Raw genomic sequence first — 121538 nt, 5'->3', positions numbered from 1 at the left:
TAAATACTTGGAAATCCAAAATTTTTACACGGGCCGCACAAAATGTTCTCGCGGGCCGCGTGTTTGAGACCCTTGGTCTAGAGTCTAGACTCTAAATCGTGCTTTATCAAACTTTTTATCGAGATACTCTTTAGTTTTATCTGCAAGAATGACGTGCCCTTTTGAAATAGTAAATCCAAAATACAAAACAATAAACAAACCAAAATACATTATATAGCCTCATAAAGTCCGCATTGCAACACACATATTGAGAATTTTTACGCGTACAATAAATTTGAAAAACCCTGGTCTAGTAATTAGATATTGCAATCCGTTCGCTTTTCTGTTTTAAAAATCAGGGGCCCTTCCAACAAACTAACTAAAATCAATCGATTAAGCATTATGAAGTGCAACAATGTATTGCCACACAAAAAAAAATTTCCTGTCATGAGGTTCGGGCCCTGTATTAAGTTAAGATACGTCTGTCAAGGTATTGATGCTTAAATATATAGTAAGATCGTGCCGTTACCAAGTTATCGCATCCCAGTTTCATACGTATGCATATACTTGTAAAGACTAACGTTTTTCCCGTTGTTTTTGTTGTTTAGAACGTGGAGTGTTTGCAATATATAGCACGTTTGGTGGAAGAATTACACAAAAGACTTTCACTCAAACAAATTCCTGCTGCATCAAAAGACACACCTGCTATGCCACAACGTATTACTTTTATACATAAGGCGCTGTATTAAGCCACTATATGACAGTATATGTTACCACTTAGATTTCATTGGTTTGGTAAATTTGTTATTTCAGATCTGTGACAACCATATAGGTCGTAGTAAGCAATTTTATTATGAATCTTAAATTTTATGTTCCGCAAAACGCATTTCTACTGTAAGATATATTTTCTGCTTAACATAATTTCTGCTTTTCTAGTTGTAAGAGACACACATCATACAGTGAAAGTTGAAGGTTTTGCTGGAGGAAGCTTCAACTTACAACAAAGCACCAACATACAAGATAGCACTGTAACTGACTACAATGTTGGTGTACAAAACGCAGGTAAATAGCCTATTATTCTTCTTGTATCAATGTGCGCTCCCCCAGGCAAGGGCGGATCCCGAATTTTTGTTAGAGGAGACATAAAAAAGAGTTTAAGGGTGACGTCCCAAATTTATGTCATAAAATAAATTAATCTTAAAAATACCTACTGTTTTTAAGCGAATTCGTACGCAAATATGCAGCTAAAATCTTGTTTAATTGAGCGAAGTACGATAAAAAATTGCCTTCATTTTGTTTAAATTGGCACTGTTTTGAATTTAAAAGATACGCAATGCATTATTATAAACGTGATTTATATATTGCTTATAAATAACGACATCTATAGTCTAACATCTAACTAAACAGAAGTTGCTCTTTGTAGAATTTATGTGTTTGTATGGTGACTTAGCGCTGAATAGAATTCCTTAAGACATTAAAAAAACGCTAATAGCAGACGAAAATGCATAAACATAGTAAAAGTTCAAAAAATATAGCTTTAGGGGCAACGTCAATTTGGACCGCCTCAGCCCCTTTATCTATTTATTGTTCTTTTTTTTTTCGCGCGATTTTGTTTTTTTTTTTGCTGCAACAAAGTCATTTTTTCCAAATTTTTAGATTTTCTGCCTAAGTCACTCCTTGTGACCATCCCCATCCATAGAAAGGGTGCCTAGGTCATTTTCGGTCATTTCGCTACTACGCATGTGAAAAAAAGTAGCAGTGGTAAACGAATTAGGACCAGGCATTAGCCACTAGTGGATAGGCTTATAATTCACAACCTTAGCCGTCTTAGGAAATTATCGTTTTCGCCGACGCATTGCTTTACTGTATTTTTTTAAAACAACGAGCCCATCTAATGTTCTAAAAATAAGTATCCGTTATTGTTGGCCGGTGTGACCTTTGGAGCTGGTTTTAGTTACAAATATTCATTTGGGGATATTAGATTCAAGTGAGATTTTTGTTATATTTACGCAAATTGTAAAATGTGACCTTCTGCTTAAAGAAACTGAAGCGAAGGTAGTATACCGACTACTAAGATTCAACAGAGTTGCAATATCGATATGGCGAAAAATCTGCACAAAATAAATGGAATTTTTGCCCTCGCTCAAAAAATTTTCGACACTTTCGCTTCAAAACAAACATAAGAAATTACAATACAATGCAAATTGTTTTTAAGGTACCTCGAAAGACGAAGGAACAAGTGGGTCTACCCAGGATAACAACAATATTGACACCATCACTGAGGAAAGAGGTAGATTTGGATGTGTTAATAACTCACGTAGACAGTAAGCTGACTAATTTACATTCAGACGAATCATCTGAAGGTGAGCCGACACAATCTATAAATGATCCCAAAAAGGAATGTGACAATGCTGAAGAGGAAAATCAACCACATGGTGAGATGCTCGTAACTCTTTAATCCAATGATATCACGTGTGATTATTTTAATGTAAAAATGTTTGGTAAAGCCTAATGAAAATGTTTTTTTAGCAATCTTACGAGAAGGTGAAAAGTTTGCTCTTCAAGAAATTTTTAACTTGGAAGGTAAATAAGCTTAAAAACTCCTAAACTGGTAAACCTGCGTTAAACTAAATTGTGTCAAATTGACCTAGGTTAAACAGGTATCTTTTGTTTTAATTTAAAAAGGTGATGGAAATTTAGGACCGTAGGAAACAATTCGTTTCCGACTCCGACCTAAAAAAATCGAGGCCGAAACCAGCCAAAAATACCGACTATTTCGAGTCTAAAGTCCGGTTCCGACTCCACAGCGGTGTATTACATTTTTTTTTACCTGACTAAAATAAGATGTATATTCGTCAGATTTCCGAGACGCGAAATACACAGCAACAGCAGCAGCAAAAAGAGTGGTCAATAGAACGCTATTAAGATTCGAAGTCTAAACAGAAAACCTACCATAACGCTAAGTTACACGTATCTAGTTTAAAATACATTTCTATAACATGCGAAGCCAATCGCGTATGCTTATTTTGATGTAAAAAAGTAAAGCATAATAATATTTCTTTTTTTAGATATCTCACACGATTGTGAGAGGTTTTCTCTTCAAGAAACTTTCAACTCGGAAGGTAAATAAACTTAAAAGCTCCCAAACTGGTAAACCTGCGTTAAACTAAATTGTGGCAAGATAAATATGGATTAAAAAGGTACATTTTTCTTTAATGTAAAAATCTAATGGACATTTAAGAGCGTGGAGGCCGTATGAAACAATTCGTTTCCGACTCCGGCCTAAAAAAATCGAGGCCGAAACCAGCCAAACATACCGACTGTGTCGAGCCAAAGTCCGGTTCCAACACCACAGCCCTCTATTACACCGTTTTACCTGACTAAAATAAGATGTATATTCGTCAGATTTCCGAGACGCGAAACACACAGCGGCGCAGTTGTTGGATTATTACGAAGAATCTTTGCGCAACGGAGAAGTTTTCGCGGCATTTAACTTTGCAAACCTCCTGTTGAGCCACATCAGCGATAAAATTAACACTTCAGCTGAGGAACTGGAAAATCTTGCCGAGGAATATTGTCAGAGTGGAATGCTACTAAAGGAAGTCCTTTTTATATATTTTGCTGGGCGATTTTATGCAAAAACAGAGCATTTTTCACGAAAGATCCAAAACTGCGTTTATAAGCTTGGCCAAATCCGACAAAACCAAATTACGTATCATAAAGATTTCCCGAAACAAATCTTTCAGTATCACATCGTTTTCCTGATGGACAATTTACGAAAACTAATCGCGTCAGATTATTTAACGGAGCCTTCAGATAGGTGTAAGTGCGAGACTTTTTGCTACAAATACATTTATCAGTGTTATTTATCGGATGCTAAAATTACGCTTGAAAAAGATATTGAAGTCATGGCGTCTGACGAACGGGAAGGTAGAATTTGCAGGGGTAAGGGACTTCACCGGCACAACGCGTTTCGTAAGCACCGAGAACCCACTACTTGAGAAGGGGCGAGCCTGTAGGATTTTTCCACCAAAATTGTAATAACATGAAATTTTGCCGTTTTTTGACCCTACGCTATTCTCGCTGAGTTTGATATAAATGGCCGAAGGCTGCAGGACTTTTCGACTGCAGTTAACTTGCGGAAGCGAGCCTGTAGTGATTCCATAAGCCTGTCCAGCGTTATCGATATTTTTTAAATTGCTATACAGATATATTTTTTAGGTATTTATTTATTTGTGGTTGGTTTATTTTCATCCTTGTTGTTGTAGATGGCTATCGCAACTTGTTTAACTTATTTACCTAAACAAATGTCAGTATATTGGACAATTCAATGAACGCACAGTTGCACACACATATGTGCGTTAACAACTGTAATCTAGCCTTCCTGAAACTGCTTTATGACCAACAATTTCAATATTGATCGACAGATTCGGTTATTCTTCGGTGGCTTCCGGTGCAATGTGCGAATTATTTTTGTGTACCTAGTGCGTCGCATCTCCTATAAATACCAAATTAAACCGAATAATTCTTTTCGGGGGGCAATCTACAGAGTCGCTTTACCACCATCTCATTAAATGTATTTAAACTTTTTTCCAGTTCCATATGTTTTGTGTGCATTAAATATTTTTGGCGGCGAAATAAACCCTTTCAGTTTAACAAGTTGATTCTCGCCTTTTTGGAGCCATGTCCCTTTCCAAGCTTACATATGTTTTGTTTTAATACATCCTTCGTTTAACAAACAAATTTTAAAACTGATCGATTTTTTCAATTAGTTTTCCGAAACATTGCAATTAAATTGCATCCTAATTGTACCAGTGTAATGTTTAGATTAGCCGTGCTTAAAAGGCTTGCGACTAATAAAAGAGCAGTGGTTGAAAAGGAATAAAGGAGATGGTTAAACAGTAACTCTGTATTACATCTGTTAGTGTGTCTCGCGTGTAACTTACCAACTTATTTTGACCATTTTCATGCGATTTCGACAGCGTATTAAGAACAGTAATATATTTCACAGCAGGGTTTATCAGTTCAACAAACGATCTACACTTTAATGAAAGAGTAAAAACAACTCAAACAGCTACTATAAACTCCAATCGACAATTGCTTCAACGCAACCCGGCGCAGTCATCGCCTTTGTTGGTCGACAGTGACGTAACAGCTAACACAAAGTTCTTTGTGAGTTGTTGTTATTTGAAACCTCCGAAACGTTTATGACTGGCTTGCTGGGAATTGCCCGTAGGGGAATTCCCCAATGGTGCTGTTAAACAGCAGCATAACCGTTGTCAATTTTGCACGTCCCTAGTTATTACTGCCAGAACAAATACTTTTATCACCAACCCCATTCCTTGAATAGACAAGACGCAGTTTTTTACGTTTAACAACTGAGATTTTTGATGGGATATAAATTACAACAAACAATTATGTAGCAAAATGGAAGGAGATTGTTGTAAAATAGCAAAGCATTAAAGGTACTTCTATATGGTCTCTGCTGTTGTTACTGCAGCAAACAAGACTATTTTATTTACAAGGCTTAATTACCCATTTGGGCTCTGTTATATCTGGTTTCCTTAACAGATCGCATATAAGTCCAAGCTGCCATGTTTCCTATAATTTATTAAATTTAAACCACTTGTCGTATTTAAGTCAAACCGTCGTTTTCGTTATCACGAACAAATAATGCTAAAAACAAGATAGCATAATACATAACTTTTTCTACAAACCAATACTGGACACTTGATGATTTTTAACACACAGACAATAATATACACATTACTTCAATCGTATATAACACGATTTTTTACAATAAAGAAAACACGAAACAAAGCTTCATTTATTATTCGCGGGTCCGCCGATTCTTCGAAACGAAATGCTTTCTCTGCATATAACGCATTGGTTTAAAAAGGTTACAAGTGAAATATTGCCATTTCAAGAAAACTATAAAGTAATATGTATCACTACTGTATATTATTTGCAGTAAATCAACACCATTAAATCCAATCAACACCATTAAAGTCCTAAGAAGGTGGTGAAAGACCAATATAAAAGAATTAGGGTAGAGAAGAGTAACAAGTAAGAGCAGTTCTATACTCTTCATCAGGGGCGGATCCACGATTTTTGTTTGTGAGGGGATTAAAAATGTTCAGAAATGATGTCACATAGTTACGTCATAACGTTACGCAATATTAAAACTAGTCGTCATAAGACCTGTTGTTCTCGAGAAAAAATATGCAGCTGAAACCTAGTCTAACGCGCGAAGCGCAAAAAAATGCTTAATACTTGGTTTCAATTAGCAAAACATTTTCAATTTAAAGGTAATTAGATTTGCATAAGGCTCAAAATACTCTCATTTATAGTTTAACTTACGCTAAATTGCCCTTTTTACAGTTAGGGTTTGATGTGCCATATTATGGCGCCCCTGGCGGAATACACTCCCTGAAAATAAACATACCATGAGCAGAAAGCAGTTTACGTGAATTGAGTAAAAATCTGCATATAGCGTAAATTGGTTCTGCCTCTTCTCGGCCTGTCAATGACACGCTAATTAGACACAATTTTGAAGGCAAGCTGGAACGGTCTGGGACGACATTCCTGTAGAATAATTTTTGCAGGTAAGATGTAATGATGTAGATTTTTGTTGTAGATTTTTGAGATGTAGATTTTTGCAGGTAAGATGTGATTTTTGCAGGTAAGATGTAATGATATAGATTTTTGTTGTAGATTTTGAGATGTAGACTTTTGCAGGTAAGATGTAGGCCTACAGGTAATCTTTTTACCCAAGGCTATGTCCCTATTCCACTATTCTCCATGATGTATTTAAAGTAAGAATTCAGCTGCATATTTATTCTCTACATTCCCTAAGGTTTCTTGTTGTAGATGTCTTGTTATGACGTAACTAAGTACGTCATCTGTGAAAAATTTTATGTTTTCTGTTAAAAAAAAATATTTAAACTTTTACTTCTGACATAACAAAATAAAAAGACCTCTTTCTTTTGTAGCGTAAGCTTGCTATCCAGTTTAATCAGCTCATATTTGAACCTCTTTTCTTTCCGGCGCAATGCCTTTATTTCCTCCTGGAATTTCGCACGTCTTATTGCTTTATCATCAAATGTTACTACAAAAACAATGTAAAGTTTCTTTAAAAACCCTGCTTAGCTGACCACAAAAATATTTTCGGGTTGGGAAGAAATTACATGTTTAGGTGACGATAGAAACCTTGTGAAGGACACTACAAAGAATCTCGAAAAGCCACACATAACCACGAGGAATTAGGTTCCATGAATCATTTATAACCAAACAAATATCTCAGGCTCGGTGCAAAAAGTTGATTGAAATCTTTATACCTTACCGCAGTAGATGACATTTTCATTAGGGAACTTTCGCAAACTTCATTCGTCATATTTTTTTTAAAGCAGACCATCTAAGTCTGTTTCCCTTTTTCCAATGTGATATGCTTGTTTGCAAGAGTTATCAAAATATAAGGATTCTGTCAAAAGAATCGAAATATCTCACCATGCGGTCGTTTTTCTTTAGTATTATCACTAAACTCCTTCGGTTCCAGATCCTTCTAAATGTAAATTATGTTTGCTACTTTATTTGTGAGTGTTATTAGTACAACAAGACAGGCTGATTTCGGTAAATCAATCCGAAGGCATCTTGTGTACCATATATATGGGTGCCGTTATCGTTGGCTAGTACTACTTGTTAGATCACAGAATACACGTTGTTTAGGCTTATACGTAGTTTTAATTCTTAGATACTCTAGTTACCGGTCTGTGAACGGATTTTTGTGTTTAAACACTTGGTTAAAAGATCATTTTTTTTAATAATTAAAAGCATCTCACCATGTGGTTGCTTTTCCTCTTCAGCATTATCACAAGCCTTTTTAGGATCACTTGTCGATTTTGTCGGCTCACCCCCAGATTCGTCTGAATGTAAATTAGTTATATATTATTTGTAAATGGTACTAACACAACCAAATCTACCTCTTTCCTCAATAATGGTATTGATATTGTTTTTATCCTGGTTAGACTCACTTGCTCCTTCGTCTTTTGATGTACCTTCAAAAAAACATTTGCATTTTTATGTTAAATTTTTAATTTTAATTTGGAAAGAAAAGCAAGCTATTTGAGCGTAAACAAAAGCACAACTGTCAAATGTTTTAGGTATTTGTCCGATTCCCCGTAAATTTTTATACAAATTTTTATCCCACATAATAACGATAAAAATAATAATCAACCAGCTATTTACCAGCTTTTTGTACACCAACATTGGAGTCAGTTACAGTGCTTCCCTGTATGTTGGTACTTTGTTGTAAGTTGAAGCTTCCGCCATCAACACCTTTAACTGTCACTGTATGATGTGTGTCTTTTCCAACTAGAAAAAAGTAGAGAATTGTGTCAAGCAGAAAATATATATTACAGCTGAAATGAGTTTGTCGGAATATAAAATTTAAGTCTTTGAAATTTCTTTTAAAGACAAATCTATTACTCCATGAAGTATACACGGCAATGTAGATATCTATGCTGACATATAGTGGTTTAATACAAAATTTTATGACAAATAAAGTACATTGTGGCATCGCAGTATGTTCTTCTGGTGATTTTGCTGGATCTTCGCGTTTCACTGAAAGTCGTTTCTGTAATTCATCGACCAACAGACCCAAACATTCTAAACCGTCCACGTTCTTAACAACAAATACAAACAAAATTCTGCAAAAGCAATTACAAAAATAACCTTGTTAATATTACTTAAGGGCACTTAATTCAGTTTCCTTGCTCGTTGTTTTTGTTTTCGGTACTATATGAAATAATGCACGGGATAGGATGTATTTACCATTTAATAGCTTATTTTTGATGGAATTGACTTACTATGGCAATGATTTTGTGACATTTAATTTTGCGTAAATTAAGGACAATGGCGGAATTCCTGAGGTCCTGCATTCGAAATGCTTTGTTTGCACATTTACAGTCTTTACGTTTTTACACCAAAAAGAGACTAGATTAAAAATACCTTTTCGCAGAACCGCCAATTGTTCCACGATTTGTTCTGAAATAAAATATTCAACGTTGCTGATTATTTAATTCCGGAGAAGTTAAATATACTATATTTTATAAATTTACAATGCTGGGCTATTTATTCGGAAAATGATACCTACGGTTCCGAAATTTTATTCCTATTTCTTGGACCAAAGTTTCGCGACCCTAAGCCAAATGACGTAATAAGCATGCCAAAAAGCCAAATGACGTAATAAGCATGCCGAAAAGCCAAATGACGTAATAAGCATGCCGAAAAGCCAAATGACGTAATAAGCATGCCGAAAAGCCAAATGACGTAATAAGCATGCCGAACAGCTAAATGACGTAATAAGCATGCCGAAAAGCCAAATGACGTAATAAGCATGCCGAAAAGTCAAATGACGTAATAAGCATGCCGAAAAGCCAAATGACGTAATAAGCATGCCGAAAAGCCAAATGACGTAATAAGCATGCCGAAAAGCCAAATGACGTAATAAGCATGCCGAACAGCTAAATGACGTAATAAGCATGCCGAAAAGCCAAATGACGTAATAAGCATGCCGAACAGCCAAATGACGTAATAAGCATGCCGAAAAGCCAAATGACGTAATAAGCATGCCGAAAAGCCAAATGACGTAATAAGCATGCCGAAAAGCCAAATGACGTAATAAGCATGCCGAACAGCCAAATGACGTAATAAGCATGCCGAACAGCTAAATGACGTAATAAGCATGCCGAAAAGCCAAATGACGTAATAAGCATGCCGAAAAGTCAAATGACGTAATAAGCATGCCGAAAAGCCAAATGACGTAATAAGCATGCCGAAAAGCCAAATGACGTAATAAGCATGCCGAAAAGCCAAATGACGTAATAAGCATGCCGAACAGCTAAATGACGTAATAAGCATGCCGAAAAGCCAAATGACGTAATAAGCATGCCGAACAGCCAAATGACGTAATAAGCATGCCGAAAAGCCAAATGACGTAATAAGCATGCCGAAAAGCCAAATGACGTAATAAGCATGCCGAAAAGCCAAATGACGTAATAAGCATGCCGAACAGCTAAATGACGTAATAAGCATGCCGAAAAGCCAAATGACGTAATAAGCATGCCGAACAGCCAAATGACGTAATAAGCATGCCGAAAAGCCAAATGACGTAATAAGCATGCCGAAAAGCCAAATGACGTAATAAGCATACCGAAAAGCCAAATGACGTAATAAGCATGCCGAAAAGCCAAATGACGTAATAAGCATTCCCATATAGATGAGATTCAAACGTTAGGACTAAATTTGCTTTTATGTTAAGAAGTTTAATAAGGTCAATTGGTTTACCACAATATTTTTGATGCATTTACATTTCAAGGAAGAAAACTTTGCATTTGACAACACGTTATCGCTAAAATTCCCATATAAATAAAATCCCCATGTATTTGTATCGGATCGGCACCGATACCACCTTAGTCGGACGAGTGCCAATGCTACCACTTGGTATTGAGCTCCAAACCGATATTATCGGAAATCAGACCGATATTTCAGGCAAAGAGTATCGCCGATATGATACCAAATTACTTGAGAACAAAATACTTTGGGGATGGAAAGCCTTTAGTAACTGTTTTTGGTTAATATGCTATTTTCTAAAGAAATGTGACCTTTAAAAGTGAAAAACGATCTTGAGATCGCAAAAACGTTAATCTGATATCGGATGGCCATCAATACTACTACATGGTATCCCAAACAATTTCAAATTGTGCTAACAGTCCAATATTTTAAATACGTGCGCTTTACCATAGGAGTTTAAGGGCGTTAACCAAACTTTCCAACCTTAATATTCATAAAAATATTTTTAATGGTCATTAAGAACTCTGTGGACAGTAGTTCAAGCCTAATTTTTGAGAAAAGACGAAAATGATCCCATTTCCAATTCCTTTTCCACCACTTATTCAAAGCTTCAAACACGGTTTGTTCATCCTCTTCAGTGTTTTCCTGTTTAAGCAAAATTAGCAACATGTTCGTATTCACGCTAATAGAAGAGAACATTTTCCTAAAGAAAACCTACAAAGTTCTAATGAATCAGGATCACGATGCAGCAGGCAACGGTACTCAGTTTGTTTCTTGACTTGCTTCCTTCTGAGTTTGTGTAGCTCAGTTGATCGTGATTTCGAATCTCCGAGATCGTGATTTCGAATCTCACAACAGGCAAGTTGTTTTTCACGCTAAGTGTGACTGTGCCATTGTTTAAAAGATATGAAGCATATATGTGGAGTTTAACCTACGGCTTCTAAAAAAAGAAAACAAATTGTTATTGTGGTCATTCTATTATAAGAAGAAAAAAAATTCATTGCTTTTAAAATTAATTTAGATGAATGTTTTTAGACAACCAACGATTTAAAAAAGTCGTTGTTTTACAAAAGATTAAATTTAATTGATCATAATACTCTTATAACCTTTGCTCTACGTATATGAATTTTTTTTAATGTTTCTCTGGAAATGAGTCTACTTAACGAAAAAAAATATTTACCCACTTGTGAATTTCTTGACTCCAAAATAGATTCAACATCTTTGTATTCAAGGTTGAGAAATTGCTCTTGGTTTTGGACAGAACCAATGTGCTTAAAAATATATCTTTTAATCATTTTCTCAACTTCGTCAAACTCATAACGCTGGGATTCTTCAAGAAAAGTCAGGCAATTTTGCTCGGTCAAGTGCTGTAATAGACAACTTTTGCAGTGAAGGTGCAATCCTAAAATAAAAAAAAAATATTTTACGGGGTTATTTATTAAATGCATGCTGAGCGGAAAACTAGCCTGTGGAGCGGTTCGAACTCACGATCTCGGTCATAGCAGGACCATAGCTACACCAAGTTATACAGGCTCATGGGGGACCAAGTCGAGAAAGGATCATAGCACCGTTGCCTGCTGCATCCTGTTTGTAAAGCTAGCCTGTGGTGAGGTTCGAACTCACGACCTCGGTCATACCGGGACCGTCGCTCTACCAACTGAGCCACACAGGCTCAGAGGAAAGCAAGTTGGGAAACAACCATAGCACCGTTGCCTACTGCAAGCTAGGCTTTACAACCTTACATGCTTAGACAAAAATCCAGACAGACTGATTTTGGTTGTTACTACGACAAACGCATGCAATGATAATTATAAAACATTGACTATATCAGCAATTACATGAGAAGAAACTGTTTTGTACCAGCAATTTTAAGATAATACCCCGAGCCTTCGAGGTCTTTGATAAGCGTCCTTTGATTTATTTCTTCATGAATGATTTCTGCCAAGTATGAATGATTTTTCTGAATAATAAAAGTGTTACTTCTCATTGTCGCAAATTTCCTTGTCACATAAACACATTACAGATTTTCTACATTTCTGAAAATGTCTAGAGTTTTTGATAATGAGTAAGTATATATTTATAGCACAATGACTTGTTCAGTTTTACCATCTATGGCGCATGAAAGGCGTGCTCATATTTTTAGAAGAAAATTCGTAACCAATACTAGCAGACTAAATATAAACAAAAATAGTAACGCTATGTCATCTAGATAAAAGAAAAAAGGTTGTATTAAACCCATATAGTATTTCGAAAAACCAGATACGTTACAACAAATGCTTTCTCACCAATTTTTCGGCTGCTTTTCTAAGGCTCTCATTCGGAACTCCCCAAAGTGGTATTTCTTTTAACTTGATCAACGTTTTTTTCTCTGATTCTGAATCGTCACTTCTATTTTTAGGCAACGAATCAACAAAGTTTTGAAGCAGCTGGTTGTACGATGGCCCAAAGGTTACTACAAACAAATTATTAATTAGCTATAGTTTTTAGAGGTATAACAGTCAAAGATTGTTAGCTTAAAATTGTATTTATCCCGTTACGCAAGATTAATCGATATTTCGTCAAACGTATTGCTCCTACTTTTTGAACTGTAATTACGATGTAAATTGTAACTGGGTTGAACTAATGTTTTGCTTTTGTGATTAGTAGTTTGAATACCCGCCATTTGGGAAAAACATTTTTATTGTGGTTTGACAATTCTACCATCCTTTGTTACCCACGTGGGATCTTAAGTTTTTCTGCATCTTTGCGGAAATGATCGTCCAACAATATGGATGAGTCTCCACTGTAGATGTAATCCAGCACTTTTTCCAGCCTTTTATATGTGATAAGATCGCTCACCTCGATAAAAATTGTATCCTGCGGATTAAACGATCCTGTTATAGTAAAATACTAATACGATTTTTGCGTGCATTGCTAAACTAAATTACAGAATTCAATGTGATTGGGTAAATATTACATTTTCATTTTACTTACAAAGTTACACGTTTCCGGAGTCTTGTCCCTATCCAAGATGATCGCCTGCCTTCGTTTTTCAACATATCTGTGATATATCTGCTCAATATTCCTTCTTTTTTCGTTTGCCTCAGCGAACCTTTCCCTTAAAACCCTGGAGGCAGCACAAACGACTGACTGGTGGACAGGATTTGGAACAGTGTTGCAAAGTATAACACCATCGCACAACTTCTTTTGATCCAGACGGTCTCTGTATGCAAAAGATGGATAACACAATCAAGGACAGATCTGGGTGTTAACCCCTGACACAGTGGTCCGCAAACCGTGGGGACGTGACCCAAATGTGAGTATTAGAGCCATTTTTAGTTGGCTAATTTTACTATTTCAGTTTTGTCATGTAGTCGTCGATTGTACTGTACTAAAAATTGGTATATCTGGAAATTTGGCTTATTGTAGCATCATAAGTCAATTAGACGGGGGTGCGGTTGTTGTATATTTTGTCAGGAGGTATATTTTCAGGGCTTGGTGTTTTTTTTTTTTTTTTTTTTTATATTTTGTATTGTATATTTTATATTTTTTCCTTAACTTGTTTCTGCAAGCAAAAACAGACTTCCCCACTTAACTTCTGGCTTGGATGCGAAAGTGGTTCAAATATGGCGTCATAGTATTTGGGAAATGATCGAAACATATAATTGATAAATATAATTTACGTAGATAATGCGTACAAGCATGTTATTACACTTTGGCCAGCTAACATGTTTAAAAAGCAAATATTATCATTCTCTTAAAATGGTTTGACGTCCATGGTTTGCTATACTTTTGCCAACTTTTACTCGGTAAATTTTTACCATGGCTTGGTCCGAGCAATCACTGTTATAACAGACTTTAAATCTGTAGTTTAGAGCAATATGCAAAAAGTTTATGTCCCTAATAAACTACCTTTTAAATTGAAATTTTTGCCAATTGAAATCCAATAAACGAAGTGCCTTTAATATTTATTTTAGTATGACGCCATGTTATAACGTAGCTTTGTAACGTCCTCCATAATAATTAATGCATTCAGCTTTATGTTTTGCTTGCTGCGCCCTTCTACAATTTTAATTTGTTTAGGCCTGGTGTTGATATGTTTGATTGGAGTAACATGCGCAACAGGTGCAAATAGAGAGGCGTACACTGCAACCAGATTTCGCATTTATATTTGCGACGCTAAATATCTTGTTTCGTAGGAGCGATAAGTTATTTTACTAAGCGCAGCCTCTTTTCAAAAGGCTAGTCGCATGCGTCCACTTTTGCTAGACAAGCCACTTCGCACAATAAGTCTCACGCTTGGTGTTGATATGTTTGGATGGAGCAACAATTACAACAGGTGCTAAGAGAGGTGTACACTGCCTCCAGGATTCGCATTTAAATTTGTGGCCGTGAAATATGTTGTGTTGTAAGAGCAATAATTTTTTTTTACTAAGAGAAGCTTCTTTCTAAAATGCAAGTCACACGCGGCCAGTTTTCGACGAGCCACTTCGCACAATGAAAGTCTTACGCGCGGGACAATAAAGCGCAGCAGGCGTGCAGTTACTTCGTCACTTCACAAGCTGGACAAAGCAAGCGAATATGAACAAATTCTGTATGAAAGTTTTTCTGCTGCTAGTTAGCAGTCGTTAGCTACAGAGAGCTAAAACGCAATATTTCAGGTTCTAGCCCCCCAAGCAAAGGCCCCTGGGGATGCAGCCTCATAAACTTCTGCAAAGCACCTACATACCACTCAACGCCATGTCTGAAAATTTGAAGGTTCTACGATGTATACTTTTTCTATAAAGCTTCGGACAAAAATCGGTCTGAAACATGCCATAGGAAACCATAGGGAACCATAGGAAACCATAGGAAACCATAGGAAAAAGAATAGCGGCAATAACAAAACATGTCCCGAAATTAAATTTTCGGCCCATATAATTAAACCGCCGTGATATCTTTTCACATCTAGGAAGACAATACCCTAGTAACCTGGTCATAAAATACTTATAGAAGGCAATTTTACATGTCGTCCACATTCCCAATGTTTCGAGAAATTGATATTCCCTAACATTTATCGCTCTGACACGTTTGTCGTTCGTAAATAAAGTTCTACCCATGACTGATTGTTTAAATACGTCAACAGTCGAACAAAAAAACATCTAACAACCATCTATAGTAGCGCACGTATTATTCGCGAAAGCGAATGATCCTTATTGTATTGTTTTTGTGCAAATGAAAACAAAATGCTGCGCCAAAGTTTTGGTAATTGTTTCGAGAAAGTCGTTTGTGAAGATCACTTGGCAAACATTTAACTATGCACATTCAGTCACCAGATTTTACTTCCGCATTTGTCCAACGAAACAGCGTCATATATCTGCTGACAATTAACTCATTGATATCTGCAGAGGTGGTCTTGACGTCATGTTGCGTATGCATAGACGCGTTTCCTACAGGTGTATGCAAGTATAATTAAGGTAACGCCCCAACATTAATCATATACTGGTTTGCGTTTGATCGTATGAGTTTAGAAGTAATTTGTTTTTTAAATTAAAGTAGATTATAATCTCTGAGTGCGCACCGGGTATACGCGTGTTTGCTGAACGTTAAGTAATAGACAATAGCCAAGTGTTACTTATTTATGTTTTGTTCGGATCATATGCTGGTTTGTTAAACGATATATGGTTCAAGTCTTAAAAAGTTGCTTGAGATCTATCGCCTTTTGAATCGAGATAAAATATTACTAAATATGGTAGGCTATAATAGGGACAATTAGTGTGTGTTTTCGCAGTTGAAACAGTTTTGTTTAGACATTCCTGTCTTGATAATAGTAAGTCATTTATAAGTGCCAGTCGTTCACGAAATATGTTCAGCCACAAAATAAGGCATCATCAGTATCTTAATCAAATAGAATATTTATAGCTTGTTTTCCAATAAGAGAATGATGATGCCTTAGTTTGTGGCGAAATATATTCCTCTTTTAATGACTGCAACTTATAAATGACAGACTATATATCTTTATTTTTACACCTACAGTTTGCCATTGATATAGTTTTCGGTGGTTTTCAAAACGCTACTCAAAGTCTATGTGTGTCAACAAACGAATAACCGTTTAAACCAGTGGTTCCCAGACAGAGGCCCCTGGGGGGACAGCCTCATAAATCTCGACATCGCACCTTCATACCACTTTACGCCATGTCTGAAAATTTGAAAGTTCTACCATGTCTAGTTTTTCTATAAAGCTCCGGACAAAAATCGGTCTGAAACATTTTCGGGCAAAAACAAGACATGTCCCGAAAATAAATTTTCGCCCCATATAACTAGGATATGTCCCTCCAAAGTTGTACTTCTATCGTTTTAATTAAATATATTAAGACAACAGGTGTTTATAACATTAAATGGTTTATTACGTTCTTTTGTAACTATATTCTAAAAAAATCATGGAAAAATCCTAGATCTGCCCCTGTTTACGAAGTGGGTTTAATAACTCTACAAAGTGTATTCTTTGCCGCGGCAAAAAGTTTGCCGACCCCTACCGTCACATGAAGTTGTTTGAGATCAGGCTCAGTTGGTAGAGCGACGGTCCCGGTATGACCGAGGTCGTGATTTCGAACCTCACCACAGACTAGTTTTACAAACAACATGCAGCAGGCAACAGTGCTATGGTTGTTTCTCGACTTGCTCCTCTCTGAGCCTGTGTAGAGTGACGGTCCCGTCATGACCGAGGTGATAAGTTCGAACCTCAACACAGGCTACATTCTCCTAGCCTTGCTTTTTGCACTACAGTACTAGTTCAACAGATTACTTATATGTTAATTGCATGACTTAGTTTGTATTTAGAACAGTTTAACATTGCTTACAACGACAAAGATGTGGACAAACGCAGCAGCAAAAAGTTCTCTGCTCCATAGCAGAAATTAAAAAAATCCTTAAATGAACTTTAACACCGCGTTGGTTTGCTTTTTTTCACGGTTGTTGGTTAAGATTTGTTTTAAAAATTGAGTTACCTTATCAGACAACATTTAACAGTACTTACCTTTTCAAAAGTTCCGTAACGTGTGCCATATTAGTAGCATCGCAAACTTTTGACACTTTTGACGCTATTGTGTTTTCTGGTGGCATAAAACGTTTAATAAGAATAGAATTATAAACTACAATAAATCAGGTATGCTAAAAAGATGTCCTTAACAGTATATGCGACTTATGATTAGCTCGCATAATCAATAACAGATAATTCGTCTACATTATCATTTATTCTGCAAAGAAACCAATAACAGCCTTTCTCTCTTACCACCAGAAGTTTTTACTAGTAAAACCTGGCACAATCTATGTAATGTCTATGAACAAGCAAAACGCTTCAGTGAGATTCACATGTCTCCGATAAAAAAAACATTCTTTTGCTATTTATCAATAGGCCATCCTTCTCCAGTAAACACGTTCACACAAAGAATGATGGTATTTAGTTTCAAGTGGGCGCCTGTGTTTGTTTTGAATTGTGGATTGAAATACGCCCAGACCTAATGGACGTGGGTTTGTAAGCCTTAGCGAATTAGGCAAAATGGCAAAAGGTTTTAGGCCTGCAACAGATTAACACGTTGTAGCATTTCGAGGGTTTTCAATGCTGTTTAACACAAAAGATTTCGGTGTTACTCAAAACAAAAAGGTTGTTTTTACGGCATTTAAAAAACGTATATTAAAGCGGAATATATAAGACTATAAACTCCGAACATATTTCAGTCAATATTCACGGTGCTTACTGCTTAGTAATGCTTACCTAAGTTCAATATTCTTCTGCATTTGGCAGAGTTTACACCTGGTGAAGGTTAATTTGATCTTTGTAAATGGCCGTGTTTGTCTAATTCAGGGGTTCTTAAACTTTTTTCACCGCGGACTCCCCAAATTTTTTTTGCTTCGCGTAGACCACGGTAAGCAAGAATTTTTCAAAAATGACGTCATAAATTGACGTCGCAATACAAATAAATTTTAGAAATATACAGTTTTTGGTCCACAAAATGTGAAAGGAATATAGAGTCTAAATACATTCAGTGCAAAAACGTTTCATGTTTAATTAAACTCTTTTATTAAAAAAATTGAATACTTTTTAAATATAGACTAATATTTCAATTAGGCCTTCACGGACCCCCTAAAACTAGTTAACGGACCCCCAAGGGTCCATGGACCCCAGTTTAAGAACCCCTGGTCTAATTCTAATTAGGGTAATCAGGTGACACTATATAAAGACCATTTGGTTTAAATATCGACAAGCTTCCACACAAATGTGCTTTATGAGGGCCAAGTACAAACTATACTTAAATAATTTGACCTGATAAAGCACAGTTGTGCGAAAGCTTGTCGAGAATTGAATACAATTTGTCTTTATGTAGTGCCACCTGATTTCTCTATTTTAATCTTGTTTTATTCCATTCGTGTTAAATAAATGCCAAACAAAGATTTGTAAAAATGTACTAAAAACGAGCACAACGAAATACTTTAGCGGTAACATAGGACAACTCGCGGGCCCGACTGTATTTCATAACTTGTGCCCACCAAACATTCTAGCCAAAACTATTTTTCCGATACCCAATGCGACGATTTTGCAATATATTTGGCATAAATGGATAATTTTTCTTTACATTTCATGCCAAAATGACGTCACTGGCAAGATTTTAGACAGCATTCCACGCCAAAGATTTTTTACGGAAAGGTATGCAATTGGGCTCGCCGGTCTTTGTGATAGATAGGGGAATAACCAAAACCTGTGACGTCAGGCTGAGTGCGTTTCAGAAGATTTAGGTTTGTGTGATGGAAGTTGAGACTTCAAAACTAGTAACTCGCTACAAGTAGCTGCCTACATTTTACAATACTTAGCCTAGTTGCAGTGAAAATTTGTTTCGTGACGTCTGGCACTGCTTGGCGGCACGCGTTAAAAAAGTTCAAAAAAAATCCTGCTTGATTCAAATTTTGAAAATAATTAAAGAAATTTTCGAAACGTCCAAAATGTTAGCTTCTTTTTCTTTGATATTTCTACTGAGTCGATGAATACGTAAAGACATCCAGTTCCTCTTTTTCGCGCTGCTGTGAATCACACCTATACAGACTCAAGTTTCATGTTGTTGATTTACAGTGACGCAACGGAACTAGTGTCCATTGTTATTGCAAGGCTATAGCTGTTCAGTGTTCATTTTAGGCTTTATCAGCAAAAAAGTGGAGTATTCGATTTTTGATGGCTGTTTTGACCAACGTTTAAATAAAGATTAGAATGGATTTTTTTATGTTTATGAATCGTGACTGAAGCGTCCACTATTTTAATGACAAAACACAAATGTTTGCACGCAAAATTAGTTTTGTTTCATTAACATGCACAGCAACTTAAGTACAGTAAGATTACAAGATTATTAAACGACGACTGAATACTGATCAACAGTCTCCATAAAAGTAAAGTTTAAATAAATGACAGTTTATATGATTTTTATGACACTGGATTAAATAAGTTTTGGTGGGCAAATTACGGCCTGGCAAGCAATTCAATGCGGACGCGGCTCATTTCATTAAAATTTGTTAAGCACCTTTTTTTCTTGAATTTAGAATATTGTATGGAATTATAAGGCATCACTTATAAGATATCCGGACATATTCCCACTCATACCCGTTCGTCAAAACAAGGATATTCACAGCAAAAGGAATCACACTATCTTGTTTTTTATAATAAAAAAGGTAAAATTGTAGTTTAATTTAGGTGCAAATAAGGTATAATTTATTGATTGATTGTTTTATACGTACAGACGCAATAGTAATCTAAATTTACCATATAGAACGATGGCCCTTCAACCCAAAACTGACCAACCATCTCCAGCCATATGTGGGGAGGTGTCAATCAAAATCGATGCGAATTTTGATGATTGTGAGCTCAGTTTGCAGCTGAAAGACGGAAAGTATCATTGCATGATCGATGGACAACTCTACCCCCTGGCTACCACCTTGTTCGAAAGATTCCCGGATAAAGTAAGAAAGTTGCTGAAGATTGGTGGTTCTGTGATGGCGATGTGCTACGCCCTTTACAACCTGGGTCTTCACGCTTACAATTTCATGCGAGGTTGGTAAAGTGTTGCCTAATTTAAAAAACAGATGCTATTGTTTAAAAACAAATTCCTTTAAAAATATAAGCCTAAATTGGAATGACTTTTTCAATTAGCAAGGCAATTTTAAATCGAGTGTAAATGGAAAACCAAATGTTAAAATATAAAAATTTGTACTAGTCCATGTTTTCTCATTGATTTGAAACTTCATTTCGGGTTGACACCGTATTTAACTATAGTACTGAAAAGTCATCTTCTACAATTACAGTAGGCCTACAAATGCTTTGATCTGGAAAAGAGCTGCGTGTCTGTGAATTGTTTTAGTAAATTTGAGTCTTTCTCTCACACATCATACAGGTGTGTATTATTTAAAATCAACAACAAATGAGCATTGTTACGCCACACACGTCCTACCAGGAGACGATTGTGACGTCTGGTATTTCTAAGCGACCGACTTACGGCGTTACGGCTGACTGACCACGACAGAGTGAGAATAGCTTGTTCTTTGCTGAGGCGATGCGCGGCCCTTAACTCAGTTTTGCTTTCGTCGTTAATTTTGTTCGAAAACTTGTCAGCACTAACCATGATCCAAGTTGAAATCCTATTTTTTGCCAATTTTAACTTAATAAATGCAAATGTTTTTCGCCCGGTTGTGAGTTCCACGAATCCTTCTAAAATTAAAGTTTGGACAACTTAAATTAAACAAAGGAATTTTTACACGCTGCACGCGAGTGTTTTTCGTCTCTCCCTTATAAAACAATAATGATTTGACGTAACTTTATGATGCTAGTTGTGACGTCATACCTGAAGATTTTTCCATGCCCCCTAAAACATGAGTCGTCCCTGAAAAATGATCGATTTATTTATCAACAGTGCACAAATGGAACAAACCTAACATTTTAGTCGGTAAAAGCTGACGATCAAGAAACAAAACAAACATGCTTAAGTGGATTTTAACTTCATCACAGGAACCTTACGTTTCACCATTGGTTTCGATGACGTCGACAATATGGAGTCAGTTAAGCTGAACATCGAGTCTGGAAAATTCAACGAGACTTTGTTGAAAGAATGGAAGCGAATCGTTAACGAGCATAAAAAGGAGCTGGGACATTTGCAGAAAAAATGTAAATATTAAAATAATATAAAGAAATACGACATAAAAATAGTTTTCTTTACTTAATGTAAAACCTTTTTATTATTATAATATTTTATTATGAAAAAAATGTGAACGTTAAGCATTATTTTATTATGGTCATTTTTTAAATAAGACGTTTCCAACTTCAAAAAAATGGAAAGTTCAACAATCACAAAAGCGCCTTAGCAAAATATTTGATAGTAAAACCCATACAAAACCACCTTTTAAACCTTTGATATGTGATTTTTCGATACCATAACTTACCACAAGATGCTTACTTCAGATCAAGGCCAGATAGCAATAGGAGACATCAAGATGATCGACAACACACAGGGGCCTACAACATCCAACAGTAAGTAACTTTGGCCAGGAATGCCTGACAATGTCGGATAGCTGCCGATACCCGAATCGGATAGCTGCCGATACCCGATAGTATTGATATTTGTCCGACACTTGGGTAATATCCGTTATCCGAGGGGCATGGGTGCCGATGCTGAAAAATGGCCAAAGTAACGGATTTCGTCGTGTCCCATTTTTATGTTTGTTGTGTGCTTTCAATGCAGTGTTAGTGCCAAAATCTACCGGTACTCGTATAACGAACAATCATTGTAATTTAAAGTCAACTTCGCGCTTGTCAACATTTTTTTATATTCAACCGCCGTTGCAAAGTGATGCATGTGGCACGTTTACTTTACCACAGAGGTTCTTAAACTGGGGTCCATGGGCCCCTTGGGGGTCCATGAACTAGTTTTAGGGGTCCGTAATGGCCTACTTGAAATATTATTGTATATTTATGATGTAATCATTTTTTTATTTTATTTTTTTTTTTATCCCATTTATACTCCATTTCACTTTCACACTTTCACATTTTTGGATCGAAATCAGTAGATTTATGAATTATATTTGTACTGTGACGTCACTTTATGTCGTCATTTTTGAATTGCTTTTTACTACTGTGGTCCACGCGATGCAAAAAAAGGTCCGCGGTAAGAACCCTTGCTTTACCATGATCTTTTTTCAACGTCAACGGTTTGGCGCCTAATAAACTATTCAAAGTGCCGTCTTAAAAACTATTGAAAAGCATTTTAAAAGATGCTCACATAAGAGAAAAATTGTTAAAACGTGAACAAATGGCTACATTAAACAGTTTGAAATAGTAATCCAGTTTAAACTTTCAAATTGCCTTCACTAAACAGATATTATGTGAAACAAAAGTTTACAGAAAACTTTCAGTGGTCAGACTAACGTAAAAATCAACATTTGGAATAACTGTTTCTACCACGTTACCTAATATCCCTCGTTTTTTCGATCGTGATTACCAAAATACGGAACTGAAGCCGTTTTTTCCCACATGCGGAATTACCTTATTCTGCATTGCATCAATCTGTTACCATTGCTATTTTATGAAGTAGAAAAAAATATAAATATTAAAAGAAAGCTAAAAATGCTACATTTTTGGTAAAACCATAAATTGAATAGGAACCATAATTAAAGCACACAAGAAATTAACAAACTAGATTACAATTAGAATTAGGCGCATTTCGTTTTATTAAGCCAACTAGAATAATCTATAATCGAGTATTGCCTATCCAGCTGTTTTATTAGAGTTATCTAGTTGTCCAAGTTTGGTTTCAAGTCCTATTTCCGAAGTTGCAAATGTAATATGCCATATAACGCAAGGTATTTCACTTGTTTTGTCTAACCCGGGTTCCGTATCGGTTATTGTGACGTACAATGCCCTTCAATAGTGGGCACTAAACACTCTTTGTTGTGTAGCACTGGCCATGTAACTATATATCCAGGTATGAACGCGTACATTCTTAAAAGAGTTTCTATAAAGGAAATGACAAAGCGTTTCTATTCAGTAATTTAAAACCTAAAACGTAATACTGCCTAATAAAAATAAATTCTAAAATAAGACTTCATTTTGAAACCGGGTTTGGACGAAAAATGATAAAGTCTGAGTTAAAGTTTAACAATTTCGATTTAAATGTAAAATAAAGATTCTTGCTTTCAAATTGTGATATATAGATTGTTCTTTAAAAACATGTATAAACATATAATAGTTTATTAAAATATTTACTTCAACATATATTTTCCTTGCAATTTTTACGTTTTTTGTAACTTAATTGTTTTGAAAAAAAAACTTCGCGATGCTTTTTGCCAATAATATTCAATGTCTCTTTTGGAATGAAATACCAATCAAGCATTACTATTGCTTCCAGCAGTTTCGGCAACACCAGGAATTTCTGTGACTTCATCAGGAAACGTCAACATTGGACAATCTGGAGGAGTTTCGATGCAGGCACGAGGTAAGCTGAGGAATTTGGTGTTTTATGAAATTAAAAAAAGTTACTTGGAAGCCAAAATATCCAGAAAACATCATCTTGATTTTTTACATGGCTGAAAAATTTACCATATGTTGTTTTGGCAGAATTTTCCTTAAAAAAATTAAAAATAAAAATAATTATTTCATTAGTACATTTTTTAATTAGTATATAGCATCCTCTTGATATCGACCGATGCTAGGGGTTATAATTTTGGATTAATTAACGTGGACAAAATTTGCTCTAAACGCTGCAATTTAACTAATTTTTCTTACCTAAAAAGTTTGATTTAAACTAAATTGATTGTTAACAATGAAATGTAATTATGATTGAGTTCGAACCTTGACACAGGCTAGTTGTTATTCTAACCTTCGCACTATGTCGCACTATATTGCTAATTAGGGCGACCAAACCTTTCCAAATGACCTTTCCTCCATCTGTACTAGATTATGCCGATATAATAAATTGCTTTTACTTTCAGATCACGGACAGATGGCGAAAGGAGATATTACAAACATCAACAACCCAGCTGGGCCTACTACATTTAACACCAGTGAGCATTATAAACTACAGATAACTTGAACGAGTGTAGACTCAAGTGCACATAATTTACTATTTTCAAATAGATTTACCTTTTGGAACAACGACTTGACTCAGACTTGGTAAATTCGTAATAAATTTGGGTTACACAATTTTAGAGCATTTTTGTTGTTTCCTTAGTGATATGACAAAGTCCTCCACTATTCATTTACCTTTCCATTTTGATGGTTAAAGTTTTATGGCAAAGACTAGACTTTTTTCTGAAATTAATTTGGTTAGAGTTTTCTTTCAATTAACTTAACTCGGATTTAAATGATTCTAATATACCTTGTTTGTAACACAGGTGCTTTTAAGATTGGGTGTACACTTGGCGATATAAAGGCGTTTTGCGCTTTGCGCGAATTGATTGCTGTAGATTTTGTAATGAAGGTATCACCTGCAACTATATCACAAAAAAACTTTATGACGCCCAATTTGCATCACTTTTTTTAACGTTACGTTATTATGTAACTGTTTTTACGTCATCCCTAAAAAAACATTGTCATACCCCAACCACCCCAAAAAAATATCTAGATCCGCGCCTAGAACCATATTTCACATACGCGCGTTTTGATTTCCGTAGGTTTAAATAGGCAAAAACCCATTATGGGTTGGGGGGTAGATGACATTATATCGTACCCCCTGTATCCACTACTAGGGATAATTGTGTTTTTCACTATGAAACTGGTGTATTTTAGGATTTTGCGCCATATAATTAACTTTTGCAGAAAACGAGACAAGTCTGAGCGGCAATAACACAATTGTTGGGAGCAACGTTGGGGTTCAAAACATCGGGAAGTAGAAGACGCAAGAAACTTTTCGCAACTGCTTTGTGATTACTGTATATAGACTTGTAACTTCGACAAACAAATAAGTGCCGAAAGAACTTATTTTTAGTGTAATATGCCTAATAGCACATTTTAAATGTTGACCTTATTACTGTCTCAACAGTTATCTATTTACATTAGCCTGATGTTGTTGCATCCCCGATAAAAGGCATCCTGCATGGGTAGCCTAAACATTGAATAATATAAATAAGTACCGAAAGAGCTTCTTTCTAATATACTATGCCTGGTAGCAACAGCCAAATTCATTGTTGACCTCATTACTGTCTCAATTGTTATATTTTCACATTAGTCTGGCGTAGTTATATTCATTGATAAAGCATTCTATATAGTTAGCCAAAACGTCGCATAAACAATTACATATCGGAAGAGCTTCTTTTCAGAATACTGTGCCTGGTAGCAGCAGCATGTTTATATACTTGTATTCTTTGTAGTTATACTCTTGCTTCTATCTTAACCTTACGCGAAATTTTCGGCTGTTGAAATATAATCCATGTGAGTTGTAACCATCTAATAAATGTATAAAGATAGTATCTGGGATTTATCGACCAACAGTCCACATGTTTATTTAGTTCTCAAAAAACAAGAGCAGTTCTAAACTTACGGTCCACTACACAACTCTGCGCCAGTTTGATTGTGATAGCGTCCCAGTTGAAAGGTAGATTTAAAAATGTATTATATTTAAAATCGAATAATTTTTAATTTATCTTGTTTAAAATGGCAAAACGTGTAATTTAAAAATGTCCATTATTTGAAATTTTTCAAAAAAAAAACGGAATTAATATGCGCCCAGCGCACAAAACGCATTTATATCGTTTTAAACTTAGTTTTGTTGGGCGGTAAAATACCACTAAACTTCACCACATCATTATTGTTGAGAGCACTTATATTGTTTGTAACTAGGTAAAAAAAATGTTCCTGATTATTTGGTCAAACTATAATTTATTTTTAATTTTGTTGCCTTCAGATTCTAGCTTTCTATTTACTGATCTTTTAAGGTCGAATCGCTGAGTTTGATTGCATATTAAAACTGAATATCAATATCAATTTTATGTCGGTCAGGGCCAATAGCACTCTTTTGTCGGACGAGTACCGATACTACTAGTGGATATGGGCTATGAGCTACGATTCGGTGTTTTTGACATCCTTATTTTGTAATGATACAAAAATGTCATTTTGTTTGGCAGTACTCAATTAAATCTACGATCGGGGATTACCCAACCGGTGAATTCCCGGCAATTCACCTCATACGTTTTAAATTACGTTAACCCACAAAGAACTCTGATGTTAGTTTGTTATGTCACATTCGACCAACAAAGGCAATGTTTGTTACGTGTTGTGTAAAATACAAGTGGAAATGGCAACCGCTGATTAAGGCATTATTTGCACTTTTGCTAAATTCTCATGTAATGGACTAAATAATCTTAAATGGCACAAAAGATGCTTCGTTGGTATTTATTAATAGAAAAGCTGCAATTTAATTTCAATGTTTCGGACAACAGGATAACATAAGTCAGATCATATTCACAAAATGGTTAAAAACATTCTTAAACAGAATTGAGATTGCACAACGTGACATAATGCATCAAACTACATTAAAAACAAGAAAAATATAAAGGCAGCTAACGCTGTACAACTTTACACTATCGAAAGAAAACGTTGTTGATTTTTTATAAAGTTTCGAATAAAAATTTAATACGATTACAATACGACAGAAATGGCAATTTTTATGTTGTTTGTAGTTCAGCGTTTAATGGCAACACTTCTACACTTACAGACATTGGGTGAAAGTAAAAAAATGTGTCGTACTCGAACGTATGGAAATTGTTAGAAAGACGTCACAAAAGTACGTCATTCCTCAACGATTAAAATAAATAAACTTAGGAAACTTGATGTTATCGTTGGATGTAGTGCACAAATATGTGGGCGTACCGGCAGCAGTTATTCTAACGAAACACAATTTCAGCTTCCCTTCCTTGTTGTTTACACGTAACGAACGTTTTTACACCAAATCATCTACAATCTCCTGAGGTCGCCCGCGGTGCTTACGTAATGCCTTATACCTGTGGACTTCTCCTCCAACAGACATGAATAATAGTCCTTTAAAATTGTTGCTTTTTAATAGCTAGCCCTATGGGGTCTTGCAAAATTGGGCCTAAGAAACTCTAGGTAAACACATTTACCTGGCATAAATTTGTAAGCGTGAAAGCCCAGGTTGTAAAGGGCGTAACACATCGCCATCACAGAACCACCAATCTTCAGCAACTTTTTTGCTCTATCCGGGAACCTTTCGAACAAGGTGGTAGCCAGTGGGTAGAGTTGTCCATCTAACATACAATGATACTTTCCATCTTTCAGCTGCAAACTGAGGTCAGAATCATCGAAATTCCATTCCATTTTGATTGACACCTCACCACATTTGGCTGGAGATGGTCGGTCAGTTTTAACTTGAAGAGCCATGGTTTAAATTGCTAGCTTTGTAAACTTAGTTTATGTTATTGCTGCACGCATAAATTAAGCAAACAAATGTTTTGCGCATTTATTGTTATGTTAAAAAGCAAGGACACAAGTAAAAACATTTAAACTTAAACCCTTAAAAAACCTTAAAATTAATATATCTACTATCGTAGTTTCTGTTGAAGCCTAACATTGTAACAACCTTCCAGTGACACTAACACAACAGTTCCCTTGCGCCTCTTTAAAATGATTCTTTGTTCACTGATAGTGTTTCACGGTAGCCATTTTGTTTACTGAAACGAACCCCTTTGTAGAATTTAAGCAGTGTCTGGCTATAAAGTTAAAGCGCCAGGAAGCTATAAAGAAAAAATCAAACTTATGTACGTCAGTTAATACTAGCGACAACAACCATATAGCCCATATATATATATATATATATATATATCTTTAAATTTAGCCCATATATGCATATATATATATATCTTTAAATTTTTTTTGTCTACTTTTATTGTTCTCAAAATAATGATGCATAGTGCAGGGTTTTTAATAAAGAATCGTAGAAATAGTATACTTTCAGGATTTTTTTACACCTTTAAAACTTACGTTTACGCCTTTAAAACTTACGTTTCCTCGACTACATTATTGAAATTCTCTGAGACCTTACACACTTTGTTTTTGCCCGCTATTGAGAAATAGTTTCCGACTCCAGCTATAAAGTTACAGCGTGGGCACGAAGGTTTAGTACAGTGGTCGGCAAACTGTGGGCCGCGGCCCAATTGTGGGCCGAAGAGCCATTTTTAGTGGGCCGCGAGTTGATTTTGAATAGCTTGGTGTTATCATGTAGTTGTGTGTCGCGTGATATCCGTACATTCTTTGCACTTCATTTTAAAAATTGGTTTGTTATATAATTTTTTAAATTGGCTCAGCTTGGAAAGGCCCACGTGCCAAATGTGGTCTTGAGAGAATGGCAAACAATACTTTTTGTCAACTTTAACTCGATGTAAACGCAAAAACGTTCGCGCCTTGCGCGTATATTTCTCTTTTATATATGTTTTTACATTATTGCATGACAGTAAAATATTTAACCTTAAAACCAAATATCTTGAATTTAAAACCAAATATGTAAAGAAGAAAAAGAAGGATTTGAAAGAAGGATTAAACCAGAGGTGGATCGGGTCGTAAATGATCCTACTTCTGTATCTGCTTTAATATTCTTATTACACCTTCGGTTGTTGGCAATGCATCGAAGCGGTTCAACCCATCACCACAATCACCACTGTCAAACTATTTTTTTTTATTTCGTCTCATCTAGCCTCAACGGTTTATGCGCCGCTGTTTTAGACTCTTTGCCCCTGTTTGGGGTTATAGGTGGGTAATGGTTGGGGTTGAAATTAAGTTAGAGTTGAGTATATTAGGGAGGTTAGTGATGAAGTTAGTGGTGTGTTTTGGGGTTTGTATGGATATTGTTCTAGCCGTAATAAAGCTAAAAATTTTGTAGGTGTTTTGTTACAACAAGTCAAATATTTAAAGCAACTTATCCAATACACTCCTATAACAGCAATCAACCCTGGCGTTATTATGGGTTGCACACATTTTAGTTTGTTTTTTTGTTAAACAGACAACATTTTGTTTCTAATGTACATTTTAAGTAATGTTATACTGCAAATAAATCAGACCCCCGTGATCAGTGCTATTGAATCTTAAGCCATTAGGTTTACTCAAGTTATCGCTTTATAAAGACTTGAACTTGGATGACTTGGACTAAACGACTTGTTTTAAAACCACCGATAACTATTTTAGCCGTTGGTTTCAAAGTTAACCCTATAATGTTATAAGGAAGTTGACAAAAAAAGTTCCTCTTTTCACCTCGCTGTGTTTCACAACAGCAGGCTAAAGTTTCACGTTTTGTGGCTAAAAGTGTCGTTGCGAAGCTGTGGTGTTCAGTTTCAATTAAAGACAACAGTTGTCATAGCTTGGTTGCCTTACCAGCAGATATAGTAAATCGTATTAACTTTCTAAGTTGCTTTAATCTACGTTTATACAAAGATCAAATAACGGTGGATTTCGTGCCTATAACTTGAAAACAAATTCCTAATTTTGGGAGTAAAAATTGTGCGCACTCAGAAAAAAAATTTCGCCAAGACTAGGGGAAAAAGTTTTAACTAAACCCAGCATTTTGAACTGCATACGTACTAGTCTCATACGTGATAAGAGTTTCCATTAAATATGTTAGTTTTTTGTAATACGCATGGAAATACGTGTTGGACATTTGTTGTAAGGGTTATATCTTGTCATTAAATGTTTTTACTTTGTTTTTCTGTAATGTACAATGTTTGAAAGCAGGTGTCACCCCCTACTAAAGATAATGTACATTTGAGACAAAGGGCTGGTCGAAAGAAGGGGGCTACATAACCATGCCCCCAAACTGTATATTTTAAATCTCAATGTTTTTTTTCTAGTGTGTCTTTATTACCTTCCCCTGCTATATGTTTTTTCCACGACGTTTTCAAATTTTGTATTGGCCTATTTTGTTTTTATACAGATTCATGTGATTACCGTATTTATATTGTATATAAGGCGACATAAGATAAATTTACGGTTTCGTAAGACACAAAATACGGTTAGTATCGCCTAAGGCACTGTTTTAAACAAGCATACCTCAAGATTTTCTCACCTGGTGTCGCGTAACTTAATTTTAGAAAGTTACTTATTTGTATCCCAAATGCATGAAATCATGTAAGATTGGTATAGTAATTAAGATGAGGATGTATAATTTAGATGACGATGATAAAGTGGTATTTGCCTAATACCTTTTTGTGTAGTTGGTGTGATTGTGTTTTTGTAAAACGGTTTTGTAAACCTGGTGCTAATTTGTTTGTAATTTTTTTGTGTTCCGCAAGCTAAAAAAATAAAAACACCCTCCAAAAAAACGAAGTAAAATGACGTGAAGTTGTTTGTACTAACAAATGTAGAAAGCAACGGTGCAATGGTTGTTTCTCGACTCGCCGCTCTCTGATGCTATGTAGCTCAGTTGGTTGAGCGACTGTCCTGGTATAACCGAGGTCGTGAGTTCAAACCTCACTGTAGGCTAGTTCTTTTTTAGCCTGTCTTGGTTGCTTCACTGATCGACAGATTCGGTTAGTGTACATTGACTTTTGGTTTACTATTGATACTTAAGCCGTAATCTTTGGTCAAAAAGCACCTTCAAAATCGCGAAATCCCAGCTGTTGAACACATATGTGGGTGTTCTTTCATTAAGTAATATGACGTTTACGTATATATTTATTAAGCCCCTTTCTTTTTTGTCCAGCAACCTTTTATCTCCCGGGCAACGCTGGTAGGCACAGCCTTAACAAATCCTACCATTGTTGGATGCGCGCGCCATAAAATCACCTTAAGTCACGTGTATCGTCCAAACTATTCGTACAGTGACACTTGATAGTGTAACTATTGTGTTTTGAAAGAGTGTTGTCAAATAACTATTTCCAAAGAACAGAAGAGGTACAAAGAACAGAAGAGGTACATATATCAGTTTTGAGTTATGAAATTTCATTGTAGAGTAAATTAATGTTTAAATGTTTTAGGTTAAATTCATAAAATTGCAATCCCTGATATGAATTACAACTTTATATTAAAACTAGAATGCAACACCTTGTGGAGCAATTAAACAAGTGAGTAACAGCGTTTTAAGGCTTCACACCGTTTTTCTATTTTAACCAATTTATTATGGTGATTTGGTTTAGTAAATAAGGCTGCATCGGTTACTTCTATCTCAGGCTCTTAAGGTATTCTTTTTCTTGTAATTCTTTTATACTAACCATACAGCCTTATGAATGTTTTTTTAAACCGACCTGTTAATGCTTTTTTTATTTCTAAGTTTTTTATTTTTCTTACAACAAATACCTATCGATTTTTGGCATTTTTTGTTGTTCAAAAAGTAAAATATATTTTACTCTAAAAGTTTGTCACGTATATAGCTCGGTCAAATCTTTTATTTCCCTTAACACAATTACTGCGTAAAAGAGTTTTTCTTTTCCTATTTTGCTCGTATAGTTACCACTTTCCTTTTTGTGAACTGTAACAAGATCTAGCTGACTCCAGCAAAAGACCGAAATTAGAATAACTTGGGTACACTATGCACGGATCTGTAATGTAGCTTAATAATAAATTTCAAAGTCAAAAAGGTCGATGTCGATATACTCGACCTTTTTGGCTTTAGAATAAGTTATTTTTATAATGACGTCTGGGTCAAGTTATAAGTTGACGATGTGTATTTACAGAGATCGAAAGAGTAATGGAGAGTTGTGCAACGGTATCATACGTTGCGGCCAAAATGGCTACAAAGTTCACCAATCCATCGTTTGCGCCGCATCTGACGTTTTTAAAAGCAAGTTTTCGAGAGCTAATGATAAACGAAGAGATATTGAGCAGCACTACTATGCGGCTGCGTTGGGCAAATCGCAGGACCCGATCAAAGCATGCAGTTTTGTAAGTAATTTTACCCATCATTTGTTGGGTTATTTCATTGCTTTCTCACCTTTTTGTAAAACAAGTTTTAATGTGCAACCCACAATAAGATATGACCAAACAAATAAAGTTACATAAAACATTTATTACTGACGTACGTACTAAAATAGTTAATGCGACACAACACATCTAATTGTTATGTATTTGTGAAATTGTTGCATAAATGTTACGTACTGATAATGCAAAATTTCCAATCGAATAGAAACTATAACATTTAGAAATGCTTCGCGGCCCACTGGTTTGTAAGCACTGGCTTATTTGACAAAGCGTTACAAAAGAAAACTTTGTTTACCTAACAGTTTTTTACTCCTTTTATATGACTTATAGCCATCACTAGGAAAGCCCAATATCATACTGGTTATCAGTTCTTGTCCGCTACTCTGGTGGTATCGGTACTCGCCCGATACTCTGGTGGTATCGGTGCCGATCCGATAACAATAAATTTGTACATCACAGCCATGTTTTACGATGTTCACCTTCATAGTTTTAATTTATTAGGAAATGACAGGATCAACTGGGGGTAACTAAGCTTGTAAAGCTATCTTGCCGCATACCCTGAAAATATTACATTTTATCGTTTAAAATTAAATTAAGAAAAACAAAAATTACGTCATTTATACGACTAATGAAGCATTTATCTGATATTTTCAATTCTGATATTTTTAGGATATTTCATAAATGGATAAAACAACACATCGTAAAAAAATATAGTAAAATAATTGTTTCGGGAATGCAATAAAACTGTTCATTTTCGTTTTAAGCTATTGGTTTATAATTGTAAGCTTTCAAACTTTTACCAGGAAACAATCTCCATCGATGTTAGCGACCTAATTTCAGGTGAACGTCTTGGAATAATGTTGGACTTTATCTACGGTGAGAAACGTGCCGAATTATGTGACGGCCAAATGATTGAAGATGCAAAAGCTCTAGGAATTATTGGTAATATTTGTGGTTAATAACTAAATAACGTATCTAGAAATAAACATACCTCATTTCATTGACTATATATATAATTAACGATCATGACAAAACATTAATTTAAATTTACTTGGTTGGTAGTTTACTAGATCATTAATTAGTTATATTCTTTTTTTTGCAAGCTTTGTATTGGAAACGATTTTACCTAAATGTGAGATTTCGTAAATAAAACTCTCATAACTGATAATGGGACTGACCGAAACGTTTTTAATAAAGATGTTTACTACATTTGGCCTAAATGGAAAACTTGGGTAACGATTTAAAATTTTAGTCAACCAAACCTATTTACGTTGTATGTTACAGAAAAGAAAACTACATTTAACGTTTGTAGTGTGAAACATAAAAAGAAGGGTAGCGGAAAAAATCAAATGGTTATTTTGTCACGAGTCCAGTTTTTTAATTTAACTGGTAACATGGTTCATTCATGTTTAGATTTTCTTGTTTCCATGCTTTTGGAGGAAATCAAGAACCGAGAAGCACAGGAACAGGACTCTCAACACAAAGGTTCTGTAGCCTCTGTACGTCTTGCTTTGTAAACATGTAACGTTATATGACGCTTAGGCCGACACAAAAGGTAAAATGAGTGTAAGCCTTTTCCACTAAGCCTGGTGCTCCTACAACCATGTTGAAACCCATGTTTCTTGCTGCTAGCATAACACCGATTTTAATTGGGTATTGCAGACCGTTTTATGAGAAAACCTACACCAGGGATAGCGAAACTTTTTTATTGCGTGAATTACGAACAGGATTGTAATTCATGAAAACGAAGAGGGCATACATTAACTTACATGTCATCGCTAATTGCTGCGGCATCTTTTTCTGGTAATAAATAAATTAAACGATTGGCTTCAGTTTCGTTATATCAAACGAATTTGTCAGAAGCCCAGTGCTGTAGGGACTGTTTTCTACAATGGTTTTAACATTAATAGCTTATTACAAATTATTGGTCAAACATTTAATCTGTCTTAAAATATTTAATTACATATTGCTATATTTTAAAAGTCAAGTAGTATATCATTATACTACAACCCGTGGGCCAGATCCGGCCCAGCAAATCAATAAATCCGGCCCGCCGCATATTCCTAGATATAGATGAAATGCAGTTCAAATGTTACCGAATGCACTAAAAGCCTTACATATTATGTTTTCATTAGTACAGGGAATTCAATCGGGAAGTTTCAACATGCAGCAAAGCACCAATATTGAGAACAGCGATGTCAAGGACAATGTTTTTGGTGTGCAAAGTACAGGTCGGTTAGTTTGCCGGTACTGGCTATTTACCCGGATAGATTGGTTACACATGCACCCATTAGTGATTATTGAATGATTTAGGGTTATAATTCGGGTGTGTGTTGGTTTAATAAATTATACGAGTATTGCATTATTTCCATGATTTCTTTCCTAATTCATATAAATTATTTTATTAGCCGCATAAAAAGTAATTTTTGGCCATTTGCCCGGCTCACTGAGTCACCCATCAGTGGTTATACATTGATTCTAGTTAGGATTTGGGTTAGCGTTTGAAGTGATGGTATTTTTAAATGTTATATCCCGAGTTTTTCTGCAATATTTACATGTTTTATATTCTTGTCAAGCCTGGCTTGCTTAAAAACACAAACACCTAATAATGATTATTCATTTAAATCAATTGGTTAGCCGGGTAAACACCCATAAGTTATTATAAAGTGATTTAAAATAATTTCTTAGCAGTCGGGTTAATAGCCTTCTTTTTTGCCTTTATTGGCCAGGGCGAGATTGATTATTTGCATATTTTGTGTTTAGATAACTCGCAAAGAAGCACAACAAATGAGGTTAATCTCGGTGACAACAATAATATTACGGACTCTAACACTGGAACTCAAAAAATACGTAGGTTTAAAGCACGCTTTATCCTATTGTATACAAACCTGGATCATAAAGTACTAAAATCATCAATTCTTCAAATAATAACTTCAATAATGATACAACGAATGCTAACGATAACATACAAAAGTAAAAAAGTTGCTTACAATCAACGCCTTGGAAAATTAGTTAACATTTCCTAATATTAGTGAATAAAATAAGTCGCAAATTGATGTTCCCACAAAAAGCATCGGCTATTTGTGATTCTAACAATATTTTTCTTACTTACAGCCTCAGTAATTGAAGTCAGAGGCATTCCACCTGGAGGTTTCAATTTACAGCAGAGCAACAGCATTATCAACAGCAATGTAGAGGGTTATGTATCTGATTTGCAAAGTACAGGTAGGTTTTTTTATGTCTTGGTTGTGTAGCAAATTGTATGCCGTGATCGTTGCTATTAAAACCTCAAAAGGTCATTTTACACTACAGCTGCACTGAGCTGAGCTTGGTTAAAATTGTTTTAACTACAGCTGCGCTGAACGGAGCTGGGCGAAAAAATCGCTCGATAACGTAACGCTTTCCTATAGCTGCACTGGGCTTGAGTTTAGCAAAGCGTGAATTGCTCGAACCAAAAGAATTTAAATGCAAATTTCGCTTTGCTCAGCTCAGTGCAGCTGTAGTGTAAACGGGCCTGAATGCTGAAGTATGCCACGTCAGAATTTACAATACTTATACTTGCTGGGGAGTTTTCATAATAACAAATTTGGTCATTTTCACAATCTGTAGCGCGAAAGTAGTGGATGAATTTATATGAATTTTCTGCCTTGAAAATGACCTTCTACCCCAACTGCGTCAGTAAATCAAGCAATTTAAATTCAAACTTGATTATTTTGTATTAAGACAATACACAAAGCACGACGGGCGTTAACGTTATAAACAGCGACATAGAGCACCCAACTGAAGGACAACAAGACGCTGGTAAGTGCTAGTTGCAGAAAGTTTTGGGGCCAAACATGTTTTCAACCCGAACAATCGTATGTAAAACAAGGTGAAAGTCTGATTTTTGACGAAATTTATGACAAATTAAACCGAGTGAGATATACTTTCAATAAACTATCTTTGTAAATGGCCGTATTTGTCTAATTTAAAATAGAGCAATCAGGTAGCACTGTATAAAGACAAATTGTATTGTATTCTCGACAAGCTTTTGCACAACCGTGCTTCATCAGGTTAAAGTATATAAATAAAGACAATTAAAAAACACGTAAAAGCACAAGCGCGTCTTTATACAGTGCAACCTGATTCCCCTAATTCATTAAACTGATACCTTCTTGATTATACAAGGAACTGAACCACATAAGGCGGTCCAGATAATCCAGCCTGGTTATTCCGGTATGATGCAGTTCAACGAAAAAGAGTTTTCACGGGTGTTTGGCCAGGTTGGTGATCTACCAATCGCTGTGTATTCGATGACTGGTGCAACACGGAGTGGAAAATCCTTCGTAATGAACGTGCTACTACAGTTATTGTGGTATCATAAGAGAGGAGAGGTTAGTCGTAGAGATTGCCGAAATTTGACATAATTTTAAACTGGTTCTCGATAATTTGAACAAAAAGTATCGCGATATTATACAAAGCCAAACGACGTCATCACAACTATCAAACAAGCAAAATCGATGTAATAAAAACGTTTAAAGGTTTTTCCAGGTAGTTAGTCTAAAATCTACTTTACCGTTGAAGATTTGCGCTACAATCAGTTGTTAACCTACTGTTTTTACATAAAATCACCTTACAAGCTAGGATTTATCGTAAATCATGACGAAATTTTCTAATTGAACTTAGTATTGGACAAGTACCGGTAATACCAACTGGTAAGGAGTATCGGTTCAGGTCCGATATTATCGAACAACCCTTTAGTTAGTCGTATGCATGATTTGTTGGAGCGGTTGAAGATCCAGAAATTTTTGGTGGGGTAAGGATTATTTTCATAGAGGGCGTTATTAAGTATAAGTGACTTTAAAAAAATGCTGTTCTCGGTTGAACTCTTGTGCCAATGTGCAACTAAAACCGAACCTTAATTCTTTTACAGGACTGGAAATTGCCTAGTTATCTAGGAAAATCAATAGTTTCAAAAATATTCTTTGGTTCTTTCTAGAAGGGAAACAAGTATTTTTCGGATGGGATGTTGTAGATACCAGAAATTTGTAAACAGCACAAAATCAGGAATAACTTCATTCAACAGTGTAACTACGAAATTCTTGTACCGCAGTCTCGCAAATGGCTTGAAAACAAAGAAGACCAACTAAGCAAAGGCTTCTCATGGGAAGGTGGATCTGCAAATCTGACGAAAGGGGTCTGGGTTTGGGACGAGCCGTTTATTGTTACAACTCCAACGGGAGAGGTAAAGTTGCTTAAAATTCGTCGTTGCTGTATAAATATTTTAAGAACTCAACAAGGTACGAACTTTATATATTGTTTGTAAAAAAATACAGCAGGCAACAGTGACACACTCGTTCCACGATTCGCTCCCCTCTGAGCCTTTGTAGCTTATTTGGTACAGCGACGGTCCCGGTATTACTGAGGTCGTGAGTTCGAACCTCACTGCAGGCTAGTTGTTTTTTAGTCTGCCTTGCTTGCATCATTGATGGATAAATTAGGTTAGTGTGTTATGGCTTCCGGTTTACTTCTACACATTAACCGCTGTAGTTGGTCAAAAAGCAACCTCAGAAGGGCTAGATCACAGTTGTTTGTCTGCCCTGTAAGAAAGGGCGGTCACGGTATGAAGGGGTTATAAATTGATATTTGTCAATACGTCTTGACACTTATAATGTCCCGTCTTCAAAGGTGGCCATTTTCCTAATGGACGTACAGGGCTTCGACAATTCAACTTCGTTTGGAGAATGGTCCACGATTCTCGCCTTTGTTACTATGATAAGCTCCATTCAAATTTACAACATCCAGCATATGCATGACGATACAATTAAGTATTTAAAGGTGAATAAAGCTAAAGACTAAGGTTTGATGTATATTTTCTAATAACACTTATGCTATTTCAATGTAGTTGTCAACTGAATATGGAGAAGCACGTGCAGAAAAGCCTTTCCAGGTATTTTTCAGTTCAATAAAATTTATATTTAACATAGCAAATAGTAATTTTTTAAACCACAAAGTATTTAAAGTTTCTCATAGGATTCTATGTGTAAAGCAGGGACTAATAACAACCCGTGTACGACGCGCAGCCAAAAAATAGTCAACTCTGGTCAACTTTGCCCAAGTCCCACATATCCGATTCCAAATCCATATTTCCCACCCATTTACGTAACCTAAATCATAGGGGTGCCATATTACTCCTTTTTAAAATTTATCACAATTTAAAGTTTATCGGTTTCGTAATTGCTACTGCGCAGCGTCGGACTGTGAGCCTTTTTTGTGGAGGAATATGAATTTGATCTTCTATTTGTTTTTGTTTTATTACTTAATTTTAAAGGCTAGAAGAATGTTGGTTATTCTATACCCCGACCCTGTACCCCGACCCTGGCTCCAACGTTTTGCATTTTACACAGAATTTTCTTTTCTTGGTGCGTGATTGGTCAGACCCTGGTGTGAGCTTTGGTATTGGAGGTGGCAGTCAAGTCCTAAATAGGTTTTTTTATTCGGAGTTTCAACACAAAGACTTGGCCTCCGTCCAGAAAAACTTGTACCGTTCGTACAAGGTTGTTTCCTGTTTTCTTTTGCCACATCCAGGTGCAAAACTTGCTGTTCGAGATAAACGAAACGGCAGGTTTATTCGTTGCTCAGGTTGGTAGGCACTTGTATAATAAAATATCTTGTCCAATCTGCTAAGTCAGCTCAAACTATGTTCTTGAGACTTTTGTAAGCTCTATTGGATTCACGAAGCAGCAAGCGATATAAATTTCACTATTTTTTATTTATTTGTTTGTTTGCATCAGAAATTCATAATAAAATGCAGCATTTTTTGTTACTTTTTTTCGTTGATTAAAAATGTGTCCGGGTTGAATATTTTCGTTATTTGACAAGGCAAGTGACAATATTTAAAATAGGTAGTTTTAGATACGTAATATAGCTCGAAAACGTTTCTGATGTTTAATAAAAATACATTTAATACCGCAGTTTGGTACAGAGACGAAAGTAAATCATTGTGCGCCTATCTTGAAAAATTACACTGACCAACCAGGGCGTCTCACAGTTTACGAAACCCTGATCTAAAGAACAATTATTATTGCTTTACAGAAGTGGATAAGAGTTTTACGCAGCAAGCCCAACAACTCTTCCGGCATTTGTTTTCATCTACTAATGTCGTCACTAAAAGAATGAATGGCGAAGTTTTAACCGGCCGCAGTCTTACAAGCTTCATGTCAGCATACTTTAATGTCCTCGGAAGCCGTTCTATGCCAATGGACGGCTCATTGATGGAGGTATAGTGAGCTAATGTCGTTTTTGGCGTAGATTCGTGCTTGGCTAGAAAGTCAATTTAGATATCTAGTATTAATGAATTATCATAGTTTAAACACGTCCACCAATTGTCTAAATTTGTTATTAATCAGTTGAAAAAATGTTGCCAATATGGGAATACTTTGTTCCTTTTTTGAAAAATCTGCTTCGGTATACAATTGAGGTGTACAATGTATTAAAAAATAATTTATACCTCAATAAGTTGTGAACATTCAAAGTTATTTTACTCGTTACCAAAGACACAAGCATCTGTCTGAGGCGTCTTTATTTTTGGTCATAAAATAGAAAAGGGGCTAATAAGCTAACCCACTAATCGTATTGGGTACACTCAAATGACACGGCCTAGCGCTAACTTAAAGAGTTCATAAGGAACAGCACCATACTTTTTGGCTTACGGCTACCTGTTAATTATTTGTTTGCCAATCGTAATTTAGCAATACCTTTATATCCATATACCGGATTGCTTCAAAAAGCCAATTACCCAAATCGGGCATAATTAGAATTATATAGGTATGGTGTAATCCATGACTTTGTTACGTTTATATTTATACTGCATTGTAACCCCTTTTTATTAAAGGTTACCAAAAATGCAACTTCAAATATTGTCGAGCATTGTGTGGATACGTACACAAAACAGATGGGTCAGGTTAGTGATAGCAAAATTTGACCATTGAGCACTTTTAACTGTTATAACTACATTTATAAAAATTTATAAGTTTTGAAAGGATGTGTGCGTTTGACAGCTAAAGTAACATACTTCAAACGTAAATACTATATGCTGTAAGTACGTTGATTGCGAAAAACCATATGTCGAACGCCAGTTATGTTTTTTTTTAATACCTATATACCTTGAAAGATATTAAATACAGGTGATGTCGGGCATTGCATGTTGCCTAGTTTTTAAGCGTTCTGTAGTTTATAAAATTTAACCGGAAAGCTTAAAAATTACATCTTAATATAGCGCAATACCGATAATAAACGCTTACGAAAAGTGATCAGTACTTTTCGAAAAGCTACTGTGTGCTAGAGATAGCAGAAGCAACAAAAATTGTGTAAATATTAGTCATACACTCCAAACACAAAGTTGCCATATAAGTGTGGGTTGCTAGGGTCTATTTCTTTAAAATGATTTTGGGTTTAATTGTTAGATCAACAGTTCAATGAATAAAGTGTAGCTTTTTACCATCTGAAAAACTATACTTTGTTTGTTTTAGGTTTTCAAGCACCTAGGTTTTATTGAATCTGAATTACTACGAGAAAAACACAAAATTTGTATGGACGTCGCATTGCGGCAATATGATGAATTTCCAAAGCTCGGAGACGAATCGTTTGTACAAGACTACAGACGGCAGCTTACTAAACTTATCGATCAGAAATTTAGTGTTTACCAACGAGACTTGGAGAAGCGCGATCGTACGGTGATTATTTTTAATTTTATGTTACCTTTTCAGTGGCCAGTTTTAATTTGTTCTACTTACCAGGAGTTTCTCGTCTGTGAAACTAACAAACGTAAAATATAACTGGATATCTGTTTGGTGTAGGTAACAAAAAACCCACATCTTTGTTGTTATTGTAAGGTGAAATATTTAAAATTATTACTTAACTCTTACTTTTATAATTGTTATTTTAGTACTGGAGAGATCCTCTTTCCGATGTTGTGAGAAAAGCTGGATGGAAATATGATTATAACATACCCAGTGTAAGTCAAAATTACTACTTATATATCTTTAATCCCATGAAGTGGTTGAGGAATCAGAGTGTTTCAAAACAAAATACGTTTTACCTCTTGCTCAGTTTGACTAGAAAGATGGTTGAAAGATGGATTAATAATGGACCTAGTGACACACTCTTTAAGCCACGTTGCTCTTTTATAAGTTTTGCGTCTATCCGAAATAGCAGATAAAAATTAGTTAAGAAAATATTAAAATGATAGGATTATAAAACAATACAATAAATACAAAAATTGATAAATGGTTTAATTCCCAATTATAGATCAGCATGGAACACATTCTGAGTTCAGCTAAGTTACAAGAAGCTCACGCAAGTAGCTACGTGGACGCTCTCGACTTTTACGAGGAAGAGTGTGCGAAACTCGTTGGCGATTCCAGAAAAGCCCTGCTAGAAGATTTGGAAGAAAGATTTGAGCAGTTAAAGATGAGGAATGAAAATGCTCGGGTAACAAGTTTTATTTTTATTCAAGTGGCCACAAACGAGTCCCATAATTTTAGATTAATAACCGTAAAAAATCAGACGAACATATTTCGTTAAAGCTTTTTGCATTTTACAAAATTGTTTCTTTTATTTGAAGCTTATTTTTACCAAAATTTGGTTTTATATTACTTATGCCTCAGTTTTTCTGGTTAATTTTTTTTCCCAGTGATTAATGGTATGTTTTTAAACCATTCTCCAAAGCAGTCCACGTAACAGGATGTATTTTTTTTGCAGGAGAACCGTAGAAGGCGGGAACAATTGCCCTCCTGCTTCATCAGTTAGGGCAGTTTGCGCAGTCGGCCTATTTTTAAACTAAACAAACAAAGGTTACTTTCACCATACCATACCTAAATTATCTTGAGTGACTTTCCTGATTACTTTTTGGAAATACTTTTTAACATTTTATGCACATGTTTTAATAATTTTCTTTTTTCAATTAATATTGATTTGTTTTTTAGTCTTACCCCTAGACCAGGGTTTCTTAAACTGTGGACCCCTTGGTGGTCCGTGGACTAGTTTTAGGGGGTCCATGAAGCCTAATTAAAATATTAGTGTATATTTAAGTAGTCAATTTTCCAAAGAAAATAGTTTAAATCAAAATAAAACGTTTCAGCACAGTCTGTATTTAGACTCTATTCACTTTCACATTTTTTAGACCGAAATAAACGTATTATTTTTGTATTGTGACGTCATTTTTAAAAATGTTTTGCCTACCGTGGTCCGAGCGAAGCAAAAAAAGATTTGAGGGTTCCGCGGCAAAAAAAGTTTAAGAACCTGTGCCCTAGACAAACGAGTCCCACACCAAATCAACTTGGATTATCTACTAGTTTCCTAGACTCACTTTAGGCGAAAATGTTTTGTATTTGCGTCTTCCTGTTGTGCTTCGAAATCTTTAAAACTGGTGAAAGAAAATATCTTTGAATTAAAAAATTGTTTCATTTGAAGCTCTTTAAGTAAGACTCAGAAACAAATCATATTTAATCGTCGTTTAATTGATTATGACGTCATTTATCAACATTTTGTGTAAATAGTTGTCTTTTTAGAGCTTTTCATAATAAGATATTGTTTCCGCTCCATTTTCGGTAAAGGCTTATTAAAACAGTTTTAATTTCGAAAATCTCAATCAATTCATCGGCCATTTAACTTTGTCCGTATCTCATAGTTTGCACCATTCGAGCTAATTATTTATTTTTCCTTGCAAAAAATCCTGCAAATTTTATTCCTTAAATTCGGTTATAAGACTAAACCGCTTGAAAATTTGAGCTATGTTATTGTTAAGTCAGTCAGCTATGAAAATATAAGCAAATGGTAAATTTGCAAGTTGAAAAAATAGGAAATTTCTTTGTTTTTAAAGAAGTGCTATATAACATTTTTATAGCAAACTATTGGGCCAACTTCAATCAATAATACAAATTATGTCAGAAGCTCTACGAATATCCTAGTATTTAAGGTTTTCTAACAGCATTTGTAACTATAACTGTTTTATTTAACTGCTCTATCGAAATATTATCCGTTGTTCTGGTGTGGACTAGCACCTCCAGGTGATTTCCAAATGGTTAAATCCCAGCAATAAGCAAGCCAATTCGTTTTTGAAGTTTTGAATTACAACAACTCACAAAGACCTCTTGTTGCTAGTTTTTTACGTCACTCTCGACCAACAAAGGCATTTATAATACGTGTTGGTTATAATATGTGTTGTGTTGGGAAGCGTATTGTTGAATAAAGCTTCTGATTTTTTAATATGATTATGGTTTAGAACAGATTTGTGTTATTAGCCTAATTTGGCGTTAAATATTTCCGGTCTATAGTATTGAAAATAAAAAATAGCCCTATTTGGACTAAATATGGCAGAATTTGGCGTACGATTTTGTAAAAAAAACATTTTTGGCGCAAATCTTGGGCGGCTACAAGTTATGAAATACAACCGGACAATAGAAGTTAACGTAAAAACACCTTTTGTTTTGTTCTAATGCTCTGCTGTAAATGCGCTACGTTTTGACGAGTTGTGCAAAGTTACAGGATCAATCAAAGTAATCTCCTAACGGGGCTTTTTTCATATGGGCTCACAAATGAAATGAGTTTCCTAACGGTGCTTACAATGCACGAAGTTAGGGGATCACACCGTTCTAAACTGCGCCGTGTCATTAGGTTTCTGCTGTAATCTGTTTTGTCCCTCGTTTTATAACAGTGGTTCCCAACATTTTAATGTCTTGCCCCACCTTAGTAATAATAAATAGGTTGCGGCACCCCAATAAAATTTTGTTAATACACTCAAACGGTAACTCCACACACTGTAGAAAAATATAATTTAATTTATTTTACTCTTATCGTACACAAACAGTTGTACAAAAAGGCTTATCAATTGAGCAAAATCAGATTCTTAAATAACCCTCGACACCCTTGAGCATTCAAAATAGCGCCAAGGGTACCACGGAACCCAGGTTAAGATCCACTAAAAGGTGAAAATGGTCGTTCGTTATCAACACTAGAAGTAGAGCAACTGTATTGCGGTGTGCTCGTGAGTTAGACACGTAACCGTAACTCTAATCAGAAAGTTAGAGTTCTACTAGAACGTCCTTCAATCAAATAAACAAAATACTAACAAACTTACCACAATGACCTTCAAAATACGTTACTTGTTTTTGCATTTAATGTTAACTAAATAATGGTCCTCATTTAATTCTTGCGGTCAGGCCTTTCTTTAAATAAGGAATTTAAGCTTTAATTAAATTGGCTTAACATATACTGAATAAACCTGTAGCCTCCATAAAATTGTACATTTGATGCTTGCTTTTCTTCAATCAAGTGATTAAACGAGCATTGAATAGATACAATACGTTTACAGTACAAAAATCTTTACAGAAACGCTATTGCTACATATTGTATATTGACAGCAATAATGTTGATATTGTTTTAATAAACCTTCTTCTAAAAAAGTGGTTTGCAATTGATAAACGTCCTGGAGGGACGGGGGGTCGCCATGTACAATTTCATTAAGGAAATATTCATCAGAATTAGGCAATATGAACTAACAGTTTAGCAGTATAGATGGAGCTAAAGAACCGCCGGTCTAACATTTGTCTTTGTGCGGCTTTTGCTGCATTGAACCTGTCGCGTTTTTGACGTCACCATTACACTTTTCAATTAATGAATCAAGTCTAGCTTCAGTCAAACGATGTCTAATAAAAATGAATGGACGCTCAAACCAGGATTACCAGAAGCCTAAAATTTAAACCAAAAACAATAAATTGTCCTAATTTAACTGCTGTGTCCGACGGTGGGATGAAGTAAAACCAAACATTGCGGGATGAAGTAAAACCACGGGCTTACAAGGCCTACAAACTTTGTTTATACCAACTTTAACAACATTAATTAAAAAATTGTTCGCGCTTCGCGCGATTTTGATGCTTATTTCTGCAATAATTCTGTGCAGTACAAAGGCGTCAGGTGTAGTATAGGGCGCTTCAGTTTCAAATTGAAATTTAGGCAAACTTACAATGAAATTTGTGCTAGGTTTAGCCTACAATAGGTTACAGGCAAAGTATTTCTACTTTTCAGCGGTATTATAACATTTTAAATAGCCTTTTCCAAAACATCCACAGAATACCGGTAATAAAATTTTGGTCTTGCCGTTTTGGCAAAAGGAAATAGAATTTACAGACAACTTTATTATTGCACTGCTGTTAACGACTAACCGTTTTGTAAATTTGTAAAGAATTTTGGCTGCTCACCAAGAACCCCCATTGATTCCCTTTAGTCTCGCACTAGGTTCATGCTAAATATTATTTGACCTAAAATGTAAATCTCTGGCAACCCTGGCTCAAACCGTAACTTTAGCTTGTTGCGCATAGCACATTTTAGCCAAATTTTGATACAATCCTAAACTAGATTTTTTCCCTTTTGATATTTGCCAATTTTAAAATGTGTTTTTTATTTACTCAGGTTTATTTATCATACACTATAATTGGGGGGTCGCGCAAGTTATCGAAAACTTAAGGGGGGTCGCGAGAACAAAAAGGTTGAGAACCGCTGGTTTAAATAGACTGGTAAAGTTTAAGTTCTCTTTCGAAATAATGCTGAAAAAATATAACTTTTGCATTTTTATCAATAAGTGGCCCATTCAACCATTAAATCGTAGGATGTTGTTGTTCATAACGGGATGGTTGGCATTTGTGACTTCGCATTGCGTCATACAGTGAATAAATCTATTCTTCTGCCGCTACCTCCATTGTTGCGTCATAGCGTGCGTTGCGCAATTGTTTTCATGCTTTTTGATCAGCCGTTGAAAGGTGAGAACAGTTCCTATTCGTGATACGTTCACTCAACTATGATCTATTTTTATCGTAAAACAACGGCTGAGCGCCTTACAAAACTTGTAACAGCATTTTAACAGACGCTAAAACAAGAGAAAAATTGTTGTAAACATGAACAAATGGCTGCATTAAACAGTCTGAAATATCAATTCAGTCTAAACTTTTCAGTTTAAATTTTTTAAATGGTGATTAATTTAACAGATATCACTAATACTCAAGTTTTAAAGAACACTTTTAGTATTTATGCCCTAGGGCAGTGTTTCTCAACTGATGCGCCGCGGAAGGTTGCCAGGTGCGCCGCGAGACAATGGGAAAAAAATGTTACAAAAATTCTGTATTATTTTAGAATTTGCGAATAAAAGTGGATTCCAGCAATAAGACCAAAATTAGAATAACATCAACATCGGAATATAACACAGTTCGGAATAAGATCGAAAGAGGCCAATAGATAACAAACCCAAACCCCTATCGGACCAACAGTCCAGTTTCAAAACAGCGTCTACAAACACCGCAGTTTAAAAAACATGGCCCTTATAAGGCGGTGGCGGCGCCTAATCGTTTTATATCCATTTCCTGCGATTGAGGATGTTATTTAGGCCACTTGGATCTTATACCGAAAATGTATTGGGTTTTATTATGGCGTTGGTCAATTCTGGAATTCAAAGTTAAAAATTTAAATGACATACTCCAACATTTGAATAGTTTAAAATTGTCAATGCGGAATCAAATTGAAAATCATCCACAGATCAAATTAAAGCTTTTTTTTTCTCATCCACAGATCAAATTAAAGCTTTTTTTAAAAAATAGGAATTTGGAGAAGGAAAGTTAAATTAGGCTATTTGGAGATGATTCTTTAATCAAAGATAACCATTCAGAATTATCTTTTTTAATAAAGGACTATGTATGTATATAACTCTAGTCACTATTTTCTGTGAATAAACACTGAGCAATTTGACTGGATTAGTAGCCCTATTGAAGTTCCAATGGTTGATGTTGGCTTTCCCCTAACAAAGAAAGCGGAACTATTGCAACATATATCTAGTGGGACTTTCGCCTTAAGACAGCAATTAAAACAACATCAACAGTTAAGAAGACCAAAATAGGACTAATACCTTATACTCGTAATAACGTTTAAATCAAAATAAGACCTAAATTCGACCGAATAAGGCCTAAATTGCAAGAATAAGGCCTTCAAAACCTTTTACTTAACCCCAAACTCCACCCATAACTTCAACACTCCCCTAATAATTTGAACCATAAACCAAATTCTTATTCTACCCATTACTCGCGGCCAACCCCAAACAGAGTTAACCCTTTTAAACTAAGGCACCCAAACGTCGACACCAAAACGGCCGATGCCAAAAAGATGTCCCTTAACCGTCTCAGGCCACACCCTGCTTTTACTGTTTTGGGCGTTATTTTGTCCATTTAGGTCTTATTCCGTTAAATTTTGGATTTATTCCGAGTTAGTTGTTGTTGCTTTCGGACCGTGTGTTTTTATAAAAAAAACTTTAATTTGATCTGTGGATGATTTTCAATTTGATTCCGCATTGACAATTTTAAACTATTCAAATGTTGGTATATGTCATTTAAATTTTTAACTTTGAATTCCAGAATTGACCAACGCCATAATAAAACCCAATACATTTTCGGTATAAGATCCAAGTGGCCTAAATAACATCCTCAATCGCAGGAAATGGATATAAAACGATTAGGCGCCGCCACCGCCTTATAAGGGCCATGTTTTTTAAACTGCGGTGTTTGTAGACGCTGTTTTGAAACTGAACTGTTGGTCCGATAGGGGTTTGGGTTTGTTATCTATAGGTCCTTTATCGATCTTATTCCGAACTGTGTTATATTCCGATGTTGATGTTATTCTAGTTTTGGTCTTATTGCTGGAATCCACTTTTATTCGCAAATTCTAAAATAATACAGAATTTTTGTAACATTTTTTCCCATTGTATCGCGGGGCACCTGACAACCTTCCGCGGCGCACCAGTTGAGAAACGCTGATTTACAACATAAAGGGCCTATTTTAATTTTTTTTCTTTTTATTTAGGCCTGTCTTATTAAGCACATCGTATTTTAAAGCAGGTGTAGAGGAACGACGCATATCTGTTTGTGTTGTAATTATAGCGCGTTCGCCTGGTAAAGTGTTCAATATTTCACCTCGATACTCATTTCCTTTCGTGGCCGTTCTGGCAAATTCAGCCGGCATTTCGACTCAATTAAAAAAAAAAGCTATATAGTGTCACGCTACTGCTAGATAAAACTCTACAGTTAACGATGCGCTCCTGACTGGCAACACGTGTTTTTACTGCGCTGTAAGCTCTTTTATTGAAAGCGAGCTATGCTAAATTATGTGAATGTACAATAAATCTATAAGCGACCTAACAGTATGCAATTTGAAATGCTTCGACAGTTTGTTTAGTTTCGATTTAGTGGAGTTCAGATAGCACGGTGGTCATGTCTCACCTGTTGAAATATACACAGGGCTGTGGAGTCGGAGTTAGATTTGGGATTCTACGTACCGTAGTCGATTTGTTTTGCTAAAGTCGGACTGCCTGAGTCCCGAGTCCCGAGTCCGACGTGCGCAGTAACAATTTTAAAACTGATAACGCCGCCAACTGCAAATTGAAAAGGTGGAATAGCATATGGTGGATATTTTCCAGCAATGGTTTGTGGGTGGATGAGATATATGACACCCCTATGAGAGGATAGTTGAAAATCCACTTTAATTTAGTTGCGTACATGGGTGAAATAAAGGCTGTAGAGTGGCAGCCGGACTAAGAATTTGACGAAATTGCACATTTCGTCCAAGTCGAACTCGAGAGTTGGAGTCGGGTTATTTTTACCGACTCCGCAGGCTTCTTGGAAGATAATAAAATTAGGAGCCTGATGTAATAACAACTGCCAGCAAAAAACAAAATATCCAAACAAAGTTAGCAGTCGACTCGCTCGTCAGGTGCGCCGCCGCGTTTTGAAAGGTTTACGAGTGCGCCCTAGGGTGAAAAAGGTTGACAAACACTGAGATAAATCATTAACATTTCGGACTGAAAGTGACTTAACGAGTCGAGTATTTGGAAAGAATTTCCCAGCAGTCTTGGACAATAAGATTTATATTAGTTTTTTCAAATTAAATTATAATTTCTGAATTCTAAGAACTAAACTATAAAAAAACTAGATCCACCTTTAATTAATTCCCAATTATTTAAGTTTAAATACTTTAAATATCAATTCATTAAATAATAATGCGGATGGCAAATATTTATGTGGTAATTTTAGTATTTTTTAGCATAGCTTATGCTTTTTATATTGTAAACATCATCAACGAGTGGTTCCCACCAAAGTGTGGAAATTTTTTTGTTGTGACTGTAAGAAAAAAATGAAAAAAAAAATATTTGTTGTGACTGTAAGAAAAAAATGAAAAAAAAAATTATTTGTTGTGACTGTAAGACGAAAAATGCCACATTTTTGTTAAAACACGAATTAGATAAGAATTAGAATTCGCCGCATTTTATTTGTATAATCCAATTAGAGTTATCTAGTTGTCCAAGTCTGGTTCCCATTCCTATTTCCGAAGTAAGTTTTAATTGTAATACGTCGTTTAGGAAAAGGTGCTCACTTGTTTTGTCTGGGCCGGGTTTCACGCGAGACGAGTATTGTGACGCACAATGCACGACAATGGTTGCCACTATAGCTCTTTGTTGTTTGCTGGCCAAGTAACCTTATATTCAGGAATGAAAGCGTAATTCTTTAAAGGGCTTCTGTATAGGAAACGACAAAGCATTTCTATTCGATAATTTAAAACTTGAATATGCCTCTACAATACATTTTGATGTTAAAATCAATTTCAAAACCGATTTGGAATAAAAGTTACAAAAACTGGGTAAAGTTTTTTTTTTTTTTTTTAAAACACTTTTAAAGTGAAATAAATAGCCGAAACATTTTCAATGTAAGGAATTTCTCGCAAAACAATCAAATGTAAAAGACAGATTATTACTTTAAAATCAAGTAATATATAGACTGTTCATTAAAAAAAGTATAAAACATCAAATAGTTTATTTAAAAGTTTACAAGGAAATATATTTTCCCTTGTAATTAGGCGTCACTATTTTCGTTTGTTTCGTTGTCGCTTTTTGTCATTCGCGACGCAGAAAGTGATGATGATTATTATTTATTCAGCGAACTTTGTATTTCTCTAAAATGTTAGAGAATTATTTTATGCTTTATACCTGTTGTTTATAAACAGTTCCTTTATTTCGTGGTGGTTTTACAAAAGAAACAATTAGACAAATAAAGTCTACGCGCAAATTAATTTGTCAATATTTTATTCCAAAACTGTAATTTTTTTAAAGCCTACTGATTTGGAGGTTTTAGTGAAGGAAAACTCCTATAGAAGTACACCAGTTCCTCTTTTTCGCTCTGCTGTGAATCACGCCCATTCAGACTCAAGTTTCATGTTGTTGATTTTTAGTGGCGCAACGGAACTGGGGTATCCATTGTCGTTGATATGATTACAACTGTTCATTGTTTGAGCCAGGCCAGTGCTTTTTAACCCATGCTGGGTCGCCCCTAGATAGCGATTCTAGATATTGTTTAACCAAAGCATAGTAAAGGTTAACATGACAAACCAGTTCTGAACAAGATTTCTCCAAATTTAAGATAATTTTAAAGCAGTACTAGGGCGTTGAGCATAACAATTAAATTCGAGCTTATTTATGTTATTTGTCTTACATAAGTTTCATGTTTGTGAATACGGAACTGTGTGTCCATTGTCATTGGAAATCTATAGCGTTTCAGGAAGATGTAGCTGTTCAGAAGGCTATAACAGTTCAGTGTTCATTCTAGGTTTTACCACCGTTTCATTTTTGAAAGCTGTTTTAACCAACGTTTTAAATGAATATTAGAAAGGATTTTTATGTTTATGCATTTGACTTTGTAGGCGTTCACTATTTTAAAGAAAAAACACAAAAAAATGTTACACGCAAAGTTAGTTTTGTGTTATTTACATGACAGCAACTAAAGTAAAGTAAGATTACGAGATAAGAAGTTAAAACGACGACTTAAAACTGATCAACAGTCTCCAGACAAGTGAAGTTGAAATAAATGATATTTTATGTGATTTTTATGACACGGGATGGAATATGTTTAGGTGGGCAAACTGCGGCCCGCCAAGCAGTTTAATCCTGTTCGCGGCTCAGTTTCAATAAAACTTTGTTAAGCAAAACTTAGCCCTAAAACGTTTTTGTCTTGATTTTACAATATTTTATAAAGCTTTAAGATAAGGAACATAACAAGATTATTAGTTTAAACCAGTGTTTCTCAACCTTTTTCACCCCAGGGCGCACTTGGAAACCTTTCAAAACGTGGCGGCGGACGAATTTAGGTCTTATTTTGATTTAAACGCTATTACGAGTATTAGGTATTAGTCCTATTTTGGTCTTTCTTGCGAACTGTTTTTTATGCCGAAGTTGCTGTTGTTTTAATTGTGGTCTTATGGCGGAAGCCCCACTAGATTGCAATAGTTCCTCTTTCTTTGTTAGCGAAGAGCCAACATCAACCATTGGGAGTTCAATAAGGGCTACGAATCCAGTCATATTGCTCAGTGTTTATTCACAGATAATAGTGTCTAGAGTTTATTATAAAATTTTTCGCAAACTCTACAAATAGGCCTAATACAGAATTTTTGTAACATTTTTTCCCCCATTTTCTCGCGGCGCACCGGTTGAGAAACGCTGGTTTAAACGATGGATCAAAACTGATCAACAGTCTCTAGACAAGTGAAGTTGAAATAAATGATATTTTTAGTGATTTTGTGAAACTCTATTGCATAAGTTTTGGTTGGCAAACTACATTTTTAATAAAACCTTGTTAAGGAAAAATTAGCCCTAATCGTTTTTTTCTTGATTTTAGAATATTTTGTAAAATGATAAGATATCACTTATAGGCGGGGTTGCCATATCGTGCTTACTTCTAAGATTTGTGCTTATTTTTGATTGCAATGTCTCAGAAAATACTAAAGTGCTTATTTCTAAGAAACGTGCTTATTTTTATTTGTGTGCTTAGTTTGTCTTATTTTAGAATTTATTAGGCCTCAATGTACTGTTCACTCTACAAGTTTGGTGAACCCTGGCCAAATACGTCACGGAAGTTTCGCCAATTCAACCAAAGAAACTAATTTTTTATCTTGAGCTGTGTGCGATTAGGCTGCTTTAAGGTTCATTTGGCGCACAACATGTGTTTTTGAGAATATTGTATTTGGATGCCTCCCCTCATCAAAATCCTGGACCCCCTAAGTTATCAAAAGCGTGCTTATTTTTTGGTCTTAGCAGATGGCAACCCTGCTTATAAGATATCCCCACATATTCCCACTCATACCCGTTTGTCAAAACAAGGATATTTACAGCTTACTTTTAATCACACTATCTTGCCTTTCGTAATAACAAAAAAGGTAAAATTGTAGTTTAGTTTTACTTGCAAATAAGGTGTGATTTATTTTAATGATTTATTTATACGTACAGCACAATATTAATCTAAGCTTACCAGTTAAAACGATGGCTCTTCAAGTCAAAACTGACCAACCATCTCCAGCCATATGTGGGGAGCTGCCAATCAAAATCGATGCGAGTTTTGATGATTCTGAGCTCAGTTTGCAGCTGAAAGATGGAAAGTATCATTGCATGTTAGATGGACAACTCTACCCACTGGCTACCACCTTGTTCGTAAGGTTCCCAGATAAAGCAAGAAAGCTGCTGGGGATTGGTGGTTCTGTGATGGCGATGTGCTATGCCCTTCGCAAACTGGGTTTTTATGCTTACAACTTCATGCCAGGTTGGTTGCCTAATTTAAAAGTCAGATGCTACTGTTTGAAAAAAATTGTACTGACTTTTCGATTGGTAAGTCAATTTTAAATCGGGCATAATTCGCATTAAAATAAAACGTTAAAATATTGAAGTTTGTAAACTGGTTTTCTATTTAATGTGAAACTTCATCTAGATCAGGGTTTCCCAACCTTTTTTACACTAGTGCCCCCTTGGACTCAATATTATTTCATATCGCCCCCCTCATTTTGCTTTACAGTAAAGTATTATATTATTCGTTTTCTAACATTATACTGTCTGTACTCACGTTTTGATGAGCTGTCAGTCATATTTTAGGTTGTCCAATACGTTCACTGTATCTATAGGAATTTGCATGAGCATTTGTATAAACTGAACTAAATTAATGAAGTAGGTGGCGTTAACGTTTCTAAGTGCGGGTCACCTGGCGAGCGAAGCGAGAGCGATTTTTTTGGGGTATACCGGGATTTCTTTTAATTTTCTTACTAGATTTTATTACATTGCCTAAAAAAAAAAAATGTTAAAAAATGTTTCCAATATTTTTGAATAAGTTTGCCTTTTGTCCGCGACGCACTAGGCAGCTTTCTACGGCGCAACTGTAAAGAAGCGCTGGTATAGGATAAAAAACAGCATCAAACCGTAAACAAACCGGACGTAGAAAAATGAATCGCGCGAGCCCCGAAAATTTTTTGCACGTACCGTATTTTACGGACACTAAGGCGCACCCAATTATAAGGCGCACAGTCAATAAATTGCTGTAATTAGTTTTTTGTTCATACATAAGGCGCACCGGCCTATAGAACGCACCCTTTTTTTTACTTGTTACGTAATAAATGTAAGCTAGTCACAATAGTACAATGAGCAATAGAAAAAATGAGCCTAGTGAATATCACAGTTGCTAGTTGCTTTTACCGTAGTTTATTGTGTTAGACGGTGGTTTATTGATATGATAATAGTATCGGTACTGGTTTTGAGTGTAGGCAATAAACTACACCGTACTTGATCCATACATTAGGCGCACCGGCTTATAAGGCGCACGATCAATTTATGAGGAAAAAAGAATTTAAACTGCGCCTTATGGTCCGTAAAATACGTACGTTGTTAAAATTGTCGAAAAGTATTTGAAATTGACTCGTGTCTCGTGGTCAAAGAGGTGGCGGTCCGTAGGTTGGCGACCCCTGCTTTAAATATACAAACATTTTGCCGCGTATAAAACGGTGAAACGCAAACAACAATCAACAACTTTACATAAGAAAGTCAGTTATTACGTAACAATGGTCGGGAAACTACTACAAGTTTGCAGTACGGAAGTTGCCATTTAAGGTTAAAAGTTACCTACATTACTGTTTATTACTATTTTTATGTAAACTTTTTACAAAATTTTAAAAAAAGTACTTTTACATAACACCCCCTTGTAACTCGCCAACGCCCACAAGGGAGCGGTACCGCCCACGTTGAGAACCTCTGATCTAGATTGACACCGTATTTAAAAAAGGCATCTACTACAATTACAGAGGGCCTACAAATGCTTCGCGTTGGTCTGGGGAGGGCGGTGTGTCTGTAAAACGACCTTTAACTCTGTTTGCTTTCGTCTTTAATTTTGTTCGAAAACTTCACTCCATAAATGCAAATGTTTTTCACCCGGTTGTGAGTTTCACGCCTCCTTCTAAAATGAAAAACACGCATTGCATTTTCGTGACTTTAATAAACGATATATGTCTTTGACGTAACTTTATGACGTTCCTCGTAACGTAACTTTTTGACGTCATACTTTATTTTTTGGCGAACAATGCACATGTGGAGCGAACCAAACCTTACATTTTGGTCTGTAAAAGTTGACGATTAAGAAACAAAAGGAATATATTTTGGTGTATTTTTAACTTCATGACAGGAACCTTGAGTTTCACCATTGGTTTCGATGACGTCGACAAGATGGCGTCGGTTCAGCTGAACATCAAGTCTGGGAAATTCCACGAGGCTTTGTGGACAAAATGGAAGCAAATTGTTGATGAGCATAAAGAGGAGCTGGGACATCTGCAGAACGCATGTAAATATTTTAACCTTATAATATCTTTCGCGCTAGCTGTGCAAATAAATAGCATCTTACAATTCCCAGGTTGTCGTACTTTTACGATTGGTTTAACTTTTTTTTAAATAGACTTATTTGATTTAAAAAAAATAAACTTATTTCAGTTGAAAAACAAAATAAACCTGCTTTATTTGCAAAAAATATACCTATTTGATTTACGAATAAAAAATTTCTTACTTGATTTTGAGCAATATAATAATGTCATTTGGTACCAGTTTGCAATGCATTTGGCCAATACTATTGTTATATAGCTTTAAAATGCCAAGCATCGTGCATTGCTATTTTCTATTGCTTCCAGCAGTTTCAGAAGCATCAGGAGTCTCTGTGGCTTCATCAGAAAATGTCAGCATTGGACAAAGTGGAGGAACTTTGATGCAACAACGAGGTAAGCTGCCGGAGTTTGGTGTTTCATGAAATCAAAAATACTTGAAAGCCAAAATACCAAGAAAACATCATCTTGATTTTTTTAATAATTGAAAAATTTGACTCAAGTTGTTTTGGTAAAATTTTACCTAAAAAATTAAAAATAAAAATAATTATTTCATTAGTACATTTTTTAATTAGTATATGGCATCCTCTTGATATCGACCAATACTAGGGTTCTAAATTTTGCGTTAATAATCTGGACAAAATTTGCCTTAAACGCTTTTTAACTTATTTTTCCTACCAAAAAATTTCGATTTCAACTAAATTGATAGTTGACAATGAAATGTAATCCTAATTGAGTTCGAACCTCACCGCAGGCTAGTTTTACGAACAGGATGCAGCAAACAACGACGTGCTCGGTATGATCGAGGTCGTGAGTTCGAACCTCACCATAGGCTAGTTTTTCGAACAGGGTGCAGCAAACAACGACGTGCCCGGTATGATCGAGGTCGTGAGTTCGAAACTCACCGCAGGCTAGTTTTACGAACGGAATGCAGCACACAACGACGTGCCCGGTATGATCGAGGTCGTGAGTTCGAACCTCACTGCTGGCTTGTTGGTGTTTTACCTTGCCGTTCTCGCACCATATTGTCGATTAGGCCGACTAAACCGTTCCAAATGTTTGATGTGTACCGGTACTATATTATGTCGATATAACAGATTAATTTTACTTTTAGATCACGGACAGATGGCAAAAGGAAATATTACAAACACCAACAACCCAACTGGGTCTACAACTAGCACCAGTAAGTATTATGAACTAGTTTAGTCGTTGACAGATAACTTAAACCAGTCTAGACTCAAGTGCACATAATTTACTATTTTCAAGTAGATTTACCTTTTGACAACGACTGGAATCAGACTTGATTTACGTAAATTAGCAGCGTTTAAATTTATTAAATTCGTTGAATAATTAGGATACACAATTTAGAGCATTTTTGTTGTTTCCTAAGTGATATAATGATTGAAATGGACAAAGTTTTTAATAATGATTTACTTTTTCATTTTGATGCTTAAAGTTTTATAAAAAAAATAGACTTGCTATTTTCTGAAATTAATTTGGTTAGATTTTTGTATTTATTAACTTAACTAAGATTTAAATGATTCCCGACTGGTTCTACAACTAACGCCAGTGAGCATTATGAACTAGTTTAGTCTTTCACAACTTAAACCAGTCTAGACTCAAGTGCACATAATTTACTATTTTCAAGTAGATTTACCTTTTGGAACAATGACTTGACTCAGACTTGGTTCTAATTTATTAAATTCGTTATAAATTTGAGTTACACAATTTTAGAGCATTTTTGTTGTTTTCTTAGTGATATGACAAAGTCCTTCACTAATCATTTACCTTTCCATTTTGATGGTTAAAGTTTTATGGCAAAGACTAGACTTTTTTCTGAAATTAATTTTGTTAGAGTTTTCTTTTAATTAACTTAACTCGGATTTAAATGATTCTAAATTACCTTGTTTGTAACACAGGTGCTTTTAAGATTGGGTGCGCACTTGACGATATAAAGGCGTTTTGCGCTTTGCGCGAATTGATTGCTGTAGATTTTGTAATGAAGGTATCACCTGCAACTATTTACAAAAAAACTTTATGACGCCCAATTTGCATCACTTTTTTTGACGTTACGTTATTATGTAACTGTTTTTACGTCATCCCTAAAAAAACATTGTCATACCCCAACCCCCCAAAAAAATATCTAGATCCGCGCCTAGAACCATATTTCACATACGCGCGTTTTGATTTCCGTAGGTTTAAATAGGCAAAAACCCATTATGGGTTGGGGGGTAGATGACATTATCTCGTACCCCCTGTATCCACTACTAGGGATAATTGTGTTTTTTACTCTAAAACTGGTGTATTTTAGGATTTCACAACACGAAGTAGGAGACGCAAGAAACTTTCCGCTACTGTTTTATGATTCATGTAAATAGACTTGTAACATCGGTAAACAAATAAGTAACGCAAGAAATAATATGATTAGGTATATAATATGCCGGAAAGTGACAGACGCAAGTAACTTTCTCTCTTATCTTCTGATTTCTGTAGATATACTCGTTTTTTGTGTCGTTTTACTTTACGTCGTGTTTAGTGTAGTGTTGTGTTCCCTGATGAAGGCATCATGTATGGGTAGCCTAAACGTTGAATAATATAAATAAGTATCAGAAAAACTTCTATATGGTGCTGCCTGGTAGCAACAGTATATTTCAGTGTTGACCTCTGTCTTAATTATCTTTTGACATTAGCCTGGTGACGTGATATTTCTCAATGAATGCATAATATATATAGGTAGCCGAAACGTCAGATAAACAAATAAAAACCCGAAGAGCTTCTTTTCAGAATACTATGCCTGGTAGCAACAGCATGTTTATATACTTGTATGCTTTGTAGTTATACCCTTGCTTCTATCTTAACCTTACGCGAAATTTCCGGCTGTTGAAATATAATCCTTGTGAGTTGTAACCATCTAATAAATGTATAAAGATTGTATCTGGAATTTATCACATCGGTTTTATCAACAAACAGTCCACATGTTTATTTAGTTCTTAAAACACATGCAAGGGCAGTTCTAAGTTTACGGTTGATTACACAACTCTGAGTCAGTTTAGCTAAAAACACTTTAAATAGTGGTGTTGCTCTGTTGCACCTCTAGCGACCAATGGCGACTGGCTGCAAAGAGGTTAAACCTTGTCGCACAACGTTATATCATAAGTGCGCCGGAATCAGTCGTCTTATAATAATATTGTATTATAAGCAAGGTGAGGCTATAGAAAAAAGTCTGTGATAGCGTTTCAGTTGAAAGGTGGATTTAAAAAAGTATTATATTTAAAATCGAATATAAATAAGCTTAAATTGCACTTTGGAAAGGTCGCGGCAGGACAATGTTACATAAAAGAAAATTACGTTCATATTGCGCGACGATTTTATCACTTATCTTGTTTAAAATGGCAGAACGTGTAGTTCGAAAATGTCCATTATTTGAAATGTTTTAAAAAAGACGGTATACATATGCGCCCAACGCATAAAACGCATTTATATCGTTTAAGTTGCCAGAACTTTCTTTTTGACGATCTGATCAGATGCACAAAGCCTTTGGGATCAAACCATTTTATCAAAATAAGCTTAGAGAAGCGGTTCCCTAACCAGAGTCCGCGGACCGAATGGGGTCCGTACAGCAGTTTCAGAGGGTCCGCAAGGATAGTTAGTCTTTAAGTATTTCAATATTAGGCTTCAGCGAATGTTATTAAACGTTATCTGCCATCATTATTTTCATTAGTTAAATGCTTTATTATTCGAAATATCAAAAATTATAGCAACGGGCCCACCAGGCAAAATTGTTAGAAAATTTTGGGAACCGCTGGCTTAGATATAGTTGAAAGTCAGGTTTGTGTGTGGCAAACAAATTATTTATTAGAAGTTAAGCAGTTAAATATTTATTGAAATTAGGCAAAAATATGAAAAAAAGGCAAAAAAATAATATTGAAATTAAAGGTCAAAAGGGGTTCACAAAAACAAAACGTGGGGGTAACCCTAATTTACGGAATGATGAATGGTCGGATAGATCGGAACGCTCACAGTGTTATTATTGAATATAATAACACTTGACCCACCTTCACCCAAACGCTAACCCCCACCTCAACCCAAATATTGTGCGTTGGTTTAATAATTGTTTTAACGGTTAAATTAGTGAGCGTTCCGACATTTCCGACCATTCATCATTCCGTAAATTAGTATTACCCAAACGTGGTTGTGATTTACAACTTATTCGTGCGCAAGAGAACTGCGCGAGAGAAGAGAAAAAGGGCGAGCAATAGAAGAAGGCAATGTACGCAAAACCTTTTTTTTCGCAAGTTACTCTGTCAGTTGCACGTTAAACGCACAGCGACAAACAGCTACGTATTGGCTTCCTACCCGCGAGTGTTGGGCTGAAGAATAAAATCAGTCGCAAAAGATTTTAAATTCGCTGCTCTAGTTGAAATTTTCGTCGACTGAGAATTACACTCGTATATTATGATATCCAAGTCACTTTCTGCAGGCTTTATGTTTTAAAGAAGATTATTGCAAAATATTATTAATTTTTCATTATATTTAGATAAACGTCTATTTGGTGGATTGCTTAAGCTACTCTGAGTAATTTACAAAAATTTTGATTAAAAATCTTTGTTATTACACGAGGTGCTTTGTTGACCAGGTTTTTTAGCAATTTTTTAAGAAAATAAAAATTCCCACTCTTAAATAACTGGCGGTATAGATTGACGGATCTTTTAAAAAAGTAGACTTGTAGGTTTTATCCTATGTTAGTTACTTTCTGCACGCTTAATTTTCAATCCTAATTATGACTAAATATTAAAATTCATAACTATGAAATTTATTTTGCCTATTCTTTATTTAATATGCCATTGCTGATTTTTTGACAAAAAAAGATCATTTGAAAAACTAAATATTATTATTTAAAAAATATTACTAAAAGATTTCAATTTTGTTGCAGAAATATATTTGTAGGCTACATTTTGCTGTAATTTTTTTACGTATTGTGTCAGGAATTGAATGAAAACAAAGATATGAAGTTGTTGATTTTGTTTGTTTTGTTCGGTATTTTGCTGAACTCTGTTACAACGAACAGTCACTCCAATTCAGGTAATTGTAAAACAAACTTTCTACTTCGAAATGCAACTAAATAATGCGCAGAATGAACTGTATCCAACAAGATACAGTCACAAACCCGGACAAAATGTTTAAAACCCAGGATTTAATATTATTGTGCTGTAGAATTCGCTCCACCAGGCAACATATCAATAGATAGAAATCGCTCTTCTGGTGTAAACGAAGTATAAACCGACGTTGGAAGATACCAGCTGACCTCATCAGGGCTGGTATCTGCTGCCGAAACGTCGGTTTAAACATTGCTTCCCGTCGGAAGAATGTTTTCATATTTTGATTTAGGAAGTTGTAACCAGCCCCCATTGGAAGATTTTGTTTTCAAAGAAAAAAATAATCGGTCCCCACTAGAATAAGTTATTACTTTTTTTTTTTTTATAGAAGGAATAAAATGCATTCACACCGATTCAAAAAATGTATTATTTATTGAGTTTAAAATATTTTTTTATCATCACCTTTAGAAAAAATTTTCAACTTTTTTATTTAAAGAGTTTTTTTTTAATTTAACTTTATTTCAATTTTAAATTGTATTTATTTCAATTTTTAATTTTAGCTCCGATTTGGACGAAGCCTGGAATGATGCGGCGGCCTCAGCAAGCAGTTATTTCGGGAGCAACAGTGGCGTTTAGATGTATTGCGAATGGTTCGCAACCGCTTAATGTCCAGTGGTTTAAGAATGGAAACCTTATGAGAAGAAACTCAAGAGTTGGTGGTTTTAAGGTATTTTATATTATATAAGTAAAAAATGTATATTAAATAAAGTAAAAAATACAAAAAAAGGGTACACTATGCACAGATCTGCTTGGTAATGAATTGCAAAGCAAAACTAATAAGTTGAGTAGATTGGAATCATCTTGATGAAGTCAATACGAATTTGTATTATGTTTATTTAATCTGTTGAGAAGTTAATCAAAGCATCACCTTTAAAAAGGTGGGATGCGATTGTTACCATTAGAGTTTCATTCTGAGTTTTTACAAAAAAATAAATTTAAAAATAAAAAACAACTATTACACAATACACCGAAAGCGTTGGAAAGCTTAACCGAATCAGTTGGTCAATTAGGGATTTTGTGTAGGCAAGGCACTATAAAAAAATAGGCCTGTGGTGATGTTGAGGTTCGAACTCACGACCTCCGGACAATTTTACATAATATATTAATCTTTAAAAAATACTTTTTCAGTTACGCCAAAACAAGATGCTTCTTCGATTGAGCTATGCAGTAAAATCAGACGAGGGAATGTACAAATGTGTAATTACGAACAGCTACGGGTCTATCAATCACACTTATGAGTTGATTGTAGAAGGTAGGTAATAAATGAGTGATGATTCTAAAACTTGAAGCCCATTTCTTAATATTATGGTTTTTCGATACTTTTCGATACCCAATACCCGATATTTTCGACAATTAATATACACTGTTACCTTCAGTTAAAATTTCCCCGGTTTCCTAAAAACTTTGCCATTAAAGGTAGAAATTTCTGCGTTTGATTACAGATAATGACTAAAATGCACAATTATTTTGGTTTCGGATCGATACAGACATCACCCAATAGTACCAGTACCTTGGTATTGGTTATCAGCTTCAGACAGATATTTGACATTAACCATTGTTGTTGCCAGTTACCGAACTATTAATTATTATCACTATGCATTTTTCGTATAAGTTAAGAAATGATTGAGAGATACTTCTAAAACCACTACGCAACATAACCCCATATAAAACACATTCTTGTAAATAAGGATGTCTGACAACATTGAAGGCGAAGTCTGATTCGAAGTGATCATATCCACAGTTGTAAAAAAGTCATTTTTAAATGTCCTAGTTAAGTCACTTAAAATATAATCCTTCTAGTCCCAGTCAAGTCATATTTAGAGCAAGTCAACTTCAAGTCACGTCCTTGTCATAAAATAAAACGTTAAACTATTGGATTTGTTAAAATCACGCCGTTATTATGAGCAATAATTGAACTAAAAATAAATAAAACTCACATATAGCAAGGTTATTGTTCAATGTGCAAATTTGAGAAAAATAACACAATTTTATCAAACATTATTTAAAAGAAACACTTAATTTAAACCTAACACAATTGCTATCTTTTACTAGTGTTTTGTTTCAATCTTGAATAACAACCTAATGGCTACCACTTCCTTAAGTAAAGCATATCGGATTTTCCTTGAATTGTCTACATTTTTTAGTTTTTTGAGTGCGTAGGTTGTTCCGGCTACAGGATTTACGAAACTAACCACAAGATAAACCCACGTCAGTTAAATTGAGCTTAGGAGCTTAGCTTTTCCGGGGTCATGTTGTGATTGGTTCACGTCAATTAGGCCCGGAACCCCAGTGAAGCAACAAATGCTCAAATTTCTTCCGAGTCAGTGTGCCTTTGCAAAACACAGCTGGCTTTCTTCTGTCTTATACACCGTAACTTTTAATTGATGTTTCGTATCCGTTGGTGTTTTGTGCCTCCGGTAATTAGGCAACCTCATTTTACTTTTGAGAAAATGTTTTCTATTTTGAAAGCAAAACGGTAGAATATTCACTGTTTATGACTGCGAACAAGTAAATTCTTTGTATTTCAAGATTTGAAGATTGGTAAAAGTATGTGAACTCCCAAATTAAATCACTTGGCAAGAAAAATAATTTAATTAACCAATTTAGATTTGCTTGTGGTTACCGAACGCAAAGGTTTATGAATGAGATTGCAACTGAACAAACTCGTCAACAAAGTATTGCGACCACAATTTAATCATCATTTTCTTTCCTATTAAATAATCTGCATGAAAACAAATTGTGAAACAAGATTGATTTTGGTTACACATAAATCGAAAGTTCAATCTGAGTAAACCAAAGTATGCTTGAGTTCTTACAACATTTCTGTTTTGCCAGAGCGCGCAGCCCACAAGCCCATCTTACAGTACGGCATGCCGACCAATAAAACGGCCAAAGTCGGGTCGGATGTCACTTTCCGATGCATTGTATACAACTACACGCATCCACACATTTATTGGCTCAAGCATATTGAAGTGAATGGAAGTAAAACTAACCCGAAGGCAAATATCTCTTACGTCGCGATTTTAAAGGTACCGCAGCAAAGACGACCTTCTGTCTGCTAGGTGTCGCACGAGATCGTCACATGCACGTAACAAGTTATTCCCGCCTTTTTTTTACTTCCTCTTGTTGTTGTGACGTCAACAAAGCAAATTGCAGCAACGTTCCTCTTTTTTTCGTTGATTTTGTCACAAAAACGGACTAGCTTGTAACAGAATTCATAGAACATTTTAGGGTTACCTTTGATTTTAATTTAAAATTAAGTTTTTTTATCTATTATTTGGGCCACTCTCTTTCTACTGAAAAAGCTTGTATTTTTATGGGTAAGCAAAACAAACCTTCAATGTTCGTAAATTTAGAGCTTAAAAAAAGGTTATTACATCTGTTGTGGTAATTTTATGGTGTATTTTATGTTGTTTGTCCACTTTTTCTTTTGGTGCCCCTTTTTCCTTTCTTCGCCTATGTATATAAAAACAAATTTTATATGGAAACAAACAACTTTTTAAATATAAATCAACACTAGTTTCCAAAATGAAACTAGTTTTTTAATTAAAAAGATACTAATTTGTTGTCCACTGTTAAAAAATCTGCTCTTTTGATTGTGCTCGCGGCGCCCGCGGTGTCTTTTCTGTTCGTTTGATTCTCCTTTGTCTGTGTCCGATACTTTATTGAAACAAAATGCACCATAGTTACTGTACATATCCAGTTAAATATAGCTGGCAGTTGTTTGCCAATGTCAAACGCCCACAAATAATTATGTTGCTCTTCCCCCAAAATCCAAGGTTTATTAGATGTCGTGACTCTTATTGGTTGATTGTGCGGTGGTGTTTAGCATGGGGCAGGTTTGAAATGCATGGGACTAGACAAATGCCTCAAATCGGAGATTTCACCCTTAACTTTAACCGCGCCTAACTTAACTCGTTTCACCACTAACAACCATTGGTGTAGCCATACATGACGCGGTGTACAGCCCTGTGTTATGTTTTGGTTTTTGGTTTTCACTGTTCAGTTTATGCTGCAATATTATGCTTAATGTTGTATAAGTGTTATGCTAAAAACTTGTTAAAATAGTATGTATATACATTTACTATATAGATCTACAAAATTTGTTATAACAAAACTGTACTGTTAAGGTCAAACAGAACAAAAGCAAAAGAAACTAAAAACACAAATATTTAACCACATTATTAATATACATGGTCGGAAAATTTCCAAAGCGTTGGATTATATGTTGTGTGTTAAGAGTGGTGTTAGAATCACTTGATGATATTCCGCTATAAGTTTAGAAACGTTTTTTTATGGAAACAGCTACGAGAAAATTGTTTTATAAAATGACATAAAACTTCAATATTGAACCAAACTAACCTCCTCACTCAAACAGAAAGCCGGTGTGAATACGACAGAAGAAGAAATGCAGACTCTCTCCTTGAAGAACGTGAGTTTGGCCGATGCTGGGTGGTATACTTGCCATGCTGGCAATATGATCGGTTTCTCTCATAAGAGTGCTTGGCTTACTGTGCTACCAGGTGTGAATGGAAGACTAATTGGGGCTTGTGGACCCCTGGTTGGGGCGGATCTTCGGGATATGTGGGTGCTATAGGGTTGAAATTAAAAACATAGGACCTGAAAAAAATTGTGAGCAAGAAAAAAGGGAATTGGGGGAAATAGTTTGATTGGACTAAATTTAAGAGATATTTTTTTGTCGACTTTTAAAATTAAAAAATAAATTTGTTGAACAAATTGGGGATAAAAAAGTTGTTAACAAATTCAAATTTTCGGAAATCAGTTGGGCATAGAGCACATTTTAAAGACATAGGATCTAATTAAAAAATGTTTTTTCGATACCAAACGTATCATTTGCAAATTTTTTTGTTAAAAAGTTTTAAATTACTGTTTTGGCAAGTATTATGTGTTGTAAAACGGATGGCTAACTGTTAAAATATTCCGGGGTTATTTACGGTGAATGATTGGGTCTGTTTTTTTATCATTGGGTACCTACAGTAAAGATCCGCCCCTAATGCAGCCACAATTAAACTGAAATAAACTGTGCTTTATTCCTACTATTATGTATTAGTTGTATTTTGGTTTTATTCCAAATTCTGTTTCACTTGGACTATGATATTATTCTATCTTCGGTCATATTGCTAAAGTCCGTTTAAGTCCATTTATTTCAAAACTGTGACTTAATAAAATATGCTTGAGTCCTTACAAATAGCTATTTTTCGCCAGAGCGCGCAGCTCACAAGCTGATCTCACAGTGCGGCATGCCGATTAATAAAACAGCCAAAGTCGGGTCGGATGTCACTTTCCGGTGCATTGCATTACAAACCTTTACGTTCACGTTACGCACATATGACGTATACGATGATCACGTGTTATAGAACGTTACGCACGCGCAAAGTTCACGTTACGCACACATGACGTTTACGATGATCACATGTTAGGAACACGTCACGCACGCGCAACCTTCACGTTACGCACACATGACGTATACGATGATCACATGTTAGGAACACGTCACGCACGCGCAACCTTCACGTTACGCACACATGACGTATACGATGATCACATGTTAGGAACACGTCACGCACGCGCAACCTTCACGTTACGCACACATGACGTATACGATGATCACATGTTAGGAACACATCACGCACGCGCAACCTTCACGTTACGCACACATGACGTATACGATGATCACATGCTAGGAACACGTCACGCACGCGCAACGTTCACGTTACGCACATATGACGCATACGATGATCACATGTTAGGAACACGTCACGCACGCGCAATGGTCACGTTACGCATATATAACGCACACGTCACGCACGCACAACGTTCACGTTACGCACATATGACGTATACGATAATCACATGTTAGGAACACGTCACGCACGCACAACGTTCACAGTTTAATGTTGATTATAAAACTCTTTTGCTAAACAGCGCAAAAATGAAGTCAATTTTGTCTCGTAATATCTCTCAAATACTAACACTCAGTATTCGTTCCAGAAAACAAAACTCCGCAAGTGAGTACTTCTGAAGACGGAATGTCTGTAGGTGGTACTGGTAAGTGATATTATTTAGCCGGTTTTACCTGTTTTTTTATACTGATTGTAGATATATTTACACCAGGGTTTCTTCAACTGGGGTCCATGGATCCCTTGGAGATGGGCTAGTTTGTGGGGGTCCATAAAGTCTAATTGATTCTTAGGTGGGATTAAATAATAGAACTAATTTTTCCAAAGAAAAATGTTTACATTAAAATCCCGTCGGTGCCTTATCTGTGGATGTGTTTACACTCCATTTCAGTTTCACAACTATTGTACCAAAAAAAGAAGGATTTTTAGGTATTTTTTGTTTTATGAATTTATTTTAGAAAACAATCTTGCCGACCCTGTACCACACAAACCAAAAAATATCTTCGAATCATATAACCCCCGCTTAAGACAGATAAATTCGCAAATCTTAATTTTATACACAGTAAAGTTTTTAAAGGTTTTATCGCAGCAAAGCAGGCAGTAATTTTCACTAATGCTTTTTATTTGTTGGCAGTTCAAATATTTAGCTTCAAAAAAGTAAAACAAGTTGAATACCTAAGTAAAGCAAAATGTTTTGGTTTGACCTTACTATTTGAAGAACGAGTCAGCAGAGCTTTGTCGACAAGCAGTATTTTCTGTCTTTAACGTTCTTATTTCAAAACGTAGTAAGCCCATACAGAAGTGGGTAGCATTTTGAACGTTTCGAATAACCCTTTATTTATTTTCAACATCATTTCCAGGTTTTGATATTCGGACTACGTCTTACTACAACCTCCAATCATTCTACTCCAAAGTTTATTTTAAAATGCTTTTAAAATTATACAATTTGTACACTACTAAAGTTAATACAAGATGACTACTGTTGACATTCTCTTCCGGCAATTTTTATTTCCGACATTTCGACAACCTATATAACTAATGTTTTCAGAGAAGGTGGTCATAGTTTCACTTAAGCTAACTGTATGTGTTTAGGAGGATTCAATAACTTACTTGATAGATTGGTGTCGGTGATTCAAACAGAGTCGGAGAAAAATCGTCAAACTTGGCATGAGATTGCAGATCGGCTGACCAATGCTCTCACAAGCGGCAACTTAAACCAACAGTTGGGGAGAGCTGTTTTACAACACCTTCCGCAATAAGTGTGCAAATCAACCTTGTTTGGAAAACCAAAACTTTGATAAAAAAACACCAAAACTTGTATAAAAAAAAAAACTTTGTGTGAATCACCAAAAATTTGTACAAAATGCACTAAAACCTGATGTAGAAACATGAAAACCTTTGATAACAAACATTTCTTAACAACTAAAGTAACACCAAAATAATATCCAAAAATAACCAAAATCAGGTGACAAAAAAAGGATTGTTCAGGTTAAGTCTTTCGTGTGGCGTGCAAAAAAGTCAACTTAAGTCAGCCTATGTGTTATGTTTTTTTACATATATTATAGTTATGCAGCATTCAGCTTTCTGTCGTGCTAACTTTGCTGCTTGTATTGTGTTTTTGTATTGGCGATCGTTGTATTGATATCCAATAGCCTACAGCATATCTTGTGCTCACTTTTTTACACTGCACTATATAACCGTTTGTAATTGAGAACTAACGCCGTGTGCGTTTGTCAAATGACGCAGATTGCACATTTATATGCACTGATTTAAACATTTATATGCAAGAAGTTTTTACTCGTCAAAGTATGTCCACAAAGTGCTACATTACATAGCAGGGATGGCGAACCACTGACCCGCGGGACACAAAGTGACCCACCACAGATTTTTAATGACCCACTTGCCTTTTTAGAAATATCGAAATGTTGTCAATCATTGTCAGGAAAGGATAAATATCAAAAAAATCGTTAAAAAGCAGTATACTGTTTAAATTAGGGCTGCCCAATCTGTGGGTCGCGCAAAATTATTTTAAGGGTGACCACTAGGCCTAGTAGATTAACTGCACCTTAACAAATGGGTGCAGAAGAGAAGAAAACTAAAAACATTTCGTTTATCGCTGTAAAACGTAGGTGGCGATAAGGGGAATTTAAGAAATCGCAGACTAAAAATTCTAAAAACCCTGGTTAAACCATGCTGAAAAGCTTTTTGCTGAACTCCTGTAATCCCATAAGAAATGCTGCAGCATTTGTTAACTATTTAGGTTCTTAATATTCGTGGGAATCCGAATTTGGAAATCGCCCAAAAACCTTGAATTACCAACCCAAGACAATACCACTTACAACGACGCAGCAGCAAAGTTTTGCATCAAATTAGAATATATTACAATATAATGACTCACTTGTGCATTTTGCAAGGATTGAGATTGCGTTTGTGACCCGCGCCATGAAAAGGTTCGCCATCCCTGTTATATAGGAAGCAAATAAGGAAGTAGATTTTATACCCACAGATAACACAGATCAAAACTTGCGCATATACTTGTAAATAATATGGTTACAGTTATAACAACTCGTATGGCTTCTAAGATTGACCCAATAGGCTTTTGGATTGTGGGTATGGTCGCAAACAAAAACCATATCAAAGATGTAGCTTGATAATAATGAAGCGCAAAGCCAGAAAGTCGTGTTGATCGACATCATCTTGGTAAAAACAATAACTAAAGATGATAAAAGTTCGTATCGAAACGTCTTTATCAAGATGATGTCAATTTACTTGATCATTTGACATTGCATTTCATTATCAAGCTACATAACAAATCCGGTCATAGTGTACCCAAGTAGGCCTACATATCAAAGGTGACTTTCTGTGTGGCCTTCGTCATACGAAGGGCTGATATAGACAACCTTTAGGCTATCATACATTTCAATGATTAACAAATGTGCCACTTTTCCAGGACGCTTGCTAACTTCTATTAAAATCAAATATAAGCTTATCTATTCGTTTCGCATTGACGATTCACGTTTTCTGTATTTCCACGATAATATAATAGACACAGGCACCTGCGTAATTATTCAACAAGGAGATAACCCCTTAATATTAGTTAATTACTGTAATTGTGGCCCAGGTCCGCCCTTTCACCTCATTTAAGAATGTATCGTATTAAAGAAAGTTATAAAAATAAGTTAATTCACTACCGGTAGTATAATACAGGCTTTATTAAATTCACGGTCGACATTGGTCAAATATATTTAGTAAGAATAACGTGTTATACAGGATTTTTAATTACAAGATTTTTAATTCTTAGACGCATGAGGTTGTGATATGTGAAGTTTTTATTGATATTACCAAAGCTCAATTTGCAAAACATTGTACTGTCCAACTCAAACATGCCGACGTGCCAATTTTTATCTTATACCTTCTTCCCGTGCCTAAAATTTACTTGGTCTGCCAAATTCGGCCTTTAAACTGCGTAGTAGAAATGTGCATTACTGCATCTAAGTGTCCGTCGGTGAGCTGACTTTTGCTAGTTTATTCACACCAAGCTATATAATTATGCGAATGCTAGTTATTATGTGAAATGCGAGTGGCTGTATAACAAATTTAGCAGGCTATTTTTTGACAATTGGCTGAATAACAAATGAAGTATTTTTGATAATTTTTAATCGTTGACTTGAATTGGAATTGACTTGCTATGGAAATGACCTGGACTTAACTTGGATAGCAAACGAATTGGACAAATGCACTTATTATATAAAAAATAACTTGGAATAAAGTTATTTTAGAAGTGACTTGACTGGGACCTTAGTGATTGTGAAATAAACTTGTTTACAACACTGCTAAAGACATGTGGTATCGGCCAGTGCTCTTCAACCTTTTTTGGTTTGGTGAACCCTTAAAGTTGCTGTGACGATCTCATGCACCCTGTTTCCTTAAAAGGTGAACTGAGGTAAAAAGCGATATGAAAAATCATGTGAATATCAATATCATCATGTCACTAAACCGAGCGAAGCTCCGAAGTTTTACACACTGTCAGTGAGGGTTAGATTATGGCTGCAGGCTGCTTGTAAGCACTATTGCACATCATAAAACAGCATTCAAACAAACTTGAGAAAATAACAAAGCGCTGCTTTGTCATGAAATATGTCAAATATTAACGGTACATTTAAAGTTTGTCATGCACTCTTGTATATCTTTTCGACTGCTGCCCCCCGTGCACATTTTGGTGCACCGTCGGAGCTTGGAGCTCTGGTATAGGCTACGAACATAACGTCAACGTGTTGGACAGCCTATGTCTATTTTGTCCGGAACCAGTCAAACAAAAAAGAAAAAATGGCCGCGAGAAAAAAGGAGCGAGCGCATGCGCAGTGAAGCTTACTACAGGAGAGAGACATTTTTTCGTTTTTCAATCTCAGTCGATCAACGACTCAGTCATAGTAAGGTTATGCATTGGATGTGTTTCCCGTTTTTTTGTACATTTCAAGCTGTTTATCTGTTTGTGAGAAAAAATACGGCCGCATAAATGTGAGAGTTTGGCATAGTTACGCCGTAGAACAACTTATATGTGCTTTGAGTAGTACGGAGATCTAAAGTCGTTTTTAAAATGTAAATCAGCATGTTCATATGCAGAGGTTCTTAATGCAAAGGTCCTACATAAAACGATATACAGGTTTTACACTTTCCTTTATCGTTTGCAAAAAGTATTTATATAAGTTTTAACTGATTATTAAGGTTTACTACAAAAGATACAGTAATATTTTGTAACAGGTTTTACATAATCAATTAACATATAGTTACTACAACACTATTTTAGTTAAAATTTAAATTTTCCCAACCCCTTAGGGCAGTTTTCACGTTAATATAGATAAGAAAATATATCCCTTAGTTCAGGAATTAAGAGGATTCATATTTTAGTCAGGCTTACAATGAACAAAAAATTGCTGTTAGGAATAACCGCATGATTATACAGAATATGTTAAATAGACAGAGTTATGCTGTTTTTTTCGCAGTTGTTTAATGTGTAAACTGTGTCCAATTGAACTTTGTATTGCTACAACGTTTCCTGTTATCACATAATACATACCGGGACTTTAAAAATGATTGTTCAATGTTAAACCTGAACAAAGTTTATGCTTTGAACATTCATGCTAAACTATGCTTTTAGAAAACTTTAAACCTAATAATTTAATAATAAAATGTTTCATATAAGGTTTACTTAAATTTTTGAACTTTAGTACTGATTTTTCACTGGTAATTCTAAACAAAGTTTATACATTAAACATAAATATTTATACAGTACTTCTATGATTAAGTCATTAAGCACTGATAAATTAATACTCATCTATAAGTTTACTTTATAAGTTTTCTGTTTAAAAACTAGAACAACTGTTTATGCTTACATAAATGCTATATTTTTGTGTGCTCTTTTAGAAATGTTATAACACTTAATATGCACCTCGTAAGTATAGTATTTTTAATTGGAGTTTCACTGAAGTGCGTTTGTTCGATTCCCACGACATTGCCCCAATCTGGCAATAATGACAATTCAACTTCAGGTAACTATATATTTACAAAGAACTTTTCTCTTTTCTGTTCTTTTAGTCCTACTAATGACACCTTTGTTTTTTGTGAGTGATTTTGTCGACATTGCATTGCTTCTTCCATGTTTTTAGTGGTTGCTTCTTCTTTATTCGCTCTAAAACCTTTTCTTTAAACCTCTAATAACAACTAGAGCTCAACGCACCAGAGTTCAAACAGAGTGCCACTTCGGGAAGCCTAAGAATAAGGGCTGGAAATAGATTCAAAATCAATTGCCCCGTAAAAGGAAAACCAAAACCGGCGGTACGATTTTGGCGCGACGATCGCTTGTTAGAACGGTCTAAACACTTTGCCGTAAGTTCTACGTTTTTGCGCATCGACCGTGCCAATTTGGACGACGCTGGGATTTATCGATGTACGGCGACCAACGCAGCGGGAAATGTTTCAAAATCGTTCCGTGTTGAAATCTACGATGACTCGTCAGGTATTGATGCAAGTCGAGAGGTTCTGGGCTGGTGCTGTGATGATAAACCTATCCTCAATGCATGTTTCTGCCTTTCATGTTGCATGTTTGAGCATTCGGAGCATGTTCATTTTTCATGTTACTCAGTTATTCGAAATTAAGTTCATGTTTTTAACGTTTTGATATCAAAATTGTTACTGGTAAAGTAACACAGGTAGCTTTGGAGCACAACACAGAGTTTTTTTTCAGCAATTTCTATAAAAGTATTAAAGTCATTACATTTGATAAAGTTGTTGTATTTCTTTTCAGACATTTCGGTAAAAGCTAACACTATCATAACTGTAAAAATAACTTTATTATTAAAAAAGCTTTTTGTTTTATCGTATGCTTATGTATCAATGAGTTAATTCAAATAATATTACTAAATATACCACTTTTGTCCAACTTTATCTGCTTATCACTGTATATTTGAACTTTTGGACAGTAAAACTAGTCTAGTTGCAATTATTTTTTTGCTATAGTTGTACACAAATACTGTATAAAAATGCAATTCATCATTCATGCAATGTTTTATAATTTAGTTGCATTTCATTTCTGAAACTCTGTATATACTTTGTTGTTTATTAAAGGTAGAAATCACATTCATTGCAATGTTGTAGCATGTTGCGAATAGGTTTTGTCAAACAGAAACTAAACAACACAATTAATTTTTGCTTTCACATTTTATGAATGTTTTTAACTGGCAAAAAGTCATACATTTTGTCGTATCAATTCATAATAAGTCTAAAAGTGTTACAAATGTTGCATAACCAGTCTATCTAGTGTTTACCTTTTTTTGAGGTTGTAAATATTTACTAATTCCCAGTTTGGTGTCAAACTCCAGATTTTACACTTCCAGCTAGGTTAACACTTGCAATATTTGTCTAATTGTGCTTACACTAATGTAATCTTTCATGAGTCTTTATACCACTATAAGTTGCTGCAACGCAATAATATTGCACATAACTTTGCTAGTTGCACTTGAGTAATTATTTGCCCTGGCTGACGAACAAAGATACCAATGTTATTTAATCAAATAATACGCAGCGCATGTGTTAAAGACGTGGACTTGTTTGAATGCTTTGTGTGGTGATAGATTGTTGAAAAAAATTGTGAACTTGGTGTTTGGGTGCAAAGGTTTGTAACTAAAATGCTTTTTGGTGCTTGTGAAAATAACAAAACTTGGATGATAAATATTCATTTATTGATGTGGAATTTTGTTTTAAACCCCCCGAAAGAAAACTTAACTATTTGACTTCAAAAAATTTTCATTTAATTAAAATTACTGTTAGTTTTAAACTGTAATATTTACAGAGTCTAGATTTTCTTGTTAGGCTATTGTTTGGTTTTTGTCACTTTGGCGTCAATTTAATCCCTTATTACAACTTGTTGTTCTTTTGCAGTTGGTGAAAATGGCTTGGACAGTGAGAATCCTGTAAGTTCTCCAAAAGGGGGAAAAGGTGAGAAGATACATTTAAATACTTGTTTAAAACTTTAATGGCCATAAGGCATTGCTTTCCATGTTTTCCAATGGTAATAAGTTGCACTAAAATAAACTGAAACTGAATCTGAATCGTAGTCTTTTTTTCTATGATTAAAAATATTACTATTTTTGCCTATAATATAATGACACAGCGTTAATAGCTTAGATTTGCTTAATGTGTGAAATTTTGAAGTGTGTATTTACAGTTCATATTATGGTGTTTACGATTGGATTGTTTTTGTTGAATTTTGCAGTTTTAGGAAACAGTTAGTTTTTAACTTAAAAAGGCGTTTTTAATGCACAGCAAAAGTATTATAAGTAAAAAACATTATTGAAAGAAAAAAAAAATGATTTCACATAATAAATAAAACAATTTTGAGGCAATGTACGGTGATAAATAGACCGGACTTCTACATTTTTTTCTGAGGTTAAGGCATTTGTAACCAAAGAGCATTCAAACAATCCTGTTTTGGATGTGGCTGCATAGCTTCAAATTAAGATAATAGCGTGAGGTGTGCTGAAGTATTTACCAGTAGCCCCAGGGAACAAATCATGCCTTTAAGTCCTCAATATGGCCTCGAGGGAATTTTATTGGCTTATCTTATTTTGATAAAACTAATTGGAGCCTGCCAATTTCTCACCAGTCACACTGGACCTTTATTTAACCACTTCGAATTGGTTTCATTGGGATCAAATTGCACTGCATGGGTTTTCCTTTTGTATAGTAACATGCTTTCACCATTTGCTTCAAAGTGTTCCTTCAATTTGTACTTTTCACTTTCTTGCCACAAAGTTACATTAGATGTTTTATCCTGTTAAAGTTTGTTTTTTGCCTTGTTAAATGTGGAACTTTGTTAAAACGTTAGGGCAAAGGTTTTCAACTTCCTTCTTTTTTGTTAACTTTTATGTATAGATGAAATTAAAACTATTTAGCATTGTTTTATATAAAAATAAATCATTAAATTTGCTATTGGTTATGATAAACCAGTGATAGCAGTCCTACATATAAACATATTCAAGTTTCTTATAGAATATTGGAAATGCTTTTTTTATTTATTTCCAGTAGTGTTGTAAACTGGTTGGCCCTCACCTTTTAACCAATTAAAATATAGTAAATAAAACTTTGTAAAGCTCCCCTGTGTTGTGGCAAACTAAAAACACATAGAATTTGCAAATTTTTAACCAAGTAGAATATTTTTAATTTGATTTTATTGCTGCAAGATATTTTTTTTGTTATATTTAACCACCACCACCTCTGGACAAATTAGCTAAAAAAGTTGTGATTTTTTTGCTCAACAAAAATTATTTACACATTTAATTTCAACTTTGTAAATTCTCTTTTTCATTCAGCACCCCACTGGACGAATTCTCGAAAAATGGAAAAGCGTCTCCATGCTGAGCCGGCAGGAAACACGGTGATGTTTCGTTGCACAGCAAGTGGCGAAGAACCACTCGACGTTAGCTGGTTCAAGGACGGAGAAGCAATTGAAAAGGACCAAAGAGTCGGTGGTTTCAAGGTGATTTTCTCCCAACATTTCTAACAAACATGTTAATTACACTGTGTTTATATACAGTCTTGCTTCAGTATAGTAATGTTAGAGTATTTCAACTGTCTAATGATCAATACTATGTACTCTTTTTAAAATTAACAAATTATTCCTTTTAAGCTGCTTTAAAAACTATTTTGTATACAATGGGCTAATAAGAAAATTTAATGCAATAAAGTTGTAATAAATTTTCTTTTCGATTGTATAATAAGAATTATTTTTTTTTTACCTTTGATATAGTGCCTAGTAATGATATTGAATTTTACTTTTATAAACCTTTTAAATGCTGTGTATGTACAATCCTGCTTATGTATAGTAATGCTATCTTACCAGCATTTCAACTGTTTAAGTTCCAAGTTTATGAGCTTTTTAAACAAATTATACTGATTCTTTTAAAATTCTTTTAAGGCTTGAATATTTAAGTTAAATGTTTTTTTACACAATGGACTAACAGTCTAAAATGCCATAATTAAGCGATGTATTGTAATCCATTTTTCTTGTATTTTAAATACGAACCAAAATCTTTCTTAAATTCCTAACACAATGGGTTATTTAACTAAAAAGGTATAGTAAGCCCAGTTTTGTAAGAATAATATAAATTGTATAAATAAAAGTTTCACACATGACATAGGGTTGTATGCAGATGTAGTTTCAGGGGTTTAGGAGGAGTTTACCCCATTAGGGGGCCTTTTGGGAGAGGACAAACCCTAAATTTTAATATCATTAGTCTCTCAGTCTTATCATTATCTAGATTTTCTGTTTTTAAAGTAATATTATATATTTATAAAACACATTTTTTCTGTAGTTTCGCCACAAAAAGCAGCTCATCCAGTTGACATCTGTGGTAGTATCTGATGAGGGAATGTACAAATGTGTTGTTAGTAATAGTTACGGATCCATCAACCACACATATGAGTTGGACGTCCAAGGTATGCACTTTAATGTAAAGGTCTCAAAAATGCTGCACATCCACAGTTGTTGATTTTTTCCCTTGGTTTATGTTTGTCAAAATTCAGTTATAGGGCAATAAGTGATCATCTTATAAAAAAGTCTATATGTTTACTTATCTATGTGTGAAAAGTTTAAGGTTGTATGTTGTTGTCAATTGATATTATTTATGGAGGCTATATCAGAGTTGATATCCTATTTATTTTTGTATAACTTTAGTGTTATTTGCAACATATGCACAAAATAGAAGAAAAATGTTGTTTCAGACTTCAAATAATTGGCTATTTTTGTAAACGTTAGCATTGTATGTAACATATGCGCAATTGATAACATGTGAATGGTTTCTCAGAGTCCATATATTTTTTTATTTATGTGTGATTTAGTACAAAATGTGGTACATTAATAATATCTGGTTGTTTCAAAGTCCATATTGCTTTTAATCAAGTAAATTTAGTGATTTTGCAAAATATGCACTATTGATAGTATGAAGGTTGTTTGAAAGTCCATATTTCTTATATTTTTATGCAATTTAGCATATGCACAATTTATAATAAGAAGGTTATTTCATAGTCTGTACAACACAAAATTTTGGTAAAATTTTAGCTTAAAGTTCTGCTAGCGGGGGATATTTTTTCCCCTCTTGAATGTCCTTGAAAAGTAGGTGGAGTTAGCTTGGAAGAGTTGCGAGCCTAAAGGCGGCAGTAGGCCTTCCTGTGTGTTATTTTGCTGCGGTCGCCTGGATAAATATTGACACACTTGTGCCGCTTGGAGGGCCTTTTTATTGAACACTCTTAACCTCGCAATGTTTCCGACAGATGCCCCTCCAACACCAAGGCATGGGGCAACTGGTTGTTGGAATATTGCGTTGGTTTGAACTCTTTTAAACCCTGCTGAGTGGGCCACAATAACAAATTTTAACATTTCTGATTTTTAGACGATTTATAATGCTGATAAAGTAACTTTATGTTAAACATATTTTTAATTAAATTATTTTTGTTGGCTTACTCAAGAAGTCCCAGAAAGTTGTTTTTTTCTATGACCTGTTTAATTGACCAAATTACTTGTTAATTTAAATAAAATGAAAATGCAGTATTTTTTGTGTTAAATAAACGTTTTTAAATTGAACCTACATATGGATGGCTACTTAGTAATTAGAAGATATTTTTATTCCTTGAAGCCCTGTTAGATTTTCAATGGAGCGTGACGAAAACTGTTTTCATTAGTTTAAATAATTTATTTTGTTTGGCATTGTAAAAATATTGTCTTGGCGTTGTTTGTACATCTTGTTGTTTAAAGTTGCATAAAGATTTTGGAGAAATTCTTTTTAAAAATAGTTATAGATGAAATAGCAGAGCCAATAAAGTAGTAGGTAACATTTGTATGAACTTAAAACTAAACATTCAAATTTTCATGAATAGTATTCACACTGTGTTATCTACTTTATCATAGGTTTTAATAGTTTTTCTCCAAACCGTTCCCCTCTTAGTGCGGTTGGTTGTAGCTTTTCAGTGCAAAGTTCGCAGCTAAGTCAGTTATAAGCCGAGCGACAATCAGCCAGCCATTCTCTGTATTACCTTACAATCGCTGGCACAGTTGCCGATTTACGTCTTCTGTGAGATAACAAAGGCCTTTATTGCGTTTAACTGGCGCGGTGAGGCGTGACGAGGTCGCAGGGAGCCTAAACCAACAAAAACTCAGCGGGGGTAAAGCCAAACCAAGTCGTTAGAACGGTAATAAAACGCCCCAGTTCAAATTGAGAGTGTTTTTTCTTGGGCTTAAGTGCCAGAGCTCTTGTTTACCACTTTCCCCGTTATCTAGGTGTGTTGTTCTGGGCAATTAAGCCCCAGTGTACCTTACCCCTTGTCCCGTGTTGTCCTGATATCGTGTTACCGTCTAATTGCTTCTCACTCGAGAAAAGCGCGCGCGTTCTTGCGCAATCTTGCAAAGAAGCCTTACGTCAGCCCCCTGTCCTCGATTTTTCGCTCCAAAGTAAAGAAATCAATCTTTGGCGAGGTTTTGTCAATTCAGTGTCGTTTTTCGTCTGATAAATCACTTCTATAGGTACGGTTTGTTTATCCTCCTTCAGTGGAAAAGTATTCCACTGAACTAAGTCAACCCAAAACTAAAATGTAACTTAAAAAAAACTTTTAAATGTGGCACTTCTAAAGTAACCCGAAAAAAGTAACCGTTAACTTTGTTATCGTGCCCATTTTTCAAACTATACCCTCTTTATAGTTACACTACATTGTACAACATGCGATCATATGTTTATATCTTAAATGCCACTCTTATTCGACCCGAGCCCACAAATACGTCACAAACGCATGTTTATTCGCTGATAATTGTCCAATCGATGTCATAATAGCCACCCTTAACACAGGCAATTGCCTCGCAATTACAAGCCAAAAACTCTAAATCGCCAGAATTTCGGTCAAATTTTGCTACTTTACCTTCATAAAGTTACCCGCCGGCGTTTATTTTCACAGCGGTTGGCGCGCTTCCGGTGCCCCCCCGCAAATAAACATGGCGGCCGGGGGGTAAACACGGGATTACATGCGCAGTTTAGAAGCGGCCCGCCCGATCCTATCACAACAAATGACTAATGACGAAACAATGGCGAGCGCGATTACGCGAATGTTTGGTCGCGAGAGCCGATTAGGACTTTTCGCGATTTGCATTGTGCTCGGAGCAAGGCGGCAACATTTGAACGCCCCTCTTTTTTGGATGACAAGCGATTAATCTGCGTGGTTTTTTGAGCGAATTCAAAAGGAGTTGGTAATACCTGAGATTTATCGCCTCGTTAAGTACTTTGCGAAATTATAGGCCCGCCTTTTACTGAAAGACGTTGATAACCATCTTTGCCACCGCAGAATGGCGGTCTTGGAAAAAAGATCGTTTTCAAAATATTCGACAGGTCTCTTGCTGTCAATAAAATTTGCAAATATAGTTTTTTCCCTTAAATGAAATGAAATGGAGATTTATTTTGCCTCATTTTTAATAGTTTAAATACAAATTTCTGTTTTATCTGAAGAAATAAATCCTGTTTTTTTTTTTGTTTAAATAGTCAAAAGGTTTATTAAATTTAAAGTAAAAAATCTTTCTTTAACATTTTATTGTTTCCTAAAGTTTCCTTATTATTGCCGAGGTGTAATTTTGTTGTTAGTTTTTAGATTTAAAGCAAGGTTTTTTTTCCTATTTTATTTTGGATATTCCTTACATGCGAAAGTGTCCAATCCTCTTTTCATTATGTTTCCCAAAACCGCCATTTTGTAGTTTACAAGGAACTAATAGAAACCTGGAAGTAGTCCCGCCGTTTCAATGTTTACAGTTCCCCTGATTTTGCTCTAATCGGCGCCAACGAGATAATTCAAGCACATTCAAATGATGCCACTCGCTTATGACGTCACACAAGAAGTTGTGCTGTTGGTCTGTTGCCTTATAAGATGGCTTTATTAGGCCATTGAAGCTGAAACACTCGAAATTTGGCGACCTAGACTCACAGGAAGTCGTTGAGGCGATTTATTGCCGATATTATTTCCGTTGGATCGGAAGCAATAGCGCCACTTACAAATTTAAGGGTTAGACGCGCGCCGTTGCTTGGCAAACAGATTGCCTTGTTTTCTTACTGAAGCCCTTGTTTGTTTCCGCACACGCTAAATAAACGGCTCGAAAGGATTTTTTTGGTTGGTATTGCTGTTTTTTGTCGTGATTTTAAGGATTTTTGCTACACAAACGGTTCGAACGTTTTTTTGTTGTTGTGATTTTTAAGGTTGTTGTAACACAAACGGTTTGAAGGATTTGTTTGTTGGCATTGCTGTTTTATTTTTATTTAATTTTGGGCTTTTTTAATGATTTTGGCATTGCTGTTTTTTGTTGTTGTTGTTTTTGCGGATTTTGTTACACAAACGGTTTGAAAGATGATTTTTGGGGATTTTTAAGGGTTTTGGTGTTCTGTCATTTTGTTGTTGGGATTTTGCTTTTTTTGAAGGTTGAATTCATACCAAACGTTTACACACGTGTGTGCGCAACTGTGTTACCCAACGGTCGTTTTAACTAACGATAACGACATCTTATTTTATGGCGACTGTACACAGCTGTGTCGGTTGGTTTGCAGATGCTTTCTTCCGTTGTAAGGTTTGTTGTTTTAGCAAGTTTTAACAAGCGTAGCAGATGGTTGAGACGTTAAATTTATCCGACAGTTCGTTGACTGTGTACACTGGCACCAAGTTTGCAGCCAACGTATTTTTGTAATTTATGCGACCCATTTGAGGAAAAACACACAAAGGAATATTTTAATGAGGTTAAAATTGGGAGAATATCTTTATGTGATGACCTTCATGCTGCTTAAATAATATACCACCAAAATATTTGCGACTAAAATATAACACGACACAATGACACATTTTACCAAAATATTAAAAAAATGAATCACTAAACATTTTTCAAAATGTGACTACCGTTTGTTTTAATAAGTTTTGATGCTTATTTAATTTTTTAAGCCAGCAATTTTACCGATAAATCAAAATCAAAACGAAATGACAGAGAGTTTATTTTTGTTATCTTATCTGTGCGGAAATATTTATATCAGGCTCGCGGAATATTCGTAATGTGAAATAAATCACCCAGATGTCCCAGTAAGATTAGTCTTTCACAGCTTTATCGACATACTCATCACACATACGCGCTTTGTTACTTATAGAAGGTAATAATTAACTGTATATTTAGCACCTCTTGACAAATAACCGTGAAGATGTACATTTCGCTGAAGCAAATGTTGTATTGAACACAATTTTTTTACAGCGTTCGAATTAAGATCAAACAACTTTCACTTCAGAACAACCAAATTTAAACTCAACTGTCAGCATTTAAAACTTCGAATACAGCTGTTAAGTGAAATAAACAAAAAAATATGTGGCTTTTTTAAAATAACTTTAACCTAATATGGGTATTTCGTGCGAGTGACTTTTCGAGTTAAAATTGTTAGAAAATTCTGCTAAATTGAAAAGAATTCATCAATATACCAATAGCGCTAATCTTTCAACAGTGCCACCCGAAATAAAGCTATCTCTATTATACCAACCGTGCTTCACCCCACGTAGCTTATTGTAAGAATTTTCAATTTTAGAATTATTAGAAATTTATGTTAGATTGAGAAATAACCATCTTTTACCAATAGCGCTAATCTTTCAACAGCGCCAGCCGAATAAGGCTATATTTCCCATTTTCCTCTATCCAAACCATACTTAACCCCACGTAGCTTATTGTATGGCTTCGTCCTGTTGTTCTCGCCTGTCAATCATCCACCACCACCGGTGTATGGGGGGAGGGGGGCAAATCGTTCCTTCCGTCCCCTGGCATCTGTCGAACATCCGGCCTCTTGTTTAGCTTGGACCTCTCTTGGCGCGCGCTCGCTGAATGGCCAGTTTATTTGGCCATTTTGGTAACACGGCACGCTTTTTGGCCAACATTTGGCGCCTTTTTGCCCTAACGTCAGTTCGTTTAAAGAAACAAGGTTTTCGCTACTAATCGTCTTTTTAAATACTTTTTAAAACTCTTTTAATTTAAAAGTCAACTCAAAAGGCGCTTTTGTTCTATTTTGACTGTTGTGGGTTTACTTTGCAAAAACAAGCCTCCGTTTCTGTTATATTTATGGAAACTGTTAAACTGAGTTTTTTCAGTGTAAAGTTTAAAAAGCAGAGTCCCCTTTTTTAGCCATTTCTTGGCTATTTTTGTTTTGTTTTCGCCAATGTGTGGAAAACGTGTTGAAGTATAAAAATTAACAGCAATATGATTTAAAAGTAAGAGCCTAGCTGTAGCTTTATTGAAGTATGTCTGTAAACCAGTCACAGGATAAGTGCGCACAGAAATTTGGTTAAGAAGGAAACTGACTTTTGAAAGGGTGGCTTGGCTCGCTGTCCTGGTTTTATTCTTTATCCACAAAAATAAATTGAATCTAAATCTTGAATGGTCAGTGAACTGGTCAAGATCTAAAAAGCAAGATTTTTCCAAGAGGTCTAGTCACCGGTCCAGAAAGCATGAACATCCTGTTTGCACCTTTATTTTCCTCTTAGGGGGGTCATTTGAGGGGGGTTGTATTTGTTTAGCGGGTCGCACTCAAACACGCTCCACTCATCCGGTCAAAGAGCCGCAGCTGTCGTCACAGGGGCCTCTATGACGAAAGAATGCGGCCTGGATAACCGGTGCTGGTGTTAATCTGATTAAACACAGAGCTTATGTGACCCGCGGCGACAATCTAAGCTATTTCAATCGTCGCCTTGGAATCGTGAAATGTGTAAATAGCTTGTGTGCCAAGTACAAGATTTCCAACCGTGACCTTTTTGTCAGTTGTGGCATTTCACCATTGATTCCCCTTTTTCAAGTTTTTGTTTGTTTTTTTGATCAAGAAATGCCAAACATTTAATCTTGGGCGGTAACGTAACGTTTATTCTGCGCTATTGCAATCGACGGCTTTGAATCGCATTGTTTAAGTAGCTTATGTGTCAAGTCCAATTATTTGAACCGCGACATTTTAGTCGGTGGTGGCATTTCACTCTTCTATCCTTTTTTAAAGGTTCAACTAAATTTATTGTTTTTTGCCAAAAAATGCCAAACATTTTCCTTCAGCTGTGAGTTAAGTTCATTGTAAACTATTAGGCGAGAACCGCGATGTGTAAATAGCTTGTGTGCCAAGTGCAAGATTTCAAACCATGACTTTTTGTCGGTGGTGGCATTTTACCATTGATTTCCTTTCTTCGAGTTTTTGTTTTTTTTTGGTCAGATATGCCAAACATTTACCCTTAAAAAATTACGAAATGACGCCTTAGAATCGTGGAATGTGAATAGTTTAGGGGTCAAGTCTAAGATTTTCAACCGCGACATTTTGTCGGTTGTGGCATTTTACTGATTAATTTTCTTCAGTTTGTTTTGTTTTTTGGTCATGGAATGCCAAACATTTCCCTTTGGCGGTGAAACTAAGCTATCTCAGTCGTCGCCTAAGAATCGTGAAATGTAAATAGCTTGTTTGTCAAGTATATTTTTGAACCGTGACCTTTTAGTTCATGGTGGCATTTGGCTGTTTAATACCTTGTTTCCTTTTTTGGCAACGAAATTTACAGTTTTTGTTTGAAAATGTGTTAAAAAGAATCCTCCTTTTTTGTTTTTGGACTGAAAAATGCCAGTTATTCACTATTTGACAATATAAGCTCAAATTATTAGTTTGACCAGACGATTTTTTCTTTGAAATAGAAAATTGGATCGAATTCTCGCTACGAAAATACATTTACCACAAAATGTCATGCCATACTTCGTTTAAAGCTGAAAAATATGCAGAAATGTCATTTCACTGGTATATGAGAAATTAACTCGCTTATTTTTCGATTTTCTTTGTTTTTTTGGCTGAAAATATCAACCCTGCACCATTACCACGTTTCTTTCAAGCGTTAAAAAAAATTCCATTTTTGCCAGCTTTTATCTCTCCGCGGTAAACCCAAGTTATTTGTTTGGCGAAGCGATTTGGCCGTTGTAATCTCATCCGCTTGGCCTCGCTAGAACTCGGTGTTGAAAGCTAAAGTCGCTTGCTTCCGCTGCAATGTACACTTGTGCAAAGTTCATCGGATTTCACTTGTCATTTCTTGAAGATTTAGCGATTTTTTTGGACGAAGTTTTACCGCTGAAATTAAAAACGCGTGGAAATGTAAATAAGCTCCGATCGCGAATGTAAATATTTTACTTCCTTTATAATCTTTTGTTTTGTTTTAATTTAATCCTAAGTTACTCTGCCATTAAGAAGAGATATTGTAGTAACGCCCCTTACTCAAACAATTTAGGAAAAGTCAAAAAGTTGTTTAACTGTTTGTTCTTATTTTTTTGTTCTTTGATTGTATAAGTTTGAAGCTTTTTGGTAGTTTGAAATAGATGAGTTTGTACGTTCGGGTTAGTAAAACAATAAGACAAAAAAGAAAGAAAAATATTACTTGTTTATAGTTGTTAAATTTATATTTTCAGATATATCAAATTTGTAATAAAAAACTGCAGTGTATATTAAAACAGGCAAAACCTGTTGGCAAATTGTACCTAACTAATTTGATGATTAATTAAAAAACTCCTAATTAATGTTTTTCTGGTGTAAATGCGAACCTTAAAAGAATTTAAATTCGTTAACATAGGCGTAAAAGTTGCAATCACACATGAACTTTGCGAAAAAAGTCCTAAATTATTTTTTTCTGGTGAAACTGCGACTTTAAAAAAATTCAAATACCTTAACATGGGCTTAAATATGGCTATGACACATGTACTTTGCGTAATACCGTGTTTGTTGTTGTGAAAATGTGGCGCCTTGCACAATTTAATTGCGAGAATCAGCACCTGTCTGATTTAATGATTTTATAGGGAAAAACGGGTAAAAAAGTATTGTTATTATACACTTTCTTAGCGAAAAAAAGTTTAACCTTTTAAAACGTGTTTGTTATGGTGAAATCGTAACGCCTGGTCGAGTTTAAAAGCGCGAACACAGGTTGCCTCTCCCCAGTCAATCTAGCTTCCAAATTAAATTAAAGGTGCTCTCTGTATCGGTGAATTTCCGCAAATAATTTCCTCGTTCCCCGGTGATTTACAAGGGCCACCTCCCTTGAGACAGAAACGACCAACACCGAAATAACACAATACAGTAAGCTGGATACCTTTTACACCTTGGTCTATGTTTTTTATTCGTGCGTGGCTGCAAGCTATTTGTTAAATTTTGTACACATTTGTGGGCCATTTTTTAGACAATGTCGCCTTTTTAAGTGACTGGTAACCAAACAAACACCACGCAGTAACCTGAATTCGTTCACACCTTGGCTTTTTTATTTATTTTTTGGTTCTAGTTGGTAATTTGTTTGATTTCACACGCAGTTTTAGGGCACTTTCACAATTAAAAAAATGAATAAAAAAATGCCCCTACACACATTAAGCCGGGCGGCTTCATTTAACATCTTGACCTTTTTTATTCAAGTTGGCATTTATTTTAGTTCGCACCCCTTAGGGTTTTTTGTTCCAGTTGACTTGTTCATTGTGTTTGCAATTTTTTTTAGTAAGGAAACTTTGCCTAATTTGTAAACAAATAGCTGAGAATTGAAACAAACCGTTAAATCATAGCGATTTCTCCTCTGCATAGCATAACATGTGTACAAAATACCAGATTATGTTGAGTTTCCGATCAATTCACCAGGCTTCATCAGCAAAAAGTAACCGCGTTTTGCAGCTACTTAGTGGCACCTACTGAATTATCAACAAAGCCAGTTGTAGCCTCTGCGTATGATTTCAGTATGTTAGGAGCAAAACCATTTTTTTTCTTTCTTTCATAATTAACGTATTTTACGAATTTGAGGCAAAACCTTTTCTTCGAAATAACGTACAAACAAAAACACAGATTGTGAGTTTTTGTTAACTTTATTTCCATTTACCAGAGAAAAAAAATTGTAAAAGTTTAACCACGTTACCAGCTACCTATTATAAACAAAGCCAGGTGTAGCTTTAATTTAAGGTGAAAAACCTTAAGCTGTCTTTCCAGTTCCATCTACACTTAAGCGCAAAATGAGAGATGGGCGCTAAATAGAGCGGAACAAAACATCTCAAGAACTCAACCACGCGGAAATTAGGCACTGTTACGTCACACTCGGGTCATTATTTCGTAAGCGGAAGCGCTCGAATGTGCCCTTTCCCTTCCTATATAGGGGGGCATAACTGATAGAGTTAAGTACCGACTATTACCTAAACACCGTCTATTTTTGAGGCTTAGCTTGGCTGGTAGTTAGATTGAAAGACTGTAATTACCTGAGAGTTGCGGTTTAATTCTATTCTTTAACCAAATACGTCCACAACTTTAAGCTGTGAAGATATTTTGTTTCTTAAAATCGACTGTATTTTTCCATGGTTTTATGTCATTATAGACATAAATGGGTCCATTGCACAATTTAATAACTATATTCTTCGACCAAATGCGCCTTTTATGTGGCTTAAAGTTGTTAAGGTTTTTTTTTCTTTTTTTTTTAAATCGACTGTACTTTTCAACCGAATGCGCTGTTTTGAGTTTTATGTCATTTATTGGCTTAACTGGATTTATATAAGGCCAATTAGATGACTTAATCACTATATTCTTCAACCAAATGCATACTTTATATATCTCAAAGTTGCAAATTATATTTTTACCCTAAAACGAAGTTATTTTTAAACCGAATGAGATGTTCAGGATTTCAAGTTTTTTTGGCACACAAAGGTGTTATATGGTCCATTAGACGCTGTAATAACTACATTTTTCAGCAAAATACGTAGCTTTTCGGGGCTATATTGGCAGTTAACTTGTTAGGCATTAAAATATGTTATTTTTCTCATACAAAAATCCCCAAATTAAATTATAGAAATAAATTCGAACTGAAAGTTAAAAAAAATACATTTAAGTTTCCTCATTAAAATCTCTCTATTCTACTCAACGTGAGTCCCCAAATCAACACGTAAAGTACTCGTTTAGGGCGTTCAAGTTTAACACTTGAACCACAACGATGTTTCAACTAAATTCGAATTAGGCGATCTGATAGCACTTTAAATTTACAGAACAATTCAAAAAACTATCAAGGTCACGTTTATCCTTATCCAACCAAACGCTATTATTATTAGACGCTCACTTTAGATTCTAAAATAAATGTAGTGTCCTAAAGGTTAAGAGAAATAAGACTTTATCCCCCTTTTCTGATAAATGTCTATTTTTATCACAACACCCCAATTATTTATAAATGCCTATTGTCCTAGATGCTATTTTTCTTCGGTCCTACTGTGTTAAATAGAACTTAAGGCTACAGGGATTTCCAAATATACGACGTTTTGCAAACTAAGCTTGAATAATTTATTAAAGACCTGACACTTCACACCTAAAGGTCCAAGCTGCTATAGAGAAAAGACTTTTAAACCCCGTTGTGAGCCTTGACATACAAAGTGGAAAGTATAGGAGTTGGCATGGTATTTAACTATGTGTACAAATATTTGTGTTTTAAAAGAACCAAAAAGCAGTTCAATAAACGGTTATTAGCAGTAAAAGCAATTTAAGCTAATAAAGCTTCTTAATTACATCATTACGAACTGTATATTCCAACCCACCTATTAGCAACACTTAACTGGATTAATACGGAATCCCCAGACTAGGCATTTAATGGAGCCCGCAGAAATAAGTAATTGTATGTAATATTTATGTTTCAAATTAACGGAAAGATGTTTTCGGGAATTCTAATATAATAACTTTATAAAATTTAGTTTTGTTTCTTAAAGGATTAGAAAGGTTTGTTACACCCTAAATTATCAGGTTTATTTTACCTAATAAGGCATGTCACTTTTACCATAACAATTTGCCTTCCGAAAATTCCTCTCAATTATTAACTCTTTTAATCTGACTTACGTTGGAATGTCCAGACTAGAAATTTCAAAATACCTAAACTCGCGACAGTTAAAGTTTAAATCAACGGGGAACATTCCTAAATTAGTGCACGACTTTTAAGGAATCCGCTAAATGCTTAGAACTTTCCTACACCAGCTGTGTGGTTTATTGATGACCTTTCATCACTCGCCAACCAACCTGGTAAAACTTGGTCATTAGCTGTATTTACCGGTGAGCGGAAAACTAGAGGAATGTGACTTGACGTGACAACCGGTGTTTCGAAGTCTGGTCGTATTTGTTTCACAAAATATATCATTTAGGTACGCTATGTACGGATCTTTAATGTATCTTGATAATGATGATTTGCTATCTCAAAAAAATCAAGTTAAACACCATCTTGATCAAGACGTTTCGATACAAACTGGTTTTATAAACTGAAATATTATATTATTTGTTTTGTTCTGAGCTAGTTCGAACAAGTTTTTTGTTCACCTATAGCTCTTTTCAACAATTATTGGTGTTTTTTTTTTCTTTGAAATATGTTGGTATAAAAAAAACATAAAAAATAAAAACTACCGCTTCGAAATTAGCTAGCTATTTTTGGTTTTATTGCCGGTTTATTCTGATAAATTGTTTCAATCGTGGAATATTATTGCTTTGGGCTCCAAAAAATGTTACTTTTTTACGATTTTGCTTGTCATTCGCTGCCAGTTTCCAAAGCTGGCTTAAAAAACAAAGGTACTTTTATAGCGGTTAGGTTAACGAGCGTTTGTGTGCGGCGTGCCAAGCGCAGATATCTCAGCATTTCGTCAACTTCTGTCAGTTCCGGAACTCTCTTGTTATTTTAAGTTTCTCGCGTCGCCTCGTTTCCTATTTTGGAGCGAAATTGTCGAACGGCGCGAGATTTGTCCTGAATTCAAAAGGGCGAAGGTGGTGGTTAAAATTCCGAGCCTTCTTAAGCAATATTCGAGGTCGTGCCGATTTCGCGTTAAGTTTAACTATATGAAAACAACAACAGCACACATTGCGCACATTGCCCTTTGTGTAGTGTGGCTCACGATGCTATCTCATTCTGGAATTGAAAACAATAGATTTATTGAGATTGGTTAAAAAATTGTCGAAGCAAAATAAAACCGTTGCTTTTATTAATTATATTATAATTTTTATGGTATTTTGGCCAGTGTTATGTTTTTGTTCGCTTACAAAAAGTTAATTCAAGAGAACTTGGTCGCCAAAGCTTCCTGTTAAACTTACGCTTAATTTTTAAGTCGCCCGAAAAGTTAAAACACCGTCTTACACCATGAGTTGTGCTCCGGGTATTTGCGTGGGGCGTACCACGCTTCATATCTTCCCCATGATACGTCGTAGTGATGTGCGTTCTTAAGCAAGCAACCGTGATAACCCATCGCAATCCACAGCTGTCGGAATCAGCCGCATATTTTGCAAGTCATTAGTTGCAGGTGGTCTAAGAGGATTGTGAATCGCACACTGCGAATTTCGATTTTTTGTATTTTATAAAAAGACAAATGCCAATCACTATTGATCATTTTAGTGTTGTTTTGATCTGGTATTTGCTGTCAAGTCTAAACTGCCTATATATGTGGAGTTGCCATGTTTTGATTTTGGGTTTGTTATGTTTTAAATGCCATAAGGTAATTAAATCGTGATTATCTTAAATAAGTTCTAAGTTTTTGATTTTTGGTTATTTTATCTAAAATGACTACGTAGTATTTTTTAGATTCTTTAGCATTATTATGTTTACCGTTCGCATTGAAGTCTAAATTTTATAATGTTGATATCTTTGATATTTCCGTTTAAAGTAAGATTACTAGACAGTAAACTAAGAGACACTGACAGAGTTTAGTTTGGAAATTACCCATTTTTATCTATACCCTCTATGTTTGGACTGCAATACCGCAATATGACAACTGCAATTAAAAATGTCACAAGGCCGTGTTGCCGTTTCTCATATTACTTCAAAAAAATTATAACGAGCAAGGTTTTATGCCACTTACACCCCCTCATAGTGCATTACACCCACACACCCTGATTGTTTGGGGTTGGGGTGAAGTTCAAGTACCTTATCTTGTCTCAACAAGCAACTCTACCGTGCTGTGATTCGCTCTGATGCAATATCAATTGCAACTTGCCTTGTTAAAGCATTCTTTGGCGGAGATGTAATAATGTCTGTCGCTACCTCGCTTGAATGTTTTCTCTGTCCATGCCTTTTGCTAAACGTCATTTCGAGTTTTGATTATGCATCACTTAAGCTTCCGTTTTAGTGGATTTCCTGTTATCTGATGAATTGCAGGCGTGTTATAGTTTGGTTTATTATAGGTGAACTTACCATTTGATTTTTGCTTTGATTTGTCTCTTTCCTTAGAAAATGGACTCATATAACATTTTTGTTAAGATTAATGATGGTAACAAGTTTTGGCGTTGTGCTAAAGAAGTTACAGTGACAACGTTATCCTGTCTAATCAAGTTTTAACTTAATTGTACCTCATTACATTTAGCTTTACATGCTAATAGAAGTCCAGCAGTACCCTCATTCTTCTACTAAAAGATTTTATATGCCTAAATCTGTAAAGAGTTATCCCAGATCATGGGCTAAATGGTTGTATACCGTTTGTTATATTCTATTTTCCTAAAATGCCATCGTTATCATGTTTAATTCGCTTATATTTCACCATTAAAATTACATGTTGTAATGTTGGCCAAGCAGAACAGTGATTAATAGGTACTTAAACCCGTTGCTGGTGTAATAAAGATGTACCCCAAACCCTTATTGTTTCCTATAAAAGAATTTACCTTTAAAGAAGCCGAAACCACAGCATGTTTATACTTGTCGATCACTGCTCCGCTGACGCGTTTCTAAACAACTGAAACTCAATGTTTGAAAGGCAATACGAGACTTGTGTCAAAAGGAATATATATTTGGCCTAAAACAGCGTCTATTGTCCTATTGTTTCGTATTGTGGCAGTTATGTCATGTTTAATGCTATTTTGAGTTTTATTCTTAACATTGAGTTGCTATTGTAAGCCCAGTACAGCAGTGATTGACAAGCAGAAACCTGCCGTCAATGGTTTCCTATCCTATAAAGATTCACCCCTAGACTTAACGCTAAATAATTATACCTAGTAGGAATATTAAAGCTCATACAGAAGTTAGTAGCTTTTTGATCGTTTCGAATGTCTCTGTATTCATTTTTTAAATTGAAGCGCTCAAAATACTTGGGCTTTGATATTCTTACTACGTCTTACCACAACCTCCAGCTATTATACCTTAAATTGTATCCCTATTGTATGAATATAACCAACTTCTGTGGATGTGCAGCTATAGTAATAATATAAATGATTGTGTTATAGTAGAGTGTGTGTGATTTTGCAGTGCGCATGTATGACTGATGCACTTTATAGCAGACATTACCGCATTTTACGACCGCCATTATGTTTGAACCTACCTGAGCACCAGTCTGCATTTCATGGCAATTTTCGTCAAGATCTCGACTATTTAGCGTCAAATTGTCAGCTGTGAAATCTAAGTTTGATGTACACCTTAAGTTCATAACCCTTTCAAACCTTGCTTGGAGATTTAGATGTGCAATTTAATAATCCTGTTGTGCACAAAATTTTCTTAAATTAAATTTTAGGTATGCACTTGCCATATAATGCAGACTGGCCTTAGGCCATTGTGTGTGGCCCTAATTTTTATCCATTGTGTGCCAATTATTTTTAGCCATTGTGTGTGGAATATTTCGTATCCATTTTGTGTGACGTATTTTCTACCATTGTGTGACGTATTGTATCCACTTGCGGCGCCAGAGCGTGCAGCCCACAGGCCCATCTTACAGTACGGCATCCCGACCAATAAAACAGCCAAAGTCGGGTCGGATGTCACTTTCCGGTGCATTGTATACAGCGACCCGCATCCACACATTCAGTGGCTCAAGCATATTGAAGTGAATGGAAGTAAAATTAACCCGAAGACAAATACCCCTTACGTCGCGATTTTAAAGGTACCGCAGCAAAGACGACCTTCTGTCTGCTAGGTGTCGCACGAGATCGTCACATGCACGTAACAAGTCATTTCCGCCTTTTTTCATCTCCTAATGTTGTTGTGACGTCAACAAAGCAAATTGCAGCAACGTTCCTCTTTTTTTCGTCGATTTTTCAAAGTTACCACAACGGACTAGCTTGTAGTTAATTGTTTTTGTTTTTTTTATGAAATTTCAGCGTTGCCTAATAATTCAAATTTATAATTAAGGATTTTTAAAGGTTTGTTGGTTACATTTTAAAATGCAAACTTCAGAAGCCTTTGATTTAAATTGCAATATTGTTTTAAAACTTTTATTGTTTTTTTTTTAAAGGAATAGAATCAAGTAATTTAAAATGTTTTAAGTCATAAAAAATACTTTTATTGAACCTAATATACTCTGTTATCTTTTCATTTTTTTAAGCTATAAAACAAACATGTCATTTTAACTTTAACGGGTAAGCAATACAAAACTTTTTTTTTTTAATTTGGATCGTAAAGACTGCTGTTTCGTCTGTTGTGGTAATTTTGTGGATCGAAAACTTGATTGACTACCTACTTTTCTTTGGTTGTTGCAATTTGAAGCCAAACCAACCTTTTGGTGCATTTACGTTTGTCTTGTCCACTAACTAATAATGGTCATCGTTGTTTCGTATAACCACGTGTGAATTCCATGTGTGTGACTGCTTGCCGCCATTTAACCTTAAAATATATCATGCTTAGATGTATTTTATGTTGTTTGTGCACTTTTTCTTTTGGTGCCCCCTTTTTTGCCTTTCTTTTGCTATGCACTGGTGTATGCGGCCCGCGGCACAATCTGAACCGTTTCACAGTGGACAATGTTTCTTTATGTAGAACCAAACTATTGTATTGACAGATCGTCATTGTAAAACGACGTTAAAAAATAAAAAATGCAATATAAACTTTTTTCAAATAAAAAAAATTAAGATAAAAAGAAACTTATTTTTAAGACAAAAACCACTATTGGTTTTCGAAATTAAAAAAAACTTTTTTTATTAAAAAAAAACTACTTTTTTTAACATTGAAAATCAACGAGTTTTCAAGATAAAAGAAAACTCTTTAAATACCAAACAAAACTAGTTTTCAAAATGAAACCAGTTTTCAAAATGAAACCAGTTTTCAAATTAAAAAAATATTTATTTCGTTGTCCACTGTTGAAAGATCGGCTTCGTTTGATTGTGCTCGCGGCTCCCGCGGTGTCTTTTCCGTTCGTTTGATTCTCCTTTGTCTGTCCCGGCACTTATAGAGCGTTCAGCGGCCAAACCGATTTTACAAGGCATGAGTAACCAGTCGGTAATTGTCGGATCCGACGCGACCTTGCGATGCGAGGTGTACAGTGACGCCCACCCTCATGTACAGTGGATTAAATGGTACAACGAGTCCCTCAAGCATTCCTATACTGTGTTAAAGGTATGGCAGATGGCGACGTCCAGTCGTCACTTGAGTGATGTGGTTAGCTTTCTCTCAACGAACATACAAGAAACTTTTATGTTACTTGTTTTAGGGCGAGTTAGGCGACCGACGCATTATCGAGGTACTTGGCTAGTTTGGTGCATTTCATACCGTTGGTTTTTTTTCGGTATGAAATTCTGCTGTGGTTTTGCGTTTTTTTATTATGATTATATTCGTTTCTTGCATACTAACAACCCAATCATCAAACCTCATCAATAGCAATTCCATTAACTTTTTCCCCTTCTCTTTGATTTTTTCGCTTGTAGCAATCAACTTTTGTGAAGCACTTGATTCAGTTCGGGGGACAAAGCAACTGGTAATTTTGCTGAAATAATTACGCTGGATAATATGATTTCTATGTTGAAAACGAACAAAGATTTATTCGAAATGTTCCCAGAATGCTACCTTCTTCTGTATGGGCTTTGGTTTCAATTTAAAGTCTAACTACAACTTCGAATCATTATGCTGAAATAATTCTATTGGAGTTAAGTTTATATAAAATGTTTATTTCGACAACCTGCTGAATTCTTTTTTTTTTAATTTGTCAATTCTAAAAATTGAACATTTAAATCTAAAAATCCCGGCAGAGTTAAGTTTGCAGAGAATGTGATGATTATAAATGTTTAAAACGTTTCAAATCGGTAATAATCGACCGCTAAGTCTAATTTATGTTAACTTAAACATCGCATTTTTCTAATAGAGAAATTTTATGTGACTAAGTTACAATTGTACCTAATTTACAGCTTAAAACATTACTTGAACCTAAATTAATCTAATTCTACTAAAATGAAACGAAATTAAGTCACTTAAAAATTTAACGTTTGTATTTTAACGTTAGCGAAAACCTACGTGCAAAATTTAAAACCTGCGCTTAAATTTCAAGTTCATTAGGACCACGCGCCCAGTAACTTACACTTGTAACCGGAGGCTGTTTGTTGTACAACCGCACCCTTTTCTGTTGAGACAACCGTACAAGACACAGTTACTACCAACAGACACGACCTCAAATGGACCCACCCATCCTTATACAACGGTGTTCACCTTACAGTAATATAACTCCTTTAAAGCGGTGTATCCACAGCCCTACCCTAAACCCCACCCGTAACCCAATCTCTCAGCCCGCATCTCATAACATTGCGGTTTTCCTAAAAAACAAGCTTATGCCCATTGTTAGACACGAATTTTGTAAAATTACCCTCCAAAAAACACCAAAAAACTTTACTTTCAACACTAAAAATGGCCATTGTTTACTCTAGGCCACTTCAAACACAACCCACTATGACGTACACAATACATATTGTTTTTATAGAACGTCCAAACAATGTTAACTACAGTAGGAGTAGTGCATTTTTAAATAACTTTAATGCAGTTTTACAACAATTTGCACCGATTTACTGGTTATATCCCGTTAAATATAACCCACAATTGTTCGCCAATGTTAAACGCCCGCAAATGTTATGTTGTTGTCCCCCGAAAAGCCAGATTTTAGTCGATTTCGTGATTCTTAGTGGTTGGTTGTGCGGTGGTGGTGTTTAGCATGGGGCAGGTTTGAAATGCATGGGACTAGACAAATGCCTCAAATCGGAGATTTCACCCTTAACTTTAACCGCGCCTAACTTAACTCGTTTCACCACTAACAACCATTGGTGTAGTCATGCATGACGCGGTGTACAGCCCTGTGTTATTTTGGTTTTTGTTTTCAGTGTTCAGTTTGTGTTACAATATTATGCTTAATTTTGTATAATTTTTATGCTAAAAAATAGTTAAAATAGGCTATATGTTACGTTAACTATAGGCCTACAAAATTTGTTAACAAAACTATACTTTTATGCTTGTTTTGAGTAAATTTTCCGTTTTTTAACTAAAGGAATCGGGAGTGAATGAATCGAAATTAGAGACACTCTTGCTTAAGAACGTTACAGCAAAAGACGCCGGCAAATATGTCTGTAAAGTGTCCAACTTTATCGGGAAAACTAGCCAGTCGGCCTGGCTTACAGTAGTCGAAGGTAGCTAGCATCAATTGGCTTGGGTGCTGGTGGATTGACATGCCGCAATCGATCTAAATATGTCTATAAAGACGGGATCTTTATATAATTCGGGTGTCGCACGTAATTCTGTTGCTTGGTGTGTTTTTTAAGCGAAATTTCGGGACAGTTTGAATCTTTTTAGATTTTTTTTTTCAGTTAAAAAAAAGGCAGTGGTTAGCAGATGAGTTAAGTTTAGTTAAAAGCGTATCTTAATTTCTTTCGAGGCATACTGGCATACAGATTGCGCGAATTACGGTTTTAGGTACTAAGCGTGTTTCTTAGATAAATGTTCAAGCATATATAGTTGTTTATTATAAAGAAACGTTCTTACTTTTTTGGAAAAATTCTGATCAATTCGCCGACAATATTTTATTTACGTAGGACTTTTATTTTATTGAAAAGGATGTGAAGCATTTTAGAAAACTTTAATTTGTATACACTACAGTTTATTTGACAAAGATGTTAGAAAATCTAGACGAAACGGCAGATCTGTATCTATTATTGCCCAGGAAAATTCTACTGACATATTTAGCATGAATTAAGATAGGACTGCTAGGTAATGTATTGAGGTGTTAGTAGATACTGCTAAGCCGAAGACAAATATACAGATTTCGAATTTTCTTAGAAAGATGAGCAAAGCTCCTTAATAAGAAAACGTACTTGCACATTTTATTCTTTTCTCAGCAAATGATTAATTAATTATTTTTTTTAAGGAAAACTATGATCTGGATGGAAAATATGAGGTGAGAAAAGCTATTTAAAATCTTTAATGTTAGTGTAAAATTGGCTACACTAAAGTGGAACCTGTTGGATTGTAGGCAGAATGTTGATTTTAAATTTTATTTTTGGAATAGTAAGTGTAGTGGTAAGATATTAGACTTTTTTAGTGAACTCTATTTTTAAATTATTTGAAGGTATAGTTTGTACTGGTTAAGTCATTTGTGAGTTTAGAGGTGGCATATGCAATACTGCTTACAGGTTTATATATTGCTTGTCTAAACAAAGTAGCATTACAGCTGCAGTTACGACTTTGAAATAGCGTTAACTTGAGATTTTTCAAACACAACAGCATTACATTGTATTGGCTGGATATTAAGGCTTAATCCAGAAAGTTTTGAGGGTTTCGTTAAGATTTTTAGCAGAGTTGTGCCACAAAACATAGTATATAAAGTCTGCTTGAAATTTAAGAAAAAACTAATTTGAATAAGGGTTTTAAACTAATGTTGGTGCAGTATAATATATTTAGATGCGCAGCGAACAGATTAAAAGAAGCAAATCGATTCATGAGAGAATTTTAAAAAGTGGATTAACGAACAGACCGGAGGTAAAGAAAACTAAAAACGAAAAGATTTAAACACATTATTACTATACATAGTCTAGGATAATTTTCAAAGCATTAGTTTATGAGTTGTGTATTACAGGGTAGAGTTAGAATCGGTTGAGAATATTTCGTTATTAGTTTAAAATGTTTTTTTTTATGTGAAAGCGGCTATGAGAAATAAGTGTTTTATCAAACGAGATAAAATATGGCATGATTTTCCACCGAGATTCGATATCAAACCAAACTAATCCCCCCCCTCCAAAAAAAAAAAACGGGTGTCGCTTTTTAACGGGTGCACAAAAAAACTTTTGACCTTGACGGCGAAACTTTTGACCTTGAGCGCTGCTCTTGTTCACGGGCGGCATGATAATTTGCATGCACTTGGTGTCGCCATACAGAAAGCCGGTGTGAATACGACAGAAGAAGAAATGCAGACTCTGTCCTTGAAGAACGTTAGTTTTGCCGATGCTGGAATCTATACTTGTCTTGCTGGCAATTCGATCGGTCTCTCTCATAAGAGTGCTTGGCTTACGGTGCTACCAGGTGTGAATGGAAGACTAATTGGGGCTTGTGGACCCCTGGTTGGGGCGGATCTTGGGGATATGGGGGTGCTATGGGGTTAAAATTTTAAATGGGGGAAATTTTTAGTAAAAAATCTAAAATATGGGCAAATAGTTGGGCTTTGGACCAATTAAGAGGTATTATTAGGTCCGCAAAATTATAAAACAAACTTCTGTTGAACAAATCGTTCTAAAATTTTAAATTTTGGAAAACAGTTTGGTTAATAATACATTTTAAAGGGGTTAGGATCTAATTAAAAGAAAACATCTTTCCGATAACAAACGTAAACATCATTTGCACATTTCAAATTTGCTGTTTAAAAATGTTCTAATTTACTGGTTTGGCAAGCATTATTAGTTATAAAACAAATAGTTACCGGCTGACATATTTCGGGGTTGTTTATGGTTTGTTTTTCATCATTGGTTACTCACAGTAAAGATCCGCCCCTGATAAAACCACAATAAAACTAAAATAAACTAAAGTTTATTCAGAGTTCGAAGTTGGCATTAAAAATTCCAAAACATATTTATTCGAGGGCTACAGCTGTTGTGGTGTTTGCAACAAAAATAAAACAATTTTGCAAAAAAAACAAAAAAAAAATTGCCTCTATTGTAAAAAACATTCAAAAAATGTTTTTTAGATAAAAAATGCTTCTTGTTGAAGAAATTGGTCAAACTTTATTGTTGCCAATTTCGAACTTTTGTGTTCTTGATGGTTACTTGCATTATTGTGTGTAATTTCATGGTGTTTAAATAATCCGCCATCCGCTTATACATTTACTCGGGTGAACATTATTTACACTTGTTGGCATGTCGGTGAAGTTTTACCTCAGCGGTGTATTGCTCGTGGGAACGATGACGTCACAAACTATAAGTGTTACGTCAAAGAGACTGATGCGCATGGCTCGTAATCTAAGCAAAAATTGTCATGAACAAAGTTTTAATTTAAGGGTCAATTTTGGAAAGTGCCTAACCACATTTTAGTAGAATCTTTATCTCAGTTAAATATCCCTCGGTTGTTCCCTCCTCTCGAGTTTTGAAGTAATAATTCTCCTTTGAATTTCGATATACGCCATCCTTGTGTAATTTATTCATTACAATTGTGGGGCACAACGCATTTTTAGAAGGATAGCTAATTTTTTTAAAAAAACTCGGGGGTAATCACACAAAATAGGTTAAAAACCAAAACAACTTATCTAAACATTTATACACACCCGGAAACAGTGTTATGTTGTAAACAAGTCATTTTGAAATGGACTCCAAGTCAATTCCTTTAAGATAAATGACAAGTCCAGTCATAATTCAAGCAAGTCAATTCCTTGTCATTAAAATTAAATAAAGTCAAGTCATTGTCTTAAGTCATTACAACACTGCCCGTGAATCTCGATCACAAGTGCCAGAAACACCGTTTCTACGCGTTCCCGTCGCAATACACCGCCCGTTCGTTGCATGCAAATATCCGCCCCATTTTGGTGTTTACCCCGTCGCTTTGTAACCCCAGCCCCAGGCCCCACAGAGGACCCGGACCTTCAGAACGAGACCCACTACCTGATGTTCATCTTTGGGGGCATCGTGGTGGTCATTGTGGTCTTCTTCGTTGTTTACATGTGCAAGTCACATTACGAAAACAAAGGTGAGTTGTCAAATATTTAATTAAAAAATCAAGATCTTTTAATAATGTCTGACCTGAATTGCTAGCTAGAGTATTCTGCTGTTATTAATCAGAAATTACGGTCGTCATTTATGTTGCAAGGTTATTTCCAATGTCACATATTCAGTGCTACATTCGATATAACCTGGCATTATAAAATATTAGTTTTATTAAAATAACAACGGCCTAGCACTGCGAGAAAAACAGTGGCTAAATACAGGATTCGGTATAACCTTGTTATGAAATTAATAACAAATAAAACTTAGCAATTTCAATTGAAGATTTTGAACACCATCATCCACCCAGACTTGGACAACTAGATAATTCTAGTTTTCTAATTCAATGAATTAGAGCAAAATGCGGCTAATTCTAATCTAATTTGTGAATTACCTGTGCGCTCTAATTCTAGTTCTAATCTAATTCGGATTTTTCCAAAACTGCTACTTCGTCCAACGGCATTTTTAGTCTCTCAGTTAAAACACAGAATTTCAATTTAGATTCTTTGGTTTGAACGACTTGTATGTAATTTTTACTGTCTAAAAAGCATAAAAAGCCTTAAAAATTACCACATGCATATTTACCATTCGCGTTCTTGTAAGAATAATTTGCGATTAAACTAAATTGAATGTAAATAATTAAATGTGATTCTAGTTCAAATTCTAGTGGAAATTTGTTTTTTTAGGAATTCGGTAATTCTAATTCTAATCTAATCTAGTTTGAAAAAACTCAAAACAATCTAATTCTAGTTCGAATCTAATTTGGAAAAACTAAAATGCTCTAATTTTAATTCTAATCTAATTTTAAAAACCTAAAATAAATCTAGTTGTCCAAGTCTGCATCCACCTTTGATATGATTTCCTGTAAACAGATGTGGTCCGTTTTGAATAAGACCTAAAATATTCAATTATACAAAGTTTTGTTGTTATTAAAGCTTGGGAATTTTTGCGGTATTTAATCGCCACCTAACAATGTAAACCAAGTGTGAACAAAAATAATTTTCCAACCGGGAACGCAGGAAAATAATCAGAGATGACGTCACAAAATGACATCATTACGGGACGTTTTAAACAAGTAACTATAGGAAACAAACTTTAGGTTATTGTTTGATGTAGTGCTCAAATATGCAACTGATATATCAGTTTAATGCAAGACGATAGAGCGATGGCATGATGAAAAATAAACATGACCTGGCCAAAACAAGATTAAAAAAATTAAAATTTGTTTTCCCAAAACGCCGTTCTCTTTTTTCCACTGTTGTAAACGCCACAAAACAATCTTGCGCACTAACAACACAACCGCAAATAAACAACACCGTAAACTCCATTCCATTGTGATGTCACACACAGTGCCACGTCACGACCACAGCAGAGCCCACACCTTATCTTCGTGGGAATGCGACCAACAGTCGAGCTACGAACCAACCTCAAACCACATGTTTTGCTCGCAATTTGCGTTATACCAGCACTACTGATAGTGGTCACCAATGCTGCAGTAGCTGCAATTCGTTCCCTAATAGCCATTTTTTTTAACCGATAATCTATTTTTGGCAATTTTTTAAGTCTAGTCAGTTTTTAAAAAGCCCAATTTTAATATTCTGGTTTTGCTCGAAGTTTGCATTTTACCAGCACAACTGGTAGGAGTCACCAATTCTACAGCAGCTGCAATTTATTGCCTACTTACTTTTAAGCCGATAATGTTTTTTTGGCAATTTTCAAGTCAGTTGCTCAAAAGGCCAATCTTAATATTCTAGTTTTTGCTCGCAATTTGCGTTATACCAGCACTACTGATAACGGTTACTTTTGGACTATTGCTGCAACAGCTGCAAACCATTTGCTGCTACGCTAATTTAGATTGACACTCCAGTCTATTATCCCGTTAAATGCCTTGCCCTTGCATTTGTCGTTAGTTTATAAGGCCACTCTTTAGTTTTATTTTTGCTCATACTTCACTTTTTGTACAAACCATTTGCGTTATACCAGTAGTACTGATGTGGTTACCAATGCTGCAGCTGCTGCAATTAATTTCCTACTTCAGTTTTGTTGGCCGATAATGTTTTTTTGGCAATTTGCAAGTCTCAAAAGGCCAATCATATTATTCTAGTTTTTGCTCGCAATTTGCGTTATACAAGCAGTACTGATAGTGGTCACCGATGCTGCAGTAGCTGCAATTCATTGCCTAAATGTTAGTTTTATTGGCCGATAATATTTTTTTGCCAATTTGCAACTGTGATCAGTCGCTGAAAAGGCTTACTATTCTGGTTTTTACTCGCAATTTGCATTATACTAGCACAGTGGTTCTCAACCTTTTTTCTTTCGTGGCCCATTTACGTTGCGAAAAAAATTCTGCGGCCCAATAGTTTTATGAAAGAAAAAAACTATAAAATAGGTTTAGAACAAAACACAGCAGAACATATTTCAAAACAGATTATTTAATCAACCGTGCATTAGGAAGATACTTGCGGCTAAACAATAAATTTACATTCCTATTTAATTCCTCCCAAGCCATTATTCCTGTAAATTAAATATAGTGACACAAATGAAACCAAATCTAGCTTTTTAAAATAGGTCTGTGGCCCTCCTCAAATGTTCTTGTGAACTGCTGTAACTAGCAGAAGCAGTACTGAATTGTTGCCATGCATTTGCTGCTGCATTTTCTATTCATTTCCTACCTGACAATCTTTTTAAGCCGATAATGTTTTTTTTTTGGAAATTTAGAATTTTTTTTCAACTTCCTGCATTTGCTAATTGCCAATTTTTTCTTTTTTTCTCATACCCTGCTTAAACTTTGCACTGTGCTAGCTTTCAGTCCTGTTTTTTTAAAAGTTTTTATACTGTTAGGGCAAATTTATGCCACATTTAGCAACCAACTTGCGTTTGCCCCAATAATATGAAAAAAATATCGACATTTTCAGCTGGTCGTGATGAAAGACATCCTTTACGCACTTTTCTGATCTATTAGATTTTAAAATCTTATTTTATCACAATAATTGCCTAGCCGGGAATCGAACCCGGTCTTAAAGATTGCCAGCCTCTTGGTTCATCAAACAGCCTATTTTGCTTACTACATTACCCTCAACGGGAGTCGAACCCGGGCTTTAGAATTGCTGTCCCGGTGGTCCTAAGTCGGTAATCAAACCCAGAACCTTTTGACCATTATTTTGCTGGTTACAAAAAACATCTATTTTTACTACATCAGCCAAAAATTTAACCCAGTCTAATTAAAAGTTATTATCGCAATATTACCTCAGCCTGTATTCGAACCCGGTTTTTAGAACTGCCGACCTCACTGTTGCTTAACTTCATTTTTTCTCCCGAGATCCCCCGTGGGCCTATAAGTAATAATTATCACAATATTACCTCAGCCGGAAATCGAACCGGGTTATGTGGATTACCGGCCTCACTGTTGCTTAACTTCTCCTTTTCTCCCCAGATCCGCCGCGTCTTGTTCCGATCCAGAGCCTCGATCGTCCAATGACGAAGATGGAGGAACCAGTGATGTTGTTTGGCAACGAGCAAGCTTGGAGGAGAATGTGTCTTCCAAATGCGGATCACATCGAGATCAACATCCAGCCTGATCTGCAGTGGGAACTCAAGAAAGAAGAGTAAGAGATTACAAACGAATTGAAAAATTTACCAAAAAAGTCTAAGATACTTGCGTCTATACCTATTGGTAATACTCTCTTTTCCGCAATTACAAAAAGTTTCGCGGCACATTTGACAATCTTACGAGGCACACAGTTTGGGAATCACTGCCCTAACTACTTTTTAAACCCGATTTTTAACCCCAACTCTTTTCCCCGTAGCATCCACCTCAAGGATCGCATCGACGAGGGATTCTTCGGCCAAGTTTTCCGAGCCGATCTGATCACGTGTCTTAACGCTAAGAAGGAAAAACTTGACGCAGCTGTAAAGATGCTTAAAGGTGGGTATTCCCATTGACAGTAGTGCTAAATCTGAAGCTAGTAAAGTATTTAAAAAGGGTACAAAAAATGCTCAAAGGAGGGTGAACATTCTCATGGACTGAGCTGCCTTTATGTAGCGCAAATTTAAACCTGATAATAATGAGTGAGACAATTCGAATCTTGGTTGTCAAAACGTATTCTCACATCCTTACCCCAATGCGTAATTGAAATCCAAAAAGGTTGTTTTTCAAAAAAACAAAGTTTTTCGAAACATTCTTGAGAATCGCTGAATGCACGCACTTTAATAAACACTGCCTAAAAATTCACCCGAGCAAGATTTAAGACATGCATTTCGATCCATATTTTAAATTGCTTTGCCTCAATCAACTTTGAATTAGCACCGAATTTCAAACCAAAAAGCTTTACTGAATTTTAAAAAACAACTGTGTTGTTTTATAGACCTTAAAACATGTTCGTTTCTGTTGCAATTTTTAATAATTTGCAGCCCCCTTGCAGTAAAAATAACATACGAAGGAAAAACGTCATTACATAAAGACCGACGTAAAATAAAAAAACAAAAAACAATATTAGTAGTAACTCATATAAATGGAACTGTTTTGAGATTGGTTTACTCCATTTCATCCTATTCACCTATTTTGGGTTGGGTTAAAGGAGTAGAATATATTCATTCTCGGACCCTAGTTGGTTAACAGACCCGCTTTAAAGGTCACTAGCGTAGTATATTTCTAGCTCTACAGGCAACACACATCCCGGATTATTGTTTTGTCACTTGAACTGAATAAACTCTTCTAGAATGCAAAAAAACCATGGCCTGGTATTTTCCACCCCCACAAAGCATCACATATTCCCAATTATTGCAGGCAGTTGTCACACTTCAAACTAAATAAACTGCCACACAATGTAGGCCTAAAAAAACATCATCTGTACATTTTAGACTGTAACATAATTTGGGGTAAGAATGAGGAAATTATTTTCACCGTCACTGTAAGAATGATTTCGTTTTTAAGTGATTGTAATTTGAACGATTTTTAACGGACCACGTTAAAATATAAGGATTTATTATCATGAAAAAAAAAACTATAAAAAAAGATGACTGCGACAATGGATATTTAATTGGGAGATCCTATCTTTTATCAGGTCTATAGTTTACCTAGAATCGATGAAATGCTTTCGGTGATAAAACGTCGTATCCTACGGTCGTGACAGCTCGGTTAGGGTTGGGTAAACACAAGATATAAACACAACATGAAAATGCGTTTACGTAAGCAACAACGTGCGTTATTGACGTATTTAGATGCGAACATTTAAACAACGTGAACTTCTCGTTCGCATAAATTTCATTACCGTGCTATGTATTGTTCATGGGTCGTAACTTTTAAAAGGTTAACAAACTTGGGCCCAGTTTATTATGTTTGTCAAAAATTAACTTTAAACTTTTGTTATAATGCGTTAAATAGTAATAAGTATGAATTTGATATTTAAATTTAAAAAAATGTTTCTTGCATTTCCCAATTCTGGCTAAACTCATAAAAGTCTACTTCAAATAATACAAATAAAAAAGTCTGTGTTGTAGATTGCATAGGCGACTAAACCTTCTTGTAAAATTCGTAGGAAAAAATTAAAACCACATGGGTGTTAATGATTTTCTTACTGATTTCTTAAATGTTGTTTAAGTCACATTTCTCCACCCAAAAAATTCTTATTAATATTTTTAAGTTTAATAGATGGGTTCTTAGTGCTTATAAACTTAATAAACAAAGCATAATGGCGAGTCGGACACTTTAAACTCCTCACTTAAAGCCCATCTTTACGGTTGAATTAACCTAAAAAAACCTCCTCACGTGTCTCACGTTTCATTGCGGCCCGTAAACAAGTCCAAGTTCTGTTTAGGTCACAATGGACCCCATTGTTGCGTACACAATGGCTGGCGCGATTGAAAGTCAATTTGCGGTCGCCTAGTTCCGCTTTTTAGCGGTTCCGCAAAGCGTGTCCGCAAACACCTGGTCGTTCCGCATTTTAGCGGATGTCGCACCCTAGATTAGATTAAAGAGGGCTGGCCCTTAGGCGCGATCGACCAATCAGCGGGCACCGTGGCCCCGGATGCCTAATCAATATAAGTCCCGGTCGTTTGATTGACAGGTTCGGGTGGGATTGTAGAATTTATGGTGAACAGATAGAAAAGCGATTTTTAACAAAATGTAGATTAATTTACGGAATTCTAATAATGTTCTGAGTTTAGTTTATATATAGTTACCAAATGTACTGGGATATATAGATGTATATATATATATATATGTCTGTGTGCTGTTCGTGTGCAATAAAAAAGCCAGTTTATTTACATGGGTCATAGGGAAATTGTAAAATTTAAAGCGGTTTTAGACGGATATATATTATTTACAAAATTATTTTAATGTTATTAATTAATTTTCTAAATTTACCAAATTTTATAGTGGTCACTAATTACAGAATTTGAAAAAAGAAGTTCTCCGCTAAATTCGTCAAAATGTCATAGTTACATTTGATCAGATAAATAAGATTACTTAAATTCCTATAGTTTGTGAATTAACATGCATTTGAAACAGTTCCCGCTTTGAGGGTTTATTAACTCCAACGTCTCCGACAGTGTTCTGTTTTAATTTGAAACCCCAAGGGCGTTTTTAGTCTTACTTTTTAGGCATTTTATACAGTTTATACCGCGTAACTCTATGGTTCGACCGTATTTCTCCAATTTTTAAGCAGGGTCGGTTTGTAAAACTTTCGAGCGATCCGAGTTTAGATCTTTATAACCTTCAAATTTTCTTTAAATAGTCTTTAAATGTCTCAAAAAGGATTAAAATGGGTAAATTTTTGTGGCAACCCTTTTAGCGGAATTCCCCGCACCACTAACCCTTTTTACCATTTTTCGTTGCAGGGACCCGAACGGAGAAAGACATGCTTGACTTGCTGACTGAGATGGACCAAATGAAGCGTATCGGCAAGCACAAGAACATAATAAACCTCCTTGGGGTCTGTACGCAGAACGGCATCCTGTGGCTGGTCACTGAATATGCTCAGCAGGGAAATTTGAGGTAAAGGAATCTACCTTTAGGCATCAATTTGCTTTATCATTAAATTAGTTATCTATGGGTACACTATGCGCGGGTCTGTAATGTAGCTTGATAATTGCCAAACTAAAAAGGTCAACACATTAACTGAAGATACACGGGACCTCACTCCAGCGCAAAAATTAATAACAACTTTCAATCAAGCAATACGTGCAAGACGCCGAATTGAACAGGCAAACAACACCCCAACTTATATTGATCTGTTAGAAAAGTTAATCACCTTCCTATAACCCAAAACTAAATTACCCCCCCCACCCTGTTCCCCCTTCTCGCTTACAAAACCACCACCTCTTCTCCTTTATTTTTTCATATTGAAACATCTTAATGAAGATGATGTCGATCTACTCGACCTTTATGACTTTGCAATTCATTTTATAGTTATCTGTTTGATTCTTAATTTATTTTCAAAATTTATATTTTAATATAGAAAAGCAGCGTCGAATTGTAAATAATTGCTAAAATGCGCAATATATATCGGATCTGCACCGATACCAGACTGGTGTCTGACAAATACCGATACTACCACTTGATATCGGGTATCGGTGCCGATCCGATATTAAATGTTCATTTCAGACACGGTTTGCTATTTAACGATGTGTTTTCTTCCTTTAAAGGCAAATTTTAAAAAGCAGTTAACAATCCAAGGTAACTATAGGCGATGTTATGCCTAATATCGGGAATCGGACTTAATCGTCAGGTATAGGACATCCCTAGTATTTTCTTCCCCTTCCAAATTACTCGTTAGCACGAAAGATTTTTTTGAAATTACCGACTCCGCAGCCCTGTTGATAACCCCTCTCATCCATATTTAACCCCTAACCCCCATTCCACCCAGGGATTACTTGCGTCGGAACCGTCCCATCGACATGCAGTACCACCTGGTGGACCCGAACGCCCCAAATGCCCCCAACCCCCGTTCCCAACCCCTCAGCTACAAAGACCTCATGTCGGCCGCCTTCCAAGTTGCTAGAGGAATGGACTACCTCGCCCAAAAGAAGGTAATTATTTCGCAATACTTGCAGACTATTGCGCAATATTTGTAGACATACTGTTCACGCACCTCTTTTCTGTATTTAAGCAATATTTAAGGATATGATTGAAGAATTAAACTGCCAATCGTTTCTGTTGAAGCTAACAACAGTGTTCAAAAAATTAAAACTGTATAAAATGATATGAAAAGGTTCGTTCAGAAAGAAGGTGATTGCACGTTTAGTGTTTGGGGTGTTTGCGCAATACTTGGAGACTGTTGCGCAATACAGATTAGGCTTGCCATAAAGTCTATGAATCTTGAAAGTCTATGAACGTATTTGAATTGGTTTACGTATTAAAAAGTTTTGGAAAACTCCATGCATTTTTAAGTCTTTAAATTTATTTTATGTCTGGCTTAAGTTATGGTTTTTAAAACTACCGTTAAAAAACAATTACAAAATATTTTTGAATTGTGTCGACCAAGACATTTATATTCTTTTGTTTCAAATTATGTTTAAAAAATCGCCGGGCGAACCAATTTTAGGTCATTAAAAACTTTTCTTTAACAAGTTTAAAAACTTTTCTTTAAAAAGTTTAAAAACTTTTCTTTAAAAAGTTTAAAAACTTTTCTTTAAAAAGTTTAAAAACTTTTCTTTAAAAAATTCTTTAAAAAGTTTTTAAATAAGTTTATTAAAATGTGTGGCACCCTTAGTATGATTTTTCTTGATGCTTGCAAATTGCACTACTTAGGGGTTTTACAGAGTCATAAAATGCTTCTTTATTATTACAAATGTATTTTGTAGTGATTTTAACGAATTGTATCTGCTTGTGAAAGAAAATTTCAAAATAATAAACAAGGGTATTTGAGCAAGTCAACCTCGCTTCGCCCAGTGTTGCAATAATTATTCCATAAAATGAACTGCAAATAAAATATTTTAAGACCAAGTGCAATTATATTACCAATATGACAGTTGGTTTTTCATGACCGACTGTTAAAACATACACTTCAATAAGATTACTTTAGTCTTTTGAAAGGACGTTCGTTAAAAACATTTTACAAAATGGTTGAAAAAGAAAATATTTTTTAACCGGCACATTTGTCATCTATAACCGCCCACCTATACACAGCACTTCTATAACCGCCCACCTATGCACAGCCCTTGTGAGTAATGAGACGCCAACACATCCGTCCTATCGCTTTAATAATTCAAGGGGTTGTCCCTCAGCTGAAACCAAACATCCGCACACCGGTATAAGATTTCTATTATTAGCTGTGCGCTTAATTAAAGCGGGGACTCGTATCTCAGTTGGAAGTAACTCCGGAAAAGTTTTACCGCCTTATTTCCTCACAACATTTGCCGAAGGTTAAAACCACTGACAAAGATAAACATTTGCTAAAGTCTAATTGGTTTATTCCGCCAGATAATCCCTTTTTTCGGTTTTGTTCAAATTAAGAAAGACCCGTATGTTTAAGACAGTACGTTACAGTTATGCAAACTTTGAATAGTATAAAAAGACTCACAACATTTATTAAAACAATAAACAATGACAAAATTTGTCAAAGACTTAATTTTTAATTTTTAATGAGTAGGAAATGCTAGTTTTTAAAGGTGTTTAAACTTAGCTTAATTCATGCATTTAAGACTGTAAGTACGTTACATTACTTTGATGTGTAAAACCTGTTTATTTTTAATCCTGCACAAATATTGGCCCAAAAACAAAACAAACAAAGAAAATTATATTCGCCCATTAATAAAACTGGTACCTTAAAAAAGATAGAAACCAGTTTTAGTTTAATGTCTTACAATTGTTTCCTTTTTTCTAAAAAAAAATAATAAAAAACCAACCGAAATAAAAAATAAAAATCAGAATAAAAAGACATTTAAATCAAATGAAATTTGGTCAAAAACAAAACAAACCAAAGAAATAAAATCTTAAGAACACACGGGTAAAAAAAAATCCTTACAAAAATTGTTTTCCTAAATTTCCTTACATAGTAAAGCAATATAAACCAAGCGAAAATATGAACAATCGATCAATTGATTCTCTTCACCTTCATTTAATTTCCGCTGATAATTCGCACTTCACATAAACAACAACATTTTAATCAGGAAACTAAAACAAACTTTTCCTTCCAATCGCATTTCCCGCTTTTCGCGCTCTTCTTTCTTACGCAACAATTGCTTCTCCTTGGCGCCGCGACCGGTTGTTTGTGACGTCACAAGCAGGATGTTGTGCATTAGGCGGTCACAGACACCTCCGCTCAATATCCGTTGGTACGTCACAGAACGCCATTCTCCTGTAAATTCTAGAACGCTGTGATAAATATTAATGTGGATTTAGGCGCAGAGGCTCAGTTGAATTTATTTTGGCTTTCGTTTGTTTGCTGTGACGTAACAATGCCCCTTCCGGATTAGTTTAAAAGTAAACAAGTTTAGAGAAATGTGTTTTCCAGTTCACCGTTTTTGTCCTCCAGCCTATAGAAGTGTGAACAACATTCGACATTTTTGGTTCTGTAGTATTTATAAATTCCTTCGATACTAACATCAGTAAATTCACATTGATCTCCTGTAGTTCTACAAGCAGTGACAAGTATTTGACCAAAACAGCAAGTTTTGAAAAATTTCAAGCAAAACCCTTCTTTAAAATAGAAATAGTCACAACATTTTTTTAGGTTTTTTCTCTCTTATAAATCCGCCAGGCATACTATAGAAAGCTATTTATTTTAGTTGAAGCAAATTGATAGAATTTCTTTACTGTTGGTATTCAATTCTCACAACCGGGTTATTTCCCACGTATTTTTCCTTATTCTCGCAGCTGGTACTTTCCCACAGTGCGTTTAAATTCTGTCCATTTAGGATAAATAGACTTATTTATAAGATATAAAAATAAATAAACGAATAAGCTGGCCAATATTTTTATTTTCTACACTAAACGATTTTCCACTTTCAGTACTTTTTCTTGTTTTAACCTTTCCTTCGAAAAAACATGGCTGAATTGACGAAATACAGCTAGATTTGCCATTTTGGGGTTGATATGCTCCATTTTTTCAGCATAACATGGGTATAAATTAAATAATCATGGTTTTTATAATCGTCACCTGCTGCAAAATAGTTTTCCGATATGATAAGAGCAAAATGCCTTTTATTTCCATATGTTTGGTATTTTATTCTCACAACTGGTTATTCCCCACAATGCTTTCCCTGTTCTCACCCGTGGTACTTTCCCTCAGTGCGTCCACCGAGATTTAGCGGCGCGGAACGTTCTGGTCACGGATGAGTACGTAATGAAGATTGCTGACTTCGGATTGGCTCGTGACATCAGGTGCAACGATTACTACAGGAAAAACACGAGGGTGAGATTAAAAGCGTCCGATAAACGATATTTGTTTGTTTTTTTGTTCCTAATATTCGACATTTTGCTTGATAATTGTATTAGATTTGATACTCAATGTTTGGCTATGAAATTCGATCAAATTTTTGGTAATATTTCGTATTTTAGTCGATTGAAAATGTAACACGATAATTAATCTATAGCTTGTTCGATAAAAGTCGATAATCTGCCCGATACATCTTTTTATTGATTCAAAATCTTATTTTTTTTATTTAATTTAATCGAAAAGTCGAAATATATAAAATATACTTGTCCGGGAGAAATAAAGAGTTCTCTAGAATTTAGATCGCATGTTTTAAATCATGCTTAAAAACTTCGCTTATAACTGACTTGAAGCATGTTTAACATTTCAGGGCCACCTTCCTTACAAGTGGATGGCACTTGAAGCGATGTCAGACAACGTTTTCACTCACGCAACCGACGTGTAAGTTGCTACATTGAATTACCTGTTAAAACTTTGTATTTGTTCATTCCTGAGTTCGTTATAGCAACCTCTAACTGCGACCTGCACAGTTGGTCGTTTGGCGTTATTACATGAATCAACCCGTTATCACCATAAAACGTTTAAAATTTGCGTTAATTGTGAGGATTTTCTTTTGTAAAACCGTTTCATCTGTTAATTTCTTGCTCATTTTTTTTCAAAATCGACTTTTCCCTCAATATTCTAACCTTAACCTACCTCTGCACAGCTGGTTGTTCAGCGCTTGTTCATGGACAGGACACACTAACGCCATAAAAGATTGAAACATCTTAAGATTTTTTTTTTACCCAAAGCCGTTTCATTGCTTTATTTCTTGCTCACTCATTGATTGGAAAATATATTTATTATTCCCCAATAACAACTCTAACCTTGACCTCCCCCTGCACAGCTGGTCGTTCGGCGTACTTCTCTGGGAGATCTTCACTCTGGGTGGTTCCCCTTACCCGGGAGTGAAGACCAACGAGCTCGTTCGTTTTTTGCGCAATGGAGCGAGACTGGATCATCCTCAATTCTCCTCCCCGGAGCTCTACCGCCTCATGAAAGATTGCTGGGAGGAATTGCCGCAAAAACGACCCAAGTTCAGGCAACTGGTTGAGGATCTGGACAGAATGCTGGCCAAGTCGTCGTCAGAGGTTTGTGACGTCATTGTTGGCGCGTTTGTTGCGTCATAGTTCAGGGTGTTTACGTTGGAAATTGGTTCTAAATTTGGTGGGTTGTAGCTTAGAGGAATAAATGGGGAAAACGCCGTACAAATAAAGGTAATATCCGTTGAAACAATTAACAAAAATTGCAAAATAAAAGAAATGAAAGTAAAACTAAACAGCAACTTTAAAATGTTAAAAAATAGTAAAAACACTAAAAGCAATAGTAAAAAAGAAATCAAATGAATTAATCAGAAGTTTGGTGTAAAATATATAAAGGTAATTAATTTTTTACAGTTCTGATGCACTTACCCCAAACTAAGTACAATTTGGTGGATAATCCATAGTTTAAACTAAATTCGATTTACAATTTATTTCAGAACTAATGTTTTCGAGTTAACTTTTACATTATTAGTTGTATTTTAACGTTGTACCAGTGACCTGTGCTTGATAAGGGAGGCGTAGTGCCGAATTTCTTATCGGTGTTAAATTAACGATCCCACCGCGATTTAAACCGTAAAATCCCGCAAACTTTGGTAAACTTTCCCGAAGTACAGCGCCGCCATTTTGTTTTTAAATGCGCTTTCAACTCTGGTAAGTGAAGTTGTAGTGCTTAAAGTTTGTATGTTTAAGATATCAGTCAAATATCGATTAAACAGCTTATAATGAATGTTTGTAAAAACACATGGTTCTTCATGCATAGCTAGTTAGCGGTCACGTGACTTTATCATTTCAAAGTTACAATTGTTATGTGTTGACGTTATTTAAAAGGGCAAGGATTGCAAGCATTTTAAATAGTTACTTGATAATTGTGTAAACTAGTGGTTAATAGACGGTTACTAAATGCTCAGAGAGGCAATTAGTAACAAAACATATCACAATAAATGGTTTGCATTATTAACGAACCCTTAAATGCAAATTTTATTTCTGTGCTGTTCAACTATCAATGGCCAAAAAACGTATTAGTCCCCACAGGTTACGATTCTAAAATGTCTGACTTAGAATGACTGTTGTAAACACCCTTACCCGTCTCTTCATCACACCAACCCAATGTGATATTAATCACTTAATTCCAAAAAACGATTGTAAGCTTACACACATCAAATTATTTACGATTACATGTTATTTATTTCTTTTATTATACTGTTTATTGCAAGTCAGGTTTGTTACTTTAAACAACAGGTCATTAAAACCCACTAAGTTCTCATCATACCGATATAACCTAAAGTTCAACTTACAAACAAAAACAATCCCAACCTGACGCTTTGTCGCGTCACACGACCCCTTGTGACGTCACACACACACTGGTAACAAAGGCGATTGTGACGCAGGACTACATCGACCTTGGCAACCCGATGCACGACTACAGCTTGTCAGAAAGCGAGGATGACGACGATGACTCATCAGAATCTTCGCCGCATGACTCAGCAAACGGGACGGCTGAGGACGATGACGTGTCAGATTCGGTGTTCGATGAACCACCAGAGGGCGCTGTTAATCGCAACCAAGGTCTGTGTTTGCTTGGTTTAGTTTAAATAGGGAAAAAAGTAAGAAAAAGTAGTTAGAGAGGTACCTTTAGTTTAGATTAGTGTAGATTTTTTTTGTACTTTCAACGTTTTTTCCGACCTTGCATATATGTCGTTTTTATTTCCGTTAAGAATAATACTTTAAAAGTCGTACGACAATTCTAATAAAAGGTTACTCCGGCAAAGAGTAGTAGATTGTTTAATTCAGGTTTTAGTTAAAGTAGTAAATTGTCGCAGTTTTTTTAAAAAGTTTACTGATTTAAGCTGATTCAACCGGAATCAGCTTAATTCAACTGCTTTGCAAAATCTCTTTCAAAAAACGTAAACTTGTTAGAGCTAAGTGATAGGATATTAAAAAAATAATAAATGATTGTTTAAATGTCTTTTAAAATCTTATTGCAATTAATTTCTACTCACTATTTTTTTAATAATCGAAATTACAAGTCACAGATCAGACATTGTTGATCCGTCACACTCAATAAACAGTTGCTTAGTTTATGTTGTTTAAGTAATTTTTTTCATTGTTGAAATACTAATTCCAATATATTATTTCCAGGTAACCATGACTACGTTGACGACGAGTTGGGCCCATTGTTACGTCAGGATAGCGTATTGTGCAACGGTCACGCTCGAATAGCTTCCGACGTGTGAGGTCCCGTGCCGCAGGATAAAAGCGCGACAAGGCGGTTCTGTCCTGCCGGAAAGTTCTGCCCGTTTGTAAAGAGTGAACTGCCATTGGCTGGGACGCGGTCACGTGATGTGGAAGCGGCGAAGCGCATCGAGCGCTTTCTTTCTTTTTTTGTAGATATTTCTCTTCTTTCGATTTCGTTAGCGTTTTTTCCTTTTTAGCAGTGGTTCTTAAACTGGGGTCTGTGAGGAAGTTTCAATGGGTTAGCGCTAAATCTTATAAAATTTACTAAATTATGATTATATTAGCTGGGACATATATTTATAACTGAACTTGAATGACATTAAGTTATTTAAAGTATTGTGTGTACATTAATGTAAGTACCGATTTTTAAGGGTAACATGAACGTAACTATTCTAAGATTGTCTTGTTTTAAAAATTGATTAAATCCTTAACTTTTTTAATTAACCAGAAGGGCTAAAACAAACTTTGGAAACCGCTACTTTAAACGGTTTATTCGTGTGCGAAAATTCAAAATGGCGCCGACGTTTTTTTTATTTATGAGCGGCAGTATTGCGCCCCTAGTGTCTGTTTTGCGACCCGCGCGTTTTTTTACGCGTTGTTTTTTTGTCTGCGCGAAAGCTGCCTTTTCCCTCATTTGTTTTGTTAATAAAATGTGCCGAATTCACTTTCCATGGTCTTGTTTTGATTGACAGCTGAAAGCATCAATATTGTAAAGCAGGGCTAGGTAATTACTAAACAAAAAATAGTTCAAAAATCACCAAGCGGTGTACGTGTGTTTCTAGTATTGTGTGTCTGAAATGCACTTTGATGAATTTACCAAAAAATAAAGATACATAAATAATATTGATAAAACCTCCACTGATATTAACAATAAAACTCAAAGTTTAAAAACTAGGATCAGACATTTTTAAAGGAATATATATTTCACCTATACTGGCATTGTCAGTCCCTGTAAGTAAAATACATATACATAGCAAAGTGTTTATGAAAAAAGTCAAAAACATATGAAAGCGGTATAGATTGTGTAAAACGTTTGAAACCGAAACATCAGACTGTCAAAAGAAAATATATATTCCTTTAAAATATATATATGTCCACTTATATTGGTGCTTCTCAACCGATTGCAGTAGTTGGTTAGATTCTTTAGTTTTCAATCACTCATACTACACGAAAAGACAGTAGATAATTTAACACTACGTATATGTCAAATGCAGGGGTGGTCAATTAATTACTTTTGACAGGGGCCGGATAAGTAACATAAAATGTTTCAAAGAGCCGGGTTAAAAAGGGGATCTGCAATAGGCAAAATTTCAAGTGTAATTATTTTTTAAAGAATGCTTTATATATTCTTGTTTTGTTAAGCTAGAAAGAGTAGGAATTATTGAGGATGCCTAACAAGTGTAGGCTATTTATTCAATAAATTGTTATAAAATTATGAAAAAAACGCCAAGGCTTATATTTATAAAGTTGAATGATAATTTTGTCGGCTGTCATATTAAGTTGCTTGGCCGCAATTTGCCCAAGTCTGCTGCAAAATCTTTAAAGTGCCGCGAAACTTTTGAAATGGAAAAAAATGAATTCGCCACAAGGCAGACAGAATTAAGTCCGCTTACTGAGATGACAATAGCAAAATTAACTCAGTTTTATGGCATTTTGCTAAATATACAAAAGCATTGCCAGAAAGGTTGCTGAACTAGTTGGAGTATCAAAGCGTATAATTATATAGAAGTGTACAAAACAATACGTTGCGTTTCGACGTAGCTTTATGACGTAACTTGTGACGTCATTTTATGTGATGAGCTGCAATTGTTTTAAATCACCAGAAAATTTATAGTGTGTTATATTAAACTGGAATCTAAATTTAAATTGGGGAGCATATCCTCTTAAAATTACGTTTCTGCTATCTGTAACTAATACTCTGCAAAACAAATGCTGCAAATACAAACAAAATTGCGATACAACAGCAGATTAAAGCTTGAAAAAAACTAAATAATGACAGCTTGAATTATAAAACAAAAACCTATGACCACAAACTTTTCACATTTAAACGCTAAAAACACAATTTTGTTATTTAACCAGTTTGTTTGATATACTAGTTTGTAAATCGTAATAATTCCAAAATCAGCTGATTCCATGCTCACCAGACCGTTTTATTTTGGTCTTGCTTGAGTGATTACAAACATGCGTGTTTAAGGTTTCCAGCAAGGTAAGCGAAACTTGAGTTTCGAGTGAAACCGTTGTATTCTTGTCTAGTTGTGTGTTGTGCTTTTCAGGCTTCAGCTAGTTAAAATGACTCAGAAATTAGGCAACAGTTTTCAAGGAGAGATGAGATACAGTTCATGTCACACTTAATGACATAAAAAATGTATTTGCATGCTTGTTAAAATGGTGTAAAATGTTAGTAGCTTATAATATAGTCCACAGCCCACAGTTATCGTACTGTGATACTACCATTCTTTCTATGTGTATTTAGGCGCAATTATAAATTGCAAATCATTTAGGATTGTTGGTTGTTACAAAAAGTTAGGCTTGTGTTGTTCAAGGCCACTGGCGTTCGACATCTTACAGAAACGATGAATAGATTGCGAACCCTTACTAACTGTATCGAAGTGTTTTTGGTAATGTCACATTAAACGAAATTGAAACAGCACACGTCAACTGTGCATAGCACAAGGACGTTTTTCTTAGTACATGAAATAGTAAACAAAACATTGTATCAAGAACCAATGAAATAAAGTTAAAATGTCAAAAAATAAATAATATTGGACCCTGTTGGGAACCAAGCAATACCGCAATCCCCTACAAACAAACAACTATCAAGTTGCTTTTCAGGACAACCTCGCGTTTCGCGCATATAGTTACGTCACAATCATAACACCGCGTCACAATGGAGTGATTGTGTTTAATATATTCCAGGCGAGCTACTGACAGTTCGTATTGCTACTTGAGTAAGACCTTTTTATTCTGTTCCCTCTGTTGTGGTTTGTTTAATTTAAAAAAGTTATCATGGTTTCAGCGTAGAAAGTTTTTTTTTATAAATTGAAACAAAATAAAACTCAAAAACACAATATTTCTACCATCTGAAAAAATGGTTGGCAGCAGAATACCTTCAGTCCGTAATTGCCTTTTGGAGCAACACCATTTTTCTTGTTCCTAATGTTGTTACGTCGTTTGGTTTATATTTTTTTTTTCATTGTTTTAGCGTAGAAAGTGTATTTCGTAACACTAAACTCAACAACACAGTATTTCTACGAGCTGAACAAATTTAACAAATTGATTGTCAGCAGAATTGTACAGCGATCTATAACAAAAAAATATATATCAAATTTCTTTTCAGGACGACCGCGCGTTTCGCGCTTTTGTCTTCCGACTATAGTTACGTCACAATTATAACACGGAGTTACAATGGAGTGATCGTATTTCATTCATCTCTGGCGAGCTATACCTGCAGTTCGTTTGCTTTTGAAGAGAGATCTTTTATGCTGTACCCAGTGGTGTTCTGGTGTTGTACAGGGCATGGGTCACTTTAAACACTGTGTGTGGGAGCAGACTAGGTGATATATGCACGAAATCTGCCTACAATTAAATGGGCCGAAAATTTATTTTCGGGACATATCTTGTTTTTGCCGTTATTCTTTTTTGGTTTCCTATGGTTTCCTATGGCATGTTTCAGACCGATTTTTGTCCGAAGTTTGCGTTTTAGCTCCTTGTAGCTAACGACTGCCATCTAGCAGCAGAAAAACTTTCATACAGAATTCGTTCATATTTGCTATATTGTCCCGCGCGTGAGACTTTCATTGTGCGAAGTGGCACGTCCAAAACTGGGCTCGTGCGACTTGCATTTTAAAAAGAGGCTTCTCTTTAGTAAAATTACTTAATGGTCTTAAGAAACAACTTATTTTACCGCCGCAAATTTAAATGCGAAATCTGGTGGCAACTCCAATCCAACATATCAACACCAGGCCTACACAACACGAAATCTGCACGAAATCTGCCTACAATCCGTATTGCTTTATCCGCTAGACGTTTTATGTTATTATTAATGTTGTGAAGTTAAGTTTTAAAGATTAATTGTTAAAATTTAGGCAAAGATAGTTCTTTTTGTGAAATAAAACGAAAGAAAACCCTAAAATATCACTGTGAACAATGAAAGAATACTTTGCACAGAATCAAGCAAGCGACATTTTGCAAAAACTTAACCTGTAAGTCTATTATTAAAACCTATTTCTGTCACTAAATTTGACTGGTTTTTGTTAGGTTTAATGTACAAGCAGTAGTAACGTAGTGAGATACGTATTTTACTTCAATATACCTCAATAAACCATTATATTTTATTTTCTCTATACGCACCAGTGATAGATTGAGTGGAGGCAAAACTTGTGACATTCAGCTAAAATGCGGAGAAGAAAAGTTCCACGCTCACAAAATCGTTCTTTCTCAAGTATCTGAATACTTTAAGAAGCTCTTTTATAGTGAGGTAAGTGAAATTCAGTTCATTAAAAGAGATACATTTAGGACAAATTCAAAAGTGTATTTAACAAAAATTTGATAGCAACACATTGCAAATTTTTTGGCCCTACATAATGAAGCAAGTCTCTTTTTAGATGAAAGAAAAATATCAAGACTTAGTAGAGTTGAACTCAATCGAAGGAAAAACACTGAACAGAATCTTTGATTTCGTGTATACAGCCAAGATCACCATTTCAACTGATGACGTGTTCGATATATTAACTGCTGCAAATTACCTGTTGATCGAACGTATGTAAATAATGTAACAGGTTTAATAGGTTTATAATTTCGTTTTTTATTCTAATGTTACATTTAAAGTGAAGTTTGACATCATACACATTTTAACTGATGTTTTTTTGTCAGTTTTTAACACATTATGCAATTTATAAGAAGTTTTTGGTATTAATTATATGGCACATCCTATAAAGCGAAATATAAAAAGAGCTACACGCCAAACACGTAATATAGCTTTAGCATTTACAATCTTGTAAATGAAAACATCATGTAAATAAAAAGCGGAAACCTTTAGTTGGAAAACGTTTATAGGTCGTTTATATTCGTTTTATTTGATTTTGTTTATCGACGAACAACTTTTTTTAACGGTATTCGATTTATTTACAGCAATACAGGAATATTGTTGCGACTTTATTTTGGAAACTCTTGATTTTAACAATGCTGTCCAAGTTTGGTTAAAAGTGCAAAAGTTTGACATCGACACTTTGCTTGAAGGATGCGACGAATATTTGGAAGAAAACTTCACCAAACTTGCTGATATTTCAACTATTAACTCTTTGGATTTCAGCACATTTACATCCTTTATCGCAACAAGATCTAAAGATGTAAGAATAATTGGTATTAGTTTTTAAATTCTTGCAATTACCATTTGTTTGATTTTAGGCCAAAGTAGAGGAAAAAGCTTTTCAATTCACAGTGAATTGGGTCAAACATGACTTGGAAGAAAGGAAGCATTTATTTCCACAACTTTTTGAATTGATTGATTTAAAATTGTTAAGCCACGAATTTTTTTCGTTTGACGTTGCAAATGAGGTAATTTGGTTCTATTTGCAAAGTTTGGAAAACAAAAAATATATCAAAAGAAAAAAAACAAAAATGTATCAAAAGTAAAACATTTTAGAGCATACTTTAATTTCAACCCGAGTTACACTACATCGTTGCGTTTGAGGTAATTTCGCTAAGCATGTCAATATCGAATGTGTAAATTATAAACATTTAATACATGTTTGAACAAAACTTAAAACTTTAATTATACTTTATTTGAAGGATTTGTTGCAAGAATTTAACAATTGCCTACAGAGATTCTTTAAACATGTAAAGTATTATTTTGGACCTCGTAAGTACCTGTTTAGTCACATTGTTGAATTGACATAACTATTTGGTTATTTATTTAAAATGCTTTAAGGTCCACTAAGCAGTATTTTGGTGGTTAATAAAAACTCAAACATCGTCAAAATGTTAGATATTAAAGAAGGAATGGAAAAAAAAATCAAAGTGAGTTTTAATAAAGAGTTAAGTTTTAATTTGTAAATATTCCTACCCACTGGAACTAATTAAACGTTCATCTTCGTAATTTTACTGTTTTTACTTTTGTTATTTATTTCTCGTTTTTTTTAGAAGAAACAAAATGAAGAAAGACAGGTTTCAAGTTTTGTTGTGTACAAGAACTACTTGTATATGGTTGGTGGTTCAATAGATGGAAAGATAACTAACTCTGTTATGAGGTTGGATTTAAGATGTCAATGTAATCGTTGGGAAAACCAACCTTCAATAAAACACAAACGCAGGAAAGTAGGAGTTGCAGTGATTGGAGGTAGGCATTGTATATTTTGCGGTTAGGTTTTTGTAAGGCTGACAGATCCAGTACAAGTACAGTACAGTTTTTGCTTAAAAACGAATGACTGAATCGAGTCAATATGTGGCTTGTGTGTGAGTAGATAAATAAATCAAATTATAGGCCCTTCTCTAGTAAACAGCCTTAGACGTACACTACCTTAATTCTGCCCTACATATTTGGCCAAGTTTGAATCTCACCTTAGACTAGTATTTATTGTATGTAGGACAAACATAAAAAACATGTGGTTGACGACGCCAATAAACCAATGCAGTGCTTTACACAAAAATAAGTTGTTTAAATGAACGTATCTAATAGGTCAAAAGTTTGGCAAAAAATAATTTTTAGCTTAAAATTTGTCTAATTTTCAATTTTTAGTTTAAAAAATAACTGCCTAGTCATTTGTATTAACATGTTTAATAGTATATGTATCATTTCTGTCCACAGATGTGATGTTTGTGTTCGGTGGAAATGCAGAGGATGATGGAAGCCAAACCTGGATTGTTCCTGAGAAACTTAATCTTGATGACAAGGAAAGCGAATGGGTTCAAATGAAACATTGCAAAGAAGTTCCAATAGGTCTCGCTTCTTGCAAAGGTTTAAGTGATTCCTTTTTTATTTTTTTATTTATTCATTTTTTAAGTATATTTTCTCTGGGCGAAGTATATTTTTTGTAAATTACAGAAAAGTGATATTTTGTAGACCTTGGTACATCACGTGATCTCGTACTTTGGTCCAGTGATGCCCGATAATATCGATTTGGGGACGATAACCGATATAAAGTGATAATATCGACACGCGTCCGATTCTAGGTTCGATCTGTATCAATATTATGTCAAATTCATTTCAATATTTCAGTCATAGCTTGCGATTCAACCAAGCGTTTTCTACCTTTAAAGATAAATTTCCTCAAAACATTAAATTAATAGGCGGCAACTTTGCTTTTATCGAGATCAAACTTTTTTTTTAAATCTTTTTAAAATCTAAAAAACCTTCGCTTTCAAAGTTTTAATTTTAAAAAATTGATAATTTGCCTAACAATGGTGGTTTTGAAACGGTATATAAGACGTATTATAGCACATCTTTATAAGAGTATGTAAGATGCAACAAGGATTTTCACATACAAGTTTACCTTCTTGTTCTCGTGTAACCTTAAGGTTATTGGTCAATCATATTTAATTCGGAACCGAGTTGAAGTAGGCGATATATATTGTCACATAGTTCTTGAATAGTCAATTTAACTGAACTGACTTTTCAATAACCTTTAAACCAGGGCTTCCCAAACTGGGGGTCGCGACCCCGCAAGGGGTCGCGTAACGAACTTCAGGGGTCGCAGAGGGTATACCAAGTTTTCAGAAGTTTAATTCGAAACACGGTTGCTAAAACTGGTGTAGTTACGCAAAACATATTCTACGTAAATAAGTTGAGCTCTGTTACTAAATAGTGGGACTTCGTAATTGACAGCGGACGAACGTTATCACGTGGCCGGTTTATGACGCAATAACTCTGCGGGTCGGGAGGCTAGCAATGTTACTAAAAACACAGTTTAAACTAAAGCAGTGCATGCTAGTAGCTAAATATTAAAAAAATAATCAATGGATAGCTGGTTAAAAAAATCGAACGATAAGGGTAATAAGCCTACGGCAGATGGTGTTGAAGCAGCGGTAGAGGCAGATACAACAGCGACTTGCACATTGAAAAAGCGCAAGTTCAATGAGAAAAACGAGGCTAGTCATGCCAAAAAGAGAATGTATAACGAAAGTTTTTTGCAATATGGTTTCACTTTCATTTCGGAAAACAATGAACACCGTCCATTTTGTTTGATTTGCAATCAAGTGTTGGCAAGTGAGAGTCTTAAGCCTGCGAAGTTGAAACGACATCTTCAAACCAAGCATGATTCTCATAGCAACAAGCCTGTGGAGTTTTTTCGTCGCTTACTGCGAACATCGGAAAGACAAAGA

The 121538-nt window shown here is 35.2% G+C and overlaps 6 protein-coding genes and 1 non-coding gene across 8 annotated transcripts in view; 5 read left to right on the top strand and 2 right to left on the bottom strand.

Moving 5' to 3' along the window:
• Positions 1-6513: 6513 nt before the first annotated feature.
• Positions 6514-17652, bottom strand: LOC146165626 (uncharacterized). Its single transcript, XM_083380988.1, has 14 exons — positions 17324-17652; positions 13303-13531; positions 13047-13185; positions 12615-12781; positions 12190-12289; positions 11514-11731; positions 10813-10974; positions 8986-9021; positions 8545-8659; positions 8224-8349; positions 7959-8033; positions 7818-7901; positions 6957-7087; positions 6514-6564 (listed from the first exon to the last, which is right to left on the bottom strand). The coding sequence occupies exons 1-14, from the start codon at positions 17407-17409 to the stop codon at positions 6514-6516; spliced, it is 1719 nt and encodes a 572-aa protein (XP_083237114.1). The 5' UTR covers positions 17410-17652.
• Trnat-ggu (transfer RNA threonine (anticodon GGU)) lies at positions 11928-12001 on the bottom strand. Its single transcript has one exon. It is a non-coding gene; the product is annotated as a tRNA-Thr (tRNA).
• A 2421-nt stretch (positions 17653-20073) lies between the features above and the next one.
• Positions 20074-57904, top strand: LOC146165624 (uncharacterized). Its single transcript, XM_083381722.1, has 5 exons — positions 20074-20380; positions 54784-54939; positions 55280-55366; positions 56085-56153; positions 57282-57904. The coding sequence occupies exons 1-5, from the start codon at positions 20104-20106 to the stop codon at positions 57299-57301; spliced, it is 609 nt and encodes a 202-aa protein (XP_083237848.1). The 5' UTR covers positions 20074-20103; the 3' UTR covers positions 57302-57904.
• On the top strand, positions 31293-43377 carry LOC146165625 (uncharacterized). The gene is made up of 19 exons (XM_083382755.1): positions 31293-31377; positions 31987-32194; positions 33034-33172; positions 33644-33715; positions 34366-34461; positions 34994-35080; positions 35345-35455; positions 35954-36031; positions 36398-36603; positions 37323-37454; positions 37898-38047; positions 38115-38159; positions 38617-38851; positions 39305-39489; positions 40104-40172; positions 40741-40944; positions 41157-41225; positions 41519-41701; positions 41972-43377. The coding sequence occupies exons 1-19, from the start codon at positions 31349-31351 to the stop codon at positions 42017-42019; spliced, it is 2346 nt and encodes a 781-aa protein (XP_083238881.1). The 5' UTR covers positions 31293-31348; the 3' UTR covers positions 42020-43377.
• Positions 57905-59912: 2008 nt separating the features above from the next.
• LOC146165623 (fibroblast growth factor receptor 1-A-like) lies at positions 59913-68953 on the top strand. The gene is made up of 7 exons (XM_083382520.1): positions 59913-60052; positions 60627-60793; positions 61255-61378; positions 62962-63155; positions 64505-64649; positions 66139-66195; positions 67140-68953. Exons 1-7 carry the CDS (start codon positions 59977-59979, stop codon positions 67304-67306), a joined length of 930 nt encoding a protein of 309 aa, XP_083238646.1. The 5' UTR covers positions 59913-59976; the 3' UTR covers positions 67307-68953.
• Positions 68954-71476: 2523 nt separating this feature from the next.
• Positions 71477-113601, top strand: LOC146165622 (fibroblast growth factor receptor-like). Its single transcript, XM_083381216.1, has 17 exons — positions 71477-71596; positions 71773-72063; positions 73485-73541; positions 74915-75081; positions 75917-76040; positions 92767-92930; positions 96719-96863; positions 98382-98513; positions 101961-102132; positions 102334-102452; positions 105365-105521; positions 106393-106555; positions 109759-109881; positions 110273-110343; positions 110789-111032; positions 112373-112550; positions 113124-113601. The coding sequence occupies exons 1-17, from the start codon at positions 71491-71493 to the stop codon at positions 113216-113218; spliced, it is 2508 nt and encodes an 835-aa protein (XP_083237342.1). The 5' UTR covers positions 71477-71490; the 3' UTR covers positions 113219-113601.
• Positions 113602-117219: 3618 nt separating this feature from the next.
• Positions 117220-121538, top strand: part of LOC146165621 (kelch-like protein 20) — a 9032-nt gene continuing 4713 nt past the window's right edge. Inside the window, exons 1-9 of one of the 2 annotated variants that reach the window (XM_083382493.1) lie at positions 117220-117421; positions 117573-117696; positions 117824-117977; positions 118350-118567; positions 118626-118775; positions 119010-119079; positions 119149-119237; positions 119361-119556; positions 120025-120174. In XM_083382493.1, coding sequence (XP_083238619.1) covers positions 117366-117421; positions 117573-117696; positions 117824-117977; positions 118350-118567; positions 118626-118775; positions 119010-119079; positions 119149-119237; positions 119361-119556; positions 120025-120174 — 1207 coding nt within the window. In that variant the 5' untranslated portion in view covers positions 117220-117365. The remainder of the gene's footprint in view (positions 117422-117572; positions 117697-117823; positions 117978-118349; positions 118568-118625; positions 118776-119009; positions 119080-119148; positions 119238-119360; positions 119557-120024; positions 120175-121538) is intronic. The other variant, XR_014494563.1, reaches the window with a different exon arrangement.

This window comes from Ascidiella aspersa, chromosome 2 (assembly GCF_963924565.1).
Source record: "Ascidiella aspersa chromosome 2, kaAscAspe10.2, whole genome shotgun sequence".
Taxonomy (NCBI): domain Eukaryota; kingdom Metazoa; phylum Chordata; class Ascidiacea; order Phlebobranchia; family Ascidiidae; genus Ascidiella; species Ascidiella aspersa.
Note: the sequence above shows the minus strand (reverse complement) of the source record. Positions and strands in the feature narration are given on the sequence as shown.

Coding starts and splice junctions, on each gene's coding strand:
- LOC146165623 (XM_083382520.1), top strand. CDS start 59,977: ATGAAGTTGTTGATTTTGTTTGTTTTGTTCGGTATTTTGCTGAACTCT. Junction 60,794..61,254: donor CAAGAGTTGGTGGTTTTAAG/GTATTTTATATT, acceptor ATACTTTTTCAG/TTACGCCAAAACAAGATGCT. Junction 64,650..66,138: donor TTGGCTTACTGTGCTACCAG/GTGTGAATGGAA, acceptor TATTCGTTCCAG/AAAACAAAACTCCGCAAGTG.
- LOC146165626 (XM_083380988.1), bottom strand. CDS start 17,409: ATGCCACCAGAAAACACAATAGCGTCAAAAGTGTCAAAAGTTTGCGAT. Junction 13,186..13,302: donor CTCCGGAAACGTGTAACTTT/GTAAGTAAAATG, acceptor TTTAATCCGCAG/GATACAATTTTTATCGAGGT. Junction 12,290..12,614: donor GAAAAGCAGCCGAAAAATTG/GTGAGAAAGCAT, acceptor TTTATTATTCAG/AAAAATCATTCATACTTGGC.
- LOC146165624 (XM_083381722.1), top strand. CDS start 20,104: ATGGCCCTTCAACCCAAAACTGACCAACCATCTCCAGCCATATGTGGG. Junction 54,940..55,279: donor GGGACATCTGCAGAACGCAT/GTAAATATTTTA, acceptor TATTGCTTCCAG/CAGTTTCAGAAGCATCAGGA. Junction 55,367..56,084: donor AACTTTGATGCAACAACGAG/GTAAGCTGCCGG, acceptor TTTTACTTTTAG/ATCACGGACAGATGGCAAAA.
- LOC146165625 (XM_083382755.1), top strand. CDS start 31,349: ATGCAACACCTTGTGGAGCAATTAAACAA. Junction 32,195..33,033: donor CGATCAAAGCATGCAGTTTT/GTAAGTAATTTT, acceptor AACTTTTACCAG/GAAACAATCTCCATCGATGT. Junction 38,160..38,616: donor GTGCAGAAAAGCCTTTCCAG/GTATTTTTCAGT, acceptor CATTTTACACAG/AATTTTCTTTTCTTGGTGCG.
- LOC146165622 (XM_083381216.1), top strand. CDS start 71,491: ATGCACCTCGTAAGTATAGTATTTTTAATTGGAGTTTCACTGAAGTGC. Junction 72,064..73,484: donor AATCTACGATGACTCGTCAG/GTATTGATGCAA, acceptor GTTCTTTTGCAG/TTGGTGAAAATGGCTTGGAC. Junction 112,551..113,123: donor CGCTGTTAATCGCAACCAAG/GTCTGTGTTTGC, acceptor TATTATTTCCAG/GTAACCATGACTACGTTGAC.